This window comes from Aricia agestis, chromosome 3 (genome assembly GCF_905147365.1).
Source record: "Aricia agestis chromosome 3, ilAriAges1.1, whole genome shotgun sequence".
NCBI classification, from domain to species: Eukaryota; Metazoa; Arthropoda; class Insecta; order Lepidoptera; family Lycaenidae; genus Aricia; species Aricia agestis.
The window spans coordinates 9,854,878-9,999,056 of NC_056408.1; the positions used below are offsets into that span (position 1 = coordinate 9,854,878).

Genomic DNA, 144,179 nt, shown 5'->3' on the forward strand with positions numbered 1-144,179 from the left:
AAAATTAGAATCCCTTTTTTTACATAGGTCTTTTTGATTGATTATTCTGTGTTATAAAAGTAGACCAATCGTGTTATGCTATGGGTAATTCAAATACAAAGTCATGATAAATAATGACAATGAACTTTAATTTCTTAGCTTTAGTAATATTCTTAGCTTTAGTGCTGAGAAAAATCGATATCGCTACAGCCAAATTATCAAGGCATCGCCTTAATCCCAATAAATAGAAATTTACTGTTTGTAGAATGCGAATAACAATAGCTTACTCAGCATAGAACGTTAGTAGTTAGTAACATATAATTATTGTCAACATTAAAAAAACATTGCGATAAAAATCTTTAAATACTTCAATTTAACAAAACCTCGAAAAGGATTATACTAGCTATAATTTATGAAGATTTATTATCACCATAACAAGGCAAAATATGTTATCATTTCTATGATCTTCTATATTAATAATTATTAATCTAACCCAAATACGGCAGAAAACGACAGTGTTAAAATATTTGCCAGATTATAATCTTAGGAGACCTAGAGTAAGTAATTTAGTTCGTCAAATATTAAGGCATTAGCATTAATAAAGCCTTTTACATTGTGATTATTAGTTGCTACCCTTATAATGCCTTTAAGACCATCCGGTTTTCGACATGGATTTGTCATTACGTACTTAACGATATAAATATTCATATATTTTAATGTTTTTGATACTTTCATATTTTTTTTGTATTTGAGAAATTTTTGGGTCAAAACCAACGGATAATAAAAACGTCAAAACGTAGGTAACTTAGGAATGGTAGGAATGACTAACATAAAGTAAGTGCTTCAGAGAAGTGTTTACTGTTTACTTCTTTTAAACACTAAATTTAATTTGTTATTTTATCATAATTTGGAACTTAAGTGAGTACTTTTAATGTTGAAGGAAGTTACTTAATAGTCCGGGTTCCGTAGATCAATTTTTTTTTATTACCATCAAGCTAATTTTTGTGAGTAGCTTCATTTTGATAATAAGGTTTATTTTCAATTAAACACTACCAATTAGGTTCAATTTGTAGAGCATCTAAAAATCTTAATAATAATCTAATTGTGTGATTTTCACTGTGCTATATTATTTTTAAGCTCTTTTAAACCCTGAATACTTCATTATAATATTTTTTCTGCTACATTTTGCTAGTTACTTAAAAACTCTTTTAAATTTTCGCTCCCTTTTTTACTGTAAATATTATGTGAACCCATTGCAGAGTTGGGTTCTCCTGCAGGTGGCTGAGTGATTGATAGCCCACTATCAGGTGCCTTGTGCTCTTATATATTTTTTGCCTTTCTGGATAACGTTTTAAACTCACGCAGGCTTGTTGTATGAGGCATGTTTTTTGGTTGCTTTATCCAGGATCTCGGAGCCTGTAAACAAATCCATGCCAATATTATAAATGCAAAAGTGTCTTTATGTCTGTTTGTTACCTCTTCACACCCAAACCACTAAACTGCTTTTACTGTTTGGTATGGAGATGTTTTGAGTCCCGGGAAAGGACATAGTTAAAAACCGGTCAAGTGCGAGTTGGACTCGCCCATGAAGGGTTCCGCAGCAACAATAAGGTTTATTTTTATGAAATTAAAAGGTTTTATATTTATTTTTATGTTTCAGTTGATTTAATTAAAATTAATTTAAGGTTTACCATATTTACGACGTATAAAAAAAACTACTTGCTAGATTTCGTTCAAACCAATTTTCGTTGGCAGTTTTTATAGTAATGTACATCATATATTTTTTTTAGCCTTATCATGCCTATACTTTAGAAATAAGAGGGGGGGGGGGGGGGACACAAATTTCACCACTTTGGAAGAGTCTCTCTCGCAAACTATTCAGGTTAGAAAAAAATGATAGTAGAAACCTCAATATGATTTCTTAAGACCTATCCATAGATACCCCGCACGCACAGCTTAGATGAAAAAAAAAACTGTTGTTTCAGTTGTACCTATGGGGACACCTAAAATTTTTAATAATTTTTCCATTTTTGTATCAAAATCTTAATGCGGTTTACAGACTACATCTACTTACCAAGTTTCAATAGTATAGCTCTCATAGTTTCGGAGAAAAGTGACTGTGACATACGGACGGACAGACAGACAGACATGACGAATCTATAAGCGTTCCGTTTTTTGCCATTTGGCCCCTAAAAAACGAAAAATTAATACGATTCTGGCGCGATAAACGAATTTTAGTACTAATTAATAGCTATGTCCACACTATGCGCTTTCGTCTTCAATTTTCGTCATCTTCTTTCATTCAACTTTCATTTTGGCGCATTCAATAATTGAATGCGTCAACGAATGCGACGCCAAAATTGGCATTTTTGTTTTTTGGATACGGTCAGAGGGCATGCGTCGTGGGCATGCCTCACGGTTGCTGTTGACTGCGCTATAACGCATGCCCTTGACGAACACAAAAAGGCACAGTGTGGACAAAGGTTTTACTATTTTTAAGTTTAACGTTACTGGACTAAAGCAATTTCCAGACAGATTCAGATTGGCTGCGATCAAGACATTTTAAAACTAGTATTATATTATGTAGCATCACTTTGATCTGGTCTACGATTCTGAAACAAGTCATCTTGTAAGTGAAAACGCTAAAAAAAGTTCATCATATTGATGACCGTGTACTTTTAGGGATCATTGTCATCAACAATTCATCATCCTCAAATAATAAATTTTACCCAAGCTTTAATACTTTTAATGTAGCAACTTCAAAAATTGAGTACGCTGTGCGCATGTCTGCTGCCGACTAAAAGCCGGCTACGATGCCTGATAAGCTGATGATTTACGGCATAATTAAATGCAACCTTACGGTATCAGCATTACCAGTTCCATCGGAGTACCTACACGGGTAGGGAAATATGTACATTAAATTATTTTATTAACTTTGAATGTAGGCTCACCAACTTTGGATGTAGCTCGTGCGGTGAGCGTTAAAGTGTTTTGTTACTATGGTGACCATGTGGATTATGGACCTTCTTGCGAATTACGAATCCTGCTCCTGCTCCTTTAGCTCGTATTAGAGCAAAACATAGTAAATAATATTATGTCAAACTTTAACTTAGCATACCAAGTCACTGAAGCCAAAAAGACTAAGTAGAACAGGTATTTTATATTGTTATATGTATGAACTAAATTGGGAGGGGAGTCGCTTGAATTGTATAGGACCGTAATATTTATAGTCTGTCGAACACTAGAGCCACTGGCTACTAGTAGGTAGTAATAAATTGGTATAACTAAGCACCTAATTATATTTTTGCTTACTAATTGAGTGCTACAAACTAGTCACGACTTATTGTTAGTCTAGCCAGTTGTCTCACAGCTCACGTCTGGCTTAAACAAATAGTCCAGTAACCATTCTCAAGGTCGTCACTGAATTGCTCATATCTAAAGCGAAAATAATAACCAGTCCGCTTTGCATATAAACAGCGCACGTTTACGTCCAATAAAAGGCGAAAAACGCTATAAAATTATTTAAGAAAATTTTCATAAATTCTTAGCGCATTGCGCACCCTGGGGCCTGGAGGCTGAATAGGGATGAGCCAAGTCCGAGATCGTTCGCCCCGCCCGCTGAGCGCATACCTCCTTTAGCCGCCGCTCCGACCGGCCGTGTCGCGCATAACCTCTAAACTCCAAACACTCAACCAGTATAATAAGTGATGACTGTAATCCGAATATAAGTGCAGTGTAGTGATAAGTCACAGGTAAGTGATAATTGTTCTGTCGCATGCCGCTGTTTGCACCGCCAACAGGACTTCGAGTTGGTGTGACAAATCGACACTTTACGTTGAATTTTACTCCATAAGGTGAACTCATTTTGTTGATTTATGATCTACCTAAATATTTCTGCAATTATTAATAATTATTACCAATAAGGCACGCTTTAGGAAACAATTACCATGGTGCACTTGTTAGTAATTTAGTATAAGTTTCGGAAAATTTTGAGCTTTTCATTTATCTTATTAGTTTTATTGCTCATACTATAAACAATGATCTATTCAAAAGCAGTGAAATGTCTTCAAGTAGACGCACAAATATACTCATGGGCGTACCGAGGGGGGGGAGGGGGCAGGGGGGGCAGCTGGCCCCCCCTGGATCATGTTCACGTCCCTACTAAGTATATTACTATAAAATTATATTACTTTATCTATAAAAATTAAAAATTTAGAAAACGAATTTTTGCCATTTGTTTGCAATACAATATTTTTACAGCAAAAAATTATTATTTTTTTTAAACACCTAGCTTATAAAAAAACTGATTTGCCCCCACCTGGCCCAAAACCTGAGTAATTTGCCCCCCCCTGGCCGAGAACCTGGGTACGGCCATGAAGATACTTATTAGACTGTTGTTGTATATAGTTTTCAAGTATCAACCAACAATAATATGAAAAAAAGAGTGACCAAAGAAAACATATTTTTAGACATCAAGCCCCATTTGCGATGATCCGATCTAAAGTTACTCCTATGTAAAAATATCTTTTCTTTTCTTTCATAAATACTTGAAATGAGGGACAAAACATAATATTTAACTTAACATTAATTTGGATTGGATAAACCTCAATTAATAAATAGATAATGATAATTTAACCTAAGCTTAGAATTTATGAGCCTATAAATAAGTATTAAATAAGTTTAGGCACATAATATATATTAGTAGTACCAAGTTTAGGTTTCAATACTAGTACAACTAAAGTAGGTATTATTATAAATATAAGATTTATAATTTATGCAAGCTAATGATAATAAACATCATAATATATTATCTTACCAATTACCAACAATTACAACTCATGAACTTCCTCTTTATCTGTACTATTGTTAGTAAGTGACGTCTCATAACATTAGGGCCGGTATAAATAGTCAGGACTCAAGATGCATCTCGGTCTCAAGACGCGGTTCGCCTCTATGATTGGGCCAAATTTTGACAGCCAACCAATCACAGAGCCTGAACCGTGTCTTGAGACCGAGATACATCTTGAGTATTGACTATTTATACCGGCCTAGGTATTTATTATAATAATAAATTATATTTTTTAATTATTATGATAATGTTTCAGTGTAAAAATTTTAAGGAATTCTATGATAACGTAACTGACATGTAAGAAGCGGCAATAGTACTGTTTATATTTTTATTTTGCAATTATTTATTTATTTAACAATCGAAAAGTTTTTAACATAGTATGTATTAGTAAAATAAAATCTCTATTTGATCCAAAAAAAATATATATCCAAAAATTAGCAAAGAAATCAAAATGTCCTTAATGGCGGCCTTACTGCTAGTAAGGTGCAGTTTTATCTAGGCAAATTATTGTTAAATCTGTTGAGTTGTAAACTAATAACAGCTTAACATTCCAATACTTTAATATTAGTTATTCCAAGTTAATTTATTTTTTATCATTTAATTTCATTCATCATCATCACTTAAGGTGGCCATACACGGGACAATTATCGTAACGATTTATCTCCTCGATGTTAAAATCGAACGACAAATTGTACATGTGTAGCAATATCGCAAACGATTTTACGTTCAAAAGATCGATTGGACGATTTTCTTGACGATCGATCGAAACGACAAATTGTCCCGTGTATGGGCACCTTTAATCATCAAGTAGGAAGTACTTGATCTACTCCTAAAGTTTTAAATAATGGAAAATCAAAAATAAATCATATTAAATCTCTCAGGTTAAATATATTTAAAAATAAAAAGGTAAAAAACGAAATAATTTATTTACACACAATGATAGTTTATAATATCATGGACTATTTATAACTTACTTACATAATATTATTGTGTTTCACTTGATAATAATAAAATTATTGTAGAAAAAAAATCTCCACAGCCGAACATATAACCTCCTCCTTTTTGGAAGTCGGTTAAAAACTTTTCTTATAACTGTCGCCATGTCGTAAGCCAATCGTAATTCGTAACTATCCCTAGATCTTCTGTAACTATATCGTAAGGAAAATGGAAGCCCTGAAAAAGCTTTAGTTGAATAAAATTTTCGTGTCATCACGTTTGTTGACTTCTCCGAAATAGCTAGACTTATTTTTAATTGAAATTTTGTGTGCTTATCTTGTTGGTCTGTAAATTGACCAACATCTTTATTACATACCCAAAATCTATACTCATAATATTAAAAAGTTGAAGAGTTTGTTTGTTTGTTTGAACGCAATAATCTCAGGAACTACTGGACCGATTTCAAAAATTCTTTTACCAATGTATAGCTTAGATACCCCTGAACGCTATAGGCTATATATGTACCACGGGCGGAGCCGGGGCGGACCACTAGTGAATTATAAATGGGAAACTATTATTAGATATTCTCAATTTATCACACTACAAAACAATCGATACAAATAGACACAGCAGTAGACAAAATCACAATGTTTCGTAGTAAAACAGCAATAACATTAATTTTGAAGTTTGCTGAACAAACGTAGCGAAACATGAGCAAACACCGCTTTGCCGGTTCAACATTTGCGCGTCGCGCTGCCACAACGCCGCGCCGCTAACCAAATAACGCGTTTTAGTCCTACTATCCTTGTAGCTAGCATCATCAGCCTTGCTAAATTATAATAATAATATTATAGAACAAAAATATCGCATCATAATTTTTTTATGAAATAAAGGGGCAAACGAGCAAACGGGTCACATGATGGATAGCAACTTCCGTCGCCCATGGACACTCGCAGCATCAGAAGAGCTGCAGGTGCGTTGCGGGCCTTTTAAGAGGGAATAGGGTAATAGGGGTGGGTAAGGAAGGGAAGGGAATAGGGGAGGGTAGAGAAGGGAATAGGGTAGGGGATTGGGCCTCCGGTAAACTCACTCACTCGGCGAAACACAGCGCAAGCGCTGTTTCACGCCGGTTTTCTGTGAGAACGTGGTATTTCTCCGGTCGAGCCGGCCCATTCGTGGCGAAGCATGGCTCTTCAGATAATCCTATTATTGGCATTAAGTATTTTCCAACAAAAAATCTCAGGTGCCAGTAACAATAGGATGACTGCCATCGTTGAAATAGTTTGCCTATCTTTGATTACATTTATATGCATCCGATCTCCGAAGTCTCCGAAAACTTACTGTAGAGAAAATAATATTATACACCTACGACCGTCCTATATGCGACCTACATATACAACAACAATTTTCTCAGAACGACCCAATTTTTAACCGACTTCCAAAAAACGAGGAGGTTATATTTTCGGCTGTGGATATTTTTTTTTGTATGTTCGACCACTACTCCGCAGTTTGTGAACCGATTTTCAAAATTTTTGTTTTGTTATATTAGGTTTCACTCCAATTTTTTCCCATTTTCACAAAAGTGGTGATCTGATGATGGGATCCATGAGTAATCGAGGGAACTCCTCAAAATTTATATCGAAACATATGGTGATTTTGGTTTTGTGAGAAGCATCCTAAGCATATGCTACCAAAACGCAAGATTTTGCACCAAGGTATACTATGGTTCCGAAGATACTAAGAGAACTCCGGATTCCTTATAGATACAAGTTTGGGGGTTTAGGCGTTGTTTTAAGAACTGAAAGCATATGCTACTATGCAAATTACATTCATCATCATCATCATCACTTCCATGTCAGGGTCACCAATGTCACAACTCACATGGTTGTATAATATGGATTTAATATACACACAACACCATAAAATATCATCAGTCATCACGTTATGTCCTTATTTATTTGGTACATTTCAAAGCGATTTTAATACAAAAAAAAAACAAGTTCAAGTACCATAAAATTTAACATAAGTAACAAATTCAACCTTTACTCCAGAGCGTTAGGCACACATTTGGGTTGGACTGAAGGAAACGGGGCACTATGGAAAAAAGACTCAAAATTTTAACCTCTTATAACCACCCTTTTTGAATATACTAATCGATAGGGGGCGCCAAGGGAAGCAAAAAAGCTCAGATAAACTTTTCTCAAAAATCAACCCCTGTCGAATGACAGGCCGAAATGTGACCCTTGATAGTATGGTGAAAATACACAAATACATACTACAGACAAATAGAAAAAAAATGTTCACCAACTAGGCGCAAAGGAAAGCTTTTGAGTAGTTAATGTTGCTTAAGCTGCTAATTTGAATCTAAATACATAATAGAAATGAAATACCTATCTAGCGAAAATAATTGTATAATGATATTCATAATTAATGTTTTAAATAAAGCTGTCACAGTAAAGTTGTTAATAAAGCAAAACTACGTTCTTGATGTCGAAAAAATTAACTGAGCAAATATAGAGCAGGTAAATCACGTTTACCGTTTATGCAAAACGGCAATAAACGAATAAAACGCTACGCTTGTTCTCTAATAGTCTTATAGTGCTATCAAATTATATTCAATACGACCGTTAGATAATAACAACAAATCGTAAAATACTTAAAATTGACCGTCGAGCACGGAATGGTTTAACAACTCTTGTGCAACTGATCCACTACTTGGGTGTCTGAGCTCTACGTACGGCAATAAACTGTCTGGGCCGAACCGTTACAATACTCGACCTTATGCCCTCGTAATAAGAATCCGGTGAGTAACCATTATGAGTTTACGGTCCGTGTCGTTCATTTAGCGAATCTAGGCGGAGATGATTTACGTAGCTCTTTGTTATTTATTATACTCCCGTAGGTAGGTATAATATATCAGGCAAATTGAATTTGGAACTTAAGACGGATGCATCGAATACATCTTGAATTCAATTTGAATATTAAAGCTTTTGTACAGACCTTTAGGTCTGGTTGTCGTTTTGTTTGAGTTCATGCACATAAATTAAGTGCCCATCAATTCGAGTACCGTTTAAGTAGGATTTAAGTTTACTAATACAATCAAACTTCCCGTTTTACCTCTGTCCATCGCGCCGCTTGTCAACTCACTGCTGTTCTTTTGCTGTAGATATAAGGTACGAACCTTATGATATTATAATAAATTATCATGTATCATAATATAAAGAAATAAACAATTTCGTTTATTGTAAAGAAATGTTGTTTTGAATATTACTTTCATTCTAAATAAATTTTCATTAATTATTGCAATTCGTAGACCGCGTAGCACCGCCTACGCGGCGCATAAAAAATAAATGAAACAATATTATACTTTTAAATGTACTTTTTTGGAAGCCGAAGGCATGTATTTATTTATTTTTTAATGCATCATTTTTAGAATACTGAAATCGACATACGTTGCAGGTACCTCGCTAGTTCCTATCCATCTGCCTATAATGAAATGTTCAAAAAACATCAAACCTTTTTTATGTATCTAATACCTATCGTAATAATAATGCTTAATTAATAATTACCTATACAATAATCTATAGAAACTCTAATAATGAATTTTAAATTTTATTAAATACGAAAAAACTATTAAATACGAGAACGGCTGAACTAGGGCTTCACGCGAGAGCGAGATTTTTCTCGTCTCGTTCTCGTCTCGTTCTCGTCTCGTTCTCGTCTCGCTGTCTGCGATTGTCTGAAATTCAATCCTTAACGGACAACTTTTACTGTCTTTAAATCCTAATGTTTTGAAAATTTCGCCTTTATTTGTACATCTTGAGAAATTTTTGGTTCTTTTTTTATTTTATACTTCTTGTAGTCAAGATGTGAACAACCGCTGAACTGATTTTGCTAATTTTAGCCTTGTATTATGCGTAGAAGTCTTGGGAAGGTTTACATTAAGGCTGATTTACATTGATACAGTAGCTGGCGCCAGTATTACTGGATTCCGTCGCTGCACTGGCATTGGCACTTGATCGCTTCGTTTACACGCGTCTAGTTTCTCCTTTTTTGCGGTGACAACACGTTTGCATCCTCAAAAATGAGTGTTTCACAAAAACGAAAGAAATTGAAAACATTGTCTAAAAATCTTCATCTCCTCATCAGACCACTTTTTGGATAACAATTTCGATAACAATAATATTGTGTTGATTGAATAAACAAAACGCGTGGCAACTGTACGATTTACGCGCCAGCGACTGGCGTTCACTGCACGTAGTGTTTATACAGATCCAGTGCCACTGGCACGGGCTCGCGGCGTGCGGAGGGCGTTCACTGGATCGAAAAATAGCCAGCCGGTCTATTTCGATCCAGTGCTGGATACTGTATGCTGGACTGGATTGAAACGTTTACATTGATACAGTGCTGATCCAGCGACGGAATCCAGTGATGCTGACGCCAGCTACTGTATCAATGTAAATCAGCCTTTAGGAGGAAAGTAATACGAAGTTCACCAGACGTCTAGTTTTGAATATTATTCGTAAGTATTTTCAAAATGTTAGTCTTGATTCTTTCAACTTCAATTACTATGCTGCAAAGGGCATTAACCCAACGCATCGGGACAAACAGTTTCAAAACGGTTTCGTAGTAGGCCTCCAGGTTAGAACCTTCGAAGGCGTGTCTAGCCTAACATTCCTAGTACAAGTGAAAACAAATTTACCTCATAATTACAACCTGTACACATCGGATTCTATTTAAAATGCGATTTAATGCCATGTTTTACGGCGCAATAAAGCATACACTAGTAATTAGTAATTACTGTGTGCGATATCTGACAACGGCGCGGACGGCTTCTAATCAATATCCAATCAGCGGCCGCCGTAAACTTAACTAAGCGAGAAATTGAGTTCCGAGGATCCGTTTGTGAGAACGGACTTTGGACCTTTTACTGGGATGGTACTATAAACACAATAGACATAACTACATTTATCATTCTGTCTACTCTGCTATAAACATTGCAAAGAAATAGCTAGATATACTTAATATTATGCCTATCATTTGTTCGAAATAAGTATTTTCGAAAATAGAATTTTCCTTGATATTAAATTTTTCTGGGCATAATTATTATAATTAAATATTGTAATGAGCTAAATGGTAAAATATTTATTTGAATGAATTATGAAAGATAGAATTTTCATGTTTCATTTTTCAGGAGAAAATAAGTACCTAAGTAATATAAGCGACTAAAATTTTTATTCCTTCGGAAACTTCTACTCCACTTTTAGTCACAAAGTTTGATTCCATTGTTGTAAATGTACTGTTTGCCGAAATGCTCAGTTTAATTCGTTTAATATATCTATACAGGGTGCAATTAAACCTTCATGCCAAATATTGATGTATTGATCCTTGTTAAAAATAAAAATATATTAAAATATATAAGAATCCTTTTTTTGTATGAGCTTTAAATGTTACAAAAAAAGTATTTTCGTTGCAATCGTAGAAATATTTATAATAACTGGTAACCGAACAATTTCTAAATTAAGCTTAATTTTATTCCAACGATTGTATTCAAACCATAAAGTTAATATACCTAGAGAAATTCCGCTAGGTATATTAACTTTATGATTCAAACCGATCCACCTCACACAATAAGATAAACGATTTATTTGTCAATAAACAATGTGTAATTAACACTGGTTGGCCAATTTGCCAATAATGTAAAGTTATGAAGTTTCAACTCAATAAACGGTAGCGATTCTCGTAAACGCTTGTAAATGGACACTAAAGTGACGTATCACAAATTATTGGCTATTGCCCACAGTTAGAGTCCGTTAAACTTTATACGCTTACGCTCCTAGCTTGCAGCATATAATATAGAGCTTGTGATCAGCACCTGGACTACTTATCTAAATAATTGTACTTCGTCTAGTTCTATATAGGGAATAAATGTTATGAATTTCTGATTTCAAGACACGTAGGTTTTCACCAAATTCTTAAAATCAGTTCAAATATTGCCATGGTTTAAAGACATTCCTATACTATAAGTTATAACCTATATAGGTACACCTAGGGAGTGCAATACCTGGATACCGGGATCCCGCATGCATTTTGCGGGACTAATCCCGGTCGAAAATTAAGCGGGATCCCGCGGGACTGGCGGGATTACAAAAAAGCGTGATTCATACGTGTAACTCTGCGTGCGGGGGTGCGTGATCTGGCTACAGGCAGCCCAGTGCCCACTAAATAATTTACCTTTAATTCACCTATAATTCAATGACAATAATGTACCTGCAACCAGCGTTGAAGCTGAGCCAAATTTTTCAGCTGCTGGCTACCTTGTGTCGAATATCAGGAGTCGTTTGGCAGACACAACTTCTTTAACATACTTTTATAAGCTTGGGCTGTATGTATGTAACGGAGTCTTTTAGCACAATTTTCCGTTTATTTGGAAAAAATTAATAATTTTTATAAAAGCTGAAAATAAAGAATTTTATTTTTTTCAACTATTATTATTACGTAGCCATTTCCAAACAAAAAGTTTATTTTTTTATTTTTATATATATATTCTAAAGAATGAAGTATTAATAAACCCTTGTAAAAAAGTGTCTGACAAAGTTTGTTTTATTTGAGTTTCTAAGAATAAAACGGGTTCTTTCAAGTAAAGTCATTAGAACTATTTATTTTACAAGTTTATGTCCACACTGCGGGATCCCGAAAATACCGGGATCCAGCGGGATTGTGATGTTCAGTCCCGCAAATACCGGGATTGAAATTATCTTGCGGGATTGTATTCCCTAGGTACACCTAATTAAAAATCACGCTTCCAACGGAGAGTTACAAACATACAAAGTTACAAGCATACATACAGGTGAAGCTAATAAAAGCGTGTTATAAATAAAATTCTCTTCTATTAAAATTGAACGAGACTGCATTTTTTTTTCAAAATGGTAAAGTTTGGCGTGCCTTGCTATAGTTGTTTATTGTTGAATTTTTTTCAGGATGTTATTTATTCACAATTTTTAGGGTTCCGTAGCCAAAAGCAAAAAACGGAACCCTTATAGATTCGTCATGTCTGTCTGTCTGTCTGGCCGTCGCGTCGGTATGTCACAGCCATTTTTCTCCGAAACTATAAGAGCTATAGGTGCTATTGGAACTTGGTAAGTAGATGTAGTAGGTACTTATGTGAAACGCATTAAGACTCTGATACAAAAATGGAAAAAATATTAAAAGTTTTAGGGGTCCCCAATGTAGGTACAACTGAAACAAAAAAAATTTTTTTTTTCATCTAACCTATGCGTGTCTATGGATCTCATCTATCTATGGATAGGTCTCCAAAAATCATATCGAGGTTTTAACATCATTTTTTTTCTAACCTGAATAGCTTGCGAGAGACTCTTTCAAAGTGGTAAAATGTGTGTCCCCCCCTCTAACTTCTAAAGTTAGAGGGGGGGCATGATAAGTCTAAAAAAATATACCTATGGTGTAAACTGTACATTACTATAAAAACTACCTACCAACGAAAATTGGTTTGAACGAGATCTAACAAGTAGTTTATTTATACGTTATAAATGATAAACCCTAATTTACCTTTCATTAAATCAATTGAAATGTAAAAATAAATCAAAAACCTTTTAATTTCATAAAATAACCCTTATTGCTGCTGCGGAACCCTTCATGGGCGAGTCCAACTCGCACTTGGCCGGTTTTTTATTACTTAATTGTTTATTAAAACAGAATAAATATTCTCCGTACCTATACCTACTAATAAAATTAAAGCAGCGGTTCCCAAACTTATTTTGTCTAGTGCCCAGCCACAAATTTTATAAAATTAAATACAAAATTTTAAAATGAAAATTGCAATTTCAAATCACCCCTTAAGCCCCCATTTTTTCTGGGTTTACCACCCCCTAAGCCCCCCCTTTAGGCTTTCAGCGCCCACAAGGGAGCGTTATCGCCTACTTTGGGTAATACTGGTCTAAAGGAATCACTATCATATAATACATAATATTATTATGTCACTATCTTTGATAAATAACCAGGTAAGCAAAAATCAAGTTTTACTGTAACTATATTAACCCCTGCCAACTTAGATAGATACTTGATACTGGCACAGAATATATATTAGTAGTACCACAGAATAAATAATAGTTGGTAGTACCAAATACTGGTCCCATCTGCATCGTTAATTTATTCCGGTCGGTTCGGGTCAAGTAAAAAACGTGAAGTCAGCGAGATGAGCGTTTCAAAGATGGCAGAGACAGAGTAGACAGGTGGCAGAGAGGAGGTTCAAGCTTGGGGCGTGGCCTCCCCAAGTCCGACCCTTTGCAAATGGCGCCCAAATCAACCAATACCGCGAAAGATGCACTGTCCAATCTTCGATTTTCGATGTTCAGAGCGTTGTCATTGGTCCATTATAAACATTTTTAAAATTTATTTTCTATGCCTACGAACTGTAAATTAGAGTTTTTTTTTGTTACCTACCTTAAATTAATGTTCGTATAGGCAAGATGTGGTTGATTGCATTATGTTACCTAATTTTTTAAAATTACTATAAAATAATTTTATTTAATCAAAAACTGCGAAATAATTTAAAATATAATTTTAAATTTAAAATATCTGTTATTTTATTATCATAATTTTTAACAAAAAAAAAATATTAAGTAATTCATTTAAATTATTTAAGTAATAATCTCAGAACAGGAAAATAATTATACTATATATATTACAGGTTCTCACAAATAATTAAAAATTATAATATTATATATTGCAGGTGCTCACTTCTCAGACTTAAAAAAAAAATTGTACTAGTATATTAAGCTTCTAACAGATGTCGCTTTTCACCAAAGCTGGATGGTACGGAGCTTTCGTAGATTCACGTATGGTCTTAAAAGTTCTCCTAATTTGTCATAGATGGCGGTATTATCGTTAAAATCATGTTAAAATTATTTTTTAAATGTTCTATAATGTTTAAAATTTTTGAGAAAGGACGTTTTTAGTAGTTTAGACAAAATACGAAAATTGTACGGTGTAATTGTACGGTCTAGTAATTTTATTTGTGAACATGCAAAAGAATATAGCTAGTCAAACAGAATACCTTCACATTGGAAGGTTAAATTTTTATGTGTACAGTGTCACAGAATATATATTAGTAGTACCAAACAGTGTATCGAATATCTTGAGATCGGCAATATCGCCTCAGGTTAAAAAAAAAGCGGCCAAGTGCGAGTTGGACTCGCCCATGAAGGGTTCCGCAGCAGTAATAAGGTTTATTTTAATGAAATTAAAAGGTTTTTGATTTATTTTTATATTTCTGTTGATTTAATGAAAATTAATTTAAGGTTTACCATTTATGACGTATAAAAAAACTACTAGCTAGATCTCGTTCAAACCAATTTTCGTTGGTAGTTTTTATAGTAATGTACATCATATATTATTTTTAGACTTATCTTATCTTTACTTTAGAGGTTAGAGGGGGGGCGACACAAATTTTTCCAATTTGGAAGAGTCTCTCTCGCAAACTATTCAGGTTACAAAAACATTAGAGAAGAAACTTCAATATGATTTTACCCCAGACGCATAGGTTAGATGATTTTTTTTTTTTTATTGGTTTAAGGTTTACTATTTATGACGTATAAAAAAAAATACTTGCTAGATATCGTTCAAACCAATTTTCGTTGGTAGTTTTTGTAGTAATGTACATCATATATTATTTTTAGACTTATACCCCTACTTTAGAAGTTAGAGGGGGGGGACACACATTTTAGCACTTTGGAAAAGTCTCTCTCGCAAACTATTCAAGTTAGAAAAAAATGACATGAGAACCTTAATATGATTTTTGAAGACCTATCCATAGATATCCCACACGTATAGGTAAGATGAAATTTTTTTTTTTGTTTCAGTTGTACCTATGGGGACCCCTAAAATTTTTAATATTTTTTCCATTTTTGTATCAAAATCTTAATGCGGTTTACAGACTACATCTACTTACCAATTTTCAATAGTATAGCTCTTATAGTTTCGGAGGAAAGTGGCTGTGACATACGGACGGACAGACAGACAGACAGACATGACGAATCTATAAGGGTTCCGTTTTTTGCCATTTCGCTACGGAACCCTAAAAACGAACTACCTCGATCTGATACTTATTTTTAAGATCCAAAAAACCAGCTGTATCTTTTATTTAATTTTAATAAAGTAGAGTCTAGATTTTAGAAATCTAGACTAGAATCTAGACTTCTACAGTCCAGACACTAGACCAAGCCCCTGGCCAGTGGCCCTGGTAAGAGGTAATGGTGTCCCTGGAAGCATTATAAATTTATAAAATATAAAATACATAATATTTTTGTATTCGATCTCACTCGGTACATGAGAGACCGAGCTTAGATACTAAAATATATCTGGCAAACCAGTTGACTACGTAGTTTATAGAGAATCCAAGAGATGTCGCTTTCACGTTATTGCACTAAAAATGAGCTTTTGATTTTTTGAAAATCTGAGCTTTTTATGATAAAGAGCTGTGCACATTTTATATTAAGAAAAACTTATTTATAAATTGAATAGTGAATTTCGATATTTCCTTTTAATATATCCAGAAAATTGCTTATTTAGGTTAATTATAAATATATTTTAGACAACCAGGACTAAATCATTTAGTTTAGTGCAAAATAAAATATCTGCAAAGCTTAGTAATGCTTACCGAACCTTTGAAGCGTCAGTGCTTTATATGGAAGCTTCTTTGGGGTACACTAAATCAAAATCAAAATCAAAATATTTTTTATTCAGAGTAATTTTTTTACAAAAATATTTCTGAACGTCGATACTAAGGTGCCTACCACCGGTTCGGGAACTAACCCGGCGAGAAGAACCGGCGTAAGAAACTCGCACGGGGCCATCTTTTACTAAAAAGATGGAAAATTACAATTTGAACATATATAGTGCACCAAGGCTTTAAATAAATATCCCCTATCTTAATTTGACAGATCCGATGACATTTCAATATAAAAAATATTACCCACCATGTGAGAAATCTGATTTTAGATACCATGATAACTAGACACATGTCGGAAGCCTATACAAGCTTAAACTGACACGCTCGAGCTTGTCCCGAAATCCCCTCTTCCCCTCCCCAACTATTGAGTATGATGGGGCAAATAACTTTGGGCTCAAAAAAAGTTACAGATTATCATAAAGTAAGAGTTACCAAGAGTTTTCCCAATAAATCTATAATAGTCTGTTTTTATAAGAGTTTTATTCTATTCTTAAAGCTAACAGAATATGAGCATTTTACTTACTAGTTATCACTCTTATTGCCGCACTCAGACTGGTACATTGATTACTTAAATGTTAAGTACATTAATTAATTCATAATTTTGACATAAGCACCATACATTATCTGTCAAATTATTCATTAAATTAAAGGTTAATCATAATTAAATGTCTCTTAAAAATGTCAATGACCGCATGTTCCATCTGATTCATTTTAACTATAATCTGGAAGATTTTGTCCATATCTGGGGGCACGGCAAATAAATAGATCGACTTGGACATCGCATGAAAACACTATGTATCTTACAATTTAAATACATAATTATTATATTATTAGATTGTTTAGTCTATTGCGCTCCATGCGATGTCCAAGTTGATCTATTTATTTAAAACGTAAAAGATTTTTAATATTGATATGATAATAACTTACGTAATAGCTTGAGACAGAAGGTCCCCTATAATTAGGGACTGAATAAATTAACCGACTTGGTATTGCATGGATCTCATACATTTATACGATATAAAAACTGAGTTGCGAGACTTGGTTTTTTTACAGGATGTTTTTGATGGGATTTAATTATTCTTTATAATATTATGTAGATATTTCACTTAGCTCAGTCAACAAAGTAGTTGTAGAATGCTTGAGCCTGAGCAAATTCTGCAGGAACTTATTCAGGGTGGTTAAGGACGAAACATACTAAAAGTCCTGACGTCTAGGAGGTGAGCCGGAGGGAGGAGAGGGCGACAACGGTCTCAATTTTTCTAGACGTCAGGACTTTTAGTATGTATTGTCCCTAATCACTTTGTATAAGTTCCAGCAGAAATCGCTTAGGTTCCCGCTCACGCACTCTATACCCTCTTTTGAGTCATTCGTTAACCGGACTAACTTGCTGATACGAAATATACAACGCACCTACTGCACAATAGACATAACTACCAGTAGTTCGACTGCAAAGAAACGGACTAGTTTCAATATCTGTCAAATTCGTCGGGTTTCACTAGGATTATGAACGGAATGTGCCTCGCACTGGCTGATATAATTTATTTTTAAATATTTAAAATAAAGATTTCAAAATTGGATTCTGACAATTTTAATCGCATGTGCCAAAACATAAACAACAATACGACCAAAGAGGAACACGTCCAGAGAATATGTCATAGTTTTAAATTCGTAGGTAACAGTTAACAACCCTAGCGACGATTTCCGTCATAATACGTCAAATTTAAAAATTTCAACATCAGTTCTAAGTCGGCATACTCTATAATTCTGTCTACTCTGCCTACTGGCTACTTAAGGCCCTGTATTCCCAAAAACGATTTTCAAGATTTAAAAGTGACAGGAGACATAAAAATATAGTAATTTAAATTCTGAAAAAATGTGTTAGTTAAGGATCTAACACAGCGGAATTTATATTCCATTACACAATATCATGAACTTCACTCGATAGAAAAAAATCCCAAAGTTACCTCTTCTTTTAACGAAATTCTCATACTACTTATATCCAAATGACTTGGAATTTTCAGATAATTTTTGTACTGAATTAAAGATTCAATTATTAAAATAATTGCATCTAATATATTGCAAGTTCTATTTAAATGAAATAGTAATGAGAATAAACTTAAAAATAATAATAATATTTCTAAGTAGACAAATTAATAAATAAGAAAGTCTTGTGGAACCATCATATTGTTAAATATTTTAAAAGAGGTAAGTAATAAATATTGAAGTAAATAATATAGGTAAGCATTGATTTTAAGTACTATGTAATACCTAGTTTTGTACTAGACTCAAAAATGCAAGATAACATTTTCGTACTTATAGTTATTATTATAGCGAATCCAAAAGTTGATTTTGCTTAGTTGGTAAAATACAAGGTTTTTGTGGAGCAGTGGAGGTCGTAAAGAGATAAACGAAGACAATGTTTTAAGTTTGAAAACCACTTGTTATCGACTTACCTATATGGGTAGGGTATAATGAGTAGGGAATTTGATTAAAGAAAAATGGTGCAATAAAACTATTAGGAGGTTGAAAGTTTTATTAAGAACAAAGCTTTATGGTTTAGTACTATAATAATTATTAATGAGGGGTCATAAATAGTCAAACGTCGCGCTGCCAGTGGCCACACAGACACATTAAAATACAGGAAGCTTTCAATTAGGTTAATTTGGTGTGACATTACCTTTATAACTATTTTACTGGTTTTCGCCTCTTCACCTGTAAATACAGTATTTCTGTAGCTTACGACAGTATCGTAACCCAAAGGAACAATGTATTTTTCAGAAGGTACTTTTTTACCAGCTTAAGTAAAAAAAAACGACGACCTCTGTGGCTCGGTTGGTGGGCTGTTGGTAGCTCAAGCCGGAGGTCGCGGGTTCGAATCCCGCCGACGGAAACAAAAGTTTTGTATACCTACCTACTACTTATAAAAGTATTAAATATATTTCCGTTGTCTGGTACCCGTAACACAAGTCCTTCAGGTACTTACGACGGGGCCAGACTGACGTGGTGTGAAGCGTCCATAGATTAAAAAAAAATACCGGATGTAACAATACTAAGTGATAATACTTTAGGGTGTGTATGGGTGTGTAGTGTGTAGGTACCCTATATCGAGTTTGCTGTGTAAGAAATAGCTTTTACTTTCGTATGGGAAAATTCATGACGCTCGTGCGCTTGCCCACAAAAATCACAAAAAAGTTGCTCTTTCAGTGCTGCTACTTTCACAGTGTCAAATCTATAATATAATTTAATATAAGGGTCACATAGAAACCCTAAAGTATTTTCACTTAGTTTTGTTACACCTTGTATTTTATTTCAGTAGATCAGGTAGGTACTTTTGATTATAATTTTTGTTTTGTTAAAGGTATCTTCTTATAATAAACTTCGGGCAGTAGGACATATACTTACTAAGAGTCATCTCTGTTTCTCGAACCCCCAATCAGCTTTTCTGCGTTTCACAAATACCGACCGCGCCCTTTTTTGACACTTGAAACTAGCTATATTATGCTCTTTTTTCCTTACTATATTAGCTCTAAAGTCTAAATACATTCTTTATCTACACAGTACACTGTAAATTATGTTTAGGACGATGTGATAAGACTTAGCATTAAAGGTTGAGACTTGAGAGAGAAACTGAGGGGGTTAGCACTTACACACTGACCTCCATTATACAAGTACGCTGGACTTATGATACCCTTTGAAATAACAGCTATTTTTTGTGCCTATTTGAAGCAGAATCAGCGCCCCCAATGTGGGGGAAGATAACAAAATCTGATGTAAAAATGACGTTTGAAAGTCGCCATATCAGCGCTGATAGCAGTAGTGAGAGTACTTGGAACTAATACTAGTGATGACAACCAATAATGAATAAGCGGCCATTTGCCATTTAGGTCAAATTTAGTTCTCTTCCCCCGCATTATGGGCGCTGACTCCGCTTCAAATAGACACGAAGCAGGTGGGTATCATAAGTCCAGCGTACTTGTATTAAATGGAGGTCAGTGGACTTACACAACCTTGTCGTCTTGTCGACAAAAGCTAATGCTATGAATCTTAAGGTACCGTTCCGATCAAATTAATTTATCTCTACCCTACTGGCTACTGGGTAGACATCGTCTATGTATAGACTTGAGAGAGAAACTGAGGGAGAAAACCCATATAGATGGGTGTAGTGATTTGTATGGGCAAGCACCACAGCAACAGGATCAGGAATTTTCCCATACAATTTTAAAAAAAAAAATTACTGTTTCAGTGCTGCTACCACAGAAATGGATCTACATTTCTGTGGCTGCTACTTTCACAGTAAACTCTCTACGAGAAACAAGTATACACCCTATAGTATTATCACTTAGTTTTGTTACACTTTGTATATTAAGTTTTAATATTATATTGTTTAGGAAAACTTAAAGAAATCAAATTATAGTAGGAATGAAATGAAGTTACATTTTAATATTCAAAGGAATGTTCCAAAAGACTTGAGTCTTGACCCTTTAAAACAATTGGTGCGATCATTAAAATTATTTCGTAATTAAGGTTGTAAAATTATGGCCTTTGTATTTTATTGTCTCGAAATAATATCCAGAATAATTTCAGAAAGTCTTTTTAGACTGGCGGAAAGATAGTAGGCATTACCTACTATTATATGTAATAATTTAAAAAATACCATCACCTTATGAAACTTATTATTCAGTAAAGATGATACTGTCTAAATAAGGCATACTCCGCTTTACACAATTAGCGCTTCGTCGCAAACAGGTGTGATAAGATACAACAACCAGAGTCCAGAAGGTTTTTGTGCTCCTTTTACGTTGAATTTTTAATAACCCTGGTCTAGATAATTCTTTTATATTTTTCTTCCGACGAAAATGAAAAGAAAACCCAGCTAGATAATATTGTGCACCGGCAGATTATATAGCGCAGATAGCTGTGTACCCCGATGGAACTAAAAAGGAGCAGATAAAATATAACTTTGAACTTTAAAAGTCTGCCAGCGCATTTTGGCGCTTATCCCGAATAAATTATGGATTGAATTCGCTTACTTAAAATTTTGCTAAATCAAGCTTTTAAAGGGGAGATAGGGTGGCATGGGTCGTATTGATCGGCGGCCATCTTGGTTCTGACATGCGCTCTCCTCCTGTACCGGGCTTAGGAAGAGATGGCGCTGCAAATTGTTTTAAAAGGTTTTTTTTTTAAATTTGAACTTTTAAATTGTGAAAATAATTGATACGTAGCTACTAGTAAGATTTTTGTCCCGTATAAAGATTTCACATAAACTTTCTTCTGTTAAAATAATTATACTAATATTTATTGCCCTTGGATTATTTCTGCATAATATGTTGAGTCGCTGGAGTTCATTAATAATAATTACAGAAGCTTTTAAGAATTTTTTTTCTAGCTCAGTTGAAAGTAGAAACTGAAACTGCTGAAACTAAAAAATAGGTAAATTATTAAATTTCATATAACTCACCATTAACATCTTTTTTAGTTGTCAGTACAACCCTGTAACAATTAATTTTCTTAATCTTACGTGTGTTATGTTTAATAATTATTATTTATATGTCTGTCCCATGTAAATATAATGTCATTTAAAATTATGAATGCTTATTAATGCTTCTCATCAATCTCAGGATACTTAGTTTACTTACCGAGTAACTTATTATACCTACCTAAAGCTATTTTGGATGCCATGCCCATGTTGGATGCGAGTAGCAGGAGATCGGTCATCTTGGCGTTCATTGAGAGAGGCCTATGTCCAGCAGTGGATGACTATAGGCTGATATAATGATGATAAAAGCTATTTTATGTGTTTTGTTATAACAATTTATTTACCAGAAGCCTATTTCAGTTCAAAATACATCAAACTTCAAAATACTTTGCTAGTAGTTCTCCGTCGGCATTTTCCCGTCGGCAGCCGACAGCGGCGCGATGGAATATAGAACGTACAGCTAAATGTACCTGTTAAAACACCTAGTTATAGTTTGTTTTAACTTATTTAGATTTAAAATATGTTATCAAAAAGGAAAATTTATATGGTATTGTACTTCTTCATTGCACGGGTAATACGTGTTATTTAAATTGGTATTTATAGTAACCCGTCCGTACTCTTTGCTTACATTTGGATCAAAATAAATTTAAATTGTATAGTAACTATGTGGTAACTAACTCCTATGGACAATTGTAATTATAATGAAGCCAGTAGTCACATATTAAATAAATTTAACAGTTTAACGTCGGAAATAGGTAATAAATTAATTTTAAGGTAATTAAATAAGTATATTATCTATTTTTATTCACAATGACTAGTGATAATAGTCAATTAAGAGCTATTTCAGCTCTGCTGTTATAAAACTGTTCATTTTATTACCTTACAGCTTTATTAATAGCACCTTGGCTGTTGAAAATTTAGGGAGTTCGTAGCTACCGACTTTTACTATTTTATTGCTAATAAATTAATTGTTACTTATGAATAAACTCACTAATTAACTGTTATTATTTTTAAGCAATCACAAATAAAAATGCTGAAATTTTGTAGAATATTTTGTCATAAAATATAGGTTATGGTCACGAAGGTAGGTATTGTTTATACGACAGTATATATTAAGTCTATGGTTTTTACTCCGTGCTTATGGTTATGATTTAAATCATATTTAAACATATTACAAAATTTTAACTGAAAAAACCTCAAATTAATATAGTGTAGTCTCATACATTTTAAATCATACAAATGGGTTCAATGGTTTCAAAAAAGTAACATAAAGGGATACTTTCGTATGTACGAGTATAATAACATCATTACATTAATTATGTACACTTATATATTCGGCATTCGTTGCAACAACCCTGCTCTATACTAGTATACGCGTAGTATAGAGTTTAATATAATAACTAGCTATTTGACCGAGCTTCGCTAGGTATTCGATAAAACACGACTAAAATGACATTTTCTAAAAATGATTCCTAGCTAGATCGATTTATCGCCCCCGAAACCCCTTATATACTTACTAAATTTCATGAAAACCGTTGGAGCCGATTCCGAGATTCCAATTATATAATATATATTACAAGAATTGCTCGTTCAAAGATATAAGATATGTACGGTTGATAAGGCTTCAAATCACGTGCCGTAATGATCCCTCCGGGCCGGGACATGGGAAAGTGAATTTATTTACGTTTTTGCCTTAATACTTTTTACGTTCCCGCTGAGACGCTACGTGATATTTTTAGGAAAGCCACGTAGCTTATTGTATTTAATATACCACATTGTTGTCTGTCTTAATATGTGGTTTTGTGATTATGTTATTAATATAACTTGTTTATTATAAACCTAATATTTTACTTATTGAATTTATTGTGTAGTCTTAGATGTTTCTTGGATTTTTTAAAGAAAATGGTTCCTGGATGTTTTTAACCTAACCTTCAAATTGTACTTTTGCTACGCCGTGATTCGTAGTTGGCTCGAGCCTCGATATATTGCGTCGACAATTATTATTGCTTGTCCCGTTGTCTAGCGGCCAAACCGATTTTTCGAGCGGACGCATATATAATCTATACGACGTATAATATTATATAATATTATAATATATAAATCGAGCCTTAAGATATTGCCACAAATGTTTTATTAGTTACTCGATGTTGCCCGCAGGCCGTAGCAGTTATCGCGTATTTCGTATATCGTGGCGCAATCGTACAATTTTTTTTCTGTAATAAAAACCATCTTGGGTTCGGAATTAATATTCGTAGTACATATCATAGAATCATACTTAAAGAAAAAATAACTAGATAAATATAACTAGATAACGCCCGCAACTCCGTTTGTTGAAGCAACCGTACATTTTTCCAAAATAAAGTATTCTATGTCCTTTCCCGGGACTCAAAGTAATTTTCACCTTTATAATATTAATATGATGTGATTGAAGGTGGTGTAAAAATTTTTGCTACGTGCTACGCAGTGCTACGACGCGCGACGATAACTATCATAGTAATGTTTTTTATAATTTTCTATTCTTATAATAATAATATAATAATAATATCTATGGACGCTTCACACCACGTCAGTCTGGCCCCGTGCTAAGTACCTAAAGGACTTGTGTTACAGGTACCAGACAACGGAAATATATTTAATACTCTTATACTATACATATATTTAAGATTTTTATTATATCATACACATATTTAATACACATCCAGACCCGGGAACATTGAAAACCTTTTGTTCCGTCGGCGGGATTCGAACCCGCGACCCCCGGCTTGAGCTACCAACGCGCTCACCACTGAGCCACAGAGGTCGTCAAATAATGCTACAACCAAGTAAAAATTCATATACAAGGGGTATTTAAAATTCTACTTAGTTGGTTGTTATACTAAAAAGCAGAGTCATAGTTGAAATACTTATATTTTTTAATATTATTCAAATACAAAGTTACTCATAGAGTAACGAATATCCTTGGACGTTTCCTCAATTCTATATAACCCTCCTGGCAGTCGGGTAATTATATTCCATCCTCGTTTAAATTTTTCTAAACATACATTTATTTTTTATACTTACATAATCAACATCAATATGTCTTCACAAAAGATTCAACTTAAAATACACTGTATATAATTATACGGATATATATCGAATATTCCAATTCCATTTAAATGAAGATTAGAACTGAAATTCAAATTAAACCCTTTTACGAGCCGATCGGTGGGTGGGTATAATTAAAGTCGGTGACATTTATGCTGATGTGGATCCAGGCTTGATGAAGGGCGGGCCCTTTGACCAAATCTATCTAATTAACATTTCCCATCGCACTAAATTTCGGCTCACGAAATTTACGTTATGTACCTACTATACGCGTCTTAATAATCTTGCTATCTCAATGTCGTTTGAAGTGTATATAGCTATGTGGACTGAGGACTTGTACAAATTCGTGTTTTGTAACCTTGTTTCTTTGTGTTGTGTTAGGTATAAAGATTTGTGTGTTGGTCTGTAATTGTAAGGTAATAAAATGTAGCCCACAGAAGCCTGAAATGGGTTATAATATTTTATTCTATTCTTATATCTATCAACATGTAGCTACAACTTACAAGGTATTTTTTCAGGTGGTAATAACATGTTCTTTTCTATATCTTGGTACTCAGCACGACATATTGTTTTTCTTTCAAATTCATATTCAAATGTCTTTATTGCCAGAATGTTGTTGATGTCGTTGTTGTTGCTGTTGTTGTTGATGTTGTTGTGGTTGTCTTTGGTTGAAACCTATTTATAATACCTACGTACACATTCCAAATCCGAAGAGTAATAAAATATCCTATTGCGTAAAAGCTGAAGTACTGCCATTAAAGTAGAAGAAGAAGAAAAGCTGAAATAAGTTACGTAGTATGATAATTAAAAATCGTAATAATTGAATAGAATATCTTCTACATTGTTATTAGATAGCGTTTCAAATGTGAAAATATACGCACGAGAATAAAACAACAGTTTTCAAATTACATACAGTTTTAATTGAGTCACCTTTAAAAGGTTTAATTATTCATTAATATGCAACGTTAAGGGTTCGCTTCTAGGACATTGCATCTTTGTGACTTCTTACGATGATCATAAAGTATACCGCAACTGAAAAAATAAACAAAAAGCATTAATGTAAGGATGATATTATGTCTAATAGATTTACCTCCTTACCTACCTCATAAAAAATACACCAGTTTATACGATGTAAGATTGTAAATATTTGATATTGTCTGATCATGCAATCAAAAAGTCTCTGGATATACAAAGACAGACCAACAACTCTACATAGTAGGTAATATATTATGATATTTACGACATAATAAATTGAAAAACTTTCTTATAATTTATACTGAAAAGGGCGTTATCAAGGACTTACAGCCTGCGCTTATTAAAGCTACAATAAGGGATGAAACAGTATGGCAACCGAAGTGTTTGTCGTATCCGTCTATCATGGCTATTATTTTTCCCACAATTGAGACTAATAGTTTTACAACTACAGAGCACAGTAAAACCCACAGGAACATAATAGCGGTTATCTGTTTATCCTGAAAAAAAAAAAATAAAAAAGTCATACTATTATTATATAGGACTACCAGGATCTGATGGCATGAATTTGGAAGGCAGATTTAAAAAAAATGTAATTATTCTTTGGATACATTTTTATATTTGCATGTCTCACACACAGAATCAGCCGCTATAAGGAAAAAAAGGATCAAAATGTTTTTTGCCAATTAATTGCTAGAGTCGATTTATTTTCTCACTTTTTGCCATCAGATTTTGGTAGACCTATAATTACTAGATGAAGCCCGCAACTTCACTGCGCCAAAATTCGTTTATCGCACAAGAACCGTACATTTTTCTGAGATAAAAAGTATCCTATGTCCTTTCCTGGGACTCAAGTTATCTCCATACCGAATTTCCGCAAAATCAGTTCTGGACGTGAAGAGGTAGACAGACAGACAGACACAATTTCACGATATGGATTAGTATCTGACCATAAAAGCTTTATTTAAGATTGTATTTAAAGCTTTAATCCAAAACTGTGCATTTTTCAGGATAAAGGTATCATGTGTACTCTAAACAAGATGTTATCCTTAGCATCTGCTTAAGGAGTTTTTTTTTTCTGAAAGTAACAAATATGTTTACAAAACTTTGCGTATAAGATGTAATTTATTTCTTTAAAATGCTAGCAGCTGTTTCCGTATCGTTACTACAAGACTCTTAAAATTATCTTGGTAACATGCTTCAGCGTAATTGCTTTCTATATAATATTTTAACTTACCAATAACAGTCCAATGAAGAATACGATACTCGTCAAAGCTAACGCCGTATCGCATATTATTATAGAGTACGTCAAAATTTTTTGTATCACATTGATGTAGCAGCCATCTCCATACAAGTAGTACGAAGTAGAAAACAACTGAAACAATTATTTACATTTTTTTTTTATGAAATAAGGGGGCAAACGAGCAAACGGGTCACCTGATGGAAAGCAACTTCCGTCGCCCATGGACACTCGCAGCATCAGAAGAGCTGCAGGTGCGTTGTCGGCCTTTTAAGAGGGAGTAGGGTAATAGGGGTAAGGTAGGGATGGGAAGGGAAGGGAAAAGGGGAGGATAGGGGAGGGAATTGGGCCTCCGGTAAACTCACTCGGCGAAACACAGCGCAAGCGCTGTTTCACGCCGGTTTTCTGTGAGAAAGTGGTATTTCTCCGGTCGAGCCGGCCCATTCGTGCCGAAGCATGGCTCTCACACGTATTTTTTTAAATATATTCTATATTATAGTATATCCTATTCTGGGACTCTGAGTATCTTCATACCAAATTTCATAAGAAATAGATTTTATATTATGTGAGGAGGTAACATACAGACAGACATACTTTCTCATTTATAATAGTACCTGGATGACCGAGCTTTGCTCGGTATAGCAAACACTCATTGACTTCGTGTTACTTAATAACGCCATCTGCTGGTCGTTAAAACAATTAGTTGCTTACAAAATAGTATTATTATTCGCCAATAGGTGTCAGGAAGAGTCATATTTTTCAGCATAAACCTATAATGCTATATTATGTCTATGTTTTTCAGTTTATCGATTATCGATAAAACACGAATAAAAAGACATTTTCTGAAAATGATTCCTAGCTAGATGGATTGGACCAAAACAGGTCAAGAAATAAAAAAATAAATGACCCCAGAAAAAGTACATTTCCGTAATTTACATTATATCTGCCAAAAAATTGCTCAAAAAACAATAATTTTAAAAATATAGCACCAATTCCACGACGCATATCATTATGCAGGCTGCTTTTAAACTTGCAACACAAAAACAACAACTATTCACTTTAGGCAGAGCGTCAAATAATCCAGACATTTTGAATATTAAGTTATTTTATACTAAAACAGTTTATAAATATTTAAACAAATTAGCAAAGCAAAAATTACAAATTCCATAAATTGTAAAAACTTTAGAGCTCACTTCAAATAATAATATTATGAAAGACTGACATAATCCAACTGTCCAAATATTTTTTAATTTCTATAGTTATTTCAAGAAGTTAAGAGCTTTAGATTTTGGTTTTCAGAAAATATATATTGAACCAAAATAAAAATGATTTAGAAAGTACTTAAATTATTTTCATTTTTTTGTATGGGAGCCCCCTTAATTATTTATTTTATTATAATATTAAAGTACACATATATAAGTAAGGAGTTTGAAAAAAATTCAAGTACCTACCTGTTTCCATTATTGATATAGAGCAAAAAATTGTATAGGAGTCCCCCTTAAATATTAATTTAATTTTGTTTTTAGTATTTGTTGTTATAGCGGCAACAGATATACATATACCTAATCTGTGAAAATTTCAACTCTATTATTACAGTTCTTGAGAGCCTGGAGACAGACAGACAGGCAGACGGACAGAGTCCGTCTGTCCGTCTGCCTGTGACAACGAAGTCTTAGTAATAGGGCTCCTTTTTTATCCTTTGGGTACGGAACCCTAAAAATACGTGTTAGCCTTGAGAGACCACAGACTGAGTACAGAAAACCGGCGTGAAACAGCGCTTGCGCTGTGTTTCGTCTAATGAGTGAGTTTAGCGGAGGGAGTCCGGCGGAGGCCCAACTGCACCCTTATACCTTATTCCCTATCTCTATTCTCTTCTGCTTATTCCCTTAGCCTTGCAACTCTTCTGATGTTACAGTGTCCTTGGGCGACACACACGCAGTTGTCCTTTCCGTCAGGTGACCCGTCTGCTTGTTTGCCCCCTAATTTCATTAAAAAAGGAACGAGAACAGGGGGATTGGGATACCCCCTTTTCGTATTCCCTCAATTAAGCCTTTTCTCTTTTAAAGGCTGGCAAAGCATTTGCAACTTTTCTAATATTGCGAGTGCACATGCTCGTTTGCCCCTTAATTTCATAAAGACGTGTACATGGCAAAACTTACAAAAAATCGGCCAGAGTCGGACTCGCGCACGAAGAGTTCCGTAACGATACAAAACAAAAATAGGCTAAAAATTGTTTTCTGTATGGTTTTATTTTATTACTTATTATTATTAAATATTAAAGTACACACATAACAAAGGTATGTGTGAAAAATTGAAGTGCCTACCTCTTGCCATAATTGATATAGAGCGAAAAAGGCCGAAAAAATCACGTTTATTGTATGGGAGACCCCCTTAAATATTCATTTAATTTTGTTTTCAGTATTTTTTGTTATAGCGGCAATAGATATACATAATCTGTAAAATTTCAGAAGTCTAGCTATAGCAGTTCTTGAGATACAGCCTGGAGACAGACAGACGGACAGGCAATGAAGTCTTAGTAATAGAGTCCCGTTTTTACCCTTTGGGTACGGAACCCTAAAAAGAAATGAAATCACACCAAAAACATTTTCATGTAACAATATTGCCAAGACAAGAACATAATATACCGTAGTTCGTGGTGTCAAAAAGTAGTGAGATGTAATTTTGAGCCAAGTTTCTAACCTTACATACTCAGCCCTAAATCTAAAAACCTTAATTTTACACTTAAGTCGCGGCAAAATACTAGATATAATGTGTCACTGTGTCAGCCGCACGAGAAAAATCTAAAAACTCTCCACATTAGTCAAAATGGGTGGCTTGGCCATTTTGTTACGGTAAATATAAAAGTAATCAAAGCGCACTCCCGTGTGCAAAGCATAATATTATTAATATAACTTACAAGTTAACCAGAACATAGCAGTATTTTTACAAACAATTCGTATTTAGTCATTCTTAAAGAAATTATGCAAAAATTAAGAAAATGTACAGTACATTTTCTTAATTTATGCATAACCTAATTTTTGCATAAACTATATAAAAACAAATATTAAATTACATATTTTACTTTTATTTAGTTTTCTCCTATGACATTGACTTTTTGTGACTTCTTACGTCGATCATGAAGTATATCGCAACTGAAAAATAAGTAAAAGGCATTAATCACGGCATTAATAAGTATAAAAATCTTCTCATTTTTTTAAATTATTTACTGTTATCTAGTAGGGACTTACAGGCTGTGCCAATCAAAGTCGCGATAAGGAGGAAATCAGAATCGCAAATAAAGTAAATGATGTCGTATTCACTTATAAAGGCCATATATATTTTTTTGAAAATTGCAGTAAGTAGTCTTATAGTTTCTGAGCACAGCAAAACCCACAGATAAATTATCGCTGTTATCCGTTTATTCTGCAAAAAATAAAGTATTTCTAAAATCAAATCACACCAATTATGTGCTTTCCTGCATACTAATACCATAAATGCGAAAGTGTGTCTGTTTGTCTGTTGCCTCTGCATGACAAAATAGCTGAACCGTTTGAGCTGAAATATGGTGTGGTGATACTTTGAATTCCAGGAAAGGATATACTTAGGATACTTTTTGTTCCAGAAAAATGTACGGCTCCCACACGGTAACACACAATAAAAATCGGCCAGAGTCGGACTCGCGTACAAAGGGTTCCGTAACGTAATAGAGCAAAAATAGGCCAAAAATTTTGTTTTTTGTAAATTTTTATTTTATTTTAATATTATAATTAATGAAATATCAAAGTGTACATATTATGATAAAGGACTTTGTGGAAAATTCAAGCGTCTACCATGTTTCCATTATTGATGTAGAGCAAAAAAGGCCGAAAAATCATGTTTGTTGTACGGGACCCTTAAATATTTATTTTATTTCGTTTTTACTATTTGTTATTATAGCGGCAACAGAAATACATAATCTGTGAAAATTTCAGAAGTCTAACTATATTGGTTCTTGAGTTACAGCCTGGAGATAGACAGACAGACGTACATACATCGAAGTCTCAGTAATAGCACGGAACCTTAAAAATCAGTTTAAAATCGTGGAACATTTTTATGATTTGCTTACCAACTTACCAGTATTACACCAATGAAAAATACAATGCTCGCAAAAGCCAAAGTTGGATCGCAAACCATTAAGAGATATTTTAAAATCTTTTGTAATAATAATAATATCTATGGACGGTTCACACCACGTCAGTCTGGCCCCGTGCTAAGTACCTGAAGGACTTGTGTTACAGGTACCAGACAACGGAAATATATTTAATACTTTTATACTATACATATATTTAAGATTTTTATTATATCATACACATATTTAATACACATCCAGACCCGGGAACATTGAAAACTTTTTGTTCCGTCGGCAGGATTCGAACCCGCGACCCCCGGCTTGTAATGTATTGAAGTAGCAGTCTACTTCGAAAAAGTAGAGGGCGGTACAGAAAATCTGAAAAAATACAGAAGCACACAGTTTAGATCCTACATCGATAACACATTACCAATGAAATCTTAAGAAAAAAAGATGGATAAATAAAATAGAGATATTAAGGTACAAGCATGGTAGGTAAGTTGGAAGCCGGCTACATGAAGTTGCAGCAGACGACGTGTCGTCGCGACACTACTGGTTTCTATGTATTTTTATGAATATGTGTCGCTAGCTTCGTGTGGAAGCTGCGCATGGTATTTTATAGAAATACATAGAAACCAGTAAAGTCGCGACGATATGTCGTCTGCGTCGGACGACATGAAGCAACCTTCATGTCGTCCGCTGCCAACCGGCACCTTAAACTTTAAAGTATGCTTTTTTTATTCAATGATTTTAAAGTTTAAAAACAATTACCATCTCCACGATGCATATTATTATGCAGGCGGCTTTTAAATGTATACAAAAACAACAATAATTTACTTTAGGCAGAGCGTCAAATATTTCAGGCATTATGATTTATAACCGTTTAAAACTGTGTGAAATAGCAAAGTTAAAACTACACAAATAACCTTAGCGTGTCAAGAACGACTTTGAAATTATAATATTTCTTCTGTCCAGTTTATTTTTAATTTCTGTTAATTTAATTAAGCAAAATACTACTTTCTTAAGTCTGCTAGGAACTTCGATTTCTAGCATAGACTTATTTATACACTGTCGTAAAGTTTATGGTTTCTAGCATGTTTGGGTAATATATTTTGGGGATAAATAAATTTAATCTAACACTAAAACTTACGCTTGTCTCTTTCAGGAACTATCTTACAATAATATGTAGTATAATTTATAGGTATGGAAAAGCTTGTAGTAAATTCTTTTCTCATGTCAAATATACCTAGTATATACCACTTGCAGCACCCGTAGCATGACTACAGTAGAAATACGAGAGCGTAGACAAACAGTGGAGATAAACAGCTGAAAGTGCCATTACGATCTTTACCACGGCTACCCCGTAGCCGCGATCAACAAAAAATCAATTAAAATGCCACTTTATGACATGGACTTTAGTCTACATCATAAAGTAGGATTTTATTTGAATTTTTAGGACTAGTCTATGTTATAAAGTGGCATTATATTTGATGTTTTGTCGATCGCGGCTAGCCGCGGTAAAGATCGGAGCGGCACCTTCATCTCCGCTATTTGTCTATACTTTCGTATTTCTACTGTAGTCATGCTACGGGTGTAGGTATTTCTTTAGCCGATATTCTTCACTTATATGAATTTATTTCCCTTTTTTTTACTCTTTATGAACAGTAGTACGGGAGCCCTAGAACGAATTTTTTTTTTGATTACTATGAAGCAAATTTTTTGCGAGAAACTTCATTTTGATAAGACGAACAACATTTTTATTTGCGAAAAATCTCAAAAGTGGTAGCTAACAGAGATAGAAAGGATTTCATACTTTGAATTGATGGTCCTAAAATATGGACTGTTTTATTTGTAGAACAATGTTACTATTAAATTATTTGACTATTAATCTATCAATATACAAAAAATCAGCTCTTTAGGGTTCCGTTAATTGTTGTTCGTTGTTGTTGTTGATCGTACCCTATATGTTCTGTAATCAACAAAACTTGGTTGACTAACAAACCCTAAAATGGAACCTTAACAATTGTTCATTAAATTATGTGATCTTAAAGAACAACTCAATTCTCAAGTAAACAAAAGAATGTATATTTACATATTCAGCGTAAACAGACCGAGAATAATAATTTATCCTGAAATTTCGTCGTAATACGTAGCTTAAGTTTAAGCTCCGAAACCGGGGATTTCAGCATTATTACGTCTTGTAGGGCGGGCGCGGGGGGCGGCGCGGCAGGGCGGGGGCGGGGGCGGGCGGCTCTTAACAAGATTACATCTGGGATAAAGCGGCTGAGATAATAGCGCCCGAGTAAGCCCGCGCTAGAGCTCGGATATAACAAAATTAATGCCAACGAAAAACCGCCTCCATCTTTGTAAATATGCGTTTAGTTTTTTAAATAGTATTTTTTCAGGAAATTTTGAAGCGGTTTTAATGTAAAATTACGGATTTTTAATTATATCAACATTCATTTCTGTAAAATAAACACTAATGAACCGGCAAACATACGAAATTTCCAGCAAAAAGAAAAGCTTTTGAAGCCTTTTATGTTTCTTGCAGTTAAATATTATACCGTAATGGTACACTTATTTTATCTGACTGGGTATATATTTTATTCAGTATTTTATATCATTCTGGGTTCAAACTTATATCTAAGCCCATTAAAAGTTTCTTTCACAATTACTTACCCAAACAATATCGTATCATAATATACTGAAACTGATCTACAAAAACATATTATGTAAGTTCTCCTTATGTAGAATCCTAGGTATGAATCTTCACGAGTTTCCTGAACTATTGTAAGGGTACGATCGATCCGCTGTTTTCAAATTCAATCCACAGAGTGGGTGTAACAATAAAACCGGTATCACCTGGGCACCTCGTGAACAGAATAACAATGTTATACATGATTTTGTAAAACAAACGATCACGAATTTTGTATTTACCACTTTTTGTAATATACTCTAGCTTGGAAGAAACTTAGGTTTGAACTTAAGTCACGAAGAAATAAGAATGAATAAGATAATTATTGATAAGTACATTACATCTTATTTCAATAAATCTGTATCGTTTAAAATAAAGTAGTGTGCTGGTGACACAAAAGTTGCAGTGGTGGAATAACGGTGGCCATTTGTTCGTTTACAAAAATCAATATAGTTTGGAAGCGAAAATGATCTTTCGACGCCTATGTCTCAAATTAAAGGAAAAAAGTATATATCTCTTTTTGTGAATTCGTTTTGTCCGAACGGGGGTGTGTATGCAATAATAAATTACCACAATCCGTATCGCAGCATCCCATCTGGATGAAATACACCCGTCGTTATGTCCAAGCATCTGCACCCGGAGGAATGTCCGATGCTTTCGGAGATTAACCTCAAAGATTTGGTTGATAAAAAATATAAGCTAGTATTCGTAGAATACATAAGGGCTTCTAGCAAGCGGTTACTTATTATACGAATATTTTATTTTCATTAATTTGTGAAAAACAGCTCCTTTCAGTAGCCATAGTTATCAATCATACTATGCTTGTATGTTGCGTTTACTCTTGATTTTCTGCAACAACTCTATTAGAGAAAAATATCGATCGAGATATATTAATTAATTTGCCTGATAAATAAAAATATATATATATATATATATATATATATATATATATATATATATATATATATATATATATATATATATATATATATATATATATATATATATATATATATATATATATACATATATATATATATATATATATATATATATATATATATATATATATATATTTAGAGACACGTGTCTCTACAGGTGAAGCTACGTGTGCTAGTCGGGATGGGATGGGATCTTCCCTTAATTGGATTGTTAAAACACGTTATCATCTAAATCATAGCATGAGGACTTAATTACAATAGATGTAAGTAGATTAGTCGTCGTAATATATTACCGCGTATCAGGTTATGTGGGAAGCGAATTGACGTCTTTATTGCTAGTTTCCACGAAGGAACACACGCGGTGCGTTTCTACGGGGAACTGTCAAAATATTTCATACAAAATATAAGCGAGAGGCGGACCGCTTCTATGATATATCCTCTTTTTTATCGGATAACGAACATGCGCGATAGGTCTCTCGGCCTTCGTATAAATCTTCGGGAAGTTTATTTATTAAGTCGTGGTCGGGTTTACGAGGTCCCGCAGTAGGCGTGCTCATTACGAGTCCGCCGCGGGGCGAAAAAAACTTTCCTGATATCTTCTTACAAAATTAACTGCTAAAGTTTCTCCCTAAATTTCGTCGGGGCAGCTCGAATAATTTATTTTACGATGTACCCTAGAAACGGAACGTGATTCGCGTACAACTGATGAGTATATTTATATATTAAAGTGCGCCTGCTCCACGGGTTTTATGTTAGCAATTTGGGGCGAGTACAAAAGAATTGTTAAGGCCGAAACGGACGTGCCTCCCCGACTCTGTAACGATCTTCATTTTTGTTACTTTTCTTTTTTTATTTGTGTATATTTTCAGGAAAATATTGTTCTTTTCGGCGCGACGAAGTTTCATGATCATAAAAGTTGTTATGGATTCTCGTACCAGAATTCATTAGATATGAGATGGAGAGACATCTTCACAATACTATTCTTATTATAGTCGAATACTCTACGAAATACACATAAAAACTGATGGCAAATCGTGTTATGATATTAATAAATAATATAGTTGCTTCCTAACTTTTCTGTTATCAATGCTAAGCTATACTTTTAGGATATAAATCTAACTTAAACTATGCCTGAAGTAAAAATACTATCTAAAGTCTATTTCGATTTCATAAAAATTATTATGTCTACCTAACGGCTAGCCTCTCCCGAATAAAAAAGTTAATTTCATAGTTAACTCAATCATTATAATCGCATTAAAATTCCGTATATTTGAAAGGCTCTATAAATCACAATTGAGAACATAAACACATAACACAACAACCTAATTATACAGCTTTATTATTGGATTGTCGTAAAATAAATGTAAAATGTACACCGACGGGGCGATATTTAATCCGACTGCACGAAACGAACGGTATTTGTTTTGTTTTCGTAGGAAAAGTTGAAACCAAATGAAAAAACGTAGCTTTTCCAAGATTATTATTTAATTTTTTATAATACTTTTATTTCATTATAATTATTTTACATTATGGTGTGCACAAAATATAGGTAAGTCCCTACTAATTATACACGGGTACCTATTTTATAATAATTTACCTACAAGATAGTACTAATTTTTAGCAAAGGAAACCGTGAAAACAGTTTTTAATGCTTATTCCATTGTAAAATGAGCTTTGAAATTTACTCATACAGTCGTTATTCAATTGAACATTACGGATCGTAAGGATTGTTAAAAGTGTAAAGGCTGTATGGAAAAGCTCATAATAACCACAAGATATGGCGCCTTAAGGCAGTTTGTTATGAAGTTTATTGTAGCTATAGGTTACAAGCTGCTGGAAGAACGAAAATCACAAATTAGTTTTTAATTGAGCACCATATTTTTGAACAATTTGGTACAGTTTTACGTCCTACCAATAAAATATTTTTCATATACTTATACGGCGTCTATAATGTACCTTTAATTCACTGTTTTCTTTGTATAAAGAGTAATTTATAAATTTATCAAGTACAACGTATTAACGTCAGCAAAAAAAGAAAATAACTTAAAAATGCGTACCTACTGGGTAAAAACGTTCTCCACTATTTTTATAATAGTAAGGCGCTGTCCGTCGCACGGGGAGCAATGCGCCCATAAAGTCTTAGGTAAAATGCAGACGGCACGCCTTTTACTTGCTTTTATATTTTTTATAAGACAGAAGGTATCTTTGGCCGCTCAGAGCATAAATAAAAATAACGAGTACTAGGCTAAGGTACGCTGCTAAAGTAGCTTTAGTCTAGACTCTAGGAGAAGCTGAGTATATTATAATTATGAGTAAATTTAGCGATTGCTATTAAAATTCTAATTTGATTTCGGAATGAAATTTCGAAGTATGAAAATGAATGAAATGAAAATGATTGAATAATTTGGTATTCGTGCTGAGGCGTTTCCCTTTTTCCCGAATAAAATAAGTACGAATAAGGAATTTCAATCAAGAGCAGACGATAAAAAGAAAGTATTGAAAGCCATAACAACCAGAATCTGCTCAAAATGAAAACAAAAATAATATACAGCCAAACAAAAAAGTTTTTTTAGTAAGTCCTTTTGGAAGAAGAAGAAAGTTAAGATAAGTGGGAAACCGATTACGGAACTATTGTTTAAAAAGTGATTCTGAAAGATGGTCCTGAAATTCGTTTAAAACTACTGTAAAAGTACTTGCTGTGTATTGCGCAATATGTCGAAAAATATAAACAACCTCATAAAAAGTCATATAAGACAAAACAAATATAAATAATATGCATGAGATGGGAACGCAAAATATCTGAATCTACGAAAGCATATCGGCGTCTATAAAACAGAATTGATTCACGAATACATAAACTCTTGTGCTATCTAAGCTAGAGAAGGGTTCGTTTTATTGCACAGAATTTGCATATAAAGTAACCATCGAAGAAAAGCGATCTCCGCTTCGAGTCATGCTTTTTTCGTATTCATTGTAGTTGCCAACAGTTTTACGATCCATGATGTTTTCTCAACAATAAATAATACTAGTAGGGTTCAGATGCGTGCTCTTTTTTCTTTAACTTGAAATAAGTCTAAAAAACAATGATTTCTCAGGGACTTGAACTAAAAATACTTTAAGTTTCAACTAAACTAAATAAACAACAATAAAATAAAAGCAGTGATATTATTATACATTCAAGAATTTTTGTACCACACGGCTTATTTTGATTTAAATCTCTAAAGCCTTTAAAACTCTTAAAGATATAGCTTTATATTACGATAGCGATACCTGAATCTTTTATGTAAATGTAGAGTTCTGTATAAAACGTCCATATTTCATATTACAATGTTTTGGCTCACAGAACGGGTTTGGTGAATAAAAAGAAATAAAATTAAGTAGCATCAGGGCGTTACCGCCGATACCCAATAAAAATGATATTTAATTGAGGACGATAAGGTGTCTCCGCCGTCTAATAAACTCCCTTTATTATTGTGTTAAGCTGAGGCTCCAGATAATAAACATTTTGTTTAAATGGCCGCAAGAAAAGCCTTTCGAATCTTTTATTTATCTCCGCTTAATATAAAATGCGTGTTTATGTAAAATATCCGTTGAACTTTATAGGTTTTAAATTTTATATACGAATCGAGATTTTTTTCGTTTTATACGTTTTTAATAGCGTCTAGTATCACAGAATCTATAAGTAACTCGGTATAACAAGTATCTGCACTTAGGTCGATGATAAGGCATCTCGAGATAATGTAGAGTTCCTAGGAGTATAAAGAGCGGTACTTAAATAAAAAGAAGAAAGAGTGTTTCAAAACCTGAAAAGTATTTTATTTTATAGTCTTCGATACAAGCATCGTACTTAAGATCATTACTACTCTAATTGCTCTCTTCTACGGCGTAGAGGATCGTAAGTAGGTATAATTATTATTGCTATGTAGCTTACACGATAGAAGTAGAGCACCTACATAATATTTTATGAGTAAATTAATACCATACAACACAATTGTAGACGAAGATTTTTTTAATAAAATTAGGGGGCAAACGAGCAAACGGGTCACCCGATGGAAAGCAACTACCGTCGCCCATGGACACTCGCAACATATTATACGAAGGATTGCAGGTACTTACCTGCAATCATAAAAAAATTAAACGCTGGCAACGTACTTACGTTGCCAGCGTTTAATTTTTTATGAATTAGAATACAACAAACGTTGAAAGAAATTATCACCCGTTTTGTCCTGAAAATTTTGCATATTTCAAAATGGAATCTGCAACATTTGCATATATTTGTATTAAGCGCAGCGTCAGAGCTCGCGGATAGCTCACAATGCCGTTTAAGTGATAGTTATGGCAGTTTTATAGGCAGTTAGATTTATTTTTACTGCACTGTTTGTTTTAATGCGTTTTTCGCGAGAGGACGCGACGGTTCTTTATGGCGATCTTTCACGGTAAGATCACAAATCATCGTTAACGGGTACCTAACACTAATTTGTTAAGTAAATTGTTTCAATTGTTTAGTTTATTCACTGTTTTGTTGGAGGCTACTTACGACACAAATGCCGTTTTATTGAATTAAAATATTTATAGGTATTCTATAGCGATAATAATATTCCACATCAGCAGCAACAACATTCATAACATTCTTTGAAATTTATATTTCATAGAAGTAACAACTATTAATATTTTATAATAAACACTGAATTTATACATTAGTTAAAGTTGTTTAGATTCTTCATACAATGTATTCTTCTTGGCACTGACAGAATACGAGTAGATATAAACGCACACTTTTGTTGTTAAAAGCTCTGGTTTAACGACCATGAAAATTCATATAATTTCTTGGCTATTCTAAAATTTTTGTTTTGATCGAAACCTTTGAAACTCTACCACTGTACCATGTTAATTCTAAGCACCCTGTAACCGCATCTACATTTTATTCATAATCATAATCACTCTGAACCGTAATAAAAACGTTAATTTATACCCAAGATATAAGTAAATAAGTAGATTAAATTAATGTGGGCAAATAAGAACTTATCCGAGAATACCTCGAAATTGGTTTTGGAAGGTATCTGTGAGTCTCAATTCCGGTTAATTATGTAGCCGTGACAACGTCCGTGGGCCTAATCAGAAAATATTGGGCAATAAAACGAGTGGTAGGGCGACTTAATCAAATTCCCGGCCGCTGACCAACCTCTCTACCTCTGCCTATAGGTATACACTTATAAAGGTATTATAATATACATTACCTGTATATAACTTACCTTTATTAGCGTTTACTCCATTTTCTACAATATTTTAAGTTGGAAAACATTTCCAGTTTTAAATAAAAGCCAGTTTTTGAGATACGACAAAGATAATAATATAATATCGAATAATCAGTTCAACTAGTTTTATTTAACTGTTTGATTTTAAACTTATAATAGTTACTAAAGGTAAACCAAAACGCAGAAGCAACAAACAGTTTAGTTTGCCTACGTCTTTCAAGCTATGGAGGTCAGCTCAAAGTGGCCACCTTAACTTTCAATTTGAAAAAAAGACGAAATATTATATATTTAAAGATAAAAAATGTGCTACTAGATAGTGCATTTATTATATTTCTGCTATGTGTGATTCATATTTACCCAAATCTTAAAATTAGCTCATGATTCACATATTACGACAACCTGTCAAAAAACCGCTTTGCCCGAGGGCTCGCCTAAAGCGGCCATAGGGGTAAGGGCAACGTGGCCAGCCCAAATGTTTGCACGAAATGGTATTTTTTTCTATTAAATAAATATTTTTTTTTTTTAAATGAATGCTAAAAATGTTCCAAAATAGGTAATTTATCAAAAATAAGTCTGTTAACTGCTACTTATATCGCTTCTGCCCGGTTTCTGAGGTTTCTTGACAGGAGTTTATCTTCCAACAATCACAATATTTTTTTATAAAAAATAATCAACTCTTCTAAAATAAAAAATAGTCAAAATATGTCAATAAAACTTTGTTTTATCGATATATTCCTGTTTCTAAATGTCTCCCATGTTTGTTTTCTACTAATTTGACTGAACCCCGATTTTGTTGAAAATATTTAATAGCTCGCGCCATCGTAGTCTCTTCCCATGACCCCTGGATAGTTTTCTTTTGATAAGTTTGTTCACCATCTAATAATAGTTTTAAGTAATTATCATATAAAAACTATCATTTAGCTTAGCGGCCTAGTGGCCGCTTTGCCCGGTCCGCTTTGCCCTTTGGCAACCGTTCTGTTTTAAACATAATTTTCTTTCGCATTTTTTATCATACTCCAGAATAAAAACAACATAGATAAAGCTAAATAGATAAGCGAAGACACCGGGAAAATAGAAGCATTCAAATATACAAGAAAATAATAAAAAAAGGAAGAATTTACCTTGCATTTTTTTAATAAAACATGCAACTCCAATATTTTTGGCGCTACAAGCTCGCGCCTTCCCCAACCGCTACCGCATCATGGAGCGGGGCTGGGCGGGATGTACACTATGCGCCAGAGCAGCAACGTTGCTCTGCCTTTATAAATAACCGAAATATTAAGGGTGGCCGCTTTGCCTCCTATGGCCGCTTTGAGCTGGACTCCCCTACACTTACAACTAGGTACTATTATACCCACAAAATACCACTGTAGGCGGAAAACTGAAACTCAAAATATGGAAAGTGTAAATCATAATATAGGTCACATAAATAAAACTATTGTTTTCGACATGCTGGCGTAGGCTATTTTTAGTTGGCGTAAGTTAATTTATTATTTCATCGGTTAATATGAATAAATTATTATTTTTATATCTTTTGTTCTCCTATTTATTTTTATTTTAATAGAGTTTACCTTAATTAGATGTGTGAATAGCAGAATCAACGTTTTCCATTGAGGACTTTTGGACCAATATTTATAACGCATAAAACCGAATTTGTTTTTATTAATCAAACCATAAAATAATATAATTGGTGGGTTTAAACAAAGATCCGAATTCCACATATATGAGCCTCGGGATGTGTCCAATAAATCAGTTTTACAGCATTCCCGTGTCATTTCAGTCGTCGAACGGCATAAAATGATAATTTTATTGCGCTCCCCTTCCGTCTCTGTGACTTTACGACAATTGTGAAATGTATCGACAGTTCGTGTGTCACCTAGGAGGTGGACCATCAGCTCTTCAGCACCAACCTTAAATAATCTATAATTTCAGAGCAATAGAATCCATTTTGCAACAATTGAAAACTCCAACTGGAAGATGTCTGTTAATCATACAACATATGGCTCCCTTTTCTTCGTGAGTTTTTCCCGTATATTTTTGGTTCAGACCTCATCAATCTTTCATGTGATTTTAAAGTCAAATTTTAATGCTCGTACGAGGAGAAATGCTCTGCTATTTTTAGTTCTATCAACTTTTATTACGTATTTATTACTTAGGTGCTCAAGCCGAAGAAAAACTTAGAAATAGAAAAATAATTTACTACTTTCTGAAGTATTTATTTCTCACTGTAGTTTATGTTAAAACTTATTTCCTTATTGTACTTTAATAAAGCTCACCGAAGGTTGTATTTAAAACGCAATGAAGCAGTGCATTTATCCATCCGTGTTATTAGAATAAATATTAAAATAGTTTTTCCTGTAATTTACATGACACAAGCTCTTTTTATAATAATTATAGGTTTCATGCGAAGGCAAGGGTCTAATAATACCCTAAGAATAATTATCTTTTGTTTTGTTATGCAAAACTCATTATCACAGTAAATTGTACCCAAGCTGTGCGTAAAATTTCTCAAACGTACAACAAGAAATTATGCTAATGTCAATTAGTAGAAAGCTAAACAATCTATTGAAACTGCGGCTTGCCGTAGTCAAAAGATTTGGTTGAAGAAAAAAGTGTCCAAAAAGCTTTTCATTACTTTCACTGAGATTTTAAGGACATTAGTAACTTCGACATCGACATCGCCGCCGCCGGCGGCCGCAAGAGGCCACGAGCGGCCACGAGCGACCACGGGCGGCCGTAGATTTCTCAAGCGATACTACGTATTACAATAATGAAGATAAAGTTTAAAATCATATGACACTGAAACTGCTCGCCTCGCCTCTGCCATTCCGGTATGAATTGAGCCTTAAATTAAATGACTATTAACCTATCAATATACAATCAATCAGCTGGTTAGGGTTCCGTTTTAGGGTTCCGTAGTCAACTAAGTTTTGTTGATTACAGAACGCTAAAACGGAACCCTAACCAGCTGATTTTCCAGCAATAAAAAAAAATGTTCTAGAGAACCAAATACTTCTATTTAAACTAAATAGAATTCTTTGTAGGGAACCCTAACTAATATAGTACATATCAAACTCTATTTAATCGTAAACATACTCAATCATAATATTATATTCTGTTGAATGGCATTTGTTTGTTGTTGGTGGTATTTACCCTACGAATTAAAATAAAATCGACGTATCAGCATAATATTGCATACCGTTATCAGTCTGATTCCTAAGCACGCATCAGTCAACTTCCTGAACTACGCTAATAAACGTAACGTCTCAATCAGGAGTCCCCAAATTTATTCGGGACTTAATGACCATCAGGCTGATGAGCGTGATGAGACAAGTCCGACCCTCATTACGACCCCCCGGGACTAATGATGATGGGGGTAGGTAATGGGGGTAAATGGGATACGTTTATATATACATAATGTATTCAGTAAAGGATGCCTCAGGAAAGTACTATAAGTCAGTGTTTTTTGGCAGCGAAATTTTTCCTATTTTTTTACTCTGAAAAATGATAATTATTATAATTATAATACATATATCACACACCAGTGCATAGTATTAAAATCAAAGATCATTATTATGAACATACATAAAAAATAAACATATCCACAGCCGAACGTATAACCTCCTCGTTTTTGGAAGTCGGTTAAAAATAAATTTCAACTTTATCAAAAATTTAATAAAAAATATATATTTTCTTCAGATACCAACAGAGCTAAATAATATTATGAACTTTTTATAGGCATTTTTAGAATCAGAAAGCAGAAACTCATTAAATCATAAACTTTAGAACAAATTCTTTCTAGAAATTAGAATCCTAAGTACATGTAGTCATGTACCCTAAATTACTACATACCCCCTAAAACAATACCTACCGCAAAAATGTAATACAAACATATCTTCAAAGTTCTTGGCTATAACACAAAGAGCTTACAGAATACAGATACTCAGAAGCTTTGTCATGAATACCAACTATGATACATCTGCTCGTTGATGAAATATAAAATAAAGACACACAACATATTACTTTGAAACAAAAAATTCAGTCTTATGGCTATAACAATAAGACTTATGATTTTTCTTTTCGTAGAGGATTTCGTAGAGGATTAAAATGAAAATTATGTTTTTTCTGTAGATTCCCTTCTACTACTTACTTGATATTTTAAAGTTTATATTTGCTTTACTTACCTTTTTTTCGATGTTAGTATTGTATCTATCCATTCGTTTAAGGACCTAATTATACTTTAATAAAAATTAAAAGGAGTACCTTCATAATATGAGACAATAATTATTATAAACGAACTTTTGCCCGCGGCTTCGCTCGCGTTAAGAAGTATTATTACATACAAACTTAACTTAACCCCTTGGGGGTAGAATTGATCAAAATCCTTTCTTAGCGGATGCCTACGTCATAACATCTACCTGCATGTCAAATTTCAGACCAATCCGTCCAGTGGTTTGGGCTGTGCGTTGATAGATCACCATGTCAGTCAGTCACCTTTGAGTTTTATATGTATAGATAGATATCAAAATTACTGTTTATTGCTAAAAATCACTACACAAAAAAATGAAATGAAAAATATCCCTATTCCCTATTCTACATCGATGGCTGTATAAAAAAACAAAGCGCTGTCTCACGCACACTAGCGCACTACGTCACAAGATGGCCGCCGTAAAACAAGTGAAGAGTGAGTTACGAGTGTGGGTAGGAGGCGGGCCAATAGCGTGGCTCCCGCCAACTCGGCTTTTTCTTTTATAGTCGACGTTTTCTGCGCTATTTTCCCGATTTTTTGCTGGAAAATGTTTTGTTTGCATTGTGCGGTGTCACAATGTTTTTGTGATGATAAATTTCGTGTTTTATTTCTCGGCGTTTTCACTGCCAGCTCTATCTTTTGCCTATTATATTCTGAATCTGATTAAGAATTTTTTTCTTTTTTCTTAGTTTCGTTTCACATTTTGCCTATTTATTCGTGTACTAGCTCTCTAGTCTTTATCACACCAATCAATCTATGAGACATTATGCGATAGTTATTTTAAGTAAGCATTAAATTTTTTCTTTACTTATTTAAATAACGTATTATATTCATGTTTTTCTACTGCAGTAAAACTGATACATATTAATATTTAACACGACATAAACACTTTATATTTATAAGCTTCTCATTACCAAAACAAACCTAACCTAAAAACACTAACTACACGACAAGTAAATACACGTTTAATTATCCTCCAACATACGAAAATAATCTTACATGGTAATAAAAGTAAAAAGTTATTTAGTAGCTGAACAAAACTCATCAGAAAGTTGGTGGGTAATAATTTAGCTGAAGACGGGAAGACTCGTCTTGTAATATCCTCCACTGACATATTTATTGTCTTGAAGGGCGGGGGTTGCTTCCTTGGGGGAACGAAAATGTTTTATTAAACAAGGGAAGACAAAATACTTTAGTTTTATGAAAGAAATATTATAAAAACAGAGATACACAAATCACAGGCTTATCTTCAAATATTATTGAGACGTTTTGAGTTTTTGTTGTACCTAAATATTTATCTTAGATCAAGCAACAACGCCTTGATTTTTTATTGCCGTTTTACAAGCTTTTGGTGAGAAACTTTGATACACGTCTGTATATAAATTTTTTGGATACATATTGATATTTATATTCACAGTCATTCTAAGAAAGGATTTTAGAATTAACATATCTAGTTGGGATTGCAGTTATTTAATCTATCTATATATATAAAACTCAAAGGTGGCTGACTGACATGGTGATCTATAGACGCACAGCCCTAACCACCGGACGGATCGGGCTGAAATTTTGTATACAGGTAGATGTTATGACGAAGGCATCCGCTAAGAAAGGATTTTGATAAATTCCAACAAGGGTTAAAATAGCGGATGAAAGTTTGTACTTATATAATAATACTTCTTAACGCGAGCGAAACCGCGGGCAAAAGCTCGTATATTATATAATATAATTTTCTTTTTCTGCGAAATTCATCTCCGCATATTTTGTAATTTATAAATATGTTGATTACAATAAACTGTACAAACTATTACTTAATAAACACCTACATCATATATCAGCCTTTGAAATTGATAAAAAATCTAGATGTTGCTTAGTTTGCACTATTTTAAATTTAATTTAGATTCTTAAAAATAAAGAGTAAGTATAGTACCAGAATCTGATGGCAAAAAGTGAGAAAATAAATTGACTCTAGCAATAGGGGTAATAGGAATAAAATATTTTCATCCTCTTTTATTCCTTATATTATTTTGTGTGTGGATCATGCAATTATAAACATTTATCCAATGATCAAGGATATTTTTTGAAAATCTGCTGTCAAAAATTACCATCAGATTCTGGTACACCTATAAATACAATGATTTACAGATAACTAAATTCATAGTTACATACAAAACTATCTATGATAGCAGCTGTATGATGTAACGAGTCCCCCGAGCTCCGAAGCTATCTGGCTTGATTAACTCAGCAATTGCTCAGCTGTGATCTAAATTAAAAAGCTTCTTCTATTACATTAGGGTTACCAAACTAATATAAGTTTCAGTAATTACAATTTTGTTTTAATAATTTAAAAATTATAAATAATTTATATTATTATCTGCTTGTGTAAGGCTTCACCGTAGTATTTTTTACTATCAGTAATACTCTGTGGAAAATTGAATAATTAATATGTATGTTAAAGGTGAATCTTTTATCAGCAAAAAGAAAATTTTCCACAAACTATGGTTCTTATACATGTTTTGATTTTCCAATATTATAACCTAGCCATACTTTAACATTCCTAGGCACCTCCCCAACAAAAATGTCTCCAGTATCCATGGAATTTCTTGGGACATCGTCTTATAAATTGAACAATGCAGGTAGAGCTAAAAATGTCATCCAAAGGGCCCAGCCCTACGGAGGCGTGGGGTCGATGACCGCCGCCCGCGCGCCAATATCTTGACTTAATCATGGCCTGCCCTTACATAGTTATATTTCATAAATATTCTCTTTAATCTCTTTATCAGTGGGGGTTTGACATTCGAAAATTTGAATTTTTTAATTGGAATGTAACAAGAAAATAAGGTTTTAGAAGAACGCATTATTAAAAGTTTAAACAGTATTTCATTTTAAATGTCTCACTTGGTTTCAATGTAGAGGGATTATTTAATAAAGTTCTTTATGAAATCAATCGATTACATCCAATTTAGAATTATGTAGAGAACTAATTGCAAAGCTATATTATTTTTTCTGGAAAACCCGTATCTTGATGAGTTTGATATGCTATAATAATTATTGCTACGCAAAATTATCCATTATTATATTATATAAAATGAAAAAGGTCACATAACAATAGATACCTACAGCTAAGTAGAGCAAGTTTTATATTTTGACAACTCCATAATAATTATTCAGTATGTAGGTACTGAATACTGACTACTGAGTCTATGGTTGAAATAGTAAGAATTTTTATTATTGAGGAGTAAATAGACTCGTACTAAAGAAAATATACAACATTGTAATATACCTATGGAAGATATTATAGTAATAAAATGTTTTTTCTTTGCTCTGTAAAGCCACTTTTGTAATGTTTTGGGCAAGACCACTGTATATAAGTAAAACGCATACACTAGGGATCTTTTATTAGCAAGTGATTTCATTATTATTTATTTATCATTAAAAACCAATTTAATGATTTCAAAATGTCTACTGTTGCCGGCGCGGTGTTTCTCGTGATTTATAAACACGAATAACTGGCAGGATTGTTCAGGATATAATCGAATTGAGACGTTTCGCAAGCCGCAGGCCAGGCCCGGTATTTACATAGCTACTAGGCTATAAATAAATACTGGCTCACGCACACGTGCACAATATGACGTTGTTTTAAGTTTATTTTATTTTTATACGCGAGAACGGTTGAGCTCGCGCCTGTAATTTCGCGGTGGTCGACGCGCGCAGGCGCACGCGCAACATGGCCGCCATGTTATAAAGTGACATTTTGACTCTAAATTACACAAAAACTACCGAAAAAAAACGTTTTGAGGTTTCATATGTGTCGAAAATGGTGATAAACTCGATGTTTTGTGCTGATCGTTTTTGGAAGAGTTTTATTTTATAAGTGAGTTTTTGTTTTATTTTCATTTTATATCCAATTCAATTTAAATATCTCGAGAAATATATTTTTATAATTACAAAGGTTTTGAATGAAAAAAGGAACGTTTGTAATAAATTATTTTAAGAACGAGTACATATAGATCAGACAGACATTTTCAACCTTGGTTTTAATTCAATGGAATGAAACCGCCGCTTGATAAAAAATCCATTAAAACAAAAAAGGTCTACATTTTTGATTATAACATAAATTTATCTAGCTATAGCTATTCTTTCTCTTTTTCTCTTACGTGGCTTAAGCAGGAACGCATATATGTGTTCAAGTGTGGATAAAAAAGTGATCATTTTTTACATTTCTCGTAGCGGGTGGTAAGTTTTTATATAAAGTCAGCCATGTGTTAATATTTAGTTATTAGTTTACACAATGAATAGGTAAAGTTTTTACTAAAGTCAAAAACTCTATCTTCCCAGTTTCTTATAAACTGCTACCAAAATTGGTAACCAATGTTTGAGAAACGAAAACCTATTCCAGTACCTACTATTTTTTAATAATCCAAAACTTCATCTTCATTTATAATAAAGACTAGCTGTTGCCCGCGACTTCGTCCGCGTCAGCAAAATGTGATAAAAAAAGAAAATAAAAAAGAGAGACATTTTCCCCTTCCTTACCCAAATAGTAACGCCTAAATACTGTATAGAAAATCTTAAGGATAACGAATAAGAGTAAAATTATTAATTTTAAACAAAAATTTAAACCGACTTCCAAGGTAAAGACAATAGTAATTTTCTTAAATGAACTAAAAAGTATTAATTCATAATTCATATTCTGTAGGTACTTAGTATTTCTATTCTCAATCTTCATAACTTGAAGTCGGTACCAGTCATATAAGTTGCAGTTTATACGTGGGAGAGCCATGCTTCGGCACGAATGGGCCGGCTCGACTGGAGAAATACCACGTTCTCACAGAAAACCGGCGTGAAACAGCGCTTGCGCTGTGTTTCGCCGAGTAAGTGAATTTACCGGAGGCCCAATCCCCTACCCTATTCCCTTCCCTACTCTCCCCTATTCCCTTCCTCACCCTCCCCTATTACCCTATTCCCTCTTAAAAGGCCGGCAACGCACCTGCAGCTCTTCTGATGCTGCGAGTGTCCATGGGCGACGGAAGTTGCTTTCCATCAGGTGGCCCGTTTGTTCGTTTGCCCCCTTATTTCATAAAAAAAAGTTATATTTTGTCATGGAACTGGTGATTAGGTTAGCCGGTAGTTGGTACCGACTTCAAAATAATGAAGACTGAGAACAGAAATACTGAGTACCGAATATGAATTATTTAATATTTTTTAGTTCATTTAATCTAGATCTACAAAAAAAGCGGTAAATTGCACATAGAAATTGCGCTAAAGTTAGATGCTACGGAGTAAAAAATTATGAAGATTGAATACAGAAATAGTTGACGCGTCTATGTGTGTCCCAAAAAATATTCAGAAGTTCCCTCTATATCTCACGAATTGCAGTATCAGATCACCACTTTCGTAATCATTGTACCAAATTCGGGTTATTTTACCTCTATAGACAGTAAACACTAAATAGCAACAAAAGAGTTTTGAAAATCAGTCAACAAACGGTGGAACAAAAATATAATCAAAGGCAAGATTTTTGATAATAATGTGATGATTCATGGCATAATTATAGTGATGATGATGATTAGTATTATTGATACATTGACATAATAATATGCTTTTAGTTGTTGAAACAACGCCAAAATTACCGAACATTTATAAGGATTCAAAAGTTCTCTACAGCATCTTCGGAACCAGGGTGTACTTCGGCGCAAATTCTTATTTTTTGGTAGTTTAAACTTAAAATCCTTCAGAAAAACGTAAAATCACTATATGTTTCCATATAAATTTTAAGGAGTCCTGTCGATTTCTCATGGATTGCATCATCAGATCACCACTTTTGTGATCATGTTACCAAATTCGGGCTACATCTCATACAACAACAAAAGAAATTTGGAAATCGGTCTACAAACGACGGAGTTGTCCACGAACCAATATAAAAAAACTGAAAATATCCTCCTCCTTTTCGGAAGTCGGTTAAAAAGTAGCCTAAGTTATGCCTTAGGTACTACATCAGCTATGTGCCAAAAAAGTCCCGTCAAAATCGCTCCAGCCATTTAGCCATTAAGAGATTAGCCGGAACAAACAGACAGACAGACATACAGACAAAAATTGCAAAAAAATGTTGTTTTGGTGTATGTACCCTATATACATTCATATGCATTTAGTTAAAAACGGTTCTTTCAATATTACAAACAGACACTCCAATTTTATTTATATGTATAGATATAGGAAAACTATAATTTGTACAGTTCGTTTTTTTAAGTATTTAAATAACGAAGAACATCTATCGTCCCAAAGACTTTTTATTTTTATTTTTTGTTTATTTTTAGGTTTATTTTATTTCTATACAGTACTAGTCATAGCACTAGTAATTGTAGACTAATAATTAGATTTAGAACAACTCGTTATATGACTTGTCTATAAGTACAAGGTGTCTTGCGCAAAGTTTAATTAATAATTATAACTGAAGGTAAACCTTCGACTGTTATAACCTTACGATAAAATATTACTTTACAAATTATCTTTCAATTTACGAACTCAAGCAACCGAGAAATTCAATTTAGAGTTAGATAAATAATTAAATTAATCTGATAAAATATGAAGACATTAGTGGATGAAGTGGGTAACTAGGTAAGTAACACTTTGAAAACTATTGTTTTTTTTGCATAAATAGAGGCTCGGAACAAGAATATTTTGATAAAAAAAATTAATCTATGTAATATCTAGAAATATTCGCTAGATTATAAAGTAGGTAATTTACTATGGTTTTCAATTTATAAGGGCAAATAATAGGGAACATGCAAATATAATATTTATGAAAATTTTGCTATTAAAACGTTAAAAAATATAAAAGAAGTGTTTTTTTACAAAAGTAACTTGTAACGGAACGGATTTCAAAATACCAATCATCGTTTAATTAGGTCACATATGTTATCCCCGTGTTCCATTTAGCTTTAAAAACGATCAAAATGCCTCCTTTTTAAGCGTTTTGATCGTTTTAACGCTAAATGGAACGCGGGGCATGACAATTTTTTTAGTGGTACGATCAGGTGGGACCATTGTCAATAATTATTGTCAAACAGTAGTGACGTTATACAGACAATAGATCCGTTTTGGCGCCAAAATTTAAATTGACAATTTTAAACCGCATTTTTTGCAGTAAATTCCAGTGTTTTAATTTTTTTTATGTTAGTTATCTAGTTCTTTAAAATAAACACAAAAATAAAAATATAGCATCCCTATTAGTAATTGCTGTTACGTTGTAAACTGTTAGTTCCCCACTTCATCCACTCATGTCTTCAAATACTCTTTGAAAGTACAACCTGACCTTATCTTTGGTTTATTATGCGCATATATTTTGGATAGGTTTTAATCGAATAGATAATTTTAATTAGAACCCGACATTGCGTGACATGGCGCCTATGTGTTACTTATTTGTAATGTTGATTAAGTTTGATTTTAACTTTGGGTTCATTGAATATTGTCTTGTTTGCGCAATCAACACGATTACATAGTAATGTTTTTGTCTTGTAGTAAAGTAATCATTCATTAAAACCAAGTATTGGTTAAAGCATGAAACAATTTTCGATTTCGTTGGAGTCTTTTGTAGTCATAAAAATAAACAAAGTTAACAATTTCAGTCCCACTAAAAAATATTTTCCTAATGTAAACTATCATTAACATAATTATTATCCAAGTTATATACGTGTAGGTACAATGTACCATCGAGGAAGTTGATTCCTATGCAATTGACAGACCAACGTTATTTGGTCGAATATGTCAATTCAATGTTAATTGTGATCTGTCAGCTGGGTTTAACGTAACGCGACCAAACTACCAAAGGTGGCTTTCGGATCTTTGCCGCGAGCGACCACGACCGACGAAAATTCAAAAGAAATGCCACTCTTTATGATATAGGCTATAGGTGTCATTTTACTCTACCACTAGCTTTTACGCCGTCGCCGACGGCAGCATGCGTCGCCACGCAAATGTTAGTAGAAAATGATACCTATATTTCATGTCATAAGGCAGAATTTTATTTGAATTCTTACCGATAGCGGTCGCTCCAAGATCCAAAAGCCACCTTGTTCCCCGATTTGCATAGGAATTAACTTCTCTGATAGTACATGTTTCCAAACGTTTTCCACACTTCAAAGAAAATCTCCATTGCTCTTTTCCACACTTTCTCTACCATAAATGATCGTTAATACTTTTGGAGCCTTGACGAAGCTAATCAACAGAAATTCCTCCTCATAACATAACGAGTAGTTAATATAAATAGAACCTTCAACATTTCAAGGGATAGGATTTAGTGAAGAACGTGACTGAAGCATGAAGCGATAACGCCGGGACCCACGACGCGGACTCGTGATCGATACCTATGTGTCGTGGCACACGAACATGATAAAGGAAAACTTTATACCTACATCACTCATGCGCTCCTAGTACCTACACCACAGAGTACTACGTAACCTATACTTGGAACTTGTTATACCCGCTATACACTTTAAGCTAAAGCGAGCCAGCGCATTGCAATGCAACATGTAGAGAATGGAATGTTGCTCCCAATTTACGGCCTAGTAGGCCTCTATACGTTGGCTCAATGCATTAACTTTAAATTTTCCCAATTACGGAGGGCTTTAGCAGGCATATAATATTTTCGCTTGGCGAAAAATATCTAGGCATATAATTACCTTCGAATCGTCGACTCTCCCTTCATCCTATAAATTTTAGATCACGTAAAATAATCCCAAACAAGTGCACTACGTTACTAAATAACTTTTCACTTAGTGAAAGTAAAAAAATATTTATGTATGTACCTATATCACTTGTCTCTAGTTTCTAATTTTCAATATCTGTTAGTCCGTTAGCAATGTAGGAAATGGTCTGCTATCGCTGCTCAGATCTTTGTTACACCTGCGCATAAATATATTTCTGTCCAGCTCAAACAACGTGTAAACGGGATACCTTGCAGCATATTTCTACTTATCCGGCAACTGCCCACACCAGAAATATCTATTTAACTAAGTTACCTTACCACAAATTTATCAGTCTCAATATCTGAAACTTTTCGTAGCACTTTCGTAGCACTCTACGCTGTTAAAAATTATTGTCATTTTTATGCACTTTCGATTTTAAATTATGACCTATCGTATTTTATCATTCAGTTTTTACATTTCCTAGGTAGATTCATTACTGATATCGTTTAGTTATTTTTATAAATGCATGCTTATTATAATGCACGAGGATAATATTTCTAGAATTGATAAAATTAAATTATTGCACCAAACATAACATAGCAACTGTTTCCTAATTCTATAATATACTAAATCTAATAATCAAAAACCTACTGTTTATGTGCGTAATTCTGGATCTTAATTAATACGATTTTTTTAATGTACATGTTTTGTTTTACCAAATAAAGTTTTTTTTACTTTGCCTGTGTTGCGTTGCCTGGTTATGCTTTGACTGCAGTTTATCTGTTTACTTTTGATTTGACAACGTCAAAACGTTAAAACCAACCACGTTTGTTCTCCTCTACTGATCCTCTCATCTGCTGATGTCTGGTTTGTAAGGTTCTTTGACAGGTCAAAAAACCTTAAAAACCGTTTTTTTTTTAATGAAATAAGGGGGCAAACGAGCAAACGGGTCACCTGATGGAAAGCAACTTCCATCGCCCATGGACACTCGCAGCATCAGAAGAGCTGCAAGTGCGTTGCCGACCTTTTAAGAGGGAATAGGGTAATAGGGGAGGGTAGGGAAGGGAAGGGAAGGGAATAGTTGAGGGTAGGGAAGGGAATAGGGTAGGGGTTAGGGGATTGGGCCTCCGGTAAACTCACTCACTCGGCGAAACACAGCGCAAGCGCTGTTTCACGCCGGTTTTCTGTGAGAACGTGGTATTTATCCGGTCGAGCCGGCCCATTCGTGCCGAAGCATGGCTCTCCCACGTATAAATACGAGTATTTTCAATATTATCCGCATGTTCTTTCCTACGTGCTCTTTGGAATAGTAGAATTTTTATCGCGAGCCCGTTATCGTGGCCGATCATAAATCTGTTTTCAAATCGTGAGTCGCCATTGCAGGGTTTCGATTGTATCGAACTTATATACTGCAGCGGTGCAAGCGATTTTCATCCGTTACAACCAGAACATACAGACCGAATTGAAACGCCTGAGAACTGTACATGAATTTTCCCGTAGCTCTTGGCTCGATGTATTGTACGAGGTATTTGCCAATGCACGTAAAATACTAGGCGAGGTTCTCAAAACGACAGACTTATTTACGGTTTAAAAGCGTATATCGCTATCGGGCTCGAATGGGGAAAGAATAAGTACCTACTGTTTACTTCTAAAAATACAGAGAAAAAGTTTTTAAATCCAATGCGCAAGTCTCTAACTTTTATTTGCAATATTTTTAATGTGAAGTGACGATTGAAATAATGAATTAATGATACAATATTTACTCATAAACAGGTACAATATAATAACATGTGAAGGTGGTCTTTACTAAGTTATAACCGGACATTGAATGATAATATTATAATATAATTATTGTTTAGTTACTTAAAGTACTAAATACGCAGCCGTTCAATATTTTTGAGAAAATTTGACGTTTTCCATTGTTGAAATAAATGAACCTGAAATGAACGAATACTGTTAGGATAAAATGAAAGTAATAGGGCGGAGAAAGTAAATATCATTTAACGATTTCTAAATAAGATAAGCATTATTAGATTAATTATTGTGAAATTTTATTACAACTATCAATATATTTATGACTTTCCCAGCGAGCGTCAATTATGACCACTGCGCCTCACTTGACGAGCTCAACAGAAATATTATGGTTTCCATTTCTTAAAAAAAAGTTTTTGCTTTAATCACTCAATATGGCCTGGGCCTAGTGGTCGTTAGGTTGTATTTTATTTACGTTCAAAATATTATATGCAATTATTATGTGCGACTATAGTAAGTATTTACTTTATGGTCTTAGTAGTCATGGCTTTAGAAAATTAAAAAAATAGAATCTAACAAATAGTACAATAAGTAGCTATAACATTCTGAACTAGAAGTGCGTGATGTAATATTTAAGATTAAATTTCTCTAAAGTTTTTCCTCATTATACTTTCCCAATTCGAACAATAAATCAATTACAATTGAAATAGACAATAAATCGAACGAAACTTAAGTAAGTACTAATTCCGATGTAATTATCGAAATTTAATCAAATCGAAGTTTTATGCGATAATTTACGATGTCCTAATATTTCAAAATGGCCGCCCGCACGAAATTTGATTTACAGTCATCTAGCACAATTAGGGTCTGCGGGTACGGGACTTTGCGTGGTAAACGCGGAACTTTGAGGGGCACTGCGGGACTTTGCGGGGTAGCGCGGGACTGCGGGATAGACGCGGGATTGATTTACGATGATTCGGGGTAATCATACAGAGAGAGTTTTATGTGACTGATGAATGACGCAACGCGGGCGCCATTTTATATTGTCGCTTGAAATTGCGGTCGCATAGTTCTATGTTCAGACTTCAGGATTATAACTCTGAAGGAATATTGGAATAGAACTATTATTTTTAGGTTTAATCGTGGTTAGGTGCCAAACTAGGTATTTTAAATGTTAAGTGTTGACACTTATAGAAATGTGGCTGAGTATTTTCTATTTTGATATAAGCATGGTAATTTCCTACTATTAGGCATTTTCTCTTAATTTTCATGGACTAAATTATATTGCATACAGCATAAAGTAGCTAAAAACTTTGATGCAATAGAAAAACAGGATACTTAAAATATTGTCAAATATTCATTTAAAATTGCGTGTAATAAGTATTTTCTTACCATGTCCTATATTTAAAACTAAAATGATATTATAGTATGAAGTATCTAATAATTTTGATGTAGCAGAAGAAAGAGTCAAAAATATCATAGAAATATTCTCACGTCAATAAAAAATCACTAAAACCACTTACAAACTGGTAACACATTCACTTACATAGGGTTATATTGTCACCTACTCAACACCACTCAACCCCACTATCAAAGGCATAAAACTTAACTATCAGCTAACACGATACCTGTAAAATCATAACACAAGCTTTATCGAAAATATACACTGACTTTTACGTGCGCGAGAAATCAATACAACAGAAAGGCAAAATCGAGAATGACTCTCGATCACTAACTTACACCCAATAATGGAATTTCACTTTCTTCAACATCAAAATATTTAACCCAAAAGGCGAACCGAAAATTATGCAAATAACCCGTTGAATGCGCGCCGAATTATGCAACGGCCGTAAACTATTGTCTCGTCTAGTACAACCTTTCCGGACAAAAGCGGGTAATAAGTCTAATGCGCTCGATAATTTATGAAAAGGTGACGCCGGGCCATTGTTCCGTGCACTTTCGGTTTCAGGGTACTGATTTGCATAACTGGGTAAAGTTACAATGGGCGCCCTTTAAGTAATCCTTTTCGCTCCGTTCGAATATAATTCATTGTTGACAATTTGTATGAGCAATAAATAAATCAAGGGAAAAATACGCTCCGAGGCATGTGGCGTGCAACAATGTAGGATTATATTAAGTATATAACGTGTGAATTCACTGAAACCAGTCTGCATGTGCGAGATCGGACACCTACCTAGCGACAAAGGGTCGAGGACACCCCGAGCTTTAGAATTATAGTGACATTGCCTTGGATATTTGTTGGTATTACTGTTTTGTATTTTAATATTATGAAGTTACTAATATTTAATTAGTTTTCTATGAAAATACGGAGCATACCTCCATTCCTCTATTAAATTTTAATAGTCTACGTGACTTTACTATATTTATCAGGTAAAGAAGTAAATAAGGTAATGCAACCAACCAGGTTCTATGTCTAAATGTACAATGTAGACTGTAGACAGTAAATAACTGATTAAATAAAACGTATTTATATATGTATTTTAATTCTCACATCATTGCGTTTACTGTTTAGTGTGTTTTGCCTACGAAATGCAGAGCCTCCACAACTGAATGTTTACAAAACCATAAGAAGGATACAATAAACTTTATGTCTTTGATTTGATGTAAATGTGATTGGTGGTAAAATTGTTAAAATAAAGGTCATTCATACTTGATTATAGCGTATTATATCGTTTTACACCTAGCCATAAATGTATCGTATGCCGTTTAGTTTATTGCGATTTAAAAGTCGATAACTGCCTCAAAAGAATAATTGATTTATGTGGTTAAATTAGGTAATCTTTGCTTGAGATAACATTTTTAATTTATAATAAAATATAACACAAAGTAAGCTAAAATCAGCCTTTAAACGATATTAATTTATATTTTTAAGAAATATAATTTATTGTAATTATAATAAAAATAATTGTATGCTAATAAATTTAACATGATATAACTAACTTCCATAATATTTTAATTAGCGATATGCAAATGTTTACAAGTCAACTCGAAAAACTGCCGACAATAAATCGCGCCAGGTGCTCGTGAATTAAACATAAAATGCGTTATGAAATAAAATATGAGCGGCCAATTACTTATGTACAAATTACTTTTGGTGGGAAGCCGTAGATCTAGCCGGCATTCGACTGGTTAAACGGTTTACAACTCACATGTACTCGGCGCGGACTCGCCGCTCAGTCTTTGCCGTTTAACACGTGTTAATAACTAATAAAACAGTTTAGTAGTACATAAAAAGTTGGGATTTATAACGAATAACTTGCTGCCCGAGTCGAGTTTTACAATGTGATTAAATCTAGGTGTTTATTCTTTAGATTAAATTTCATTCATTCGCGTACTCAATCATTATTCAGCGCTAATTTTTTTATGTTTCTGAAATTGCATTTTTATTTGTTTTTTATATTTCTTAATCTGCTCGGTATTTAGTGTATGATAATTTTGTTTTTATTGATTTTAAAACCGCTTATGAATGAGTTGATATGACATTTTTATGTCGTTATGTAATTTTGTAGGATCGTTGATGTTTTTATTAGCTTTTCTTTGCCAATGGCATGTCAGTCTTTAAATTAGGCCTAACTTATCATGCCTATCCACTTTTATTTCTTCTAGGTACAACCATGCTTACTTTTAATGCAAATTCTTAGCTTTATATCCAACAACACTATAATCAGGGCGAGCGAAGCGAGCCCTAGTATATTCCACAATCTTTACATTTTATCGTACACTTTAGGGAAAAACTATCACACCTATTGATTTGTGCTTTAACATAGTGATTTTAATTTATAATAATATGTAGATGTGTTATCATCAGTCAGCCAAGGTGTGACGACGCGAGCTCTCACAATGCTCGGCTTTTAGCTAGTTAATTAGCTTCTCAGATTACACGAATCTATAAAATCTTCAGCATTCGAGCCTAAGCCTGATATTAAAATGAGCAAAAGGAATAGAAAATAATACGTACGGACGTATCTCTTCTATAAAATGAAGCCAATATTATCTAGAAAAAAATAAGGAAAATCTCTGCGCTGTGTTTCTGTTGGAGCTGTCCGAGCTATATTTACTGTGCGTAGCGGCCATTTTGTGTACAATGAAGGGACACGGCGTGGGAGCGTATCTGGAACGAGCTGGTCTGGCGGACGGGGTCGTAAACGGACGGAATTATCCACTAGCCGGGACAAAAAACGGCTAAATTTAGATACCCGGCAAACATAAACTTGGTGAAGTTTTGAATTTTTTAGCCCAAACCGAGTTTATCTTGTAGATAGATAAATAGCCTACTTAGGCAAGTCGATGTATCTTTGGGAAAATATGAGATGATTAAAATATTTCTTTTAAAGTTGGAAAATTTTCGATCTTAAAAATAAATAACATTATTCAGAAATTCTACTACTCTTGGATTTTAAAAGGATTTTCACGTGAAGTGAATTGTTATATTACTTACATATAAATATATTGAATTAGGTACCTATTTTTTAGAGTTCCCACGATATAATATTATTAACTGGACCCTATACAAAAAGCCCGTATCATTGATTCAAGTTTAACTTGATTTTATTCGTTACACTCGTTGAAAGGGGTGGGAGTGTGTGAAATTACAAAAATAATAATTACGATTAGGGTTATATCTATCAATTAATAAATTGTTAACTTCAGATGATTTTTTGTCACCATGATAATATTGGAGATTATAATTTTACGAAGGAGGTAGAAATTGTTCAATAAGTAAAATTTTACTTAAGTACATATTTTAACTGTTTAGTGTAGGTACTGAAACGTTCGTGAATTTCATAGCAAATTGCTTTTAAAGGGTAAAATATCTAAGAGTAAAAATACTGAAGTCTGAACAGTTTTTTGTAATATCTACCCATCTGAGTAGTATTTGATTTATATCCAGAAATAAAAATCCAAAGGCTAAAAATGTAGAGTCTAGAGTTCAGTGCAATCGACTGAGCACTTTAGTGCTTTATGTACGTTTATGTCCTTTTAAACTTATAAAGATATCCGGACATTATTCAAATGAATCACAGACCATTTCCCCGGAACTATGAGCCGACCAAAATTATGCCTATAGGGGAACTCGGGGGACAATGGATCCTTTATTATTTATGTAATATTTTGCAATTTTTAAGCTCGAAGGGTGGATCCCTAAAGGGTGGGTCTGGCCTGAATGAATTTATTGCCCTCAGTAGATAAACATATCAATTTGTTGCTGTTTTGTTACAATAAGTATGTGTAACAATTTTGAACACTGCAGTTTTGTTGGTGACTTTACCATGGACACTTGGTTCAGGAGATTGAAACTAACTTAAGTGTTATGAGTGAAAGTGCTAAAAGTTTTACGTAGGTGAATATTATTTACCGAAATCCGAAAAATCCGTATTATCCGGATTTTGTTGGCCTACGATAAATCCTGATTTTTGGTTTTGAAAATCCGGATTTTCGGTTTTTTCGAATAGTTGGTAAAATAATGAAAAATAAGTTTTTACGTAGTATATATAAATAATTTAGATGTATTGTGTAGCATCTGACATACAAATTCACAATTGTTTAAAGGCGCTATCACAAATTTGCGCGCTCAATAGGTATCTATCTCAGTACTTCGTATGTCCAATATTGCATTGTTTAGTTATTTGGCGGTTGTAAATTTTTAAAATCTTATTTTAAAAAAGAACGTCATTTTTTAATATCTTATGACCTTATTATTATTTTTTTTATCAATTTATTGACGGGGTTTTGTCGGTGACCACCAATGCCACCCCCATAAAGCTCATAAACAAATCAACCACAATACCGTTCATTTTACTATACATTTTACTATTTAATAATATGACTGCAATCATGAGAAATATACAATAATTATTCTTTTAAGATATTGTCAGTATTGAATAAAATGGTTTTCTATAAAATCTTCTGATTTGTAAGTTTGTCTAATAAAATAAAGGAAAAGGGTTTATAAAATATTAAAATGTTGATTTAAAGTTTTTAAAGAATTATTTTAAGTTTTTTATTCTGTACAAAAGCCTATTGGGGCAAATTTATGCTGGGCAAAGGTTCCCCTAGGATATTCCACTTATCTCGCTCCAGCGTCACCGCTGATATGCCTCCAAAGGAGAGTTTGCAACCGAGGTCTTTGCAATAATCGGTTGCTCACAAGAGAGCCAAGAGATGATAGTCAATAAAAATATATTCATCTTCTCTGACAGTCAAGCTGCACTTAGCACTGCAGCAGAAATTTCGTCCAAATTGGTTCTAGATTGTGGTGATACGTACAACATGCTGGAAGAGAACAACAACTTTGACTAGTATGGGCCCCGGGTCACATTAACGTCTTTGGTAAAGAAAACGGTTACGAGCTGGTTAGGCTTAGAGCTGAGAATCTCATATATGGTCCAGAAGCGGTCTGTGAAACATCTCCCATTACTACAAAGCTAGTGCTCGAGGCATGGGGACACAAACTAAGAAAAGAGCAATGAAATAAGACTCCTGGCCCTGAACATTCTAAAGCACTAATTCTTAGCTTTTACAAAACTAACTATTAAAACTTATTCTGTAAAGATAAGAATAAAAATCTTTACGTTTACACAATAACTAGTATTACTAGCATTGCGACTTGCAGATTCTAGGAAAAGGGCCGAGACACCTTTTAACTTGTTTTGTTTTTACCTCGTTGACTATAGTACCTTACTCAGCAGCTGCTGCAGCTCAGGTAGCTGAAACTCACCTACTCTACTATAGAGGAAATTGGTGGCACCAATTCTAACCACATCGTTCAATTTATGAGGATTAAGTAGTCACAGTAGATCCTCAGGAGTCGTGGTGACTTCAGGGGTACAGTAACCTGCCTTCAGAGGGAAAAAATGCCTCTAAAGCATCGAGCTATATTTTCCTAGGCCTATGCTAGATACCCACTCTGTCGATATCCAGCCTAGATGCATGTGGATAACACGACCAGCCCGATGCTACTTTAGCCACCGTCTTGACTACCACGTCTGAGATTCTTGTTTGGATGGATTTTTGTTTTGTCAAGAAGACTTACTTCCAACTTACAGCGGTTCAATGCTCTTCGGCAGGCCCGGAGTTGGATTTTTGTAAATTAGTCCGAATGACCGAGTTTTCGCTCTGTTGGTTAGGACGAGTGAAATACACATGTCGACGAATCTGCGGTTCCCTGAGAGGGGTATGTCTTCCTTCATCAGCTTCTTCATGTACTAGTTTCTCTGTATTTCCTTGTCTGTTATCAAAAGAAACTAACTGGCCCAAGTACGTCTACCTCGACCTTACATCTCGTGCTGTTGGTCATTGATTGTGAATAAGGTAATTTTTATTATCTGTATTCGTAGGAGCAAAAAGGGGGCTTAGTCCTCCATAAAGCGGAAATTGTTTAGGATTTTATTGTTAAAACTTAAATTCCACTTATTTAAATATCTTTACAAAATCAAGATATTTTTAAGTTGTTAATTATGTCTTAATTACTGTTATTTTAATTTCTTACTTCATCACGCCCATGTGAAGATCACTAACTTAAGAAAATTGTTTTAAGACGTCTGATATTGCGCTTTTAAAATGAATGTTTAATAAAGAAATAACAAGAAAATATGTAACTCGCATTTTAAGCTATTAATCAAAAATATTAGAAAAATGTCGTAAAATCCGGATTATCCGGATAATCCGGATTTGAGCTTGTCAAAATCCGAAAATCCGGATTTTTAAAAAAACCGTTTTTGGCAATTCCTAGTAATGACTTTTTTATATTTTAAAGTTTTCAAAAAAACACAAGGACTGAGTAGGGATTTTTTTTAATGTGGAGTTTTGAGTTTGAGCGTTAAGTTATAAGCGTTTAAGCTTTGATGTGCTATTCAAACTTAATGTCAATTGTAAAATAATTGGCACTTAATGAAGAAAATCTTATGATTATTGATAATGCTAGTCGCTAGTTATATCCAGGCATCACAGTGCAGTATGTCTCGTGCAGCGCGCGCCGTATCCGCTTACCACTTCCTTATCGTAAAAACGCGCGCGCACCAGCGATTTTATCCGTAAATCGATTAGAAGAGAAGCGAATAAAATCGATTTTCCCTCAAATTGAATAGTCGTAAACGTAGACGCAGTAACGTTCGGATTGTTTACATGGCGGCGTCACGAATATAAACGCTTGTCGATAATTGATGATTTGATTTACAACATCACTAAACAACCGGTGTTTGGGTGATCGCGATACGGTTCAGCCTTTGAATGAAACAAATCGCATGCCTCGCTATTCATAGCAGATCGAGCTTGGCGTCTGGCAGATAACTGTACGTTGTACTCCTAGATATTATTTATTTTTAAGTTAGTAGGTATATTTTATGTATGTACTTTGGTAGATACATAGAACGTACATGCCATAAATAGGTACATAGGTAGTATATTATGTACCTGAAAACTTACTATACTGCTATTAAGTAGACCCTTTTATTTGGACTTCCTGTTCTTACAGTACTGAATAGCAAAATTTGTAGACTCCTTAGCTCTACTAACTTTCAGTGCCATTAAAAATTATACTTACATTTATTATAGTACGTATGTACGTACGTACGTAATAACATTACGCAATAGGCATATAATACAATATATTAGTACAAACTTACTCACAAGTCGCAAGTCACAACTTACAATAATGAATCATTGCCAAAGTTGGCACTTGGCTAAAATTAAGATTGAGTGTACTTAGTTTATTTTTTATTTACAGATTAAAATGAAATAAAACGAATTAAAATATTATTTCATAAAATCTACCTTTCTAACATTACTGAATGAAACGTTATAAACATGTATAACGAAATCCACGATATCAGCGCGAAATAATAAAACCGGGTCAATCACATTTTAATAGTCGTAACCTTAAAGCGGTATAAAATTTATTGAATAAACAATGGAACAATCGGTAAATTATAATGTCAATGTTTGCGGTAGGTTGTATATCGCTGCTTCCGTGTATGTAATGAGGCTCGACATAATTTAGTAGCATAATATGACACGCTACGATAATATTCCCGGTGGAGTAACCTTTTACAAGCCTCTCGGGATAGATAGTTTAGTTGATTTCATGCAAGTTTTCTCGTCTCTAATAGTCAAATCAATTTTACTCATACAATCAATATAAATAAAAAAAAATCTATTATTAAAATCATCCTTTGAGGTACCAGCAGGTACAAAATAATTAAAACTATGAATAGGGTTGCTTGTCGTTGTCACCACATACATAATACTATTTATTTTAATATAAACTTTTCTACTAATGATACTCGTTTGCAGGCTTTGTTGCAAGATCCATCATTTCGGATTTTCAACCTTGAGCACAGAATTTTCCTCGAAAATTTTCCGGTATGATGCAATTTTGTAAGCAGATGTCCACTTTGCGAACTGATAATGCGACGCAGATTTACAGTGCTACTATTATGGTGTCGTTGAGGGAACTTTTGTCTTGAAGGCTTTCCAACAAAATCAATACAAATCACAAACATTGTCGGTTTCCATCCAAACATGAACGTACATTTATATAGGTCTATGTGATTAGACGTAGGTACACATTGGTTGAATTAACTTACCGTCAATGCACAGCCTTAATCCTAAAACTCGATTTACACTCGCGCGCGAGCCACGAGGCGAGCCGCGAGACGCGCCGCGAGCCCTGAGTGTAAACTCGAGCTCACGGCTCGTCTCGCGGCGCGGCTCGCGGCTCGCGGCTCGCAGGGCTCGCGTCGGGTGCTATTTCCAAAGGAGCTCGAGGGGGACGCGAGCTTTGTGTTTACACTCGCGCTTCGACGCGAGCTGCGAGACGCGCCGCGAGCCGAGCCACGAGGCGCGAGTATAAATCTCGTATTAGTGTCTAAACAGACTATGCCGATGTTCCGCAGCGGAAATTCCGCATGATTACGTCAGTAATGTCAAATGCATACAATATAACACGACGGAATTACGGCATGGTGTGTCATCGGTAATTTAAAATACATTGCAGGCGAAACCAAGCCGAACTTCCGCAGCAGAAATTCGGCATATACACTTATACTTAAATATTTACCAACGTCCATAATGTCTAGAGTCTAGGCGAGACTAGACTGTCCAGCTCTAGACTTTCGAGGGAAAGAGCATCGCATACAACGAGCTGCACTGTGTAGACGTTCTATATTCTTGTACTATACACTTTATGCGGCACGCAGTAGCTTTTCCTCTAAGGTTTTTCTCCCACAATAAAACTTTATCGCCTCTTTCAAGTATTATTTGACAGTGTTGATGCGTTAAATTGCGATTAATAGATGATTAGCCATTCAGGGCGGCGTTTACTGCGGGCTCGTAATAAATTCACTTTATAGCATATCAATCATGGCACCCGGGCCCGCTTGACCTCAGCGACGCGTAGTAAATTACATTTTATAGACTGCCATAGATTGCCATAATCGCTAATCGAACGATAAAATTGTAGTTTACAAATTTCGCGCGCCCGTAAACTTTTGCGGAAGCTGATATTGGACTTAACAATGGCTTGTTTTACGTCCTTACTAATGTGAAAGAGTCTGTCACTTCTTCACGCTCAAACGGCTATACTAAATTAGGTAAAATGATGATACTTTGAGAAATGGATAAGGACATAGGATAGTTTTATCGCGGGAAAATGTGCTGCGGAAAATTTCCGCGCGATTAACGAAATTATATCAAAAGAATGTCATCTAGCCTGTTTATAAAGCTATTTTACCTTATATCTTTTCCGCAAGAATAATATTTTGTCTATCTCAGGTACTTTAGTGATTACATCGAACCATACTAAAGTTCTTAAAAGTATTATATAACTAGCTGATGCCCGCGACTTCGTCCGCGGCAATAATATTATAGTAGTATGTCTGCAGGCTGATATATCTCAAGCATCGTGCTAGCTAGAAAGTTGAAATTACAAAATATGTATAAACAAATATAAAAATTTAAAATATATCCTCCTCATTTATTGAAAGTCCATTAAAAGGTAGCCTAAGTTACTCCTTATTATTTTCGCTATCTGCCAAAAAAAGTCCAGTTAAAATTGCCCCAGCCGTTTCAGAGATTAGCCGGAACAAACAGACAGACAAAAATTGTAAAAAGTGCTATTTTGGTATATGTACCGTATGTACATTGTACATTCATATGCATGTAGTAAAAAACAGTTCTTTCAATATTACAAACAGACACTCCAATTTTATTTATATGTATAGATTTTTAAGTCCTAGACGTAAAAGTGATTCATAGGCAGATGACTGGATTGAAGGGGTTGAATAAAACCCAGCTGACAAAAGTCCACCATCTGCTTATAAATGCATTTCTCTAATTATAGTACACTGTCATTTATCCAAAACAGCGCTTGATAACAAAACAGATGTACCTACCTATGTCAGCACCTTGTACAGCTAATAGCTACCTAATTAATACCCAAACCGCATGTTCCTTAAAACAGTTCAGATAATCGTTTAAAAACTCAACGTCGGAAGATAAACTTCTGTTTTAAAGTCATAAATTGAGCGTCATTAAAGTTAATGGTCAAGTGAAGTGGCCAGGTTTAACGTGCACTTAGATAATCTGCGCCTGCGCTGTAAATAACCAGCACTTGTGTTTACGATAGTATCAGCTATCAGATAAAAAACAGGCCTAAAACAGGCTGCAGAAAATAAAAAATAATGCAAGTACGACTCCAGTAGAGTTTCGCAGCTAAACATGTTTGGGGTCGATTTATATGCGTCCGCCCGGCGCCCGAACGCGTGGCTTGGCGGTGACACCGCGAGATCACAAGAAATAGTATATTATTTTATATATCATACATACAATTATTGCTTGTGATTAAATTACCTAAAATAGCTCCTAAACACGCTACGCGGCGTAGCGGCCAAACTGCTCGTTCGCGCGGTCGCATATAAAATCGAGTCTTAGGTTGGGCTGCACCAGAGGCGTGGTTAAATGTTAAAGTTATGGTCAAACTTATGGTTCTAGTTAAGGCTAATTTAACTTTAACCTTAACTTTGACTGCAGAATTTGACAGAAGACGTTGCTGGTCCGACAAGGCTTTATAAGAACGTAGGCTGGGGCGCTGCTAGTATAGGAGAACTGCCAAAAATGGCGTTTTTGTATGATGACAGCGTTAGTTCCTTTTTTCGCCACGTGCATTTAAAGCCTTGTCGAACTCTATGATTACAGTTAATATGATGGCGTCCATTTTTAACTTTAACCAAAGGTTTGACATTTTGCATTGTAGTTAAAGTTACAGTTATAGTTAAAGTAAGTTGGTGCAACCCACTCTTATTGCGTACAACAAGGGTGGGTTGCACCAACTTACTTTGGCTACTTATTAACAAATAGCGACCTTCTTTTAGCGTGAAATCCTCGTAAGGATTTCACGCTAAAAGAAGGTCGCTATTTTAGGCTAAAGCTGCCAGTTGGCATCGGACGACATGAAGCAACCGCAGACGACTTCTCGTCGCGACATTGGTTTGTATGTATTTCTATGAAATACCCTGCGCAGCTATAGCGACACATTCATAGAAATAACCATAGAAATTACGTGTCACGCGACATGTCGTCCGCTGCAACTTCATGTAGGCCGTAGTATAGCAATATTCATATTGCTATACTGTGATGTAGGCGGCTTCCAGCTTGTACCTTTAAGCAATTGAAACACTAAAAATTATTAACATTAGGAAAAGCTTCTAACAATTGTTTATTAATGAAAAGCTTAAAGACAAATATAATATTTTTAAAGTAGCAAATATTTTTATAAGAATAATCTTTACATTAAGCTATTTTTAAACGCATTAAGAAGGTATACGTATACGTATACATTCTTAATGCGTTTAATAATTAATAATTAATATCAGGAACTGAACATAGAACGTATACGTTCTATGTTCAGTTCCTGATATTAATTATTATTTATCAAAAGCTTGAACAATGATCATATTTTGTAACTAAAGTATATTATTTAGCTAGTATCTCTGTATTATTAAAAATCGTTAAAACCTAGTTATCAATGTTGTAAGTACCTTACAGTGTACACCATCGATAACTAGGTTTTAACGATTTTTAATAAAACAGATTCACATTGATTTTTAATAAATCTGTTTAGTGCAAAAACATTAATTGACAGTTTACTATGTAATATACCTAGGTGTAGGTTTACTATGTATATAAATACCTAGGTAATATTGTTTACACTCAATCACAACCTTCTCAAAATTAAAAATATTATCACAATGATTGATACAATCCAAAGTTTATGCTTTGTTCTGCTTCATAATATTATAATTTATTATATAGGAAGCAAAAAGAAAATTAAGAAAATTTTAGCCATCATCAACTTTTGAACAATTTTAATAAGTACTTAACAGCTCCTTTTTGTTTCAGTTCTAACCAAAATGGTGTAAACGGAGGATAAGAATTTAAGTACAACGAATCACCAAAACAACCCGCAATAAGAAGCCTTAAAGGTAAGTTTTTATTGCACATCTTACTATAATATACTATAGTATAGATGAAAATGAAGAATGAAAGAAGAATGTTTCAATGGGAGTTATTAAAACGCATGCTTAGTTATATTGAGCAATATTTTGCATATATTATAATACGTGCACACGTGATAAAAATGATTACAATACTTACCTACAATAACAAAAATAAAAGGATATTAATTTTTAATTTACTTTAGTACGTTTTTAGCGTGTATTTTTTGCCTTTATCTCTCCATCTCAATGCCCCCTAATTTCTCTGGGTCTTCGCCTGCCCCCCCCCCAAAGGCTCAAACGCCCACGTTGAGAACCTATGATCTATATTCTATACCAATATATTATATTATTATAAAGCGGAAGAGTTAGTTTGTTTGTTGAAGAAACAGAGGAAAATGTGAAAAAAAAGGAAAATTATTTGAAAGGCTTCTCTCACGAACTACTGGAGCCATTTTTTAGGGTTCCGTAGCCAAATGGCCAAAAACGGAACCCTTATAGATTCGTCATGTCTGTCTGTCTGTCTGTCCGTCCCTCCGTATGTCACAGCCACTTTTCTCCGAAACTATAAGAGCTATACTATTGAAACTTGGTAAGTAGATGGTGAAGGTGAAGTGGGGTATCTATGGATAGGTCTTGAAAAATCATATTGAAGTTTCTAATATTATTATTCTCTAACCTAAATAGTTTGCGAGAGATACTCTTCCAAAGTGGTAAAACGCGTGTCACCCCCCCTCTAATTTCTAAAGTATAATAAGTCTAAAAAATATATATAATGTACATTACTATAAAAACTAAAAAACGAAAATTAGTTTCAACGAGATCTAGCAAGCAGTTTTTTATACGTCATAAATGGTAAACCTTAAACCAACAATAAATTTTTTTTCATCTAACCTATGCGTGTGGGATATCTATGGATAGGTCTTCAAAAATCATATTGAAGTTTCTTATGTAATTTTTTTCTAACCTGAGTATAATAGTTTTTTTAATACGTCATAAAATATGGTAAACCTTAAATTAACTTTCATTAAATCAACTGAAACATAAAAATAAATCAAAAACCTTTTAATTTCATAAAAAATAAACCTTATTGTTGCTGTGGAACCCTTCATGGGCGTGTCCAACTCGCACTTGGCCGGTTTTATGTTATTTGTCACAGATAAAGAGAGGGTGAAGGGACACAGGCAATTTTTTTGCGGAAAAATGTACGGTTACCGTGAAATTCCTAATTAACGAGGGCGATGCCGCGCGGAACGTCTAGTACTATAATTAATAATAATAAAATAAGCACTAATTATCTCCTTACTAACATTTTAAGTATTCAAATTAGGAATTTTACAATTAATGAAATGTAATTAATAGAGAGTAAAATATTATATTATAATGTCTATTATATACTTAGGTAAGTATCTAGGTTTCTAAATTATAAGTGATTAAAATGTACTTATTTAAAAAAAATCGGCAAATAAATTATAAATTAAACAAAAATTATATTTTTTTCCAATAAAACTTGTAAAATATAAAATTCTTTCATTTAAAAGACCTATGGAATTCTTCATTTCAATAGGTCTTTATCATAGACTTAATATATACTGTCCTTTATAATGAGCATGCATTGGTTAGAGATCGGCCATTCTAAAACCGGCATTGAGTTTCCAGTCCCCTTCTAAACTCCAGAACGATATTGAGCAAGAGAGAGATAGAACTACATAGGCTGTCTCAAGAAGCTCTCCGCAGGCTGTAGGAGAGAGAAAGAGATAGCGGTTGAACAAACATGGCGACGAAACAGATATGGCACCTCGGGCTGAATGTCTAACTCACACTAGTGTTTTGGTTGTGTTAATCTCTGTTGTACAAAAACTATCTCCATAAAAACTTGGCTCTATCATGATTCATGGGCCATGGCTCTATCCTCTGATGTAGCTTAGCTTAGTACTAGGATTTCATTTGTACGGTAGGTATATATTGGTCTAAAGTTAAAAAAAAATAATAAAATAAAAGAACGCAAAAAATGTAATATTATCGAAAATAAAAACATATAGGGATTTAAGGCTCTACATATTGACATCGATTTCTTAAAATTAAATAAACTTTGTAATAATTTTATGTTACCAGAATTAACATTTTATTCTAAATAAATTAAAAATAGATAATAATAATTTTATTTATTATAATTATTGTTTATTATCTTATGAGTCATGGTTACTGCATTTTCCTTCTTCGTTTCTGTACAACGAGCTTCTGAATATCGTCTGTCATTCCCGAGCTTAAAAGCTTCGTACAGTACTTGGCATTGAAGTACCAACGTTTATACATAGATGGCGCTTTTATTGTCCTATTTGGTGAAACAAAGGCGTTTGCAAGTCTTTTTGCAGTTTTATCTGATATAAACTTACGCTAATCCATGTTGTTGTCTTTGTCCGATCGGTTGGAAAAGTCTTTTAACATATTTTGATGGCTAGAGCCCACATATCATAATATTATAGTCGAATCCACGTTATTATTTTTTAAAATAAAATATTTTACAATTGTTGCTGTTTTCGAAGCTTACAAATTTCAATTCCCACTTTAGGAAAACTTTCCTTTTTAATTAGGAACGTAAGTACATAGTACGTAGGTCAAGACTTATTTCCATTCTCCCACGCAAACTGCCTTGCGGTACTCAGATTTGTTACAATTTATAACTAGTTTCTAGTAAAATGGTTTTTTTAACATCTGAAGTTACTTAATTGTCGGATGTTTTTGCCAAAACTTATATACTTAGTGTCTTAGTAAATTACTTATTAAATATATTGAATAAATAAAAATTTACATACATAATAATATTATACATAGTATTAATTTAATTTTTACATTCAAAGCTTTGCTCAACGTACTCTGCGCTTTGTCCTTTTCCCCGCGTCACGTGACAGAGCTTTTGGTAGAGTCCATTCAAGTTCCGAGAGTTTTCCATAGATGTCACTTTTTCAAAACCGTGTAATGTTGAGTAGTACTCTACTTACTTAGAATAATATTATGATAATATCATATTTTGTCCTATTTGAATTATTATAGTAATATATTATATTATAAGAATCAGAAAAGTTTGTTTGCGGTCTCGGTAAAATAAAATATATTTTTGGTAAAAAATCCAAATTCAAGCCTTCGAACTACTTTCGGATTACTTATCAGTTTGTTTGACGTTTAATGTTTATAATATTATTCTTCTGTTAGATCCAGAATATATCGAAGCTGTACATACCTACTGTAAGATTAAAATTTAAAATAAGTACAACAATTCAAGTAAAGGTATTCGCATTCCTTCATATCGAAATCCCAACTTAACTCGAGTATTCAAATGTAGACTTTGTGTTGTTTCGCTCAAGACTGAATTTGTCACTGAGTAGCCCACTAGTCACCAACAGTACATGAACTTGTTTGATACAAGTTTACAAATTCACTCAGGGCCTTGGTATACCTACCAATTTGATTGGCCGAGAGCACTGTCTCGCCAATCTACTCGGTAGGTGTAAAAAGCCCTAAGTCCCACATGACACAGCATATGACAGCTTAAATAGCTTTATACTTTGCAAATACTTTGAGAAGAATGTACGAATACCTCTAGGTATCGTGTTTTTAATACGAGTGAAATAATTATTATACTTACTGTAAGTTTACAAAAACATAATATCAAAATGTCTCATGTACGAAAAGCGAGTTATAAACTTTCTCAAAATATAATAGGTATTCAGCTTTATCTAAAAAGAAACTGTATTATGCATGCTATTAAAAAAGTATTCAAGAGACAATAGATGAAGGAAATTAAAACAATATCTCTCAATAGGCGAACAAAGGATGTTTACACAAAAGTCACAACTTTTATTGTACCCTTTGCTTCCAACAAACGAAATGCAAATGAATTCGAAAGCCAAATTGTTGCAGATCGTGCGTGGACGCATACGAAATGCCCTAGTTTTCTATATAAATTCAAATCACTTTTTTTGGCGAAGAGAAAGCTGAAACCGGGGCACAAGTTTAGTTTAGTGAAAGATATTATACGGGAGTGTTGTGTTGGTTCAATTTTACGTATTTCTTTTGTAAATAATTAGATAAATTAGTTCAAAGTAATACGTAACGTTAGTTACTGAAGAAATTGACCAATTATTCACTAAAATCTGTGATACTTAAAAGCGCCTTTAAGTTCTCGACAATAATATAGTACTAAATATAAAAGTTACGTTTAACTTTGTATCACGTAAAGTAGTGAAATCATTTGTCTATTGTTAGAAACTAAATATTATTACTAATAACAATATGAGATCGTATTATTCAAATGGTTTGAACGATAAACTTCGTGAGTTGGCTCTACGGAGAGTTTTAAATGTTGTAATGTCGAGTTGCACGATTTACACGCTAGATGGCGACGGCGGTTAAAAGTAAGTGATATCAAGGTTGTTGTAGCTAGGGTGGGTTGCACCAGAGGCGTGGTTATAGTTATAGTTATGGTCAAAGTTATGGTTATAGTTAAGCCTAACTAACTTTGACCACAGAAAATGACAGATGATAGCTGGTCCGACAAGGCTTTAAATGATCGTGGGTGGAGGCGCTGCTGGTAAAGGAGAAATGTCAAAAATAGCGTTTTTGTATGATGACAGCGTTAGTTCCCTTTTTCGCCACGTTCATTTAAATCCTTGTCAAGCTCAAGGTTATTGTTAAATATGGCGTCCATTATTGACTTTAACCAAATATTTGTCATTTTGCATTGTATTTAAAGTTACAGTTATAGTTAAAGTGAGTTTATAAGTGAGTTTATATGTACAATATTAAAATTATGTACCTACTTATGTCTAAACTCCTAACTGTTAGAAAACTAAAGCTATGTTATACTTACACCTTTTTTTTTTTTTACTTTCACCTACTAGAAAAAAAATCTTGTGATTGTCCGCATTGCGGGTAAAACGAGTAGAAAATTTCAAAATTTTCATTAGCATTCGGTCCAACCTTTGTGGTTGATCATTTTATGGCCTAATTTAACATCACATACATTTTTAAAATTATGTTTCTTAATTTAAATTTATAACTTAATCCAAGCCCGCGCTTTATGGTTATTTCAGGTCCTTGATTAAAGTGTTTCCAAATACTGCTTTATATGCGGTCTTATCTCTAATTGTGAAACAGCTTTGCAAAAATTTTGATAAAAATTATTATACGTACCCCTTGAGATAAAAATAAAATGTACAAAATTTTAATATTTCGTGATAAATTATCTTATCCGCCTTTATAATTTATTACAATACATTTTGAATAATAAATAAAAAGAATCCGTAGGTATTAATTTTCATAGTTGTTTTATGCAACCAAGAATAATAAATGTAAGTAATAAACAAATAACTAAAATGATTTATCGTCGGGAGCGTTGTGAAATTTATTTTATACACGAATTACTTAATTTTTATACATTTGTAAGAGGTATCTGTATGAAGTACGGTAGCGTAATTTGTATGATGATAATATTTTTAATGAGGCTTAAAGTAATTGGGAGAGTTCGACGCGGGTGTTCCGAGACTCTACATTTAAAAACGCAGCAACAAGATTGCGTTTATGTTCTCTAATAAGCTACCGCCACATGTTTCATATTATTAGGTACTATGTTAAATAATGAGAATACCCACTGACCACTCTTAATAACTACATTGGCTTTACCGTTTATTTTTGTAGAGTTACAATTTACTAGCATACTTCAAACACGACGCGTGTGGTTACGAAATTGCAATGTTTTATACCAGTTTTACATGGGTTATTGCTCCATAATAATATTATAATAATTTGAAATATAGTTTTAAAAGTTTATAAACTTTACTGAGCACCTACGTAACATGTATACTAAAGTGAAGTTTATTTATTTACAATTTACCTACATAAAATGGTTCAACGTTTATCAAAATATTTCTTTTTGAATGCTGAGTGTAGAATAATGGCTGTGACGACGAGCGAGCGAAAGAAAACGAGCCGTGCGTGCAAAAAGAATCGGCGGTAAAGTTTTTCCCAAATCATTTAAACCTCTACTTTTAAACCAATTTATTAATATTCTCATTCAATTTATTACTTATATTTTTATACTAGGGCGGTAAGTCGGAAGCGGGGAGATCCGGGTAATAATAATAAGTCAGCGCGCCCCCCGCAAGATGGCGCGACGGGAACACAAGTAATCCATTTATTCTCGGGGCGAGGTTTATGTAGTGAACTCTTAACGCTATTATACTATTTCATATTACTGAATATTGTCGCTTCGTAAATTGCTTTTACTTATGTTATTGTTCGGAATAAAATTTATTTTGTGGTACCAAAACTGAAATGTTGTAGGTAGAGTCCAAATAACCGAAACTTCAAGTTATGTCAATTTTTTTTGTGACTAGCCACATATATTTTTAACCGCAAGGTGTGTTCCTTAAGTCATTTTTGCTGTATTAATTTTGATATATTATATGTAGGCATATATAATGTAGGCATCAAAATAACAACCGATTTAAAACTACTATAATTCGTATATTTAAAATGTCTTGCAAATTAAAATCAGTTAATACTTAATTATGGAAATGAATGATTGTTCGGCCGATTAAAATCTTATTACTCAGTTTATGAGGTGTTATGTTATTGTTAAAGTAACACTTAATAATTCAACGGAAAATGTAATTCCTCACAGCAGGACGCTAGTTATGACAATATTTTATATTGTGTCGAAAGATTTTAAAGAAATAATAAAGTTGTAAAGCCATTTAAGGGGTAGTTAAAATTATGTATATTTTTTAAATTCATATTCCTATCTAGCAGTTGTATCATTACGGAGGCGATTTTTAAAACTATTTATCGATCTTTCTTTTTCTGTGTCTCATTTTAAGGCTTCTAAGGAGTGGAATTAATACTTTAATGTCTACTCTACCTATTTGTGTAACAAGCAAGATCCTGTTGTTCTTACAAAAATTTAATCACACAATCGTGTATCATACACAAAGTTTTAATTAATACTTTGGAGCAGAAAGTAATTTCGAAGATATCTGAAGTATGAGCATTCTTGCCTCGGGGATCGAAAGTTTCCCACTTCCCAGGAATTTTGTATAATCACTTTAATTGAAGCGGCCTGGAACGTTTTGTAATTGTAACCCGGGGCTTGTAATTGTGGATGCCGGAGTTATGTCTTTTGTTACACAATCCTTGAGGCGTTCTTGTGTAAATTAAAAAAAAATCAAAGAGCCAACGTGGAAAACAGGGTGTTGTAACTTATTATTTGATGGGTCCATGTAATTTTCAGTTTTTTTGTTATTTATTTTAGGGTTTGTGTTGAAACCGACAATGCCAGCCTATTTCATCGTTTAGTTATCTGTAGTGTCAGCGTAATTTTGAAGCGGATGAAACAATTTTGATAATTTTATTAAATTTTTGTCAGCACAAAAAATACTAAAGTTATAAAAGTAAACGATGAAGGTTTTTTGTCTAGGTTCTTTCATAATATTATAATAATTATAGTTACAACCAAGCCTATCTCACTATTGAAACTCTCTTTTTAAGTACCTACTTTTTTTTTTCTTTTTTTTAGTTCCTCCCCCTAACATTATCAGGGCTTGTTAATTCACATAATACAATTTTTTCCAAATACATTTCCTGTTTACGACCTACTATGAACAATTTAAAATTGCCAATTATATTACAATATTCAAATTAATACTTAATTACAAATAAAATTTCTAAAATTAATACAATGTCAATAGTAAAAACTCGATAAAACAGTGGCACGATCCAAAAACTATCCTAATATCACACTAACCTATCAATAGAACCTAATTAGTATCACAGATTATAATATTGCTATTTCTCTTATAAACTATACCCACGATCGTCCTGCAAAAAGCTAGGAAGGTCCCGCTTTAAGTACCTACTACAATGCCAACAATCATTATTATAGGAGTCTTAGAAAATTAGAAAAACATAGTTTTTGTCATTTTATATAATTCAGGTGCTTTCTTCAAGTATATTTTATATCCAGCTTAGCCTAAGAGATCGTCCATTTTCCTCGAGTGCTGAAGTTGAAAGAGTTCCGAGTTCCGTGCGATAGTATCAAATAACAAAGAAAGTTTTTACTACTTAAGTTCTGCTACGGAGATACCGACTGCTTTTCCAATTCCAAGCAGAGTTATACAGCCTTCCCTAGCTGTTATGTAACATAATAATATTATACTAAGACTTCAATGTCTGTCCGTCTGTCCGTCTATCCGTCTGTCTGTCTGTGTGTCTCCAGGCTGTAACTCAAGAACCGCTATAGACATCTGAAATTTTCACAGATTGTGTATATCTGTTGCCGCTATAACAACAAATACTAAAAACAAAATAAATTAAATATTTAAGGGGGGCTGCCATACAACCAACGTTTATTTTTGCTCGTAATTAATAATGGCATTACATAGGCACTTCAAATATAGTATAGAGTATAGTTCAACTCGCACTTGGCAATTTTTTTATATAATAAGGCGTAGGCGTTATGTAGCTTAAGGTAGGTAGAATTGACACTTACCCACACAAGGTAAAACTTTATACTAAAGTTTCCAATCATTATGTAAATAAACATCTAAAAGATATTATTAACATGTTAAAAAAGTTACATTACAGTATTATTTTAAAACCCAATATACAGTGTGTAACAAAAGTAAGTGATAATACTTTAGGGTGTGTACGTGTTCCTTTGTAGAGAGTTCACTGTAAAAGTAGCAGCGCTGAAAGAACAAAAATTTTTTTCCTTTTGTATGGGCAAGGGCCCGAGCGTGTGAGCGAGTTTCCCCATACAAAAGGGAAAAAATTTTTGGTCTTTCAGCGCTGCTACTTTCACAGTGAACTCTCTACAAGGAACACGTACACACCCTAAAGTATTATCACTTATTTTTGTTTCATTTTTGTTATACCCCAGGTATTAATTTGGGTCGATTATATAGGTATAAATCAAAATTTTTAATTTTTTATATCAATTCCCAAACGTTAGAAAACTAAGTTCGATTATTACAATTTTTAGGGCAACAATATTATTAATCGTATTAGACATACTTAACTTAATAAAATACATATTTAATGGCCTCTTACATTTAAGCTTACAATATTGGGAGCCGTCGCGGTTTGAATTTAAATTGGTACATTTATATAGCCTCAAAAAAGCCGGACCCCTCTTTATTCTCTTTTTATAATGTAATTTTCTTAAATCACCTGATGCCCTCGGTCCCTATCTCCTTAATTCTTAAAATTACTTATTGGCGGCAGTACTTACTACATTTTATAGTACTTATTAATAAATATAATTTAAGTTTTAAAGTGATTTTTATACTATACAGTAAGACAAAATGAATATTAAATAATTTTGGTAAATTAAAGTGACCTTGAATAATACTTAATAAATCCTTATAATAAAGGCATAAATTATATTTATATTTTAAATAAGACTATAAAATAAATTGCTAATTGTTGCAATTATCAAGAAGTAAACTACGCAAAAAATTACTGCAATTTATCAGCATAATTTATCATCCTTATAGACTATAGTAATTATTATGATTAATATTCATTTGAAATATCATTTTCATCAGTATAATTAGAATAAATACAAAATATTTTATATTATATAATATACTTAGGTAAGAAAAAATATATACTTCCTAATTGCTAATAAATCAAATAAACAATAGTTTTCTAATAAGTTACAGGGTGTTTACTGTTTACATAATAATCATGTTTAGCCCTACAGAAACTTTCGTAATATTTTTCAACTTTTCCTCGCACTTTTACTAAGCCTTGGTGATTTAAAGATGTGTCCCTTATATAATGTTGCGCAGGCGCATATTACTTAGGTATAAATCAAGTGGTAGCGAGTGGTCGCGGCGCGGGGTCGTTCACCCCAAACATCTGTTCCCACATTTCAGTCACAGAGTTATCAAGACGGTTTCAAAACACGTATTGGCTATCACCATACACTGGTTTGTACTTAAATGCATTGATAACATAATATTATGATAGTTCATTCAAGCTCTTAATAGGAATATTAAATGTTGCAGGCTGGTTCCGTAGAGTTTATTAGCACTTAATCTAGTAGGCTGCCGAAATACGCAATCTTAAAAAAATATCAGAACTAAATAATGGCGGCGACAGCTTTTAGTGTTCCCTTTGATGTCTTTATAATCTCTTATTAAGAGGAATCGTAAATTTTTTACTCCAGTTATCCAAAGTTGTAAATTATTTTAAATGTTTTATGCATTTTAAACACGTCCGTTTGTCTTCGGTAGTAGTTAAATCTGATGCCAATTTTATTTCATAATTTTTAATTATTTCAATACTTATCCAAAAGCCAAAAGGACTTTGAGTCTGTAATCCTTACCTAATTATGGGATTAAATTAAAAAATAATAATAACTTGTTATTACTTGTATCATCCCGGCGATTATTACATCAACCCAATCACGAGTCAATTAAAAAAGCAATCTTCAAAGTAAGCGCTTTAATTTTATAAATACATATTCAGAGCCCCCGAGGCGATTGATCAGTTCAGGTATAATGGGGAGCGATCGGCCGCCATGACACCGCGCTCATTGGCGCTCAAAGCAACATGGTTGCCGTGTATTTTTAAAAGAAGAACGTTCGGCCCGACCCGGTCGGTTCCGAGTGCCCGATTATAGAATCAACCGCGACGAAACAAACTACACCCTGTGTGCATAACATTAAAGTTAAAAATTCAATGTTACAATTCAATGTTGTTTTGTTATTTCGACTGGAATGTTAATGTTAACGTTTTTCGAGTTTTATAAAAGTTTAAAATGTATCCGATTTTAGTATTTTATAGAAATAAATGTGACTCAACTGTGAATATTTAGTTAGATATAAAATTCCAGTTACCTTGCCTCTACATATTTGTCACTTTGTTAATCAGAATAATGATTAAGTAATGAGCATACATTATTATTTTAAAACAACAAGTGTGGTTAATTATAACCACACTTGTTGTTTTAAAAGTTTAAACCTCACTTTGTTAAAAATTTTTTTGAGAAAAGTAATAAATATCTTTTTTTTAAAACAAGGATTAAAGATGGATGTAAGTAATTCATGTTTAATAATTTATACTGTTTATTGTTTAATCAGAAAAAAATTGTTACTGTTGTTTTATCGTTATATATTTTGGGAAGAATATAATATACTTATATAATAATATAATAAGACGTATATATAATATATATACGTCTTATTACTAATATTACTTATAATTAATGTGAAAGTGTATCCTAAATCACTAAACCGATTTTGATGCTCGGAATAATCGGATAGGTACATGGTAAGTATAACGTTTATTCCGTAAAATACACAAGATACCTCAAGAATACTCAAGATACTACTGAAAAATCGAGTACGTAATAATTGAAGCTCATGCATGATCGCGTCTATTTCCATCGTGAGATTTACGAGCACTCCGCCGACTCAGCAGTTCCCTCCCGCCGCCCGTCGCCTGACAATCTCTAGTCGTAACTCTTCTTGATTAAAACAATTTCAAATTCGCCAGCTAAAAAATAGAGGAAACCGAGGAGGCAAATAAAAAGCTTCGGAAGATAGAAAACTTTTATGAAAAGCTTTTGTAAATTGAAAGCTTCGGATGATAGAGAACTCTTATTTTGTATTGTTTACTTTTGGTACAATTCAGGAGTTACAATGGCAGTATTACATATATGACGTACCCCTATTTACGTAAAATACTATAATACAAGAAATATTTAGATATTAATATCAAAGAAAACAAAAGGTAAAGTACCTACTTATACAAATAACACACAAGAAAAATTGGAGTTAAACCCTAACAAAAACAACTCATTTTTTTTACAATCGTTTCACAAACGGCGGAGTAACTCTTGAATATAGTATAAAAAAAATATCCAGAACCGAACATATTATAACCTCCTCCTTTTTGGAAGTTAGTTAAAAAGAAGTCTCTAGAAGCGAAGCTAGTTAAAATAGAGTTTATAATATAAATTATTATGATATCCTCTAGAGTCGCTGATGGTAAAAACAAAAATAGAGTGAAAATGAAATGTCATGCAAAACTGGAAACTACTGTATAATATTTTCATTTAGCTCTGTGTATATGAACATGTTCGAATACATTACTATATATTAAACCGGCAAGAACTCTGCGGTAACTTGACTCACAACTGGAATAAACAGGAGCTTTCATCCTGCACACCAAATTCGCCCTTACTCTACGATATTTGGTAGAGAAAACTGGACTTTACTTCTTCATCGATAAAGTTCGTTTCACTTTTGTTCACAAGATCGGTATTTGGATACACATTTTCCGTTCTGGGCCAAGGTGTATAATTTGTGGAAAACCGAAAGATATGAAGTTTGTCCGTACTTTCAAAACAAGGGTTGTTGTTACAGAAATTTCTTATACTCCATCCTTATTTACCTTAACAAAAACATATCATTATCTAAATTCCACATCTAAATGTACTTAGTATAGGCAGACCGCAGGTATAATATGTATAGCAAAAATTAAGCTGCGTCTCGCCTTGCTATAGCGACCAATATAATAATCGGCCAAGTGCGGGTCGGACTCGCGCACGAAGGGTTCCGTACCATTTCAGAGCAAAAATAAGAAAAATGTGTTTTTGTATGGGAGCCCCCTTTAATTATTAATTTTATAAATTTTATTATGAATAATTAAAACACAAATAAAACTGAGTATTTTATGAAAATATTAGGTGGCTACCTATTGTCATCATTAATATCGAGCAAAAAATGATTAAAAAATCACGTTTGTTGTATGGAAATTACATACCCTTAAATATTAAATTTATTTTATTTTTCGTATTTGTTTATAGCGGCAGCAGATATACATAATATAATCTGTGAAAATTTCAACTCTTTAGCTATTACCGTTATTGAGTTACAGCCTGGAGGCAGACGGACAGACGGACAGACATCGAAGTCTCAGTAATGGGTTCCCGTTTTTACCCTTTGGGTACGGAATCCTAAAAAGCTAGTGAGCCCCAATTGGCTAATAGGTTTCGTTGAAATTTTTGTTATAATTTTTTATTTCAGATCTGAAATAAATAAGTAAATCTAATTTTGAGAACCTCAAAAATAATATTGAATTGTCAAAATAACGTAAGTCGTAACCTTATCTTATAAAGTTTGTTGATTAAAATCGAGTGCAGCTACTGTCAATATTCAGGATACATCGTATCAGCAAATCCACGGGAAGTAGGTACAGCCGTCAGATCCGGTCTACGACTTTTGGACCTTATTCTCTATGTAATAAAGTCGAAGTGTACTATACGGGGTTCATCCCGGTATAAGCCCGGTCCCTCATTTGCGCTGAGCTTGTCAGCTCTGCCTCGATATTACATGTCACTTCCAATTAGAATATTAACTAGGATTTGTGTGTTTTCCTTATACGTAGTTATTGGTAAATTATTTTCGCGAGTGATACAATAGATATTATTATATTTCTATCTCTATTATAAAATAAATATGTTTCAAGGAGTATTCTCATGTTTACAAGTGTCACTACAGACGGATTAATAATATAATTTATTCTAATAATAATAGTTTATTTATAATATTAATTATCATTGAATATAGTTATAGACATAAAGTCCAGCAAATGTTCTGCAGTAGCAAATTCCAAATTAACGCCAGATATACTGTTTCATCTGCCGTTGATGCAATGGGCATTCATTACTCCCAACGAAGTATCCTTTGAGCGTGGCATAAATTTATACCTGGAAATCCTGAAATTGATATGGAGTTTGCTACTTTTTTGTAAATCTGTGGAACACTCGCTCTCAGTCTATTAGGTAACATTCAGGTCAAGATGTTAGATGAAATGGAACGGCGCGGCGTAGAAAAAATCAATATTATGATAATATGTGGTAGAAATAAAGAAACAGAATAACAAAAACATACTTTTTATATTCCAATTTCCATGGCACGGCAACACTAGAAAGTACATCAAACCACGCGACATTCTTTCCAGAAAGTTCCAAGGAAAAAATTCCAGAGGAGCATGCAAACATGCCCCAATTTGGAACAGTTCATTCATATTCATACTGCTTTCACCCGTCTTTCACCCTTTGTTCACTGTTACGCAACTCCCATTGTACCCCTTTTTGTTAATTTATTGCCCTTCCCTGCCCTTTGTCATACAAAATAATTTGCGAAGAATTCATCAAGGCCTACGGAGACAGATAATTTTTTATTGGGACAGTTTTGCCGAAAAACAAATTGTTTCTTTTGTTGGAACTTGGATATTGTTGAAGACAAATTAATGTAGAGTTTTGTGACACTAACCATGTCTGCTATTTTTATTGACTATAATATTATTATTGGTGTAAATTAATTCAAAATTAAGCGTAACATTAAGTATTTATTCCATCAAACCTGCTCTTCATTATGAGAAAATCTGATAATCTAGTTATAACTATAGTCCCTACAAGATTGAATAAATAAAAATGTTATATTCATAAAAAGGGCTACGGTATTTTAAATACTTGTAAATAAAAGGAGTGTTCGTTATAATTAAAATATGAGATCCCAAATCTACCTCATTAAGGCATCCACCACAAAGAAAAAGGCATTTAAAAGTAGATATAAAACAGAAAGCTTTAATTTAACTTTATTTAATTACCTACAATAGTTTTATATCTTTAATTATCTTACTATTCAAATACAGTCCAGTTTTATTAACTTTGAATAAACATGTAAATTTTTGAAGAGAAAAAGAACGGTGAAGCTACGAAGAGCTGTTATGAAAAATATACATATTTAAGTGTGAGTTCTGCAACGCCCGACGGAAATTGCTAATTTTGAAGCGGACTGCCACAGTCTGCAGTTCTCTCGTAAAACCACCAATTTTCTGCCATTAAGGATACAGAAAGCAGGCATGTAATTTTCATGTCGTGTAATTTTACAGAAATATGTCTCGACATATTATATTTAATTTTATAGAAATATGTCTCGAAAATATCGTCTCTCAGACTATAATATATTTTAATATTATAGACTTAGTTAAATCTACCGCTAGCTTATAATAGCTAATACGAATATTAGCTATTATAAGCTAGCGGTAGATTTAACTAAGTCTATAATATTAAAATATATTATAGTCTGAGAGACGATATTTTGTTTTTATATTATTTTTCATAAACGGTAGGTAAGATAAAAAATACGCGGTATAAAATATAATCAAGTATATCTGAAGCCAGATTGTAAAAAATAACAACGTCAGGCCTCGCAGACTCCATGAATCCCAATGTCCCGGAAAATGTAACAAGACGATTTATATTCTTAAGTGGTTCGGGCCTTTTCTATCACTAGAATCTGGTCGGCGATCGAATATAAAAATGGTAATACCAAAATATGAGATTAAACGAATATTTGTATTGTAATTTGTATCATGCTTGGAATCTGCATTGCTTACACAGTTTTGAAGACAATAATGTTATGTGTAAAGAGTTAGGTACTGCGGAACTCCGAGTTATATTTTATAATTAATATTACTAAACTTTAATTTAACAAAAATTTGGCATAACCTCCTTAAATCTGAACATCAACTCTTCGTTAAATAAAAAAAAATGAAATAATTATTTGTCAGCGTGCGGTCTTAGTTACATATGTGATATGAACGTAATCTTATACGTGTATTACAAAATATTATATATACAAACAAAGCTTGTCCCTCCACATTGGTTCATATTGGTTGTGTTTTTCAATAACAAATACATCACAACTTTTTCAATAAAATGACAAAATAATTTTAAATCTAATCACGAAGCACAGTTGCATCCTGGCTGAGGCGAGCGGCGAATCATAAACGTGGGGGTGGAAACGATATTATAACAGTGGGGCCGCCAGCCCGAGACAAAGGTTTAACTGGAGACGTATTATTTTATATCGGACACCCGCTGAATAACAACATCGGGGTATTTCTTCGGATTGCACAATCACATTCCGATCATGCGTCTCCCTTCCTCGCGACAACTTCTCATCACTCAACTAAAATACCCCGGAGGATGTTTAGCGTTGAAATAATAAACACGCGTACATAAACGCGGGAGCTCCAGCGTCGGGTTTTTATACTTCCTTACATTTGTGCATTCACTTCAAAGTTAATTAGACTTTATAGAGCGTTCCTCCATTCCGCTCGTGTGCGGCGTTATCACGGGGAGGGAGGCCCGAAATAGCAAATAAATGAGACGAAAATGTAAATGTTGCGCTTCAAAGATGAAAAGCTCTCCCGCCGTTGAGCCGCGCGAATGTACCAGAATTAGGAGCGCGGCTAAAATAATTTTCAGGCCAGACGGAACTAATGGAACGGGGCTCGACGTGTATTGCCGTTCTCGCGCCGATGTATTTTAATGTAATTTATTCTATAAATAAACTCGGAAATAATGCCGGCTTTACGACCTTATCTTTCGGACCAGTGACTTCGGAATGGGCCCCTGAAATACGTATTGTGAAATTTTACTGAAACCCCGCTGTAATAAATAGCACGTTGTTGAATATTTATTACGCACAACCTTAATAAAGTAAGTGATTAACCCCTAATTTAAATGGGTAAATTTTCACATTCTATTTTAAAAAAAATCTCATTTAGGGTACAGAAAACTACATTACCAGGAACATGGAAAGGAAAAATATGTAAACGTAACTATTTAGAACGTCAGAAGCAAAGCATACCAAAACAAGTCTCCCGCAAAACTTTTCAATCACATTTACTTTCATAATACATTTATATATTATCCCTCGTCCGAAACAAAATTGTTTTCCCGAATAAATCCGCTTAGTAAATGCCCTGCGACATATGTGCAGGGATTAAGCCGTTGCGGGCGGTCGCACCCCCTCTATATAGAAGTAATATTACTTGGACAAACTTATTTCATAATTCAATTCAATATACTACTTAATTTTTATTACTTAAGTGCTATATTTACTTTTATATCAATACAGTACACCTGTCAAAGATAATGTTACAACTTGGGATGGCTGCGGTCTGCACCTGTTTAACCACCTACTATGAAAAAATTATATAACTGTAAAATATGTCTGTCTGTTTAGGTAACAGATTCACGCTTAAAATACTGATTATATTTTTTATATGGCCAAATAGGGCTATTGCGCAAGAAACGAATTTGCGAAAAGTTGCTGGAAACATTTTTAGTCAATTATAATTTACTTTTCGCGTAACGTTTGATAACAAAAGTGGATAACTAGTGGATAACAGAAATAGGTTATACGTTTTTTTAATTACCTTGAGCCTTGCCGGCTTAACTGAATTTTAAAATATATTCAAATCAGCTCGGCTAAAGATAAATATTTTAATTATGTGAGCTAGGCGGAGTTACCTACCATATAGATTTGACCAACGATAGTATATTTCCTGCTTTTATTTTATTTAATTAACATGAACACACCCATTTAATAGTCACCTGTTTTAATGTTTTCTCTGTGCACTGCACTTAATTATTTCTAAAAGTAATTAATATAAAAAAATGTGTGAAACAGAAGAACTAATAAATGAGTTAGAAAATAGGTTGGAGACAAATGCAAAACCAAAAACCTTAACCTTTTAATCTATTAATTTCATAACTCACTTACTTGTAGGTAAAAAGGTTACAAATGCCTAATAACTAATACGTTAAAAAATATTATTATTATAAAATTATGTTAATAAATTTTAATAAAATAGTTGTGAAATCAGTCGTAGAGTTTAGTTGATACTTCGGCCGGCAGGTGGCAGCACGCAAAAATAAAAGGTGAAGTTTTTACTGTGACGGCTAATTAAAAACGTAAGTTATTAATTAAGTTTTATTTTAAAAAGCAATTTAATATTTATTATTTAAAAAAAGTGATCTATAACAGAGAAGGTTTTATTTGTATATTTGATTTGTCAGGGATATTACGTAATTATTCATATTATCTACAAAGAGTAGTTGGGTTAAAAATAAATGCTTATCTCTTCCAAGTTTTCTGTTTTTTTTTCGGAACAAACTCTACATTAAAAAACAAAGTTTGATGAGAATTGTATGCGGTAATGTTTATTGCAATATTTAGATACGTTACATGAATTATGCTCATTTTGCTGCGTTTGAACATTACAGTTATTTACCTACAATCTTAACTAAAATCTTGCGTGTTTGAACATCAAAGGCCAAAGCACGGTATAATATACGAACTTTGTATATACGTCTTGATTGTAACGGTAGTGACATAAAACCCTAAAACAAAGACATGCATTGTCTCCGACCCTAAATATTACAGAGTATAAACGTCTCCATATATAAAATATACATACACAATATGTCATAACAATATGCTTCATTTATACCAAACTTATAGTAAAATGTTACAATGTTGCAGTATTCAAACCTTATAAAACCTAAAGCCTCATAATTTTGTTTCTTACTCCTCAAAACCTAAGTTAAGGATACTAAAGTATCGATTCTTTTACACTTTTGAATCATACATTGAATAAAAGTAATAACATCTTGTATTTTATTTTATTATACTATTCAGCTGTATATGTACTGTGGACAGGGTCGGATTAACCATAGAATACTTGTAGCAAGAGCGACGGGAGCCGTAGTAGCGCTGTTAAGAGGATACACCAGGGGCTAGAGAAATGAAAAAAAAGTACGTGTAATATCTATAGCTGTCTCCCTTACCTCAAGCCTATACCGCAGAACGCGATAGAGACAACTGCAGAAAATCCAGAAAATCAACGATTCGTTGTCCCCTGATTCCTTCTCCAAAACTGAACCGATTTAAGTACTTTTTTCATTAAAGATTAAAAAAAGGCTTGAGCTATGTTCCTATGTTTTGCTTTTTTTGTATAATCTAGCCAAATCTGTTTTCTGGACGTTTGAACACAGCAGAAAATCTGGCCATTTTTTTAGGTTTTTGAACGTTCATATCTTATTTAATAATTAAATTATGAAAAAAAAGAAAACATAGGGACATTGTATTAGTGGCCGTAGATATTCAGGAAAAAAAATATAACTCTACTAGCATTATCCAGGGAGGAAACAGGGGACAACGTTTGTATGGAAAAAATGGCGGTGTGGAATCCTCTTAATAACCAATGATTGCGATTGGCGAAAGCGTTTCGGGAGCGTTTAACGATATTTAGAAATCATATAATATAACTAGATGTCCCGCGCGGTTTCGCCCGCGTAAATTAGGAATTTCACAGAAACCGTACATTTTCGAATAAAAATAGCTATAAATACTCCTTTCACGTGGTCTACTCTATATAAGTGCCAAATATTGCTCCAGTAGTTCGTGAGATAAACCCTTTCTAATATTTTCCCCGTTTTTACCACATTTTCCTGAGTTTCTTCGGTCGTATTAGTCTTAGCGTGATAATATAATATAGCCTATAGCCTTACTCGATAAATGAGATATCTAACACTGAAATAAGTTTTTAAATCGGACCTGTAGTTCCTGAGATTAGCGCATTCAAGCAAACATACTCTTCAAGTTTATAATATTAAGTATAGATTTTTTTAAATTATCGCTTGACAAACTCGAGCCTCGATCTAAAAGATTATGAAAAGGCTCATAATCATGGGATGATGCATGGTATAATATTACGGTAGTGATGATGATGATGATTATGAATGTAATTTGCATAGTAGCATATGCTTTCCGTTCTTAAAACAACGCCGAAACTCCCAAACTTGTATCTATAAAGAATCAGGAGATCTCTCAGCACCTTCTGAACCACGGTATACCAGGTATACTTACTTCAGTACAAAATCTTACTTGTTTGTAGCATATGCTTAGAATACTTTTCACGAAACCGAAGTCACCACATGTTTCCCCATAAATTTTGAGGAGTTCCCTCGATTACTTATGGTACTTCATCAGATCACCACTTTTGTGAATATAATACCAAATTGGGATGATACCCTACATACCAAAAGAAAAATTTTGAAAATCGGATAACAAACGGCGGAGTAATCGTTGAACATAAGAAAACGAACATAACACCTCCCCCATTTTGAAAGTCGGTTAAAACTGTAGCTTATGTGTTATTCTGATGTATAAGCTATATTATTGTAAAGTTTCATCAAAATCCGTTCAGTAGTTTTTGCGTGAAAGAGTAATAAACATCCATACATCCAAACAAACTTTCACCTTTATAATATTAGTAGGATATAATATCAGACACTGTGTATTTGCTATTTGTATAAGTATAATAATTTCGTCAAATCATAAATCATACAATTCTGATAAAACTTATTTTTATTTCTTTAATAGGTATACATTTTGACTGTTAGCTTCAGAAATCGACAATCGATAATAAGCCGCGTGGCGTTAGAATATGCTACGGGCCTCTCGCTAGCTGAATACGCCACTGACTGTGGAATTTGGTCGCGAAGGATTAAAGTTATAAGGATCAATAAATCACACGCCTCCTGCATTATAGTTCAACGCCGATTTGCCATATTGAAACTTTACAATGATTTCAATACTACCTTTTACAGAAACCTATAGAGTGAACTTTTTTTTCAAAATGGCGAATTAATAAATAACAGTATATATTTTATCATTGAGCACGTTCAAAACATGGTTTGTACCTACAGTAAAATAACGTATAATACAATTAAAAGAGCCTAAATAACTGTTATGAATTATGAAATTCGTACCATGAGGTTAAAATCTGCTTTTAACATTATTTTGAGTTAAGAAAATCAACTCATTCTTTAGGGTTAACTTTATATTATACTATACCTAAGTAAGTAAGTACTGACTTATCTTTATAAAGTACTCGGTATTAAAAGGTTATGTGACTTGCTTAGCCGCTATCTGGGAATGCATCGCGAGATAATGCACTTCTCAGAAGGGGTTCATTGCACTTTTTTGCAACTCAAGATAGAGTATACGGTTTCACAATGACGTTTATGTTATTGGAGAGTTAAAATGTTGTAAACACTGTTCCCCTTCCATTATTTAAGAGAATTTACTAAGATTTCAGATTTCAACTTTCAAGCGATTTTGGTAAGACTGGAGCTATACCAATGTCGGTTTACAATTACCTTTTGAAAACTAAACAGGGCTTTTCTCAATTACCATTCCACCAGCATCTACAAGTCTACCGCGCGTTACCTAATAGCTATGACCACAATATGCAATTTCATCTTCAATTTTCGTCATCATCTTTCTATTCAACTTTCGTTTGGCATATTCAATAATTGAATGCGTCAAAATCCATCCGCGTTGGCACAGTATAGCAATATTAGTCCCTATATGCCATATTGCTATACTGTGGCGTTGGAAAGAAAAGTGTCATAGCGTCGCGGGTATGCCTCACGTGCGATGTTGACTGCGCTATAACGCATGCCCTTGATGAACGGAAAAAAGGCACAGTGTGGACAAAAGTAATGGTCAATACTGGATCTAGCACGCGATTATTGGTAGTGACTATGGCGAATCTACAGATCCGCGTAGAATCGCCTGTAATATTGTGAACAATCCTTAATTGGTTACTGGATACTGGTTTACCTTTATGAAGTATTCGTCTAAAGATAACATTTAGAAAAAGCTTTAATAAAGAATTACGATGAACTAAGTGAAATTTTATTCATCATATAATTGGGGTGATATAATAAAATATGTCAACAGTATTATTCCTACAGCGATGTCACCAGTCAGTTGGGCAATAAACACAGTGTCGATAAATAATGGGCCACTATTAATGCAAAATGGCAACTTAAGTTTAATGAAAGCAGGAATCGATTCCTGGAGAGTCGCCAATTTTAAATGTCCGATCATCGATGGTACCAGTTTGTAAACAACTAAGCTTTAAAATTTGTTAACTATAAACTTTCAATGGCTACTGCAGTGTTTGTTTTTCATACTCGTCTCTTAGTTACTTTAAAAATTACGATTGTAGAGCGACAAAAAACAATTAGATATATATTTTATTATACCTAATAATTTACATACCGACTTACATAAAACTCGTAAGACAACCAATTCCTACAAGAAAATTCTTTCACGCCTCTAATCTGTTACAATGTAAGACAAAGATTCAATTCTTTAAACCACATAAAGTAGCTCGACAGTAAAACGCCTGTGTCACGCCGAATTATTTTAAAATAGCTCCAGGGAAAAATAATTATCTTTTACAACCAGAAATAACCTCATACTCATTAATGGAGTAGCTTAATCTAAAAATATAATTCTCCAAAATACGAGCCTCCTTCAGAGGGGAATTAATTTGGGAAAACAAGAAGGTATGATTCCTCTCCCGTAAATATTTTACGGCTCCGACGAAAAAACATTTCGTAAAAATATTGGAAACATTCTCCTATTGCTATTTCCTAAGTGAAACAAACGATAAATATAAATTCAGCGCTTCAGGCAATTTATTACTGAGATTTTTATAATCTCCTTAGCATAAGGGTCCGTCTTCATTATTCTACAAAGGAATGCTTCCAGATAAATTTTATCACTTTTTTATACACTTTTTTGAATATCGTTCTTGTTAGAATTGTTCTTTGTGATACGCGGCCGAAAAAAGGCATGACGCTTTCTGTAAATTTTTCATATTTTCATTTTTTAAACAAAATAAAATAGGTATTTTTTTGTATTTGGTACCTCGAATACGCTCTGTTGAAAGCTATATCCTTGAATTCTAAAATATCATGGGTCTATAATATTTGTTGTTTGGCAATGTTTATAGATAATATTAATATTAAGATTGCTGCAAAGTTAAAAAAAAAAAAGTGTTAAATGTCAAAGTTGTGTATCCGATGAGTTTTAACTTTTTTCTTCCTTCCGGTCTGTTCATAAAATGGTGGTGTGCGCTAAAACGTGGAATTGTAACAATCCTTATAAATAAAAGACTAGACAGTCGCACCCCTAGATGAAAACTCTGGCAAATCAAAAAACCTTTTTTTTTAGAAATGACTTAAAACTGATTTCGGAATATTTTTTAGGGATATTGAGAAACTAATAATACAAACATGATATTCATATGTTTGAAAGCCTATTTAATGACCAATTTTGAATGCTATTCTTACAAAAGTTGAAAAAATATTATTTTTTTAGTTAATATAGTTTTCTTTAGGTAATAAGAAACTTTTTAGTGTCATATTTAGAATTACCTTACTTTATCTGAAATAAAAATGAGTTGCATTACTTTGCACCTTAAAGATATACGACCCATTGTTGGTGTTCAAAACTCACGTAAAGTTGAAAACTGCGTTTTTATCATAAGTCAAACAAGATTAAGAATTGAAATAAAACAATTAGGTATGTAATCAAATGAAAATGGTTGTTTATTTTACTTTACAACAAGAAAACATGGAAAAAAATCACTGTTTTAGTGACCTATATTCAACTAGACAGCACTTACTAGGAAATTATTATAATATTTATAACTTTTATAATCACAGTTGCTATTAAAAGCATAGGTTTTTGTTACACAGACTATTCTGTGTAACAAAATATAATTTTTATTATGTAATTAACAACGATATTATGGAATTTAAATAATAATCACAACCGGAATAAACATTTTTATCTTAGACAAAATAATCCATATTAAATCAATAAACTCTTCTCTTTATCTTTTATTTTACTCTATACAATAATTATAAACCAGTCTCTTTTTTTTTAAGCTATCGCTTACAGAATTATCAATAATACCCATAGTTTCAAATCACAGTTAAAATCATTGGTCAATAGCTACTTACTACTAATAGACATACGTTAGTGAATGGCACTTAGTTCTTAAACTAGACAACAATAAAAAAAATCAGTTCAGTTGAGTAAGTACAAAACATTAAAAAAATCACAAAATATTCTTGTAAAAAATATCATAAAAAGACTTTGGAATGACATTTTTGTCCACGAGTTCTTTAATATCTTTCTTTTTGGCATCCGACAAAGGAATCTTATGTGTGTATGCTCTACTCAAACTTGATGGAATATCAGATGTAGATACTACTCCTGTACGTCTGGTCTTCCTCTTATTTACCCAGCACTTTTTAAATTCAGTATCTGAATAAGATGTTTTATAGAAAAATGACATGGGACTATCCTTTTCAACTTTGAGGACTTTAATTTCCTGCCATTTTACTTGATTGCTATTTTCATCCATATTAAAATTTGATCCCCAAGCTTCTTGTAAAGTTTTCAAGTCATAAAAGCGGTCATAGGTCATTTCATGCACTTTATAAGCTGGTCCAGATTTTTTAGCAGTTCGTATCAATGTAATATACTGTAACGGTGTATAAATTGGACCGGATTTGATGTACCTTTTCACTTGTTTTTCTATTACACTGTGAACATTATCCCCTTCATTTTGGGAATGACCTCTAATTAAAAACTTGTGGGTGATCGATTTCACTCTCATATTAAAAACAGCATAAGCATAAGCAGTTAACAGATATTTGTTTTTTTGTTGCCCGCAGCAGTTATCTGAATAAAAAATCAGATCTATGTCCCCACTAGGCTGCTTATCTAACTGCATTTCTATGAAGGATAAAACGCAGCTTCCTATTTCTACCGCACCACGCTTTCCTTCAGTCTCATTCCAAAAAAAACAGTCTACATTCTTTGCATACAAATCACTTATTGTAAAATTGAAACAATTTATCCTAGATTTATAAAAAAACAACGATACTTGGCCCTTCGGAAGCTGCAAAACAGCTTGTAAATCATAAACAGCTACTATAGCACCTGTTTCTTGTTTATCTTTTTCCTTCTCACGTCGCGCCATGTCCTTCTCAAGTAGATGCTGTTCATAGCTTTGTTGCAGTTTTAATTTTTCATCGGCGTTTGCATTTTTATAACTCTCACACAAGTCACATAAATCTTTTTTTGGACTAAAAAATCCAATGTTAAACTGAAAGTTGAATATCCGCTGGAATGTTGATTCAGAAGCAAATGGTAAGTTACTTGCTTGCCGTAAATCCTTATAATCTCGGTAAATATCTGCTAATGACCTGTCGCTTTGAATGTATTCCCGTGTAGTTTGAGCTCTTAGATAGTGCGATTCTACACGAGGAATAGAGTTGATGAAATTAACAACACTCTCTTTAACTGCAGGGTCTAACGTAGGATGGTTTTTATGTTTCCCTCTTTTTTCTTCCTCTATGAAACCAGTTTCCGTCTTTTTAACTAATGCTGTTTTAATTGCTTGATCTCCCAGGTCAAGAGTTGCCTTAAAAAAGCTCTTACAGACACGAACGCGCGAGTTATTTTCTTCAAAATAGAAGGCCGTATTTAGAGCTCGGTAGTTATTTGTGCTTGTGTATCGATATTTAGGCTTGATTTCATGAGAATGTCGCACAATGTACTCTCTTTGACGTTGAAGGTCACCTAATCCCCAGAATGCATCAAAAAGCTTTTGACGAGTAGTTGTATCGAGTGTTGTACTGCATTTGAAACGACATTTTTCTCCGCAAGGTGGTCGCATTTTGCGAGCGGGAATATCTTTTTTCAGTTTACCACGGGATTTATACGCCTTACCCGAATTTTTAAGAGCTTTGACTACGTTAGCTTTCCATGTTTCTGGCTTCCGCAGTTTTTTCTTACCCTGTACTATTTCCTGTGCTAAATTTTCTTCGGTATTATTATTTAAATTATTATTATTACTGCTTGAACTGCTGCTGGAGCTGCTGCTGGAGCTGCTGCTAGAGCTGCTGCTTGAACTGCTCGATGAACTCGAACTGGTAGACGATGATGACAGAGAGCGAGGTCGTGGTAATGGGGGAGTAGTAGGAGACTTACGCAAAGGGGAGAAAATTATTTTTCGTTTCGGTACAGGATTTTGGTAGTTTGGGTCTATGTCCGAGTCGTCAAAATCGCTCCCGTCGCCGCTGTGGACGGGTGATACGGTATATTTTCGTTTAGGAACTCGTCGTCGTTCGTCACTATTAGTTGACTCCCCGTCGAGAAACTGCGGCGATGAAACTGACCTTAATCCCTCAAGGGGTATTGCAGGCTCCTCTAGACTCTCTACACTTTCAACTATCTCCATACCAGAGGATTGAGTTGCAGGCTGATCAGGAATCTGTATTTCTGCATTGACGAGATCCAACATTACTTGCCCCCGGCTTCTCATTTTCCTAAAATAAAAAATAACTTTATCATTAAAAAAATCAAGTCTCTCCTCTCATCTTAGCAAATATCCCGGTTTCATCCCTAAGCCTTCACTTTGGAAGTGCAGAGTTCACTATGTTATTATAGTTCCTATATTGAATATTCGACTATGATCCCAGGAATTGGCGAGTCTAATAATCACAGTAAAGCGATTGCCATCTGACCTTCAGTGATTCTTTGGTAAGGGAAAACACCTGTCTGGTGTTTTCTCTTACCAAAGAATCCATCAAGTAAACTCAAGCAAGTTAAAAATCGTAATTATCAACCCGTAATGATTATGAAAATGAAAAGCGAATAAAAATCTAGATTTAATTTGCTTTATAAAATGCTATTTAATTAATAAATTACTATTTCATTGAGCAAATTAAAAAATAAATAAATAAAAAGATACATTCAGGTAAACCATTGTAAGTCAGAATTCATATTTTCTGTCATGTAAACTAGAGTAACTCGAAATAATGTATAAACAAAACGTGACATAATATCAACAAAACCACCGCAAATCAAAATATACCTTTTTATTTATCAATAAAATATCAGCAAAACTCAATTAACTCGAAATAAAATATGAAACATACCTTATTAATTTCACATAAACTCCAGTAACTCAAAATACGCCACTATGTAACCGTCTTTCTCTCGCGACAGCCGGGTGACAACTAAAAATGGCGGAGTATGATTCGCGCCATCCCGCGTAAGGTCATTCAAGTAAAGCAAAGTTTCGCGCCATTTTTCGACAACGGTCGAAGTAGCGATATGGGAGTTTTACCTCCGCGTAGGTATTCATGCCGGGATTTCGAAAACGGCACTAACTCAGTATAAGTATATTTTGAGTTAGTGACGTTTTCATCTAGGGGTGCGTAGTGAGTTTTCTAAGTGCTGCTTTTCATTTATAATAACTTCAGGTTATTGGCCCAGACACGCATAAGTGCTAGTTATAAGGATTGACTGGAAAAGGGCAAAACCACAATGGAAGGAAATAACAACAGCGTCAACGTGATCAAGTTGGAAGGAGCCAAAAATTGGAATATATGGAAATTCCAAACAACAGTTCAGTTGAGGGGCCATGGATGGTTAAACATTGTGGAAGGAAAACAAGTGAAGCCCGAAGTAGCAAGTGAGATTCCCGCATGGGAAGCCAAAGATGCCAAGGCGCAAACGTTGCTGGTTACACGGATGTCGGAAGAGGCAATGCTACATATTATCACATGTACAAGTTCTGCGGAGATGTGGAGAAAACTTCACAGTGTGTACGAACAGAAAACTGAGACTAGTGTGCACATCATACAGCAAAGATTTTTCCAATACAAGTTTGAAAAGGGCATAGATATGTCTGTTTTCTTGTCTAAGATTCAAGAATTACAAAACCAGTTGAAACAGATGGGAGAAGAAATTTCCGATAGATTTGTTATTACAAAAGTTTTAATGTCCTTGCCCGATGAATATAAGCATTTCGTTTCAGCTTGGGAGTCTGCGCCTGACGACAAGCAAACTTTCGATAATCTGGTGGCCAGACTTCTAGTTGAAGAAGAGAGAGTAAGGGGGAAGAATGAAGAAGCTCAGCAAACATCATCTTCTGCATTTATTGTGAAAAATAAGAAAACGATAAAATGTTTCAAGTGTGGGAAAACTGGACATTTCCAGAGCGATTGTAAAGCTGTAAACAAAAGTAACCATGAAGGAAACACAAGTAGTAACAACAGCTGTTTTTATTGTGGAAAATTTGGACATTTCAAATCTCAGTGTCGTTTTAAAAGGTCAAAGGACAGTAAGAAAATGAGTAATGCTTTTGTGGTATGTAACTCAGTGGACCAGAAATATGAAAAATCAAAGTGGCTAGTTGATTCGGGGGCTAGCGAGCACATGTGCCGTGATCGTTCGTTGTTTACAACATTTTCGAGTGTTACGAAAAAATCTGTAATTGTGGGAAATGGCGCCGTAATTAGTGTCTTAGGATCTGGACAGGTGGCGGTGCAGGTCAAGAACGGAACGAAATGGATTGACACGACCATAGACCACGTATTATTTGTTCCTGAGCTAAAGACAAATTTATTTTCTGTCAACCGCGCTGCTGACCGCGGATATGTCATGATGACAGATGACAATATTTGCCGCTTTTACAAGAATAATATTGTTTGTGCTACTGCAAATAGACTCGGTAACTCTTATTACATGGAGTTTCGTTTTAAAAGTGAGCATGTGAACGTAGCCAAAGCAGTGGAGAACGACTTAAATGAATGGCACAAGAGGTTGGCACATCAAAATTTCTCTTATGTGAAAGATATTTTGAGAAACAACGACATTGAGTTTAAACAAACAACTAACCCAGTTTGTGAAAGTTGTCTGGTTGGAAAAATGCATAGATTGCCATTCAATAGGAGTGAGTACAAGAGTACCAGGACATGTGAATTAATTCATGTGGATACCTGCGGCCCAATGGAAGAACCGTCGATTGGTGGATCAAGATATTTTGTATTACTAAAGGATGATTATTCAAACTTCAGGACTGTGCATTTTGTACAATCAAAAGATAAAATAAAATATGTAATTGAAGATTTTATAAATAAGGCAGAAGTAAGTACTGGAAACAAGGTAAAAATCCTTAGAAGTGATAATGGCCTAGAGTTTGTAAACAATCATGTAAAGGAAACATTGAAAAGACGTGGAATTACACATCAGACTACAGTAGCATATACTCCAGAACAAAATGGAAAGGCAGAAAGAGAAAATAGAACATTAGTGGAAGCAGCTAGGACAATGATACATGACAAAAAATTGCCGAAGAAGCTATGGGCTGAAGCGATAAATACAGCGGTCTTCGTGTTGAACAGGACGGGAAAGAGTCATGAAGATGGGCGATCTCCATTTGAGGTATGGACTGGAAAAACATATAACATTAATGGATTAAGAGCCTTTGGTACAGAAGTATATGTACACATTCCGAAGGAAAAGAGGAGAAAATGGGATCCTAAAGGAGAGAAGGGATTAATGGTGGGGTATGACGAGGATGTGAAAGGATACCGTGTTTATTATCCTGAAAAGAATGTGGTAGAAACAAAACGGGACATTGTATTCATACAGCAGGAAGACGAGTTAAAACCTCAAGAGAAGACGAGTGAAAGTCAAGCTGTACTCTCATTAGACCTTGAAGACGAGCCCGTGCAAGAGAAAAGTCCTGAGACAGATATTGATGAGATACGAACCATTCACCCTAACGAAACCATTAACCCTAATGAAACTATTGACCCTAACGAAATAGAAACAACCCACACAAGTAATTCAACTCTGGAAGATAACTCGGACAGTGACAGTGATTATTTGCCTTGCAGTGACGAAGAACGCCTCTTGAAAGATGTTATTCCACCTACAGCAGAGAGGAGTAAGCGTGAACGGAAACAAATACATTTCTACAAGTGTAATAATGTTCAGCTGGACCAAAGTGAGTGTGACCCTATTACATATAGTGATGCGATGAGCCGAAGTGATGCCGGTAAGTGGAATGCAGCTATTGCCAGGGAACTTAAAACTCTTAATGATAATAACACATGGGAATTTTGTGAATTGCCTGTAAACGCAAAGCCTATAAGTAGCAAATGGGTTTTCAAGATAAAAATTGTAAATAATGTTAAACAATATAAAGCTCGGCTTGTTGCTAGGGGGTTTGAGCAACAAGACATAATCAACTTAAGGGATATTTATGCTCCAGTTGCTAAGTTAGCAACATTTAGGTTATTTGTAATAATTGCAACTAAATATAACTTACCCATTTATCAAATGGATGTCACGGGGGCTTTTCTTTATGGTGATATAAAAGAAAATGTGTATGTAACTTTGCCAGAAGGGGCTTATTCAGGAGAAAATAATATTGTGAAGTTAAATAAATCTCTGTATGGTTTAAAAAGTTCACCTAAGTCCTGGAATATTAAATTTAATAATGTAATAACCCGAGAAGGTTTTATAAGGTCTAAATGTGATCCATGCTTGTATGCTAAGTATAGTGGTATTGATAAAATATTTGTGTTGATATATGTAGACGATTTGTTGATTTTTGGAACTAATGAAAATGAGGTCATTAACTTAAAAGCAATATTAAAGAAAGAATTTCAAATTAAAGATTTAGGGTTAATTTCGGACTTTTTAGGAATAAGTGTGAAACAAAATTTAGAAAAGGGTATAACAACATTATCACAAAGAAATTACTTAGAAAATGTACTAAAACGATTTAATATGGAAAATTGTAAGCCCATGTTGACACCTTTGGATATTAACTTTAACACTAAGGTATTTGGTGCAAATGTTAAGTGTGATAAAGACATTGAAGAAATTTGTAGGCAAATTATTGGCTGCCTAATGTATGCCGTCTCAGGCACTAGGCCTGACCTGTGTTTTGCAGTCTCTTTACTCAGTAGATATCAGAAATGTGCTAATAGTGCATTACTAAGTGCTCTTAAGAGAGTACTCCGCTATGTAAAATATACTTTAGACTATAAAATAGTTTATATGTGTAATGATAGTGCATTGCAGGGTTATTGTGATGCAGACTGGGGAGGTGATTCTAGCGATAGGAAGTCCACATCTGGCTATTTGTTTACTTATGCAAATTGTTTGATTATGTGGTGTTCAAAGAAGCAATCTTCTGTAAGCTTGTCCTCTACTGAAGCAGAATATGTTTCTATTAGTATGGCCGCAAGCGAAGCATGCTGGCTTATAAATTTGTTACATGATCTGGATATTCAAAATATTAGCCCAGTTAAGTTGTACTGTGACAATCAGGCAGCTATTTTAAGTGCAAGTACAGACTCAGTTAAACGTCTTAAACATGTAGATATTAGATATCACTATGTTAAAGATTTAATTAAGAATAATAAAATTGATATTCAGTACATAAGTACCAGGGAGCAACTGGCAGATATGCTTACAAAACCATTAAGTAAGGATTTATTAAATAAGTTCCTAGTACAGTGCAATGTTAAATTGTAAGCTAAACGATAAACATGTTTTGGGTAGTAAAGGGTTTGTTAGTTATTAGATAATATAATTTGTATTAGTTTGTTTATTATGCATAAACATTGAGAAGGGGTGTTGTTTGGCAATGTTTATAGATAATATTAATATTAAGATTGCTGCAAAGTTAAAAAAAAAAAAGTGTTAAATGTCAAAGTTGTGTATCCGATGAGTTTTAACTTTTTTCTTCCTTCCGGTCTGTTCATAAAATGGTGGTGTGCGCTAAAACGTGGAATTGTAACAATCCTTATAAATAAAAGACTAGTGAGTTTTCTAAGTGCTGCTTTTCATTTATAATAACTTCAATATTCTTGAATCTAATCTAATCAAATAAATTTGATTGTAATGAAGATGTCATCTCTACCTAGTAAATAATCGTAGTAAAAAATATCCTCTCGTAATATGAAATAGTCTTGTCGGCTTCATTTGGTGTCACACTTGAATGGCTATTAAATATTAATATTGAAATTGTGACTAAATTTCGCACTAAGTCGTTTCAATATCTTTACCTGTTTTATATTTTTATAAGTTTCGTAAATAAAACAAGTCTGTCAGGATTAATAATGTAAGTAGAAGCTGTAGACTTTAGAGATAAGGGGTAAGGATAAATTATAGAACAAATTGCTAATCTAATAATATCAATTTTGCGGTCTATATTATAATGTACTTTGTACTTAATTAATATTATTTATTGGTAGTTAATCTAATATATAAAATTCTCATGTCACAGTTTTCGTTGCCATACTCCTCCGAAACGGCTTGACCGATTCTCATGAAATTTTGTGAGCATGTTGAGTAGGTCTGAGAATCGGCCAACATCTATTTTTCATACAAAAAAAAAAAAATATATGGCAAAACCACGTTTGTCGGGACAGCTAGTAGTAATATAATTTTAAAGGTGTAATTTTAATTATTTTTATGACTTACTCATTTCTTTTACTTCCAATATTACAATACAATGCAATGAGTATAATTACTCATTGTAAGTACTTGTTATTATAATTAAAATTACGTTAATGTGATATTAAACAAAATATTAAATAGTCTCGAGATTTTTTTTTATTTCTAATTACATATTAATATCGTAATTTTAAAATATATTTGTTAAATGTGAACAACCTAATAAGAATAATATTAATAAATTAAAATCTGAAATATATCTGTATTAATTTTTTAGGAAATTATTCACTAGACTAAAAAAAATATAATGTCGACGTATCTACCCTTGTATGTACAAACATCATATCAGCCTATAGTCGTCCACTGCTGGACATAGGCCTCTCTCAATGAACGCCAAGATGACCGATCTGCTCTGGGGGTGTACAAACATACAAATTGAAAAAAATATACTATTGTTATGTACAGATTACTAAGTAGTTATACGTTACTGTACTGGCTGTGTGGACCTACGAATGTTTTTATTATAGTTAATAAAGAAAAACTTTTTCCATGCATATTGTACCCACTTGTGTATTCCTTAATTAATTAAATATTTTTTTAATGTAATTAATATTAATTTATTTTTGTCGTAGGCGTGTAGCGGGTAAGGCTCGGCGCGCGGTCGACCTTACTAACAGGTGAGGCGGCGCAGCCACACAGAACATGATACTAAGGTTTGAATTTTATTTTTTATTTTTTAAAAATGCTTTTTATATAAGTATTTTCAAATTTTTAATAATTTGATTATGCCATAACTGTAGTGCACTTTTTAAAATGTTTTTTTGCATGCATCGTTTATTTTATCAGTATGTAGCGTATTTTTGATCCGAAAGTTTATAGCACTCTATTGCTATTTCTTTAATATTAAACACTATGAAAAAGTTGCTTTTTTTTAAGAAAACCATGTAAGTAAGTCTTTTATGAGAAAAAATAAGTTTTTTAAATTGTTTTTTATTGTCTTATGAAAATGGCTCCACCTGTATAATAAAACATCATTTATATCATTGGTATTAATACCTAAGCATTTAGTTATTACATCAGGTACACATTGAATATTGAATAGCTAATACCTACCAAGGAGTATAGGTAAAAATTTAAATTCTTAGCGCGAGCTTGCATGATGATTTACGATTATTAGCTGTTCGTGTTGGCAGTTCTTTGCTAATTATAATTTACGCCTTATATAATACATAAAATTGCGAAGATAATTATTGCAAGCAAAATATTTTTATTTCCACACTGCGGCGGGGTTTAATTCATGCAAACAACTGCAAAGCTTAATAACTTTTTTTACGATAAAAATAATTTTTGTATGTTTTTTGTGCCTTTGTTTTTTAAGTTTATGGCCAAAACTGACCCACTGACGGGAACCTGTGACCGCAAAGTGCTTAGAAGCTGAGTCAAGGCGTTTCCTTACCCTTGTCTTACTATAATTTAACCTTGCAAACATAGGGTTTCATAATATAATATATTTAAATGCTAGTTGTTAGCTATACTAAATACACATTAAAAAAAATGAGTTTGCTTGCATGATCAGTGTTGAATTTTTATTTTTTGATTTTATTTACAACAATTACTCAAATCTACCACTTTTCTACTCTCAATTATAGTGGAGTCTTGGGGCATTATAATAAATTATGTCATCTTACAATAAATCAAGAATCTTACAAGAATTTTTAATTTTTGTTTTTATACCTACTTATATTATTAATTTTGCAGAAAATTATATTAACAGCTATCAAATTATACCTAATTTACTTTTTCTTTAATTCTGCGTGCCGTAAATATACCTAAACATAGGAAAATAGAAATTGTATTTAAAATGGTTATAAAATTTTGCTGCTATTTTTTTTCGCGATTTTCTTCTCCACACTTAATTTTTAATTAAATTGGCTGTTTTTATTGCTAGGGCCCACTGGTTAGCAGCTGAAATAGACAAGGCTGCGGCATTCCAGGCGAGCCTACATTCAAAAGACTCGGCTCAGATTCTAAATAGGTATTTACATTTATTTTTTTATTTTACACCTTTCAGGCATTCAAATGCACTAAATTGGCCATTGCATAAGACTGGTACTAAAAGCTCAATCAAAATTAGAGGGTGGTGGAAAAAGAGTTTTATTATTTTTATAAAGGCATCTAAACACGATATATGTGTTATGTGCCACGCTTGTTTTTTTTTTGTTTCATTATTTTGAAAAGGAGTTTTTAAACATACCGACAAAATATTTGGACACACACCATTTAGCACCATTTTAGCAGTCATCGATTTGATTTTTTACATAAAACTTTACACCATCCCCACTTTGATATCGAATACACAAAGAAAATATCACAAAACCCTACACCTTTTCCCACGACGGCACCTGTAGGCAGGTAGCTTGGACTATATTTATGTTTTTATAATCTACCGTATCTATATAATTGCTCAAATCACTTTGCTTGTTAGTTATTTAACTACCCATAGAAATTGCTTTTAATCGATTCATTATTCGCATAGCAAACCTAGTTTAATATAGTTTCTGATAATTTACTTATCTGTAGAAAATGTCGCGGAGATAAACTAAGAATATTAAACTATATTTCACCCTATTACTAATAATTATAGAAATGTTCACACAGTATAATATACATACTTTATGTCCTTGTCGATCAAGCAAGTTTAAATTATCTGAGAAGGACATACTATAAAATTCGTTTGTATCTAAATATATCGAATGGATTTAAATTAGTATTGGATTAAACGATGTGAATTTATATTTTAGCCAATATCAATGCAAATTTATGTATTCATCTTCCAGTCTGGTCAGTAAGCCTGCCGGAGAGATCGGCCCCCTCGTGTATGGGGGCCATTAGCAAATGTGTCTCCTTTTGAACATGGTCAATGTAACAAATACCTACGTGACAAAAATGATTAATTCTTCAGTAGGTTAAAAATCTGTTTAATCCATTAATTAACTCCACGTAAATACTAAAACGAGTAGATAAATATTCGATGGTCCTTCCAGTAGTTTTTTTAAATTATTTCGACGTTAAAAGCTTTGAATTCCTTATCTTAGAGCTTCCGTCACTTGAATCTTATTCGTCGGACTTCAGAGTAAAGTGGGTGGTATACATTATACATTTATACATAATACATATTATAATATACATACCGTGTCCGTCGGATAATATCAATTTGCATTCCTCCTTATTTATTACTAAGGTTATTTACATAATTAATGTAATTAAACGTAATTCTTGTATTTTACGACCGTTCATACATCATACACGTTCATCCATCAGTTCTGTCTCCATTAAAATGGGATTTAAGTGTCGTGTCAGTTAGATATGATGGATTTTCCAGATTTTTCCCTGATAAATTACATTTGCGTTTATTAAATCAACGAACCGCATTGAAATGCATTGTTATTGAAGAGATGCACAATTAATATGAAGCTGAGATATTTTAACTCAAAACACTTTTAAAAGCTCTATTATAATATTATCTACTTATTAGGAAATATTGTAGTTTAGCAGATATATTTTATTTCTTTTAAATCGCTGTTATCTACGAAAAGTAGAATCAGCATGGAATTTATTGTTTTTGTTATCTTTATATTTTTACTATGTGGGTGTCTATGGAATATATTATATTTTATGGTTATTCAAAAACATGTTTGATTCATGCATTTGAAAGTATGATTTCGTCTACTTTTAATTAGGTTTGTTGTTTGTAAATTGTAAGGGATAAAAAAAACATCTATACTTACTAATATTATAAAGCGGAGGAGTTTGTTCGTTTGTTTGTTTGTTTCTTTGTTTGTTTGTTTGAACGTGCTAATCTCAGGAACTACTGATCCGATTTGAAAAATTATTTCAGTGTTAGATAGCCCATTTATCGAGGAAGGCTATAGGCTATACTTTATTACGGTGATATAAATAGTACCGAAGAAAAAGAGGTGAATGTGGAAAAAAATGTTGACTAATTTGTCTGTGAAATATCTAATTTACGCGGGCGAAGCCGCGCGGAACGTCTAGTTTATTTTAATATTTGGCGACTGCCTAATTAGTTCTAAGACTAAATAAGTGAATAAATGTAATCTTAGAGTATTTCTATGAAAACAATATCTAAGATTACAGTTGAACTATTTGAATATCATGATCGTAATGGAAAAGATTTGAATTCAACGATCGAGTTCGTAATCGGACGGTCGATCTATTCCGGACGACGAATCCCCGGCCTTGGAGATAACATCGGCCAGCTCAGAATACTGAGTGGACCACCATCTACAGTCCATTCAATGTTATTTTACCCAAGAGTTCTACGAGAGTAAACCTTAAGTCGAAAGCGTAAGAGTCCTCATAAAGGCAAATTATTCTGGACATACTGTAAGCATTGAACGCTTATGACGAGTTTCCTTCGAGTTTACTGAACTTTGATGAGTAAATTGATTTTAATTTTAAATTCAGAATCAATTCAATATTATCCAAGGATATAGTTACATTTTATACTTGTATCGTCTTTAAAGGACTATATTGTTTACATTTTGAAGGAATTAAACTTATAAATGTTTTGCTAAACTTCGCTTCTATAAGCTTAAGATCAGCGCTGTCAAAAATTATTCGGCAGCATCTAGCCTGCAATATAATCTAAGGTGCTTTGCAGACGACGCGACGGGGCGGACAAAAAGCCCGCCCTGCCCTAGTAGACACTAGACAAGTGGCAAGCGATTATCGTAAACGCTAACAAAATGTGTGCGATTTGACAGAAGTCATCGCTTCGCTAGCGAATACTAATGTCAATTCCCATACATTTTGTGGCGTTGGCGTTAGCGTTTACGATAATCGCTTGCCGCTTGTCTAGGCCCTCTGCCCTGTCGTGTGCAAAGCGCCCAAGGATTGTTGATGAGTATGACTTAATCTATGGGTAGGATAGATCCTCGTAAATAATAACGAATTTCTAAACGTTAAACTGACGAATTTCAAGTCCTCCCAGAAGTCCCAGCATTCCGTTTAGAATTGCAAATGAATCGAGTATTTACTCCCGTATCGTAAACTGTGTGATATGATCCAGTCAGTTTTCGCACCATTAAGCACTGGACTCCCACTCCCTTGTAAACATACCTATTACAAACTTTGGTTGTTATACACACAGCTTTAGGGCGATGAAATACAAGTCATAAGTATCTTTGTACATGTAGGAGTTTCATTTACCAAGTATATTTCGACATAGGTAAACTTTTTCGAAATTTAATTGGCCACTAGGTGGCAGATCTGACTCACGCGAAGCGATGCCTGGTAGACTTAACCAGGTTACGGCTTGTTTTTAATCAAAAATTAATTAAAAAATTTCCGACACTTTCCTACCTACGACCTGAAATTAGGAAATTAGACGAAGCCATGTAGCAATAGGGTTTTTCGTGTCAAGCTGTCATATTTTTCATTCCTAACCAATTCGTTTTCAGTCGAAAAATATTAGGTACTAGGTAGGTACCTTTTATTTTTTTTAAATAATTTAAATATTTCGAAATCTGCTTAAGCCATGATAAGGTCGTTTTACAAGAGATTAAAAATAGGTTTATTATCACAAGACTCTGAAATCCAACGTACGTTATCTTAGCGTTACCATTCGGATTTAGTTTCAGTTGTTTACAATATAAAGTTTCGAGTATAATGATTACTGTTATATGGAAGTTTCTAGTTAAAAAAATATGAGTTTAATTTTTTTTCACGCATATGTAAAGGAAAATTATTTGGGATATTATATTCATCATCATAATCATCGTATCAGCCTATAGTCGTCCACTGCGGGATATTATATTATATAGTACTAAACATTTTAACTTGACAAAATATAATAAATTTTAAAGGCAATACAAACTATTTATTTTATATAAGAAAAAAATATCTCCTACACACTAAACTTGTAGAAGACAATTTATTCAATTAAACTAAAAATCCTCTGATTTCCGTCCTATCGTCAGTTAACTGTAAAAATTTTTTGATCGGGCCCGGCATTCGATATTTGAAAGGCGCGCCATGTTTAGATTAAGTGAGAGATATCGGGAACAAGTCCATCGCCTTATCTATTGAATAAACTATTGGGCGAAGCCGTGAGAGGATCTACTCATTAAAGCCTTAAGAATGCATATTTCGGATCCTGCTATCTCATTCTTACGTGCTTGAACTTGTACGCGTGTGAGTGCAACAATATATCTAGAGTCCTGATTAGGATTACGCACCCGTTTCCTTTACGTGATTGAGTCGTAAACGTCGCCCAAGGAACTCGGAGCTATCGCTAATGCAATTTATTTTAAAAAAGTTAAACAAAACGTCCGACTTTATTATGATAGGCGAAAGGATAAAAGAAACCGACAGGATTGACTTTTTGTTTTTGTCGATATGTAGAGGTAAAAAAGAAATCGATTTCATAAAGACGCGGTTCTCTTAATCCATACTAATATTATAAATGCGAAAGTTTGTCTCTCTGTCTGTCTGTTACCTCTTCGCGCCCAAACCGCTGAACCGATTTTGCTGAAATTTGGCATGGATATACTTTGAGTCCAGGAAAGGAAGGATACTTTTTGTTCCGCAAAAATATACGGTCCCTGCGCGATAATCAGTCTTGGTGCAACGGAGTTGCGGGCATCATCTAGTTAAATAATAATTCCAATAATTAATACTTCAAGATTCCTAGACGCGCAAGAAAAGTCAGCCAATTTGATTTCAAAGAATCTCCGTCATATTTTATTGGATACTTGTATCCACTCACAATAATTATTACTTAACCAACCAGTATATTATATTAATAATTAATCAATTATATTTTAAAATATTCATAATATTCTAATGTCAATATCAAGTAATCGTAAAATATAACTTTTATTTATTAACCAGTAACTTATGACAATCTTTCTCTAATGCCAATTACACGTATTTACTTGTATACAAAATAAATATAAAATAATTTATTTAACATAAAAAATCATCGCTAAATTCAAAATAAATTCAATTCTCATGAGTTAACTATGTTTTTGTATGTCAAAATGATACTTGATAGCTACCTAGTATCTGCCTATCTTGAAATAGATATTATTCAAATTTATGTTTATCTTCATATCTTTATACAAAAAAATTCATGTGAGTATTAAGTTTCAGCCTTGTGTTTTGATCGCTTCCCAGTAACATGTCGAACTTAAATTTAGTGAAATACGAACATATTAAATTATACAGAAAGACGTAATAGATGATACCTAATTGACACCTTTAACAGAAAAAAATTAAACTATAAAATTTAGAAAACACTCGAAACTGAACTGTTAGGATGCATTTCCACCGGAGCTGAGCTAAGCTGCGTAGCGAGGAATGTGTTTTTAAGAGCCAATAGAAACGCTTCATTTACCTGACAACATTCAGCGCAACGATTCTATTGGTTTGGTGAAACATTCCTCGCAATGCAGCTTAGCTCATCTCCGGTGGAAACGCAGCCTTAAAATGGTGTCCAATTATGTTCTGCCTATCAAAGAAAAAAAATTGATAATAGAAGTCTAGATTTTTCGCAAGGTAAACCTGTGCTGTACATTCTGTTCGAGAAAAATTATTCGATGGCTTTTACCATACTAAATGTCAAAAATTCATTATTTTGCTGAATTTTTCATTACAAAAATGTGTATAGAAAACATGTAATAAGTAACATTTTTTTAAACAATTTATCAACAGTAATCCCCATAATCGGCAATAATGCGGCAATTGTCGGCTTTACGAGCAACACGTTTAGGCAATCGTTAAAGGAGAAAGCCTGTAAACATGTTTTTTGCGTAAGTGGGTTACAACCCTGCCTGAAAAAACCATGGCAATCGAAGCAAATCACCTATTTTATGTAAACTTCGTGACTTCGCCCCGTATCGAATGACTTAGAAAGGATTTCGTTAGGAAATAGACGCTCATTGTGCGCTCAATGGGGAGGGGCGGAGTAAAAATAAACTTCGTTAATCGAATTGGGCCGATTTGGTTTTGTCTTTTTATTTCTTACATACGTGCTTGCTTGGTGTTGTTTGACATGATATTGTTGACTGTATTCTTCGTGTAGTCTGCACGAAAATTGTTTCGTAGCACGTAGCTACGAGATTGCAAAATATTTTATAATAGGATAGAAAAACTTAGCTTTGGATTAAAATATTGTAATAAAATCGACCTTAAAGGCGAGCCACTACATTGTTGCAAAGCGACACGACATGACGTGGCCAAAATAATATTATGTTCTTTATAATAATACGAGCTTTTGCCCACGGCTTCGCTCGCGTTAAGAAGTATTATTATATACAAACTTTCATCCCCTATTTTAATCCCTTGGGGTTGAAATTTATCAAAATCCTTTCTTAGCGGATGCCTACGTCATAACAACTACCTGCATGCAAAATTTCAGCCCGATCCGTCCAGTGGTTTGGGCTGTGCGTTGATAGATCTATAGATCTATGAGAATTGATGCGTCTTTCTTGTAATGTGTGGCCTAGTGCGGTCTCACCTTTAAAGAAAGTCGGATTAATTATTAATAAAAATGATAAAAAATTCTTTTCTAATGATCCTGTATAATAATTTTCAACAATAACAATTTTTTTACAGGTTGCCCAGCCCGTTTACGCAGTGTTCGCTAGCCAGTTTAAGACAAGGTGATTGTAATATAAATACTTAATTTTATATAAACAAAATCCTATTTACCATGACAGTATATAAATGGGCAAATTCTTTAGCTATCTAATGCTTCATGTAAAACTACATAATATCATGCCCTAACATGGGGTAAATCTACGAGTAAAGCTTTTGTAGCCAATTAAAATACTAAATGATAAGAAAAAATATTATGTTCCGTGAAATTTTCCCCTTTGGTTTTTTTTTGTTTATGTTTTTTCACACGACACGAAATCTATACATGATATAAAATTGGTATATTAATATTAAACTGTTTTACTTTTTTAATTAAAAGTGTTAGCCAATAGTTTCCCATCGAGTCCAAGTAGTACGTGAGTGTAGTGAAATAAAAATTGATAAATTATGAATAATTATTGTAATGATTAGATCTGAAACAGCACATATATAATATGAAAGATATAGGTACGTTATAACATTAAATTATTTCTTCGAAATTATCATCTAGTTTTACCCACTGGCTTTAATTGCTTTATTTTAACATTTTAACTTTCGTTGAATATTGTGCAAATGCGTACGATAAATGCCAATTTATTAATAGCGGCAGACACTTTAAATAAAATTAGAAAAAAAAACAAAGAGTTGCGTAACGAAATATCACATATGGCTCGGGAAAACTGACATTCGTGCCATTGGCCCGAGTATAGAGTAAATATTTATAGTCGGGGCGCACACTTGTTCTATGTTTGTTTCTGTCATTCAACACGCAGCCTGTGATCTGCTCGCAACGGATATCGTCTATCCACACTTATGTAACATGTCTCTGAGACACTTGAAATTCACCTTATGTAGTGAGACAGTATCTTAGAGTGTCTAGCATGAGATAGTACGTCTGTATAGTGTATATGCATAAGTAGATAAATATAGATTAAGGTAAAAAACACCTGTTTTACAAATTTTAGTAAAAGAAACATGAATCATCACTACTTACAGAATCATCAGTAATTTCACCTAGACTTTTATATAACTGTTTAAATGCAGCACAAAATTTTAACTTCGCAAAGTTCTATCAAAGGAGCTCAACCATATATTGTAATAGCAAATAAAGATTCATAATTTTGCTAACGTAACCCACTAAAATTCAATCACAAACCTTGATCAGTCCGAAAATGAAAAGGGTTGAAATAAATAAATTTCATCGACAAATGTAATTCGAAAATTTATGTCTCTACATTCATTGTCGTTCGTCTAATTACTGTACTGTGGGAAATTAGATCGTCCCTAAATCTTGTCGACAAGTATCAAAGAATACTAATAATACTACTTAGCTGTATGTATGTATGTATTACTTTTGTTATCATGACATATTTTATTGCGACTTGTGTAAACACAACTGACTTGTAGAGGTGTGAAATTTAAGCAAATTTATTGGTTGTACGGTATTGTTGCGTCGCGCGGTACAAAAGGGGCTGGCTTTATTGAGCCAATTTGGGGTCGAAAGGTGAAGGTACAATACGGGGTTGTAATTACACTTAGAAAAGAAAACCCTTTTGTAAACATAATCAGGAATTTACAAGCCGTAGCGAATTTATGTTGAGTTAGCTCTACTTCGTTTATTTCTGGTTTCTGAAAAGAAAATAACGACTATCAACTAATAGTATAAATTGCGAAGATGGTTAGATAATTGTTAGACACTTTCTAGGAGAGGCAAATCGTTTCAAACGGCTCAACCTAGTCATTTATGCAACAAATTAAGCACCAGGTTGTTTCGTCCGGCTGCATACTTAGCACCACGTTTACGGCGTAATGCTCCCAGAAACAATGTAAGCGACCTTGCCATTGACAATTATAAACATAATCTGTCTAGTGCCTAGAATTATTTGTGGTAAAATTAACAGACGATAAAATTAAGTTTATACTCCCAATAAAACGTGAGTGAGTTGCCGTCATAAAGTCTCGCGTTTTTTATTGGTGGCAGCTTGGCGCTAGCCGAGTGACGCTTGCAGTTTGGTTAAACGGCAGTTTATGGCTATTTTGCCTCCATTAATCGTTTTACTACGCACCCGACACCCGCGCTCCTAGCGCTCGACAACCCTTTGTAGCGCCGATGAGGAGCGGGTAATGAATTTATTACCGGTGACCCGTCACTTGATTCTCTATAATTATTCAGTAATTAGATTACATTGCTTGTCACATTTTATTTCTTTGTGATTTTTGAAATTTTTTGCAAAAAAAAAGAAATTTTTCAAAATATCATGTAATACTGCAAAAATTCGTTAAATGCTACGACTTTTTTTGGCACAACGAAATTCCTTATAATAATACAAACTTCACCAGAAAAAGTTACCTCGAAAGAAAATTTCCACGAGAAAGGTTTAAATACGGAGTAAGCGGAATGTAGAGTTCGGGCGGCTACGAGCGTCATCCGCGCTACGGCGGCGCGTGGTGCGTCCGCCCGCCGCTAGATGGCGGCGCCCCCCGCGCCTGTGTGCTCCGGCCGCCGCACACCGCCGCGCCTCGCGCCTCCACTCCGCGCTCGACCGCGCTCCCGGCCGCGCGTCTCACAGACTCAGATAGCGTCGCGAATACATTACGATACACTCGCGACTTCGTGCGGCTCTACATTTTATTTTACAAAAATTACCAGTGTCTCAAAACAAAACAAGAGGAACCGTTCGGTCAAAATATATGTATCAACGGATGAACTGTTGAGTTTTATAAACTTTATCGTGCTACTTGGACTCGATTATTTTGAAGTTATTCCTGGCGTCCGGACACCGGATCGCCGGAGTGTACGCAGTTTTCCCAGCAGTCGCCTCCGCCTCCCGCCTGCCGCTAGCTAAATCCGGCCTCGCGTTTTGACTTTTCATGTGCCGTTGCGTGGTCGCGTGTGCGCGTGCTGCGATGTGGCGCGCGTGAACCGCTGATCCGTTCCCGCTCCCCCGTGGCTTGCCCGGCCGCCACCCTGTACCCTGACAACCATGTCGGGGGCCTCGGCGCGCCCTGCGACGCCGCCGCCGCGTCGCCAGCGCCCGCCTCCGGGCACTCCGCCGGGCCGGCGTGGTGGACCATGATGAACGGCGTCGGGGGGGCGCTGTACGAGGAGGCGCACGCGTCGCCCCCCGGGGGATCCCCGCCGACGGCCCCGACCGCGGCGCCGCCGTCCGCCTCCAGCGTGTCCCCGGCCTCGGTCGGCTCCAACCCCCCGCAGCCCCTGCACATTCCGGCCAAGCGGTACGAGCCAGAGCCCGGTGTCATCCGGCACGCGCAGCAGTCCTGGGGCTACCCCCCGGACGCGCCCGGCTCGTTCGAGCACCAGTACCCGACCGCCCCGACCTACTACAACCTGCCGGGCGAGAGGGACCGCAAGACGGGGCTACCGTTCTGGCCGACTGGGGGAGGGGAGTACAAGCCCTACGCCGACGGCTGCCACCAGGGCTTCTCACAGCCCTGCTGGAACTATCCGTACGGAGCACCTCGGGGGGACCAGCCCTTGTCGTACGTGGGCGGCGAGGAGCGGCGGACGGCGGTGTCGGAGGCGTCGGGCTTCTCTCACGACGCGTACGGCCTGAGGAACTACGCCCCGGAGTCGGTGTCCAGCGCGCCCTACCCGCCTCCGAGCGCCCTGCCCGGTCAGTATCTATTTTTATATACCGCTGCACCTTCGATAACTCCTCGAACAGTGATCACGTTAACTTTCCACGCTCGGACGTGCTAGGAGCAATGTTTATTTTCTCGAGTCGAACTTATCAGAGTCGCGCTAAGCAATTTTCATTTTCGTAAACAATTCTACAATTTCACAAGAAAGTCTACATCCCGCAAAATTAGACTTTTTGACTGATATTGCTCCTAGGACGTCTCGAATTGCATCTATTTATCGTGCGACAGATTTATTCTAATAAATTATAATATTATGAGTTTATCAACCTTGATACAACTCGTGCCAGTAGAGTGAGTTTCACCCTGTTGGCCGCTAGATGGCGGGGTATCGCCACCAGCGCGCACACTAGCCCCCTGTCTGTGTGCGTGCACCCACACTTTCGCCCGCCCGCACACACGCAGACCCGGTGGGAGTGTCTTATCAGTGCAGTCCACAGCTGCAGCCATGTTTCCATAATTTCCAATAGTACAGATAATTCGAAGTCGTATATTCTACGTTCAGATCATGTGAAATTTATAAAGTTAGAAAGTCAAAATTGTTCGTTTATAATGAGCAATCTTGGCTCGAAAGATTTTTGTAGAGCTTACAAATGTTGACAAACGAGCTTTCGTCTAGTAGTACTATACATAAGCTGGTTCGTCAACATTCGCAGCTTTGTCATAAGTAAAGTGGTAGAGTCCCGAGAAAATTATTTTTTTTGACCATAACATGTACACTCAAACTAATAAGTATAATCATTCCTAAAATAGTCGAGAAATAGTTACAAAGTTGGTTACGTCGATCATCAAATCCGTTACCGAAATGACTAATCGATCAGGCCGGAGTCTGTAAAACTCATCAATACTCGCAATCAAAGTCACAGACGCAAACATTTTCCCACCGGCCACCATAAATGTGATGAATGAACAAAACACGTGCTACTAATGTTTAAAAACGAACCGTAAGCACCTCTTTATGGGCAGTGTAAATGTGTATACTGCCGACAATAAATTAAACTTTACGTAAAATAAAGCGCCAATAAAAATGTATATCTAATAAATAAACATGATACCTGCTCGAGACAATAAACTGCTCATTGAGTAGCCGTAAACCAAATATTGCCGTAATAAACACTGTTCGGGATGTAAAAAACCTAGAAGTTCAGAGACCGATGCACATGTAAGCGCCTCCAGTTTATTATATCGTAAAACTTAACCATTCATGTTAATCGAATTGTAATCACTCGATAGTTGATTGACTTGATAAATATTGAGGGAGTCATTAAAATAGATATCGGTTGTAAATTTTGATGAACTAGAACCGTCATATACGAAAACGTGTTAAGCAAACTCGGAGTGTACTCATACTTTTAATGGTCGAGTCAAACTGTCACTGAAAATATGATGTCTGCCGCTACGTCACTTCGGTAACAGTGTTTAGTCTGCATGGGATTCATGACCACTACTCGATGTAATAAAAATTCATTCATAAACTAGCGCCAGATCGTAGTAACCATAAAGATGGGTTTTATCGCGCCTCCGTTACGGCGAAGGTGTAACTTGACATAATTTTGCGTAAAACGCGTATATAATGGGCCATTAAAAGGAAACAATTGTTGAAAAAGTTATACGAGTGCTCACGTCACTTTATGAGTCTGTGTTTACGGCCTGAGGTGACATTGACTCTGATTTGAACATTACGGGTTATAAACTGTTCGAATCCTAATCGCTTTTACACCATACTGCGACCGCCCTCTCGCGCTTCTTTGGCTCCCACAGTATAGCAGTTGGTCATTTCGAGTACTAATCAACCTTCTTTATCATTTATAAGGAATATAATTAAGACATTTTCATGAAAAACATTTACAAAGAAACGAGATTTATTCCAACGATAACGATCTTAAAAGCATTTTAAATGCAATTATCTAAAATGCATTGTTTTTTTGCTAAATTCTCTACATAAGCATAATTATTTATATTTGGACGATGTTTAAAAATACAATGAATAATTTAAAATATTTAGTTGCACTAAATTTAAACCAATGCAAAATAAAAAAAAAACAAATGACGCAAAATATACAAAAAGTACGGTGGCAACAATTATATTATTTGAAAACGATCGCGCCAGGGTATTCTGAGCCTTATCTCCTTGAAATAATGTAGAGTTCTTGCGAGATGGCGGTCGGGTAGGTAAGTTTTACGGTCGAACGGACCCCGCAATTTTATTGCCCCTGATCGCTACCTATCCCCTCATAATTGACAACTTGACTTGTCATTACCTCCTCTCTAAACAATTGCTTTCGCCGAGAAAACATAAACTTGAAGAGCCAATTTTAAACTTGAAACCTAACATTTTCTTCTACTTAATTTTTGAACTTGAAATTAAATATTTTCTTCGACTAATAAACATCAGTTTTTGCGAGATAATGACGTATGTTTCCGCGCATGTATTTAATAAGGAAATAACGTTTAATTAGCAAAAAATATATTAAAATATTTAAAAATCATGAAAAATTACATTGGACAAAAACCAAAAAAAAAAACATAATTTATTATATTGTATATTCTTGAGCTAAGTTCATGTACAAAAAATAACACTCAGTAAATAATTTCTTAGGCTTTCATAAATACGGAGACAATAATGATTCCTCTTTCCATAATATGGAAGCCCTAGTCACAACAATGTTTTTTCAAATTATAATCTTGGCATTGAGCCAGTGTCCAAACCTAATGCTAGAACTAAATCTCTAAATCTTAAGGATATAATTTAACAAGAAAAACTGTTTTGTATACAAAACTCGTTTTAACATTGTTTTTTGAACCTAATAAACAGATAATCAAAATAAGAATTTAAACAACCTTTTAAAAAAATTAAAATAGTAAAAAGATATCACTGACTATTTCCACATACATACTAGCCCCTATTCTTCATAATAATTATAATAGAACCTGGTAGCTTAAAATAAATAAATGTTAGCAAATTCATAATTTCTCGGAATCACTTCAATTATTTGTACTTAAAGTTATATTTTGTAGTAATATGGGCATTGTGTATAATATTCTCTCAAATATTATACGTGTACTTGGAAATAATAATTATCCTTCATGAATCTTAGATTCATAGTCAAGAATTAAAATCAATAACTTTCAAGACGTGCCATTGAAACTTCTTAGTATATTATCCAGAAAAAAAGTGTAAAAAAATCTGAATCGCGGTTCTGGATTCTAATTCTATAATTTCAAGTCTTTATACGTGTGGCCTATCCGCTAGACCCAGAGACGACGTTTCGCCATGCCATAGGAAACGGTGCAATGCATCGATATCGAGAAGGCCGCCTGCATACAAAGTCAAGCGATGACCTCATCAAACACACCGCCAGTCACGCTATATTCAGCCTCTCGGTTCTGTGAAGCATAGAAATAGCTTGTTAACCAACGGTCACACCTTTGCCGTAATTATAATTGTACACGTGAATATAACTCGTTTGATACTGACTAGGATATAATAATGACTTTGCCTCGTTTATACCTTAGGTCATCCATTAAGATTATAGGTATAAGAGCAAGAGCTGATAATATGCTATTAACCATAGCAACCGACTATAATGAAGCTATTCTTTTCTAGGATCCCTATCGATGTCAGTCGGCGTCGGCGTCGGATGCGGCTCCTCCAACCCCCTAGACTGGACCGGCCAAGTCACGGTGCGCAAAAAGCGCAAACCGTACTCCAAGTTCCAAACGTTAGAACTGGAGAAAGAGTTCCTGTTTAACGCGTACGTGTCGAAGCAGAAGCGGTGGGAGCTCGCGCGGAACCTCAACCTCACGGAGCGGCAGGTGAAGATATGGTTCCAGAACCGACGGATGAAGAACAAGAAGAATTCGCAGCGGCAGGCGGCGCAGGCGGCCCAGAACAACAACAACAACTCCAACGCCAACAACCACAACCACCACGGGCACCACCACGCGCCGCACCACGTGGGGCTGCATCACCAGCCCGCCAAGCACCACCAGTGACCCGCACCCTTCTCTGGGACCTACCCCCTCCACCACGGGATAGCGAGCTAAATCCAATAGACTATAGTGTTCCTCCGATGTGAAGCCGCACCCGTGCTATGGACGCTCCCCGCGCCGCGGTCCCAGAGAATCTAGAGATAGTCAAAGTGTTGTCGATTTGTGTATAGTATTACGATAATTTTTACGAGACTAAGTACGTGAGTAGATATTGAACGATATACTAGTGCGGATTATGTATTTAAAACTTTAATTAATCGATCGAATATTATCTAATTTTTAGATAGTTTATTGAAATTTTTTGTAAAATATTACGTGAGACTGCTTTACTGTTACTCGTGGCGCCGGTCGAGTTGCACCTCGATCGCCTATTTTTATTTTCGTTACCAAATTGTTGAATTAGGGTCGCTGGGGTGGCAGTCGCTGACCGCGACCGACGACGTAGTATAACGAGACAGCGGGCTAGTTGTTTGAGTAGAGTTAGACTTTCCTGTCCTGATACGTCATACGAGTTGATCAAATATTTATTTACTGTTTATTTTCCTCGTCGCTCTCGAATGTTATAAATTATGGAGTTCTGAAAGCTTTAACTCGGTTCCAGTAGAATTATACATTAAGTTACTGTTATGTCTATTGAGCTATTGAAGTTGATGTTATGATCGATGCTAGTGTAATTTGGGGCGAGTGCATTATTGTCTTGCTGTAGCACTGTTCGCGAACCTGACTTATTTTTGTTTTAGTTGAATATTTTATTATTTATTTATACGCGAATTATTATAAATATTAAATATTATCAATGTATCGTTCTAGTACATCGAAGTGAATATATGTTAGGTGTCCTTTGTACAGTTTTTTCATATGTAGTAGGTACGTCTGATATTTAGAGATCGTCTCGGTCTTAGATACTATTCTATGTAATTTCTACTTAATTCTATATTTATGTATTAAATGTTCTATTGTGTAATTAGTGACTCTGCAATATGTATCTGATACTTTAGATGTTGTACAAAGTGACCTCTTCTAGGTGACCGAATTTTTACATAAGTGCAGTGGAACTTTTGTGAATATTTCAATGATCACTAGTTTGTGGATTGGCCGAGAGAAATTTTAAAATATTTAAATATTTTGTTTTTCATCTACCTGCATATACTTATCTCTTTATAATATTCTATGATATTATAATGGCGTCAAAACATGTTTAAATGTTTAAAATATTGCTTTACTAAGTACAAATATGTCTCCATATGAGCCTTACTTAAATCTTCATCAAAATTATTCTTTGATCGCCTCGTTTAAGATGAATATAAAATATAATGTATTTTATTTTATAAATAAGATTATATTTTATCATTTTTCATGAATCATTCTATTTATTTCATGGCAATGAATTGAAACAAAACTTTTTGTATTTCTTATGCCCTATATCTAAATTCAATTATTATTTTAGTCATCAACGCATTTTTTTTCATGAGGTGATCTGAAATTGGCCGTGTACTTACTTCTTCCTTCCGATAAGCTTTTATAAAGTATGGTATCGCTTCGAGTGTGTATGAATAAAGTAGAGAGGTAGACCTAATATGATATTTCGTAACTATCATTGTACAGTTAAAGTAACGTAGTCCACGCCAGGAGTGTGAAGTTAAGTATAATTATTAATGTTCTCTCAACAGTTTTGACGAATTTAGAAAGGAATGTATGAAAGGGAAAAGATTAAACATTTCGTCGTGTCTCAGATCATTTTCTTTTAAACCTATTTTAATTTGTAGCTGGTGAGCTGGCAACAATATTGTGGTAAGTATAGACTGTAGCTACTAGGATTATGAAATTTTTGTTCTAAATATTATTTTACGGTTAGCATATTTTTTTGATAGTAGAGACCAAAAACGATTAATGCCGCTCTTAATAACGCCAATCGCTACTTTACGTGATAAGAGGCAGCACCAGTAAGTATAGTTACAAGCAAGCATGCAATGGCATTATTTGTATGCACACACGATACAAGAAGTAAATTTACCGATGCATTGCAATTAATTGTAGGTATACCAGGAAGAGACAACACAGCCTTGTAGTTTATATTGCAACTCATTGACACTACTAATGAAGCTACATTCTCTGTATAGTGTATGCCTTACTCACTACTCAGTTAGTTTCCATTTAGCTTTACGTACTGTAAGCCCCAATGTAATTTAACTACTAGATGCTGACCGCTTTCGTTGCATCGAAATCCGTTTTTGAGCAGGAATCGCACATTTTTGGTCGGTTTCGGGAAATACTATGTCCATTTTCGGGATTCATAATATCTTCATACCAAATATCATCATAATGGATTCAGCAGTTGCGTTAAGAGGTAAAAGACAGACGGAAATTTTTTCCCAATTCTAATATTAGTAAGTATAAATCATATCGATGAAAACTCATTCAAAAATATGAAACTATAAATCGCTTTGTTTAGGTTATTTTTTATTATTTTTTTTATGAAAGAAGGGGGCAAACGAGCAAACGGGTCACCTGATGGAAAGCAACTTCAGAAGAGCTGCAGGTGGTTTGCCGGCCTTTTAAGAGGGCATAGGGTAATAGGGGAGGGTAAGGATGGGAAGGGAAGGGTATAGGGGAGGATAGGGAAGGGAATTGGGCCTCCAGTAAACTCACTCACTCGGCGAAATACAGCGCAAGCGCTGTTTCACGCCGGTTTTCTGTGAGAACGTGGTATTTCTCCGGTCGAGCCGGCCCATTCGTGCCGAAGCATGGCTCTCTTTAAAAAAATATACTTAATGAAGATGGAAAGTTTTTTTTACGTTGACTGAAAGTAGAAAAGGGAATATTACTGAAGTTTCATAATGTTATAATACGACAAAGTGCCATTTAATATAATAATCAGTTCAGCAATTTCTTTAGGTCTCTGCATGCAGGTTACATAGTGAGGAAACCTAGGAATGTAAAGCTTTTTTCTTTGTCTATATTGAATACATAGAATAAAAAAATCGACTGTTTTAGCAACTCTTAGGGTGGGTTGCACCAGAGGCGTGGTCAAAGTTAAAGTTAAGGTTAAAGTTATGGTTATAGTTACATATGGCGTTCTTTAAAGTTCAGGTTAAAGTTAAGGTTAAAGTTAAACTTTAACCTTAACTTTGAGTGGAGAAATTCACGTTGCGTTTATTTTTTTATTCAAGCTACAGGTAACGGGATTGACAGTATAAAAAAAATTACTATTCGTAAAAATCGCCAGGAAAAATATAACACTGTGAAACATAGTAAATTTTCACGAAAAATTTAGATATACGTATGAGCGGTTATGGTTAAATATGGCGTCCTTGGACGCCATATTTAACTATCTGACATTTTGCACTGTAGTTAAAGTTATAGTTAAAGTTAGTTGGTGCAACACAACCTTAAATATTGATCAAAATCCATTTACAGCAGTCAAAGTCAAGTCGTGGAGTTGTATTAAATTAGTTTAGACATAGAATTAAAAATAGGCTTAGTGTAAAATTTGCACCTCTACTAGACAAGTTATATATCTGATGACCTTTATGCTAACGTCATATTTAAAACAATCTCCGAAATAATACTCGCACTGCGTACCTACTCTGAAACCGTAGCTCTACTACTTAAAAGCGCCCTCTGGTGTTTGTTGGATGATAACAAACTCTACATGGAATACATACGTAAATGAGATTTTCGATATTGCCATTTTGATTTATTTTAACAATTGTCCATAAATTAAATAGTCAAAAGCCTATATCTTTCAATACTTTCCAATATATTAATAGAGATCAACAATATGATTTTTGTAGAGCTCTCTCAGTTAGAGACTATAAAAGCGACATCTAGTGTTAGGTTAGAAAGCGTAACAATGAGCCTGCGATAGAGTTTTTGCTACCTTCCGGGAAAAGAAAAATTGAGAATATTATTTTAATTCTATTTAAAAATACATACATACATAAACAATTAAACTTGGGCACTTTTATGTTTCGAACTTTTGAGAGTATCCCGTTTCTATAAAGAAATAATTGGTAATTGGTTGGTAATATTATTAAGTTTATAATAATTCATGAATTTTACTCTATAATTATCTTAATTTAGACTACTGTTTAGAAAGTATATTACCCGGTTTATATTAGGAAATAGTTGATCCCATATTATTAAGGTTATAATAATTAGTGAATTTTAATTTATCATCATCTTATTACAGGCTACTGTTTAGAATATATATATATATATATATATATATATATATATATATATATATATATATATATATATATATATATATATATATATATATATATATATATATATATATATATATATATATATATATATATATATATATATATATATATATATATATATATATATATATATATATTTGGCGAAGACGTATTAATTATTTAAAAAAAATTAATCAAAATACAAAAAAGATTTTAATGCACTAAATATAAATTTTACAAATTAACAGAAATTAACAAAAACGAAATTATCGACACGACACACGAGATGTTCACGGCACGAAAGCTCGATGAGCAAAAAGAATGACCGGCGCAAGCGCTCTGCTTATATAGCTGGGTTGCCAACATGGCCGCCTTCGGGACTTCTTTATGCTAACACGGCCTCCCCTGACGAGGGGCCGTTCTCGGCCACTTCTGCACCACCTTCCTCGACGAAGGATGTCTCCGATGGTGTGCTACCATCAGGATGTTCCTCAATATGCACACAGCTTGGTCCAGCTGCATTTTCTTCACCTTCAACAGATTCCTCGGAAGTTTCGTTATCCGCAACTGAAATGACATAAATCTCATTTAATAAAACAATAAATCATAGCTTCGCTTTTATTCTCCAACCAAGAGCAAACAGAATGAAATTTACTTAGTTGTCACTAAAAGCAAGGTGAACTAAACAATAGTATAGACTTTTGCTTTCATAAGTGTCGAGAAAACATGTTCATTTTAAAAATCCTCACGATCAAAAGTACTATTATTGATCTATCGGCTAAACTATAATATTATCTAATAGGATCAGTGGAGCAAGGCTCAACACACAGCGGAGCAACGCTCGACGCACTGCGGAGCAACGCTCAACGCACAGCGGAGCAACGCTCAACACACAGTGGAGCGGCGCTCGACACATATACAGCAGAGCATGGCTCTATGCCTCCTTACATGTATACACTTCAAGTAAATGACTAAGACAACACTTACTGTCAAAAAACGTGGCGCACGACTCGGGGGTCCATTCTCCACGCCAAACTACCATATGCTCGGCAGCGGCCTGCGTTGTTTTGCCATAGGAGTTGCCAAGTAGTCGTAGTTGGTAGCGGTTGTGCTGTAAAACCTTAGTAACACAATAAGGACCCCTCATACCAGAGTCTAACTTCCCAGTCATCTGTGCGTTTTTAATGACGAAAACTAAGTCATTTTCCTTGAAGGTGCGAATAGTTTTGCGGCTCTTATTGATGTAGGCATCTTGTTTTTGCCTGTTTTGCTCCAACAGGCTGGTAGTTCGTTGTCTACGTAATTCACGTAAACCTTCGCGGTTAGGTCGAGTATTTTCTACTGCGACATCACGAATCAAAGCCCGTATAATAGGGGTGGTGCCGTCAATACCCACTAGTACTTGTAAAGGTGAAGTTTGTGTGGTTTTATGTTTAGTAGAATTTATAACAAGCTGTAGCCGCCACAAGCAGTCGGACCACTCCTTTTTGTTACCGGCCTCAATACGCAACATATTTAAAACAGTCCTACAGTATCTCTCTACCTGACCATTTTCAGCGTGCATTTCGGGTGTGATAAAATGAATTTGACATCCCATCTCGTTTACCCATTTTTGGAAGCTCATACTCTCGAACATACGGCCTCGATCACAAACTAACAATTTTGGTGTGCCGAATAAAGATACAGAATTGGAAAAAATCTGTTTTAACTCGTTTGTGTCTTGTCGTTTCATTGGATAAAGTAAACAATATTTAGAATATGAATCTACATGCAGCAAAACATATTTAAAACCATTAGATTCGGGTAATGGACCAAGTATATCTACATGAACATTACTAAACGGAGTATCTGGCTTATGCCAAGAAGCTATTGGTTGTTGAGGAGCGCGGGGAATTTTCTTAGAGGATAAGCACACTAAGCAGTGACTAGTATATTTTTTTGCGAAAGCACGAAGCCCCGGAAACCAAAAGTGACGTAAAATTAGTTCCACAGTTTTATCATAACCTATATGTTCGTGTTGATCATGAAAGATACGTAAGAGGCTTAAACGATGTCCTTTTGGGATATAGCATAAGAGTCTGGGCTCCTCACCTATTGGAGCGTATTTGTAATAAAGTATGTCGTTTCGAACGACGTATCTAGACGAGTCAAGCTCATTGTTATTTACTTTTTCAATTAAAGTACGCGTTTCATCGTCAGCAGATTGCGCGATCTGGGCCCAATTCCGCGGTCGTGTTATCTGGCGAACGTCAGCAGGATTTCTACTTAAGAAATCCGCGTGTTGCATCAATGCACCTTTTCTATATTCGATAACAAAATTAAAATCCTGCATATACATCCACCAGCGGGCGACACGCGGAAGTAGGTCCTTCTTATTTTTAGTCAGTTTTAGTGCATTGCAATCGGTGACGATTTTAAACGGAATTCCGAGTAAATAATGCCGAAAGTGTTGGAGAGCTCTCAAGACTGCGAGAGTCTCGAGCTCATAGGAATGGTATCGTGGTTCGGCGCCCTGCGTGGTTCTACTAAAATACTCGACTACACGACGTCGATTATTAGAATGTACCTGAATGAGCACAGCGCCGTACCCGATAGCACTCGCGTCAGTGTGCAATTCTGTGGGGAGTGAAGGGTTGAACACCGCAAGCACCGGCTCGCTAGTTAAACAGTCGATTAAGTATTTCCGCGCTTTTTCCTGCTCCTCACCCCACTGGAATGGCACACCGTTTCGTGTTAAATACGCTATGGGCGCGGTTTTAGATGCGTAACCCGGTATATATCGGCGGAAATATCCGGCTAGCCCTAGGAGCTGTCGTACCTGTCGCACGTTCGTGGGAACCGGTGAATCAATGAGAGCTTGAATTTTACGTTCGCTTGGCCTCACCTGACCTTGGGATATCTTACGCCCCAAATACTCCACCTCTGTTGCCACGAACGTACTCTTTTTCAGGTTGATGGAAAATCCAGCTGTAGTCAAAGTTTGGAGTGTCTCACGTAAATTTTCGATTGCCTCGTCGATCGTGTTAGCTAATACAAGGACATCGTCGACGTAAACCAGGACTTTGCCACTTTCGATCAATGTTTTCAAAGTTTTGGTAATTATTCTTTGATAGACGACCGGAGCGTTGGCTAGACCAAAGGGCATCTTCAAGTATTCGTACTGGCCCTCGGGCGTAACGAAGGCCGTTTTCGGTATAGAATCGCTATCCAATCCTATTTGATGAAAGCCAGTTGCCATATCCAGGCAACTGAAGAACTTACATTTACCAAGTCGATCAATATGATCTTAATAACTATTGACATTTGAACTCGTAAAAAAAAAAAACACAAATTGACATATTGTATAACATTTTTATAAATATTTATTAAAAAAAAGGAATGTTAAGAAAATGTACAAATAAGATTGACAGACTATACCTATAAAATTTGCACGCCACCCTAAGGCAAAATAAGAGAACTTCAATACCTCTATAACACCATATTGTACCTTATTTCAGCAAATAAATGATTTTGATTTGATTTGATTTGATTTGAATCAACGGTAATGGATAGCGATCCTTCACCGTTATTGCATTTAACGCCCGGTAGTCTACACAAAGCCGATCCTTACCATCTTTCTTTTTGACAAGAATAATGGGGCTGGCATATGGAGATTCGGACTCGCGTATCACCCGCTTATCTAATAGATCGCGTATTATTTCTCGAACCCTCATTTTCTCGTCAATAGAAAGCTTGTAAGGCCTATAATGTACTGGGACATCACTCGTTAATTCGATGTGCATACTGCCCGTATTAACGGTAGTTGAGGCGGTACCCACGATAAAACTATCTTTAAACTGATTAATTACCTCATAAAGCTTATCCCGATCGATTCCTTGCAATGGCGTATCAATCGACAACGGATCGTCAGATCGAACAATTAACACAGTACTCACTGAATTCGTATTACACACCCGAGTAATTCTTTGTTCATTATTCACACGTATATAAGCCACTCCGTCCCTATTTAAAACGTCCGTTCCTATCAAAATTGGCACATTTATACAACCCGTCGGAACAACAAATAAATCAACTTCTAACGAGATATCACTGAATTCGATCACTAATGTCACGTAACTAGTGCAAACAATGTTTTGATTACCGATACCGCGCAAAAGTTGATATGTGGGTACCCGCGCGCAATTAAAATGTTTTACCGCAAACTCTGAAATTAACGAGATATGGGAGCCACTGTCTATTAAAACGTCAGTCGGAATACCTTGTACGACCGCGGTAGTGAGATCACTATTAATTGAGCCTACAATTTCACGACAGAAATTTACATTTTTTGTATTACGAAATTCCGATCTCTGTTTAGCAAAACAAGTCGTGACGTCGTGACCGGTTTTCTTACAAAAAGCGCACACAGTTAATGAAGTATTAATATTACTCGTAGTATTTGAACTTATCGTAGAACCGGTATTGTTTTCAGGCTTAGGACGTTTCGGACAAAGTTTTTGTACGTGACCGACGTTACCGCATGTATAACATTTTAAATCACGTCTGGTATGGGTTTGACTAGGCGTAGCACTACGTTTACGATTATTGAAATCTACAAATTTACTACGCGAAGGACGCACAGGATCACGGAATGCACTCGGTTTCGGTTTAGTGTAAATAGACAAAAATTCAACAAGGTCTTTAGATGTAAGTCGAGCATTCATGGCTGTAGCACGAATCTGCGGATCGCAAATGCCGCGAATAACAATAGCAACGATTAAATCATCGCTCAAGCCTTTTACTATGTTCAAGCGTAAAAGCGAGCGTCTAGCATATTCCGCGTATGTAGCAAAGCGATCAGAATTCGTACTCATAACCTCATAAAGTATGTTAGCGACATCGATTCTTCGCGAGCACAATGGCTTAAATTCTAATTTAAAATTGGTCCAACTGCGATCACTGGTGACCCAGTCGTTCAGCCAACTACGGGCGTCCCCTTTTAAACAGTTAGCTATTCTCGCTAAGCACTCGTTATCGTCCCACCCGTTGATCGCGCGAGCTTTTTCAACTTCTTCACACCAAGAATCGATGTCGTGTAAGCTCGGATCAAAATTTGAAATGTAATAATGGTTGGATCTTACTTTTGATAGCACGCCGAGTGCTTCGATGATCCTGTCCGTCGGGTCGAGGGTAGGTAACGAACTCGCGGTGGACGTTTCGGCAGCACTGGCGGTAGATTCCGGCGGTGGAACCGTTTCCGACGGTGCTGATGGCTCGGACGCCACGTGGTCGGGCTCGATAGCAAGCGCGCGCACGGAGCCCACGCTGGCCGATGGGATGGCGCGATCCTCCAACGACAGTAGTCGCGCGAGGATCGTGCCTATCTGTTCCTGCAAGTTGCTATTCGAGCTCTCGTCGCGACGCGTAGCCCTACCGCCACTAGCACGTGTTCGGCGTCCGGACATTATTTAAACTTAGAATTATTAACCACTACAATTTAAAAAATGTCACTCGCTGCCACCAGCTGCGGGAATAGGCAAAAGAGCTCTATCCCACTTCTGATTTTGGCGAAGACGTATTAATTATTTAAAAAAAATTAATCAAAATACAAAAAAGATTTTAATGCACTAAATATAAATTTTACAAATTAACAGAAATTAACAAAAACGAAATTATCGACACGACACACGAGATGTTCACGGCACGAAAGCTCGATGAGCAAAAAGAGTGACCGGCGCAAGCGCTCTGCTTATATAGCTGGGTTGCCAACATGGCCGCCTTCGGGACTTCTTTATGCTAACAATATATATATATATAGAGTAGCCTTATGCTTTCAATTATATTAATGCTTCCTGAGGCGTCTCAATAAGGAAGCTTTTTTCATATCAATTTTGATAGCAGGTCAACCGAAAAGTTGACGTTAGAGCTTTTTTAAATCCGTAGATAAAAATGTAAAGCTAACGAAAAATCGAGCTTATTCGAGCTTTTATTAAGTTGTTTTTAAGCTCTGCTAATGTCACGAAGTAACTTATAACTTACAAGATTGTGAAAATGAACGCAATACACATTTTTATTATGAATTTTGTTGTGATTTAAAATATGATGTTTTTCTTATGGTAGAGTATAGTAGAGATTTTCTATAGGTCGAGGCTGTAAAACTCCAGGATATTATTGATTCAGGTGTACGCAAATTGTGTACACAATTCTTTAGAAATATTATTTCGAAATTCACATTTTTGTACGAATTTGCATATATTTTAGTCTATCCATACTAATATTATAAATGCGAAAGTATGTCGGTCTGTCTGTCTATTTGCATATTCAATGCGCATGGCTATCCATACAAATATTATAAATCCGAAACTATGTTAGTCTGTCTATCTGCGGCTGAAATTTGTCTGTGCTAAAATTTGGTATGGCGATACTTTTATCCAAGAAAAATATATGATTTCCGTGCGATAAACGAATTTTGGTGCAACGGAATTGCGGGCGTCATTTTGTCTTACGTATATTTTGTGATTTACATATGAGTAGTATCTTATTATTGAGGAGTTGAAATCGCTCGCAATTTATTTACTATCAACACTTAATCGTCACATCAGTACCTAAATAGCATGTTATGACCTAACACCGATACACTAACGTCACTAATAAACACTATAATTACATGCGAGGTATACCAAAAATACTCCCAAACAGTTGCCAAGAAGTATTTAGGTATGTATATGGCAGGCATCAGTTGCCAAGAAGTATTAATGTATAAGGCAAGTATTTGGAATTTGTGATGTCGTGCGTTGCGTAATTTCAGAACTGCCTCGAACTCAAACTGCAGGTACAGGTTTCACGCGATCGTAAATACTCTTAGAACTATGAACATTCAATACCCGGCTTAATGACATATGGAACCCATAATTAATCTTTCTTCTATCTATCTATATATTAATACGCAAGCGAAAAATATATTAATACGCAAGCGAAAAATTTTGTATCCCTTTTGAAGAAAAATGCGGAAACGTAGGTGAATGAAATTTTGCACAGTTATAGTTTATATGGAGTGCATCGAGCTAATATTATTTTGAAATTATGCTTTTATCACACATTTTTTCAATAAAACATTACACACACTACAACACGCACACTTAAAAAGATGACAGATTTTGAGTGACAAACCTATACATACGAATTGTACTCTTTTATTTATGGTTGAAGTCTGCTGACAACAAGTTGACAAATTGAAAATGGATTATAGTTTTTTTATTGAATCTTAGATATACTATTAGAAATAATAAACCTAGATTTTGGTCCTCTGTATTTGATGAATGATGCAAATGAGGCTGCAGAATTTCTCTAAAACGCTTTGTACTCTCTAATTCAAAGTAACTCCAAAGAAATTAAAATATCAAACAGAAAGACAATATTTAAGCCGTGGATAACACCTGGTATCTTAAAATGCATAAAAAACCGTGACAACTTGTACAAAAAACTCAAAGAAAATCCTGAAAATCACGTCCTGCGTGTAACATACAAAAGATACCGAAACTTCTGCTCTACATTAATTAAAAAACTAAAAAGAGATTTTGAGGCAGCGCAATTTCAAAACGCAGGAAGAAACAGTAAAAAAATTTGGAAAATTATCAAAGAGACCACGTACTTAAATAAGCCAAAAGAATATCCTACAGAATTAATAAGACCTGATGACCCTCAAAGTTCGGTTAATAATATCAATCAATACTTTGCTGACGTAGGAAGAAAGCTTGCGGAAAAAAATCTTAATAAAAATACACAGAAAATACCCCTCACTCCTAACCAATGTCACTCCTTCACTCTTCTTCCCACTGATAACACTGAAGTGGAATCCTTAATCTCGGGACTAAAAAGCGAGAGCTCCATGGGCCTAGATATGATACCCAGTGTGTTGTTAAAGACTCATAGAGGTATTCTGGCACCACCTATAACACATATATGTAACTTGTCCTTCACAACGGAAGTATTTCCAAAAATTTATAAATAGTCAAGAATACATCCGGTTTTCAAAAATGGTGGCAAAGACTCTCCTAGCAATTATATACCTATTTCCATTCTTCCCGTTATATCAAAAATTTTAGAACGATTAATAAATAAACGACTAAGTTTAAAATCTAGATGCACTAGGAGTATTTTTATAGATACACTAGGAGTATTTTTAGACTTTGCTAAGGCATTTGACACGGTGTCTGTTCCCATACTCTTGAAGAAGCTAGAAAATTAGGGTATACGAGATGTTCAGCTAAAACTACTTCGAGATTACCTGACAGATAGAACACAGTGTGTAAAAATCGGAAATGTGATTAGTGAGGAAGTTACTGTATATTATGGTGTGCCACAGGGCAGTATATTAGGACCAACACTATTCCTCGTGTATATAAATGACCTTTGTCAGACTAAACTTACAAATGCAAAAATAATCGCTTTTGCTGATGATACGGCCCTACTTTTTAGTGGAACCTCCTGGCGGGAAGTTTTTTCAAGTGCTCAGAATGGGATGAATACAGTTAACGAATGGTTAAATTTTAACATACTTAGCCTTAATGTCGAAAAAACCAATCATATGACGTTCTCCATCAGAAATAATGACAAACCAAATACTGAGCTATCTATTGTCTCGCATGTGTGTCCTGATTCATCTACTGACTGTCTTTGCCCAAGGCTAAAAAATACTACATCCACTAAGTACCTGGGTGTGATCATTGATGACAAACTTAAGTTTCACGATCACATTAACCTTCTTGTAACTAGAGTACGCAGACTAATAGCCATTTTCCACCCTTTAAGACATTCAGCACCTAAATCTACTTTAAATCAATTTACTATGCAGTATGTCAATCACAGCTTGAATATTGTGTAACGTCTTGGGGCGGTAAATGTAAAACAAATCTTATAAAACTAGAAAGAGCACAGAGAGCACTTCTAAAGGTTGGCTTATTCTTACCTTACTATCATCCCACTACTGACCTTTATCTGAAATTGGAGTTACTAACAGTGCGACAAATTTTCATCCTTAAAACGGTTCTTAAGCAACATACTCTTACGGTTTATGAGTCAGACAAAAACAAGCACAAACGCATAGGAAGTAAGGTATGCACTGTGCCATTATGCGGAACCACTTTTGCTCACCGATTCTTTAATTACCTGGGTCCTTACTTATATAATAAAATCAACAAGAGTTTATCAATATACCCTTTGAATAAAAGCAAATGCAAACGTTTAACTTCAGACTGGCTACAAAAATTAAATTACAAATCTACAGAAAATCTTATTATCAATAGTAATTAATCACAACATTACATTATACAATTATTACTTTTACTTTTCACTACCCACTTGCCACTAGACAGTTTTATTCCCCATTTATTTAACCCAAAATTGTACTCCTTAGTACTATTTTCTATTACAATTGTATTCATAATCATAGATATAAAAATATATAATCTAAACGGTCGCTTATTTATGTGTCCGCGGTATAACTAGGGTCCTGGTGATCTGTAACATAGGCTACTGCCTAATTCAGACACCAGCTCCTCACTTTCTAATGTAATGCAGCATAATAATTTGTAAATTAGCCGTTAAGTTAGATTGTTGAGAGAAAATAAAGATTTACAATTATTATTATTATTACTATTAGACAATGCTTACACGGCCAGTCTGAGATCTGAGTCCCAGAGACGAAAGTTGAAAAAAATATATATATGATAAAGTCAATATTTTTTTACAATTTAAACGTAGTAGTCCTAATGTCGTTGAAACTAAGGTCGAATTTCGACCATTGGGCGATCTCTAGTATAAATAAAAACGAATTTTATATTTTGTTAGTCTCTCTAAGACTTGAGAACTACTGAACCGATTTGGCTAATTTTAGTCTAGAATTATTCGTGGAAGTTCAGGCAAGGTTTATATTAGGATTTAAGAGGAAAGTGATACGAAGTTCGCCCGGTCATCTTGTAGTTTATATTATACGAGCTATTGCCCGTGGCTTCGCTCGCGTTAAGAAGTATTATTATATACAACCTTTGATCCTCTATTTGAACCCCTTGGGGTTGGAGTTTATCAAAATCCTTTCTTAGCGGATGCCTACGTCATAACATCTACCTGCATGCCAAATTTCAGCCCGATCCGTCCAGTGGTTTGGGCTGTGCGTTGATAGATCACTATGTCAATCAGTCAGTCAGTCACCTTTGAGTTTTATATATATAGAAATACGATAGGTGAAAGTATGCCGAACTATAACTGCAGGTACTGTAAGTCCTGGCCTCCTGGGAAAAGTAAGTACGTAAAATTTTCATCGTTTCGTTTCCTATTGGTAAGAACCCTATCTCCTTACAATAATTTATCATTATAAGGCCCACTTGCGCCAAAACTTTGAGTAAAATAAATAACCCGGGGCTTAATAACTCAGTGTTAACGTTTATAATTTTTAACTCATACTACATATTGCACCAGAAGAATTTATCCCAGAGTCAACTAACCCGGGCTTATGTCATGTTCATTCATTCTTTTTACATCCAGCCAAATATGATAGAGCGATTGCTGAACAATTTAAGTGTACTGCTCTCTCTCGCTCCACAGTTATACTTTAAATAAGGCTATCTCCTTATGTCAGATTTGAAATGACACGTGGTTCTATGTCGCATTGTGTTGTGAATTGTGATATTTTGTGCGGAAATTAATATAATAATAAATTAAGCGGAAAATGATAAAAATTGGGAAGAAACACTTGTGTCCAATGTTTATCTAGTCTACCTATTTATAAAGGAGTTCACTAAAGACGCACTAATTCAATGATATTATTATTAAACTTTGGTAGGGAATTACTTTTTATGCTCATTTGTATATTCAATTTTATTTAATAAAAAGAGAACAGTTTCTTTTTCTAGGCGAAATCTTCGATGGAAATCTTTGTCTCTTTGTGAGTAAATACGGGACCCTAAACAGATCGGTCCGTTCTACAATCCTTCTGTAATACGAGTCCGAACTAATGTATTCGATAATTTCTTCATCATCATCAGATAACAACCACTGATAATTTATCATGGTTAAACACAAAATAAAATCGGTACCTATTACTGAACACAACAAAGTACATAAGTCATAACCGAAAAATCTCAGTTTTGATATTACTAACCCAGAGTTAGTTGATTTAACCCTCCGACATCGGTGGGTTAAAAATTTAAAAAATTAACTCGAGGTTAACTCCTAACTCTTGGTGGTGCAAGACATGATGTGAATTTAAATTCGAAGTATAATTTAACTCAGAGTTAAGCGTGTTAACCCAGTCTGGCGCAAGTGGGCCTAAGTATATAACCTAGTAACAAGTTGTTACTGACAACATGTAAAAATGTTATTAAAGAAGATTCACTTATTAATGAATGAAGTTGCCTTGTTTATTATTATTATATATAGTATTGTGTTATATTTTAACTAGATGACGCCCGCAACTTCGTTGCGCCAAAACTCGTTTATCGTGCTGGAACCGTACATTTTTTTGGGACAAAAAGTGTCCTATGACCTTTCCCGGGACTTAAAGTATCTCCATGCCAAATTTCAGCAAAATCAGTTCAGCAGTTTGGGCGTGAAGAGGTAACAGACAGACAGACAGACATACATACTTTCGCATTTATGATATTAGTATGGATATAACACAAAAACAAGGCAACCTAATATGTTAACAACAGAGACTAAGATAACATCATAATATTATTTTGACCATGGAAGGTTTAAGTTACCTTCATTAAGGAATAGTCTAGTTTATGATTCATCCGTAGGTACAAAATACAAGTTACATATTGCGAAAAGACAAGTCAGTGTCTAATATCTTTATTCTGTTTGTATGGTAGGTACCTCATAAGTCATAAGCCGCTGAAACGATTTTGTTAAAATTTAGGACGGAGATAAGTAGTTTAAATCTCGAGAAAGGAGATCAAATATTTGTTTTCCGGAAAAAGTAACATACAAATTATAAACTAGATATTAAGCTACAATATAATTTCGTTACATGTACAGAGTGTAACAAAACTAAGTGATAATACTTTAGGGTGTATATTATAGGTCTCCTATATAGAGTTCGCTGTGAAAGTGGCAGTGCTGAAAGAGTAACGCTTTTTTACTTTTGTATGGAAAAAAGACGTTTGGGACGTTTGCCCATACAAATCGGAAACAATTGCTCTTTTAGCGCTGCTACTTTCACAGTGACACATACACTCCCTAAAGAACTTTGTTTTGTGTCCTGTATAGCTACAGCCTACAGAGTTAAGGCTAATAAGTAAGCATTTGGTATTTATGAATAAAGAAGGCTCTAACAGAAAATAAAATATATTATGCCGCTTTATATAAGTAAAGTAATGTATATCTTTATAGCTTCCAGAATTAGCATAGATAAAGTAATGTACTTATTTCCCGCCCACTAACATTACGACTTACGATGCCAAGTGGCCATTTTATTTATTTATCAATATATTACTGATAATTTCAACATCCTTTGGAACTTGGTACCTATTCGTTGAATATATGAAATAATATTATGGTGGCCGCACACGTTGATTTGAGCGTCTATACAATTTTCAGGCTCATACTCTTGTACTAATAACTAAACTTACTAATGTCTGTGTTAAACTTAACCCTGGCTTGAATAGTATAATGTCTCACTTCCTGCTGCTAATATAAATGCAAGATAATTTAACGCAGGGTTAATTTTAGTCGGATTAGCACCAGTAGATCTTAATGATCAATAAGTCAATAAAATTAATTTTATTATTATTATGTGTGAAATGAATCAATCAGGTAACAAAAAAGTAATTATTATGTACTAATAAAGTTTATTAGTCCATTATAAATTTTATAGTTACTATTAAGACACCAATAAAACCAAATTAGATTACAAAAGAATCTATTAAAATTTCAAAGCAATAAATTTGAGTTTCATGATTAAATTAAGGAAATTATCATATTTACTGTGTCCAAATTATTCAATTTCTTTTTTGTTTATTCTTCTAGAATGTAGATTTTTTAAATAAGCTCTTAATGTATTTTAAAAGTATTTTATAAACATGACACTAATTAAACGTTATCTATTTGCAATTTCTATGTTTTAAAATTTACTACTAAAAATCATTGAAAGACTTTATAAATAATAATTTAATATACTGTGAACGTGTAAAGACGGCATAAGGTCCTTTTGTATCTAAAGTAAAATAAGCAAGAATATAAAATATGAAACTCGAGTCTACAAAATAATATAAACTGTACATAAGCTTCAAACAAGATCCTATAGGGAATTGTTTTTCTTCGTATAAAGTCCCATATTTTGTATTCGAAATGCTTACAATGTCTCGTCGGTACCGGTTCTGGCGCGGTCTCTCCGCTAATTAGCATATAAATGAATACAGCCGAGACAACTTTATACAGCATCCAGTCAAGTCTGACCTGCCCTCACGATGAAGATACCCCGGAATCTCTCAACGATAGGGCTCTCGCAGGCTGGTCGATTAACCTTATATTGGAATCGATGTAGACTGTAGACCAATCACATATTCGATATTATATGCTCGGAATCGAAAGCTTATTATTTTATCTTTACATTGTAAGCAATATAAAAGTAAATGCCAATGGGTTCGCTTAATTTAGTGTTATTGAAAGCTTAGTTATTACATCTATAAGCTGCTTAAAGTCTATAATTATGGGGATAAAACACGCATTCCCTTATTTAATGTACTTATTCTATATACTTTCGAACTAAGCCGTTGAAATATATTGCCGGTTTGCAGTCGACGTAAAATATTAAAATACTTTATAAGTAATATTCATTAAAAAAAAGATGTATTGATCTTGATTTTAATACAGTGTTTGCCTATTAAGTGATAAAAGTGATACATTATAAAGAACTTTTATGGGATTTAATGCTTTTCAATTTAATGGGACTGATAAACTCGCTTACTAAATGGTACCACAATCAGGACCTCTCCAATGACAATTTATAAAATTGAAATAGAAAATTGAGCAATATAGTCGGCTTAATCTTGTATTCTAATTTTTCACAGATAGGTTATAAATTATAATATTATAATAATCCTTGTAATTTAAAAAGTTCAGTAATTCTTTAAAAAATATATTAAATAGGATCTTGATTCTAAAATATTGAAATAAAGATGGACGAAACGAAAAAAAATGCCATGAGAAAAGACAGAATTCTATCTTTTATATTATTTTATAGTTGCCATGAGAAAAGATAGAATTCTGCCTTTTCTCATGGCAACTATAAAATACCCTGTAGATTCTACAGGGTATTTTATAGTTTCCTTTCTTTAGGTAGGTATACTTACGTTATGCGTTACTTTAGCAAATTACGAAACCTTTTTATTATAATTAATATTGTGGCTTATAAATAACTAACATTATTTGTTCCTGGCTCGGCTAAAAGGCGCCTTATTTACTTACATCTCTACATAAATATGCTAATAATTGAATAAATAACCAAGCTGGCCCCTGCTCTAGGCTGTTATGGATACTTGTTTATAGAATTAATTTCTAAAACCGTACGGCCAGAGAAAATCACACCTTAAATTCTGAAGGATAGCACTCAAAATACTTTACAGTTCAGCTCTTATCACAAGATAACAATATTGTAAGGTGATTCAAAACGTTGGGTTATAGAGGTATTAGATAACATATCCAGTTATATGTAAAATAAAATGAATGGGTGGATAAAGGCGTTCCTTATGTTACAAATTTAATATTTTTTAATAATTTCGTAGGACTAACAATATTATTATTTAGTAAATGAATATTTTACTAAAAAATAATGTAATAATTAATTAAAAGCATGAAAATGCAACAGAAAGACAATCGCTTTAAAAACTTGCTTTTGTTAAGTGAAAATATTTTAAGGGACACATTACCACATCTTGACTGTAAAATTATTTATATTTATTCTTTAAACATTTACTGACTACAGTACACATAAGTATTAAAATGAAGCTAGACTATTTTAATGGACTAGAAATGTCTAGCCAACTCTACATTTACCAGTACCAGTACCCTCCCCGACCTCAAATACAACAACAAAAAATTCAACGCAATCTCACAAAGAAAATTTCCGTGAAATTTTTCACGAGTCCCGCGCCCGTTTATCAGATAATGTAATTATGTTCAGTACGGGACACCTCAGCTCTCTACGTAATTGAGTGTCCCACCTCCCCTCCCCCGGCTATTAGGCAAATCGAATCTCATCCGGGGAGAATGGGGATATGTGCTCCGGAGCCGGGATTCAATTTGCGACGATGTAAATAAAATGCCCCGTCACGTAGTCTTATGACTCTATTATGGAACTCAGGTGTTCGATTTTTAAATACAGAGTTGGGTTTTCAACTGTATGAGGCATTTTTGGTACAAAATTTTTAATAACTATAGTTTTAGTATTTTCATAATTTTTAAAATTCATGAGTTAGCTGGTTCATCAAGATTTAGCTGGTAGTTAGTACATATTTTATACATTCGGTCTGATTATACTCCTATGTAGATAGTTAACAAAATACCTATGTAGAAATTAGGATACTATAATATCACCTGAAAATAGTAATATAATTTTTTGTTAAAACTTAAATCAATGCATAGTTATTCTAATAATAATAAAGCTAAGTACTTAGATAAAAAAAAATCTTTTATAATATTATTTTGTATTTTTTTTTTATAAAATCTTAATTGAGAACACGGAAAAATCATAAATCTTATTGATTTATGTTTAGTATAAAAATAATAAGGTAAATTTTATATTGCTTTATTACTTTTAGATAAAACTAGAATTTTAATGGCGTAGGTATTTATTATCTACTATAATTTATAATAAACAAATACATAACTAAAAATATATAATATAATATTATATAATATTATCTATCATTAGATAAAAGGTAGAGTTCAAAATTCACCCTCATAAGTCATAACAAACTTAGCAGACGAGAAATTTGCCAGAAGGGCATTCACCTTGCTTACCAAAGAGCTCTAGCAAGGATTAACTATTAATAATATTATGATAATATTATTTTCCTAAAATGACTAATCGGGAAATCATTTTCGATTATCTTTTTTAAACGAATTTTAAAAAATAAAATTAAGGTTAGAAAAAGTGTACTTAAATAAGTAATTAAAAAATATATATATATTTCTTTTGTATTTTCAGAATTTTTCTTTCATATCTATATGTACTTTCAAGTTTAATATTTTAAAAAGTTACTCGTATTTATTCAACGCTACGTTAACTCAACAATAAAAATCGTTGGAAATATCTATCTCTTTTTTCCGCGTACTTCCATCCCTCTCTGGCAGGCGTCAGTCGGCACGTCCGGGGCCCATAACGCCGTTTGATGGTCTGCTCTCCAATACTAGCGGCCGATATGGAGCAAGATGTACGACTGCGCTAAGGGCGCCGCCTATATTTCCTAAACATCTTTCCACGTTATAATAGCGCACACCGTGGCCTTGTAAGTACGTAATCATTTTTCAACTCTTATCGTACTCTCATATCTAGCCGAGCGTCTCAAGTTTCATACGAGTAGTACGAGTATAATATCTCGGAGTATGAAACTTTGGTGTGGAGTAGAATAGTAATTAGCGAGTCATTTCGGAACAATTAAGGCCGGCCGAGCAAGGTCACTCCCACTAATATGCAACACGGCGCACGTTGATACGAATTCTATCAACAACCTATAAACGACAGCCTTCTTTGTCTAGCGTCTCGGCGGCGCGCGGCCGCAAGCGAGACGGAAGTCTACGAGGTTAATGGGCTGTCACGCGAGAAAAAATCAGTTGGCATTCGCGAGCAGATCCGGTGATAGTGGAAATATCTGTGGTTTGTGCTGTGCGGACTTCGTGACCTGTGACACTGTGAGTACTATTTACGTCATGACACCGTGAGTACTAATGACATGCACGCGTCATCACTCACGGGTCGGCGGTGGGGCACTGCGAGCGGCCCGTGGTGGTCGGTTATAGCTGTGTATGTAATATGCATCTGTTTTGCATAGCAGTTAACGTCCTCGCATGCGAAATTTACAGTCCAGCATTGAGCTGAACATGCACTTATAAGCTTCAATTAGAGACACCGTTAAGTAATGCCTGTCGGAGTGTGGAGTTCTCTTTATAATAAGCTTTTGTCAGTTAATGTTATACGCTAGTTTTTTTTGCAAATGTTTATGATATGAAAATTATACCAGTTAAGTTGCATGAAAATGTAGAGAATGGAGACCATAGAGTTGTTTATAGTGAGAATAGTTTTATTTTATCTAAATTCAATCGTTTTTATTAGGTTACATTTTCTGTTTTGTATCTCTAATCTTTTTATTATAATATAGATCAATGCATTTCTCAAGATAAGCATTGATAATATAATTTAAAGGTAAGTCGTTGTGCTGTGGATAATATTATAAAAGTATCAGGCTACTATGAAAACAAAGTAGCAACGTTTATTTGTTTATGCTAGTACCTGTATGTATGTATGTATTTTTTAGATAATTTATTTATAATTACTTAAAAGCTTTAAGTACTTCAATCTTTGGGCTCGTCTATATCTTTTACCATTTGTTACAGTAGCAATAAAATTACGACAAAAAAATTGGGCTATAGTTTCTAAATTATTTCAAACAACAATCGAAGCTCAGCTTTCCCTAAATTAGCATAAGAATAAGATTGAGTCACAACAATGTCATTAAGCTCCGAGGCCTACCATTAATTTACATATTTCATTTACGCCAAGCCTCTTTTCATTGTGTTCGTTCTTTGAAATTTCACACTTTCTATGATAATTCTGTACCCTCGGTAAAGCAAACATCCTTCGATTTTTGGTAGCGCTAGATAAAATTTTACACTACACACAAAATATCATAAATTTTGCAAAATATATTGAGAAATTTCTGATTTACTGTGTTTATCAGAATTTTAGGTAATAAGTTTTTTTTAAACTCTGAATAAATAAAAAACAGTTTAGTGTATATAATATGTATGGCATAGGAATCACTATAACTTAAACCACAGAATATATATTAGTAGTACCAACTTAAACCTCATAAAAACTGCAACACTCTTGCAGAAATCAGAAATGTGAACTAATTGACACTTGCATCTATTTTCAATTTCCTCCTTCAAAAGATAAACTAAAAAGGTAAAGATAGGATCCAAAAAAACAATACTAAATCAAACCAGAATATATTGTAAAGAATAACAAACAACTCTCAATACTGATGTCCACACTTGACTCTATATCGTATACCACCTTATATGTATAAACCGGTATACAGATCCAGTTCGGTCGCTGCACCGAAACCGGTGGAAGGTTATAGTGGATCCAGGTCGCTAACGGTGATTGGCCGTAGCGTAACGGTAGTATTTTGTGTGATAACAATAATTAGGATCTAATTTTAAGCTGTGAATTGTGATATTAGGATAGTCTCTGTAATTTTGGTTTTATATTTGTGCCGTTGTTTTATTATTTGACATTTTAATTGTATTTTATTTTAATTGTTTATTTTAGTGGAATCATTTGTATTTTTATTGGAATTGGATTGTATGTATAGACAAATAGAAAATAAATAGCCCTGATAATGTTAGGGGGACGAAAAAAAAAAAAAAAAAAAAAAAAAAAAAAAAAAAAAAAAAAAAAAAAAAAAAAAAAAATAACGGTGATTGGCCAGGGTGATCAGTATAATATGCCACCTACGCGTCTCTACATTAGGAGTTTATTTCAATGTAACTCTTTGTTTGGAAAGAAAAATAAATAAGTAAAGAAAAAAAAAACTCTATATTCGAAAAAAATACAGTTTACAAAAATTTAAACATAAGTACTGTATAATAAAATATAAATGCCGATTTGGACTGCTGTGAGCAATTTCTTTCAGGCAACCAAAAAGTGGTATTTAAATTATGAAAATGTTGCTATTAAGACTACTTGTCGTTGTGTTGTTTTTATTAGGATAACAGTTAACTCTGGGTTAAATATTATGTTATTTCTCTCGTTTGTCGTATTAATGATAGAAAAAGCATGCTATTAGTACCTAAATAGGGTTATCTCAGTATAAAATGATTTAAGAAGATGCCATTTGTGTGTAGAATACAAAGGTTTTTCCTGAAATTTTCAGTTTTACACAAAAATAACAATACAGTATTGCATGCATGCTGTTTTGAAAGATAAATTGCATTAAAACCTTTTAAATAATCATTTTAATTCTAATAATTAAAGTATTCAAATTTAAATAATATTTCTAGTTTTTTTTTTCATACGCTTACAAGTAACAATTACCATTTTATTGCAGTTAAAAGTTTTATGCACATCATTATAAAAAATCCCAACACTAGTTTTATATATTGCAGTAATGATTAACATAAAATAAACGTAAACTAATTTCACAATTACTTTTAATAATAAGATTAGTTATCTTTACATCGCTAGCTTGTAAACATGCAAACAAGTAATTATCATATATGTAATTCCTTCATAAGTAAATTATGAAGGAATCACTCATTGTAAAAGCAATTAAACACATTTCCAGCGCATATAATAACTTAACTTTTAAAAGTTATCATATTACTTGAATAGTAAGTACAGTTAATAAGTAGGCCTACCTACTTCTATTCCTAGTTCCATCTATTCACACTAGTAGTGGGTATAGCTACCTAATTCTAAGTAGGTGTATATTATATATACCTACCTATATTTTCCCACTTCTTTGACCATTTGTATTGCTAAATAAATATTATCCTACATCAAAACGAAAAAAATTGGTTTAGAAAGTTTCGGGGTCCCATTTTGATGCAAATGAAGTGAAACTATACAGTGCACCCGAACTCACAGTTAGTGACTGAATCGGTGCAGTGAATGTAGTGAGTGATGTGCAGGATGTGAGTGGGATAATCCACAGTAAGTGCCTGGGATTGTGGTGGGATCAGGAAGATATACCTATTGAGATTCAAATTATATTGTGATGTCCCCATTGCCTTGGTTGGATTGGTGAAACAGTTTACTTATAAGAGTTGAAGGTACGTCCCACGATATAGCAGCATGTTAGGCTTATGATTTGCTCTCTGTATTCTCTCCTAAAATAGAAACTGTAATATATCTGATGACACTTAATTTAACAATTAAGTGTTATCAGACATATTTTTAAAATCAAAAACAATTTTTCCTTACTTTGTATGTTCTATTTCTCCTGCAAAAGTACATTTTTATCAAATTTGCACTACACAAGTTGTATTTTTAAAACTGGTTTAATTTATTGAAGATAACAAAGCTTAAGACACCTAGAGTTGGAAACTGAATATCTACTTTAAGCGGCATTAAAATTTCAGAATGGTCATAAAAAGCGGTATAGAATAACTTAAAATATTTTGCAATTAACGGTCTGGCCGGCGAAAGCCAAAAGCGGTTCATTTGAATAATTTATTTCTGAAATTTCTGGGTTGTTAACTTTTGACATTACCGGCAAATCCAGCTGGCTTTGGACCACACAAATGTTGAAACACGATAAAGTTTATTGAAAAACAATTATTACTGTATAAATACTTAACCATTATACCATCTGAGCTTTCATATTTACCCATTTATGAACTCTTTTTATTTTATACAATTGTAATAAAGAGCGGTAAACTGGACCTGTACACTTTTTTTTAGTATCTAGTTGTCAGCATTATTATTATAGTTCAAAAGGTTTATTAGTTACATTCATATACGTTGGCTAATATAAGTATATATTAGCCAACGTGTATGAATTAAAGGTTGTTAAAGTCAGGTTTAATTATAATAATAGGTAGTTATAATTATTATGGCTTGACCTATAATAACAAGAAAACCGTGTAAAGCCTTCTGGCGGCAATTATAAGTATCGTATAATTTATTTAAACTAATTTATATGTCTTTGAAACTATTAAATACAAGGATCGAATAACGTAAATTTTGAATTCGGTTAGAATGAAAGCAAATAATCTTTCTTTATTCTTGCCGTCTCATTAAGTTGCATATCAGATTCGAGTGGCTCCAGAATTCCTTACTTCGCTCTACTATAATAGGTTTGGTAGAGCAAAAAGTGTACCTTCCGTAGCTAGCGACACAAAGCTAGCGACACTTTTCATAGAAATTAGAAACCAGTAGTGTCACGACGACACGTCGTCTACTGCCGCTTAATGTCGCCCGCTGCCAACTGGCACCTTTAGGTTACTATATTTTCATGGATTTTTTTCAAAGTCATCGCTGTCGTTAGCAAGTTGCAACATATATCTCATGAGCTCTTAATATTAATGTGACACCAAAAAGCGAGGGTGGTATTTTGAGCATTTACCTCAGCAAACGAAAATAGAAACAAATAAAATCTTTATTCAGTTATTATGCATTATATTTTCGAACATACAAATTTACGCTTATGAACTTTGTATTATATATATATATATTTTTTGTTATAATTACCTACTTTTGAATATTTAGTATTATGTAAGAATATATTGTTCTCTCACTTCTAATAGTGCTTTTGTTTACTATATATAGTATAAAAGACTATATATTTATAACTGATAGAACTTTAATATTAACTTAAACTTATACAAAACAGTTTCAATATTTACTTGACACAGTTCTAAGATGAAACCCTGTAGATAATATTATTATGGAGATACGAAGTTCATTGCTCCCGGGATCTCGAATCAATTGGTATGCGTTACTTAATCTGAGCCAATTGCCTTAATTATGAGTTATTGTTATGTCTTTTAAAAGCAGTAAATAGGTTCTTTAAAATGATATAAAATAAACAACTATAGATAGCTAATACCTTAGGAGACAAATAATTACAAACAAGATTTCCGAATTATACTAAATTATAGTTTAAAAGTAAAATAATTTACATAATGATGACAATATTTTTGATACACTAAGATGTAAATAGTATTTCCTTTTTTTTAACGTTGGTTAAAGTAAATAATAAAATAAATAAATAATTTATTGAGAGCTTCTAAGGCCCAAATTGTTAGTAACAAATATCTTAAAAACTAGGTTAGTGGGTAGTATATTATAAGTTTTGAGTGACATTTATTTTCTAACTAGAACCCTTAAAATATGGTGTTCTAGTATCGGCGAGTCGTATGAAAAATATTGTACTCTAATCAAAATATCATTTAACTTATCAAACATTGGCTTAATCTAAAAATGTCTATGAAATCCTTTATTCTATCTTCTTGGCCGTACTTTAATACACTAAGTAACTTTTGTTACCTTTGAAAGGGTAAAAATCAATTTCTTGTCTCTATATAAACAGTCTCTTAACGCTGTCCCTTGGGAAATATCTTACTTCAGTAGCCACGAAAGATGGTTCTATATTGGGATACGTTTCATATTATGTGTAGAGTGCTGCGTGACATATTATAGTAGGTATAGACCACGGACGTAAAAAAAATACGGACATAACCTTCTTATAATTACGAGTGAAGCCTAGTTATGGCCGCCCGTGTAGGACGTGTGCGTGATATGAGGGTTGCCATATAAATCATAAATTTCCCTACTTTTTAAATTTTGTAAACTCAGACAAGTTAAATGTATTTTTTATACTTAAACATTATGTTTTTTTCGCTTCAGAAATGTAAGCGGTTGTTAAAGATGTCATAATGAAAATATTATTTTTATGACACTATAGATAGAAAAAAAACACATGTTACGTACAGAGAAGTATATTATTTACATAACATTATTAGTAATAATGATTATGTACAAACATTTACAATAATAAAATTATTACTAGCTATTTGACACGAACAAAATGACATTTTCTAAAAATAATTCCTAGCTACATAGATTTATCGCCCCCGAAACCTATATACGAAACCTGTATACGAAAAGATATAAGATACTTAAGTCCCGTAACCCGTTTCATCAAACAATAAGTAATGTTAAATAAATAATGACTTGTTAAATCAGTTAACGGCCTGTTAGAGCTATCGAGAGTTCTACCATGCGCTAACGTCAAATCAAATCACCTAACATGGTGTTAAATTTATTCCTGGTCTAGAGGTCCATTCAATATTTTCATTCCTACTAGGTCTCAATGACGCTCGGGTGACTACA

General features: G+C 34.1%; 3 protein-coding genes across 7 annotated transcripts; 1 reads left to right on the top strand and 2 right to left on the bottom strand.

Moving 5' to 3' along the window:
• Positions 1 to 3,641: 3,641 nt before the first annotated feature.
• On the top strand, positions 3,642 to 118,022 carry LOC121740448 (homeobox protein abdominal-B-like). Of its 4 annotated transcripts, none has more exons than XM_042133141.1 (7): positions 3,642 to 3,731; positions 68,387 to 68,469; positions 101,189 to 101,269; positions 102,505 to 102,591; positions 109,197 to 109,243; positions 112,250 to 112,852; positions 116,485 to 118,022. In XM_042133141.1, exons 3-7 carry the CDS (start codon positions 101,259 to 101,261, stop codon positions 116,871 to 116,873), a joined length of 1,137 nt encoding a protein of 378 aa, XP_041989075.1. In that variant the 5' UTR covers positions 3,642 to 3,731; positions 68,387 to 68,469; positions 101,189 to 101,258; the 3' UTR covers positions 116,874 to 118,022. The 4 variants fall into 4 exon arrangements, with proteins under 4 accessions (XP_041989075.1, XP_041989074.1, XP_041989076.1 ...); XM_042133140.1 differs by lacking the exon at positions 3,642 to 3,731 and adding an exon at positions 48,233 to 48,405; XM_042133142.1 differs by lacking the exons at positions 3,642 to 3,731; positions 102,505 to 102,591 and adding an exon at positions 48,233 to 48,405.
• On the bottom strand, positions 26,046 to 28,391 carry LOC121740449. The gene is made up of 4 exons (XM_042133144.1): positions 28,276 to 28,391; positions 27,284 to 27,421; positions 26,378 to 26,546; positions 26,046 to 26,106 (listed from the first exon to the last, which is right to left on the bottom strand). Exons 1-4 carry the CDS (start codon positions 28,372 to 28,374, stop codon positions 26,054 to 26,056), a joined length of 459 nt encoding a protein of 152 aa, XP_041989078.1. The 5' UTR covers positions 28,375 to 28,391; the 3' UTR covers positions 26,046 to 26,053.
• Positions 92,328 to 95,507, bottom strand: LOC121740447. Of its 2 annotated transcripts, XM_042133138.1 has the most exons (3): positions 95,231 to 95,507; positions 94,563 to 94,618; positions 92,328 to 94,448 (listed from the first exon to the last, which is right to left on the bottom strand). In XM_042133138.1, the coding sequence occupies exons 2-3, from the start codon at positions 94,612 to 94,614 to the stop codon at positions 92,338 to 92,340; spliced, it is 2,163 nt and encodes a 720-aa protein (XP_041989072.1). In that variant the 5' UTR covers positions 94,615 to 94,618; positions 95,231 to 95,507; the 3' UTR covers positions 92,328 to 92,337. The 2 variants fall into 2 exon arrangements, with proteins under 2 accessions (XP_041989072.1, XP_041989073.1); XM_042133139.1 differs by lacking the exon at positions 95,231 to 95,507 and having other exon boundaries at positions 94,563 to 94,882.
• Positions 118,023 to 144,179: the final 26,157 nt, after the last annotated feature.

What these genes read in the sequence shown, in the direction of transcription:
- LOC121740449 (XM_042133144.1), bottom strand. Translation starts at nt 28,374, where the DNA reads ATGTCTGGATTATTTGACGCTCTGCCTAAAGTGAATAGTTGTTGTTTT. An exon ending in TCTTCATTGGACTGTTATTG is followed by an intron (nt 26,547 to 27,283) that starts GTAAGTTAAAAT and finishes TTTTTTTTTCAG; the next exon opens with GATAAACAGATAACCGCTAT. An exon ending in AGCTTTAATAAGCGCAGGCT is followed by an intron (nt 26,107 to 26,377) that starts GTAAGTCCTTGA and finishes TTATTTTTTCAG; the next exon opens with TTGCGGTATACTTTATGATC.
- LOC121740447 (XM_042133138.1), bottom strand. Translation starts at nt 94,614, where the DNA reads ATGAGAAGCCGGGGGCAAGTAATGTTGGATCTCGTCAATGCAGAAATA. An exon ending in CGTCAATGCAGAAATACAGA is followed by an intron (nt 94,449 to 94,562) that starts TTCCTGATCAGC and finishes CATCGCCGCAGT; the next exon opens with TTCTCGACGGGGAGTCAACT.
- LOC121740448 (XM_042133141.1), top strand. An exon ending in TCGGCTCAGATTCTAAATAG is followed by an intron (nt 102,592 to 109,196) that starts GTATTTACATTT and finishes ATTTTTTTACAG; the next exon opens with GTTGCCCAGCCCGTTTACGC. An exon ending in GCCTCCGAGCGCCCTGCCCG is followed by an intron (nt 112,853 to 116,484) that starts GTCAGTATCTAT and finishes ATTCTTTTCTAG; the next exon opens with GATCCCTATCGATGTCAGTC.